The following is a 144,179-nucleotide window of genomic DNA, read 5'->3' on the forward strand; positions in this document are numbered from 1 at the left end:
CGGTATGGAGGACTACGTGGGGCCCATTATTCGGTATGGAGGACTACGTGGGGCCCATTATTCTGTATGGAGGACTACGTGGGGCCCATTATTCTGTATGGAGGACTATGTGGGGCCCATTATTCGGTATGGAGGACTATGTGGGGCCCATTATTCTATATGGAGGACTATGTGGGGCCCATTATTCTATATGGAGGACTATGCGGGGCCAAATATTCTGTATGGAAAGCTATGTGGGGTCTATTATTCTGTATGGAGGTCTACGTTTGACATCCCAGCCTTAGACCCATAAAATCTGTTTCTCGTAGTCTTCATTGGGGAACACAGCTCCCTCGGTTGCTTGTGCAGTTGTTTTTTGCCTTAATTCTGTTCTCCTCCTACTGATTTCTCACAAAACTTTTGCCGAGGAGGAGCCACTTTTATTTAAATACAATAATAGTCTGCTGACATTATCCCAAGGTTCTGTGTCCCCCAATGAAGACTACGAGAAAGATTTTACGGTGAGTACCAAAAATCTACTTTTCATTTAAAATAATCACGGGAGGCAGATGCTCATGCAGATCAGGGTCCGGCCCATAGATCTTAACAGCCTATTTACATATTAAGAAAAACATGGATTTCTCTGGTATAAATTATTGCATTACAGATATGAAGGTATCATTTTATTCACCTTCTTATGACCTACATGACTATATAGACTGCTTAGGAGGGTTGATGCTCCTGACATATACCCTTTAATCCATTACTTAAAACACATTTTTGGCATATTTCAGTGACTACGAAATGACCTACTTTATCAAATAAATGTTAATTCAGGACGGATTTATTTTCCAATCATTTTGTGCAATGGACTAGAAGCATAATACAATTGGACCAATTAGTATTTACATCACATTTTTACAGTGTTAAGATTTAGTCGCCTTCACAACCAAGGTGCTGGTTTATTTAGCAGGAGCCTGTAACAGCAGTGCAAAATTGTGACTGGAGTGTAGAGAGAGTGCAAAGTCAACTACCTACCAACAGTACTAAGGCAGCCCACCCAAAATACCTATTAACACTCGTCGTCTCTGGTCCTTTGGAATAACCAACGTCCTATGCAACAAAAAATCTAGTATTAATACTTGACATTGTAGTCACATACAAAAATAAGAAAAGCAGCGAATGACTTATAATGACTTATATTATAATGACATGATTATCTGCTATACAGTCTCCATTAGGCATTCTGCTTGTGCCTAATTGTCATAGACCGCAGTAACATGCGCACCACTTAGGCCACGTTCACACCTTCAGTATTTAGTCAGTATTTTATATCAGTATGTGTAAGCCAAAACCAGGAGTGGGTGATACATACAGAAGTGGTGACATGTTACGATTATACTTTTCCTCTGACTGTTCCTCTCCTGGTTTTGGCTTACACATACTGATTTAAAATACTGACCAAATACTGAACGTGTGAACGTGGCCATAGCGTTTATAACCCCTATTCACATGCATTAGGCAAACATCAGCACAGAACTTCAAATCCACATTGTAGATTGGAATCCACAGCAATCATTGTAGAAATGTGCTGCAAAAAAACAAAACAAAACTAGTCTGATCTTAAAGGGTAATTCCAGAAAAAAAACAAGATATCCCCAAGATGGAGGGCAACCTTCTGATCACTGAGACCCCCGGGCATTCATGCTTAACTTTTGTTGTCTATTGGACTTCTGGAAAAAATAAGAGTGCTGCCCTCCACTTTCTTAAGCAGTCCCAATGATCGGGCTCCGTTTTCTTAAGCAGTCCCAATGATCGGGCTCCGTTTTCTTAAGCAGTCCCAATGATTGGAGTGAAGGCCAAGCATAAAGAACAGGGCTAGAGCCTCATTCCCTACAGATAAGGAAAGCTTACTTTTTTGTGAATTACCCTTTAAAAGTCTTTGGATACAATGCAGATTATTTGTATCATTTTTCAGACATTTCCCTACTTTCCTCTGGGGATTTACTTGGCAAAAAAGCACATATACTGTACATACATGTGGCTGGAACTTGGACCACAAATTTGGCCAGCAACACCACATCAAGTCCCATGGGTAGTAAGTTCATAGATGTTTTTTACGTGGCTTTTGAAGCCGATTTTGCTAAAAAAAAACAAAAAAACAAACACATAAGACCCACTCCAAGCACTCTGAAGAAGCATCCTACGCATTTCAATGGAAAAACGCCTATAGTGCACGTGATACTAGTTTTCACATTAAAAAAAAAAGCAACATTCCAATTCTTGGAAGTATTTCTGGTTTAAAGAAAGCTTCAAATGTGACTATGTAATCTACTGAAGCAGAAATACGCCCCAAACACAAGCAACAAGTCAAAAGAAAAAAAATTCTGGCTGAAAACTCTATGTACATACACTCATAACTTTCGATCCCCTACTTATCCGTATAGGAAAGCTAATATGCATCTGTTACACATATACATACATGTATATATTCTAGTAAGAATTGGGTGAAATTAAAGATTGGTGCCAAAAATTGGCAGAATGTGCGTGAAATCCTCTGCAATTTTTCTCCGCAGTGTGTTGATGTAATTTTAGAAAGTCATATAACGCTGGTACTATAATACACAGAGGAAAATACACCGTGTACCCAAACAATGTGAACATAACCTTAGTCTAACCTCAGACAGTATGCACACACAATTTTATTTTTTCTTAAATCGAGCCCCTATTGTATGTACAGAGGATACATCCATTTTTGCAGGTGCTGGAGTGATTCCTCTGAATATTAACTGTTTGATGGATAGAGACTGCCAGTACTATAGCCTCCATATGAGAGAGGACATGTCTACGGTTCACAAAGCATTCATCTGGCACTCGGCCTGTATTTGTCTTGTGCATGATTGTAGACTATAGAGATGAACACAGCTCTTCAGTGTAAAATGTACAAGTGAAGTATTCATCGTTCTGCACGGACGCCTTCATGCCATCAGTTAGTCCGGCTCACGTGCAGGGAGGTGAAGGTGCATAAGAGAGCGTTCGAGAGCTGCCATCACATAGAACAAATTCGGCACACTGCCTCTCATACATTCGACTGGTAGGTCATATACATACAGGCTATCCTCAGTGAGGCTCCAGCTAAATAATCACCTTTAAATATTCATGAAGAAAGTGCATATACTTAAATAACATGAAATATACTGGAAGAGACACGACGCTGAAGACTTAACACATCAATACTGGAGCCGGGGATACAATCAGTTAGTACATTAGTGCAATACAGTGGGACACTCACGTGACCCAAGGACCTATGGGTAATGTCAGTTCAATCACTGCCTGGGGAAAAAAAAGGGTTAATATTACTTCTCGTTATTCCTCCTCAGCTATGTATATATAATGGTGCCACAAGACTTGCAACCAGGCTTGGGTAATGTCTTAGGTAAATTGGAAAAGCAGAAAGGGAACGGACGGTCAAAGGCAACAAGGATTACAGAATACCTAAACTTTCTTCATTTGTGGCCACTGCCCAGACAAATGGCAAAAACCCGAATGCCAAGATACCAGTTGCGGCCGAGGTGGCATTCTTTCTAGTTATGCCCTGGAAAAATACAGAGCTTCTAGAGATAAAGCACTTCTTATATGAGGCTAACATATAAAGAAAGGACATGAACACTTGTGTATAGTCCTGAACCTGCCTACTAGAATGCTATGGATGGCTTGGTCACATTAGTGTCCAGGAAGCTACATGAAAGTTTACACCTCAAGTTGTAGAACTCTTTGTACCCTTGAGAAAACGTTTCCGTACTTCATGGACACAAGTTTTTCTAACCACATAAACTGTCCAATAAGCGATAGCGTTCCATGAAGCCATCAGTTTGCACACTGGTGGTCTCACAGCCAGAGATGAACTATCCAACAGTAATTTCTTATTTTTTTTTTTACGATGGATGATGAGAAGCCTGTAGCTGCGAATGCAGACTCTCTTGGGGTTATCTTTTCACAATGTCCGATCCGCAATGGAATGTCGCTGATGAGATTCTTAATAGGCATGGGGATTTAGGATGCAGCTGGTTTTCTACCCTTGATTCTGCCTCTGCTTGTGACCGTCCCATCAGTCAGCTTCCTTCTCCTGAGACGTTTCATCTTCTTCCTGTTCAGAGTTGTACGACTCGAGACTTTGTCTAGCCATCTGATCCCTCCTCACCCGCAACCGTTCACACTTTGGGCAGTGGTCAGAACGGAAACAGGACTTATGATAACAGGCCTTACAGTCTGTAAAGTGAAAGGAAAGATTTATAATGAGATTATTCATCAGCAAACCTTTAATTTCATCTATACTGTAGAGTAAGATCTAGAACTCCAGGTCAAGAAATGATGTACAGCATATAAGCTCTCACATATATACTGGCGTCCATCTGGTAGCCACATACCTTCACATCTTCGGCATTTTGCCAATTCAAAAGGGAAGATGATGTCTTCACCTTGACAGAATTCACATATGAACCCTTTTGCTTGGCACAACTGGTGAGCAAGATAAGCAGACAATGGGTTGACACATTACAAAAGCCCATTACAAAAATACTTTAACAGATCACGAAACACTTAGGGGCTGATACATTAAGACCGGCGTTGTACATGCCAGTCCTAATAATGGACGTGCAGGAGTAAGATGCTCCTAATTCATTAAGAAGCACATGCCACTAAGTAAGCACATCTTACAAGTGCCATGAATCTCCGCAGAAACTGGAGTAGATTTCTAGAGTAAGTTAAGCAACTAGAGTGGTGTACCTTCTCCTGAATTGTATGGGCAGGATTATTCCCACACAGTCCCTCTGATATGCCGCCCATTTTGCAGAATTCCGGCATAAACACCTTAACTAAACAGGCCCTAAATGTACATTTCTGTGCACGTCAACCATGTATATCTTAATACAGTACATAACAAGCGGGCCAAGTGAGGTCTATTATGAGGTTTCCCTAAACTGCTCCATTAGGATTCTGTACCCTCCATAGTGTTTTGTGGAGATCTCAGGAGCCTCCAGTCACAGCCCTGCGAGCATCCCCACAGGAGAAGGATAAGATCCTGAATACCTGGATTACCCTGCCACTTCTTTTCCCTCCACATTGCTAGAACACCTTCTTAGTGCACATTGATTATAAGTGATCTATGCCACAGTGTTCCCAGTTGGGGGGTTTGTGTGTTGAATTCTTGGATTTCCTCATAATTGCCAAGTGGAACTGACAAATCAGGCCTGTGCAGAACATGGAGGTGAGACAGATCACGGTGTGTAGCTGAATGCTAGGCAAACTGTAGTACAGCAGCCTTCGGAGAGAAGTCTTCAGGTGCCTTTACACTGCACGACGATCAGAAATGAGTGTTCATAGGAACGCGCTTTTCCTGATAATCGTGCAGTCTAAAGCAGATGCCGATCACCCAAACAATGAGCAAAGCGCTCTTCCATCAAGTGAAATGATCTTTAGGATTGCACAAAAGATCATCTTTCTCAGCAGCGCATCATCCAGTATAACCAAGATACGTGCGGCCGAAAACAATGGCAGCCTATGCGCACTGAAAGATCTATTGTTGATCATTCTATGTGAGTATTAAAGGGGCTGTTCAGTCTTCTGATAGAAGTCTGCAGTTGCTATATGTGACTGCAGACTGCTGAATCCTAACAGTGTGCGGTGCACACACTGTCAGTATTCACCGGTATTGCTGGTGAGAAGTGGCGGTCCTGTGATTTGCATACTTCCAGTCACGTGCCAACTAGACTTGTTTGTCTTCACTCAATGCACTTGTAGTGAGAGAAGCCATGCACATCTGGTCTGAATGTGACCAAAAGTATGCAAGTATGCAGCACGCTGTCAGGATTCATAAGTATTCAGTCATATAGAGTGAACTGCAGACCGGACAAACCCTACCTGTCTAAAACACATAATTAATAGAAAGCAGGTTGGCAAATATGTACTGATCGGCAGTCATTTAACGCCGTAGATGGCATAATGTAAATGCATCCTTAGCCCTTAATTTCCACACAACAAAGCAAAGGAGGTTGACAGCCCCTCTATAAGGTGTGACTCGTCTTAGAAGTCATAAGTGTTTACCATGCATTTATCCACATGCAACGTTCCAAGTCGCACTAACTCCTTCAGCCGTGGCACCAGTTCTCCTTTCTTTATGGCCATAAGGTCGTTCAAGGAGAAGAGCTGTAAGTCTTCAGTCAGATGTCCTGGGACACTGTCATATGACTCCAGTATACTGTGAGGGGAGGAAGATTCAGATAAAGTATTAATCTGGTTTCCTTACTTCACCACTTTAAGCACTGAAGAACAGGATTGTGGACTCACCCTTTGGCCAGTCTACAGGTTTTAAACATGTTTTTCAGGTGAACCAGTTGTATTCGTAATAGCTGTAAACAACCAATGAAGAACCTTATTAACGGGGACGGGAAAATTATTCCTGGGCTAAAGGTTCTGCATACAAGTTAGGAATGGCCACCTACCCGGACCTGCTCCAGAGCCTTCACCTTCTTGTACATTGCATTGTTGATATCCTGCAGATTAAAGAGTGGGTCGCTCCAGATCTTCGTAAGAAGGTCTTTGGAGAAGTTACTGACATAATATCTGCTGAAGTCCCATTTTCGTAAAATTCTGCCTGGGATAACAGACTGGGCATTCTCATGGCAACACTGGCAGAAATACTTACCCAGGTACTCACAGTACCGGAGCCTTTTAATGTAATCTGTTAGGATCAATAGAGAGCATTACACACTTCTACTATATCACCTATATGGCACCAATAGGAGCAATTGATAAAATGTTTCTAAAAGCCCCCAACACACAATAGATGGCTCATGGTTGAACGATGCTCCGGTCGATTTTCCTGCCAACAGCCACTCTTCCATATATAGTGGTCCTCGTTCAACCTTGAGCGCTCCAGTGTTCTCCGTGAGAACAATGCCATCAACAGTCTAAAATTGGGCATACATGATGACATCTTCCCTGACCATCAGTTGGCCAGTGCACCCGTACACCCTGTGCCCCGATGGCTCTCAGCTGAATGATACCGATTGTTCTGCCGACAGCCATCTCAGCTGTTCTTCCATACATAGTGGTCCTCTCAGCCTCGAGCACTCCCGTGTTCTCTATGTGTTCTCCAGAACAGTGCCATCAACAGTCCGAAATTGGGCATACATGATTGACATCTCTCCCGACCACCAGTTGGCTGGTGCCCCCATACACATTAGATTGTCAGTCAACCCATCTACATTGTTGGGTTCGGCTCACATAAGTTTAAAGTGTATGGGGGCCTTAAGACTTTCCTAGAAATGTCTTGTTGATCAAGAGATCCTAACAAAAAAGTAGTGATATTACATGCCACTTACCAGGCTCAATTCTAATGCCGCAACCAGCACATCTGTAATTCTGCTTTGTGACTGCCACTTTTTTCCTGGTAAAATAGAACACCAGATGTGAGTAATGGCACAGGGTACGGACCCCTCTTACTTTCCAGTCAATCTAAAAATTGTAAATTACGCAGGAGCTGTGTGGATATTGAAGATGATCTGTGGCCGTGGAGGTGCCCATTCCAAATTGCCACGAACACGAATTCGCAACTTATAGATGTCAGCATGTTCTCCATCATCCGGTGAAATTGGCATGGAATCCGGGATTGGCAGGAGCTAAAGCAAGGAATAGCTCTTCTTAATACAGAATGTGACTACTCATACACAGCACAATGACGAAGCAGCAAGTTATAAAGCAAGGGTTAGGCTCCGGCCACATTGCGCCTAAGCCTCCAGCAGAAGGATCTGATGTGTGCCACTCTGTAGCCATACAGCGGCAATGGGCAAAGACCTCAATGTAAGAAACTGTATACCTTGTGGTAGGTGTTTATTTTTTGCGATGGCCCACTTTACAGGAAAGTGCCGTAGACTGACCACCGCGTTACACCGCTGAGGCCTGTGGCCTGCACTGGGCACCTGTATGGTCGGGCGGCACGTCGTCACTGCACAGAAGTAAGAATAGATCCGCGGGCTGCAAGGGTGCTGGAAGGGCAGGAGGACTCATCAGGTAAATAATTAGTCTTTTGCCATTAAATGGTATTCACCCCCCTTTTGCCCATTTTCTCTGATGCTGGAACACCAGTATATCCTTTAGTCTGTACTGTAGTTATACCTGAATGGAAAATCCCTTACATTCGCTGGTAATGTAATCTATTTAATAGGCAAAGCTTCAGGTTAATGGCCCTATGGGGAGTTAGTGGCACGTCATAAACCTCCGTATCTGCTAGATCCTGGCACATACCATCCTTAGTTTTCTATCAAGACGGTTTTTTGTTTTTATGTATATTTGAAAGTTTTCAGGTAGCTAAGAAAAATGAAGGACTAAACACCATCAGATGGAGGCAAGTACAACCTACACCAATGATAGGTCCTAATTCCACCTCGCCTTATAGACGACCTGTGTACCCCATAAGCATAGTACTTGATAAGTTCACAAGAAATTCAAGTCACATTTCAGTCATGTAGAAAATTTGATACATAGCAGATCAGCCAATTATAGTGAACGCCTGTTTCTTTCCCCTATATGTCTCAGTGGGTCTATATAGTGACTTTATTTATAAGACTGACCCTGCATCTCTGGTGGCTACGATGTATTTGGTGGTTTACCTTGTGTGAGGGATCTCCAGGACTTTCAATCCTTACCTTCTGAGGAGCATCATGTTCTGGAACCAGCCAGTCCAGCTCAGAGGCCGCGGGCAGCTGCATGCCCTCAAACTGTTTCAGCAGGCCCATGGCCACAGCTTCAGCAGAATTGGAGTGAAGGAAGGAGTAAGATCTGAGAATAAATGAAAGAGGACGTCAATATAGGCCTTGTGCATGAAAAGGGTTTATGGTCTGGAAGATTTCTTTTAGAAGTATTTTACACACTTGCTCCAAATCTTGTGGCGTTCGTCATTTAACAAGCATCACTTATACTCACATGGACTCTGAGCTCTGCACGGGCTGACAGATTGAGGACTTATTAATATCAGCATCTAGAGGAGAAAACCACAATGATAAAAGTGGAATATTATCCAGCTGACGGTACAGACCTATGGAAACAAGTGCACTTTAAGAATATCTGTAATTTCAACAGTGAGGATAAATTTTCACGCCATAGCCGTCATACGCAGCCCAAACCACAGTCACATGTAGTGGCCGAAGGCTGCAGGTTCGAAGGAGATCCCTCAATTTACCCGCAGAACCGTGCAGACCTTGTCCCCCACACTGGGCAACTGCAGCATGAAAAACTAGCCTTAGTGCTTGGCAAATAACACACATAGTCATGGTAGGAAGTAGAGAAACTTTTTCTCATCAACGATATCCACTCATATGCAAAATTTTACTTGCCACACAAATTCAAAGACTAAAACCAGCCCAGTCTTACAACAGAAAGGGAGTTGTATCTCGAAATACAAAGAGCCGTTTAATCATTGCCATCTCCGGATGGGTTCACATATAGGATGCTTAGCACCATTATAAAGGCTCTCTCACCCCTCCCCCTCCACACAGGAGATTTCATGCTATCAGCTTGTGGAGATGCCACTGTCAGGGAATACTGAAGCTCATGTATTAGCAGCGCTCCTAAATAATTCACCTTTATCACGTACATACATCATTCAATCAACATCATATTCATCCTGAACATCTGAACAAACACTCAGTGATCCGCAGCAGAGAAATAATCCAGATATTGATGTGAATAAAGCCGGCCCTACACTTCAGCTGAGGAGTGAGGCTACAATTACACATCATGTAACATGTCCTAGCGCTGGCCGTTTTTTTCTTGGACAGCATACGGACCCATAGAGTTTCACTGATCCATACATCAGCTTTAGAAATGGATCCATGTCCATTCTGAGACGCAGAGCAGGTCCTGTTCTCATCGATTTTGTGGATCAGACTCGGCCATTAAAGATATATAAAACAGATGAAAAACCAAAGACAGACCTTGCACTGCAGTGTTCCATCCATCTTCATTGATCGACTGTCTGTATAAATAAAAGCTCAGCCAGTTTTTCGCCTTCAGGTTTTTAAAAAATGGATGAGAAAAAAAACGGATGCAAAATGGATGTCATGTGGAAGAAAAAGGGTCCATTTCTCACGGATGTAAAGATGAACATGGATGTGTGAATGTAGCCTCAGAATTAGAATCATCTCTGGGCACACAGTGCATTATTTAGCTTTTGTCCAGAGATCGAGTTTAACTTCTTTTGGGAGAGCCCAAACCAGATTGCCCCATAATCGCATTTATCAGGGCATCCAGTTTAGTTACAATCCGGGGTTTTGCTTCCTGCACAAATTACAACACGTTTGATTAGATTGTAAAAAGAAAACAAGTGTTCCTAAAGTGCTCAGTATGATGGGAGCAGAAATTACTGGACAATGAATACAGAATTACACCTGGCAGCACTGGGTCAGTAGCCAACTACATAGAAAACGCTACAGGACAGTGCCTGCGCTGGAGGGATTCGTAAGTCTGCAGTCACACAGAGTGACTGCAGACTTATCATTTTAGACCAGACAACCCCTCTAAGAACAGGACGTCATTGCTTCCGGTCCCTTTGCAGACAATTGAGCGGCCTGCTAGATGCACAGGGGTAAGAAAGGGCGAGTACGCTCACCTTATTTTACAAGCATCCTCGCAGTTGAGCGTTTTGTTTTTGCTTTACATGTCGGACAACCCCATAAATCCTGCTGTAGTACTGGGGAGCAGGTTTATACTGCTGTATATGCCAGATATTTTACCTCTGACTTCAGTTTGATCCCTCTCATCTACAGAGCCAGCATCAGACAGAAGAGTGGAGTCATGTGAACTCATCTGGGAACTGCTGTCCGTCACATTAAAGCCTGGAACACACAATCATTGGGAAAGTCTGACTATATATTTTATATTTCCATATTCATTTACCAGGCACAAGATCTTATCTTGACTGATAAAGCCAGCAGGATAACACGCAAGTACAGCCCCCACCTAGATAAGGGTGGGCTTACACTACAAATCTGTCACCGTTAACGACCACCTACATGTTTGCTGATCAGCGGTTGTCCAATATTAGACAGGCTGACAGTGCTTATGATGTGCACAGAACGAGCAGTAATAGATCGTTCTGTGCACATAGGCCGTTATTGTTCTCGGCAGCACATCCTCTGTTTACACAGCAAGAAGTGCTGCTGAGAACAATGATTTTTTGAAGCAAACTGAACAGTCATTTCACCTAACGAATAGGCGTTTTGCTAGTTTTTGGGGAGATGGGCGGCCTGTATATACTGCATAACAGGGAACGGCTCATTCCTGATACTCATCCAGTGAAAATGCACCCAAACTATTGTCAGATCTGACCGTTATCTTACGTTTTTTACACGTGTGTACATGAAAAGATTTTAATACAACTAGAAAGATTTTCCTAAAACCACATTCAAGCTAACAATTGTTCATGCAGGCCAACTGCATGTAGTAAATCAGCATTAGGCATGTTTCTATGATGAGAAAAGTTTGGCAGAGGCTCAGGGAGGCCAGGTACTGCGCCCTCATTGTGGCCACCTGAGACCGGGTGTTACTTACTGCTCGGCTGCTCCTCGTTACTGGCTATCCTCCCAGTTCGGATCTGTTGTCGCCGCAGACGGATCTTTTTTTTTAGTTCCCGGATCTCCCGGTCACTGTCTTCTTCCTCCTCCTGCAGCTGACAGTTCTTCATGTTACACTTCATCAGCTCAATAGCTGCGATCAGAGACTCGGAAATGCTGAAGTGAGCATTCTCCTGTACCAAGAGACCAGCTTGTGTAAGATAATGGTCTGGCTATTTACTATGAAATAAAAGGTGTTGTCTCACCACAGACATCCACTGTAATACGTCTCCATACATAAATACATGTGTGTGACAAGTTATCTGCCAGTGCTGGCTGGGTGTCCTTGGCCATGTCCACCAGCGGCACAGCAATAGAGTGCACACCCTGTACTTCACGGGTGCAGCGCCCCTCTCTTTCTGAGACAGGGCCGTCTGCAGTTGTCAAATGGTGACAGGCTAAATGTCCATCCTCCACTCGGTGAGTAAATCAGGTGGATGGAGGAGCAAATCGGTCAGAACGAGTAATTCTTTAAAAAAATCATGCAAGTGCTGTAAATTTGTAACGTTTCTCCTTGTGAAGAGTGACATGCGGGCTCTGGCATACCAAGGTAAGGAGGCTTATTCACCATGCAATGCTCCTCTGGGAAATTTAATATGCAAATTGCCTCTTCAGAGATGGAGAGAACTTGAACTCTATAGCACCCCCTATTGGAAGCAGCCATCCTACAAGTCACAATCGACCCTTTAATGAGTCGTGCAATATGACTTAGGAGAATAGCCAAATCAGAATCTCAATTTGCAGACAGTGTTTTGGGCTATTGGCCCTCGTCAATGCAAAGTCTGATTTGACTATTATCAGAAGTCATATTGCAAGACTTGTTAAAGGGTAGATTGTGACTTGTAGGATGGCTGCTTCCAATTGGTGTAGCTATAAATTCAAGTCCTCTCCATCTCTGAAGAGGTAATTTGCATATTAAATTTCCCAGAGGAGCAATGCACGGTGAATAAGCCTCCTTACCTTGGCATGCCAGAGCCCGCATGTCACTCTCCACAAGGAGACACGTTACCCCTTGGACCTCACTCCTGAGCCTCTCACCTAGCCAAATCAGAGCTGATACTTTGCACTAACGAGGACAAATAGCCTGAAACACAGTGTCTGCAAATTGAGATTCTGATTTGGCTATTATCCTAAGTCATATTGCAAGACTCGTGAAAGAGTCGATTGTGAATTGTAGGATTGCTGCTTCCAATAGGTGGCGCTATAGAGTTCAAGTCCTCTCCATCTCTGAAGAGGGAATTTGCATAGTAAATTTGTACAGTGTTGATTTGGCAACTATTACAATAAAAAGTTTCACAACTACTCAGGTCTGTTCATCAGGCATAGTCTAGTCTGAAGAAACATCTATACACAGCAGGACATAGAGTAGTGCCATAATAAGGCAAGTGATGAGAGCAGCACCATCAATGTGGCAACAGGAGAGACAGTTGTGGTCGTAAATATTGATGCAATTTATATGAAAGTTTTATTGTCCTCTGAGGTCTGGTCCATGGTTGTGATGGTGATGCCCGCAGACCTTGTGGTGGCAGATATTGCATTAACCACTTCGCGCCAGAGCCTGTTTTTGCCTTCGTGACCGGGCCAATTTTTTCAATTCTGACCACTGTCACTTTATGAGGTAATTACTCTGGAACGCTTCAACGGATCCCCCTGGTTCTGAGATTGTTTTTTCGTGACATATTGTACTTCAGGATAGTGGTAAAATTTCTTCGATATCACTTGCGTTTATTTGTGAAAAAAATCAGAAATTTGGCGAAAATTTAGAAAATTTTGCAATTTTCAAACTTTGAATTTTCATGCCCTTAAATCCGAGAGATATGTCACACAAAATAGTTTTTTTTGTTAGGGAGCTATAAGGGTTAAAAGTTGACCAGCGATTTCTCATTTTTCCAACAAAATTTACAAAAACATTTTTTTAGGGACCACATCATATTTGAAGTGACTTTGAGGGGTCTTTATGACAGAAAATACCTAAAAGTAACACCATTCTAAAAACTGCACCCCTCAAGGTGCTCAAAGAACTTAATGAACCCTTCAGGTGCTTCACAGGAATTTTTGGAATGTGGAAGAAAAAAAAATTAACATTTAACTTTTTTCACAAAAATGTTACTTTAGACCCAATTTTTTTTTATTTTCACAGGGGTAACAGGAAAAAATGGACCCCAAAATTTTTTGTGCAATTTTTCTTGAGCGCGCTGATACCCCATATGTGAGGGAAAACCACTGTTTGGGAGCACGGCAGGGCTCGGAAGGGAAGGAGCGCCATTTGACTTTTTGAATGTAAAATTTGTTTGAATAATTAGCGGACGCCATGTTGCATTTGGGGAGCCCCTAATGTGCCTAAACAGAGGAAACCCCCCACAAGTGACACCATTTTGGAAACTAGACCCCTTAGGGAACTTATCTAGATGTGTGGTGAGCACCTTGCACCCCCAGGTGCTTCACAGAAGTTTATAATATTGAGCCATAAAAATACAATTTTCACATTTTTCCCACAAAAACTGGTTTTTCATTCCCTAATTTTGCATTATCATAAGGGTAATAGGATAAATTGCACCATGAAATTTGTTGTGCAATTTCTCCTGAGTACGTCGATACCCCATATGTGGGGGAAAACCACTGCTTTGGTGTACGGCAGGGTTCGGAAGAGAAAGGAGCGGTATGTTGGCTGGGATAGGTTGCAGACACCATGTCACATTTGAAGAGTTGCTGACATGCCGAAACAGCAGAAACCCCCCCCAAGTGACCCCATTTTGTAAACTACACCTCTCAAGGAATTCATCTAGGGAAGTAGTGAGTATTTTTTAATTTTTAAATTTATACCATTGGGCAGTGAAAAAAGCATAATTATATTTTTACCACAAAAAAATGTTTTACCGTCAGATTTTACATTTTCACACAGGGCAATGGGTAAAAATGGTGCCGAAATGTGTCACACAATTTCTTCTAAAAGTGTCAATACCCCATATGTGGCTGTATCGTACCGCTTAGCCATATGGCGAGATCTTGGGGGGACGGAGTGCTATTTGACAATTGGAGAACAAATTATTGTAGAATAGGCATTTGGATTTGGGAGCACAAAATTTTCTGAATTTCTTTTGGGGGGCAAGGGCCATTTTGCTTTTCCAGAGCCTTTCTGCTACCAGTAACTTGGAAGTCCCTTATATTTTTAACAGATGACGGACCTGAGTGGGGACTAGCTTTTTTTGAGGACTGAGTTGAAGCTTTTATTGGGAACATTTTACGTAACATTTATCTGGTGCTCTAGGCTGAGCACTTACATCGGGGTTTCCATCTAAATTTCCAAGTGATGTAATTCAGATGAAACCCCTGCGGGATCCATTCACTGTAATGAGGCAGCAGAGTTACTCTGGACTCCGTCTGGCCTCTGTTTAGTGGTGTCCTTTTTTTCAGAAGTGCACAAAACTGTGGCCAACCGCACTTTTATGCACGCCTAAAACAAATGACACCGTGGGATCACAGGCCAGACGGCGTCCACAGTGGCCTATATCTGCCTCATTACAGGGAATCTTCCATCATGGGTTCCGTCTGAATCACGTATTTCAGAGATTTACATGGAAACTCTGGTGTAAGTGCTCAGCGCAGAGCGCAGGATAAGTGTGAGCAGAGCCTTACTGCGATCTTTGGGAGACATAATAAACAAATCAGTAGCAGGTGAAGAATTGGTATTATTTATTTTTTTACGCCGTTCCTCGTGCAGTATAAGTGATGAGATTACTTTATTCTTCGGGTCGGTGCGATTACAGAGATACCAGATTTATATCGGGTTTTTATGATTGACAGCTGTCACACACTAAGAGACGCTTTTTTTTTGCAAAATCTAGTTTTTGCATCGCCATATTTTGAGAGCTATAATTTTTCCATATTTCGGCCGACAGAGTCATGTGACGGCTTGTTTTTTGCGGGACGAGTTGACCTTTTTATTGGTACCATTTTTGGGTACGTGACATTTTTTGATCGCTTTCGATTCCGTTTTTTGGGAGGTAAAATTAACAAACAAACAATTGAGGAATTGTTTTTTGAGGTTTTTTTTTATGCCGTTCTGCGTGTGGTAAAAGTGATCAGGCAGCGTTATTCTTCGGGTCAGTACGTTTACAGCGATACTACACTTACTGTATTTTTTTTATGTTTTGGCGCTTTTACACAATAAAACAATTTTATATAAAAAAATATTTTTTTTGCATTGCTTTATTCTGAGCGCTATAACTTTTTTATTTTTCTACTGATGGAGCTGTATGGCGGCTTGTTTTTTGCGGAACAAGATGACGTTTACAGCGGTACCATTTTTATTTCCATTTTTCTTTTTGATCGCATTTTTTTCCACTTTTTGTTTGGCGATATGAGGAAAAAGCATAGTTTTTTGCTCCGTTTTTTATTTATTTTTATTGCGGTGTGCACAGAAGGAGTTAATTAGTGTGACAGTTTTATAGCTCAGGTTGTTTCGGACGCGGCGATACCAAATGTTTACTTTTTTTGTTTTTGCATAAATATACGGATTTATCGGTTTAATATTTTATTTATTTATTTTAATTTATTTTGTATTTTTTATTTTTTTTTCAAAACATTTTTTTTTACATTTTTACTTAGTCCCTGTGTGGGACAATAATTTTTATTTTTCTGATCGCTGATCTCATGTAATGTAATAGACATATATTATATGAGATCTTCACACAGTCAGTGTGTCCTGCCAGGCTTCAGCTGCAGGCTGACGCTGGCAGGACACCATATATGGCAGAGCTGGAGGCGGTCATGTGACCTCCAGCTGCCATAGCAACCCAAGGTCCTTGAAGGTATCAGGGGTCTTCGGAGAGGTAAGTATACCACCCCCTCTCCTCCTGTCTTCTATATGCCGCGATCACTATAGATAACGGCATATAGAAGACAGCAAAGGGTTAACATCACTGGGACCTGATCCAATCAGGTCCCGATGATGTTCCCTGTCAGAGCTATCGCTCTGCACCGCTCTCGCAGCGCTTGCAGGACCCTGGGGGTCCTGAGCGCTGCGAGACCACCCATCGTTTTTAAACGTCCGCGCTGCACAGAGCCCAGGCAGCGCGGACGTTTATGTACAGTGGGCGGTCGGGAAGCGGTTAAACTATGCCTGATGAAGAGACAGACGTAGTCACGAATGCTTGCTATATATCTTTTCAGTAAGCCATTAAAAGGTATCAGCCACTGAGGACTCAATTTTTTAGTACTTTTTCCATTGACATAGTAAAAAACTAATAAAAAACCTTAAAGGACAACCACTTTAAATATACAAAGATCCTACAACAACAATATAGACTTATAGAGAAGTCACCCAGATTCCTGTCGTACCTTCTCTAGGTCAGCACAGCTCCCAAAATCCTGCTCAGATAGATAACTGATCAACGACTGTCCCTCTGAAGGCCTCCGAAATATCCCGTCTGTGGCATTCAAGTACTGGGAGCTGTCTGTAAGAAAGAAGGATTTTATACACATATACTCTGGTGTAAAGAGCAAAGGGAAGAGATATGCATGCAAGGGGGAGAAGAAGGAGCATTTCCCCATAGAGGGTCGCTGCAGCTGCCATAGACTGATTACAGGGATGGGATTTTGTATAAAAATGTCAGAGAAAAGTAGAGCAAGGTCAGGAATGCAGGTAACAAAACCCCGGACTACTTACTGTAATCGACATAAAGGGAGTTAGGAGGGTTTGATCGTCCATTAAATGTATTATTGCTTCGTCTGTAAATATCTCCATGGGATTCTATATGGAGAGCGGATAGGTTATTACCAGATATTCACCGCATTTCCCACTAACAGATACTGACGCCATATTGTACATGCACATCACTTATAAAACAAGTGAGGAAGAATACAAGAAGATGACTGATGAGAAATCCACTGCTATGGAGGATTCGGATGATAAATCATGTTGGCGCTTCAGAAGTATAATCCAATTAAATAAAACAACGACGCACAATATCTAATAAACGTATGGCTAAAGACTTACATAGACAGTAATGGATGTAATAGGGTAACACATGCAACACATACATGGGTAACGAGGGAACAAAAGCACTGGTCCGGAGTACCATACAGTGATCACAGACTGACCCATAGTTGCTCCTGCGCCTCTGGTCTGTATATTTGTTTCATGCCTCCCCATAGCCAGTTCACTTTTATAAACTTATTGGGGAACTGCTTATACAGTAACTTCCTAAAACATGTATTAAATATGTAATGTATGTACGTATGAATCTCCCTGCAGCAAGTACGGGCTGTCATTGTACCAGAGACACTACATTCTGCTCCACATCTATGTGCTGCATCTGCAATCCTCTAATACAGGATATACAATGACATTAGTCATGCTCCAGCTTATGTCATTGGCTTCAATTGGCACCTGTTTGTAATGGATTTGTCCAATAAAGTTGGAAAAAAAATGTCAGCACATACCAGCCGCTATTTTCATATATGTCCAGTTCATAGAAATCTATGGCATGTACACCAAACATCCACTACGAGCACAGTGTGAGTTTAGGGTTAATAGAGAGCCCGGCACCCAAGAGCCAAGGAGCCCGGCACATATGTCAGAGTAAGCGAGGTAATGATATAGCTAAAGAGAGAGCGAGAGCGAGAGCGAGAGAATAAAACAGAAGAAGAGATAAAGGGATTTGGTAATCACATTATCTGCATCGTACAGTAATCTGAATGTGACGTAATGAGGTATGACTGGTGTAACTGTGGCAGTCTAATACACACGAGCACAAAGACCTCAGCACATGAGCAGTACTCTTATCTAGGAAACTCCAGGATAAAAAATAAACTTAATAACCAGCATCCACTTGCATCCAGTGCTGGCCATTTCATGCTCTGCACCAGCAAAGGAGGTGGAGAAGAAAAAAGTCACCAGACCACTCTGGCGTTTGATTGTCTGCAGCAATCAGGTGACTTTGAGCAGTGCTCATCAGAAAGACACCTGATGATGCGCTACTTAAGTCAACTGACGGCTGAAGACAATGAAATGCTAATACTTATTAGGCCAATTCCATAGTTTCCAGTACTAACATAAAAGCCTATTGTCCGGTATCTCACCCATCATGCATATGCCTAACTACTGGGACTTTTCTGTCTAACCACTGTATTAGTAGCACCGGTGCTTTTGCTTTTCCAATGAAAATAGATGCTAGACCTGCTATAGGGTCCTCCATTATACTAGTGATACATCGCTCAGCTCCTGGTGTCAGCAGTCAGAGGTAAAGTAAGAAAATGCATTACAGACAGCAGAAAAATACCATATAACAGAACATTTACAGACATGGTAAACATGGTCCTACAACCCCAGATCCAGGAGCATCGGAGTATATACATATACTGTACTATGCACACTGGAATTTACCAGTGTGATTAATGCAGCGTCCATTACCTGCGCCAGTGAAGAATACAATGAGATGAAGAGAGCATTAAACTTACCTTGATTTTTACCAATGGCTACATGAGTATCAGAATGTGAACGCATGTGGCTCTTTTTGATGTGACTTGATCCATTACTTATTTGGCCCTCTGAGAAGCTGGAGCGGCGAGGGACAGACAGCAGGGTGAGGCTTGGTACCACTGGTGTTGTTGGCACTGGAGAGTCGGTCTTTTGGGAGCTGGAGAACAGATTAGAGCTGCTGCTGCTCTGAGTAGACGCCCTGCGGCTCAAGTTTCCTATGGCCAGGTACTCCGGGCCATCATCTGCCTCGCTGGTCGGGTCTTCTGGACTGGTGATCTCTTCACTGTGGCTGGTCATGGTGCTGATGCTCATTTCACTTACAGGAGAAAAGGGCTCATGGGGAGACAAGTCTCTGCTGGGGGGAATGGACTCATTCACAGGCAATGATACACATACATTGTTTTTCTGGTTTACTGCGCTGGAATTAAACCCTGGAAGAGAGAACAGAGCAGGGATTATAAAGGAGAGATGGACATAATCTGGCATTGACTGTGTGGACAAAGCCCCAAAAGGCAGCAGGTTCCTCAGGGTGGACCTGCCCGATCACAGAGGGGTTATCAGATAGGGTCTCCATTCTCACCCTTCACCAGAAGTAGTAGACAGTGGCACACTTGGCACAGATGGGGAGAGGCACTAACAGTAACCCCTGTTGGCAGGAGCTTAGTAAATTCCCACTAGGAGAGGAGAGAGTTAGCTGATAATTATGGTGGCACTGTGGCCATCACGGTTATAGAGGACCATGTGGCTGGTACTGTTTATATTCTGCCAGATAATGGTGCACACATATAGGACTTGCTGATGCTGCTTTATTTTAAGAAGGCGCTCCCATTCTCAATAATTTGCCAAAAAACAAAATTTATTAGTAGCAAAAACGTTTTTATACAAAAGTGTTAGTGTGTGCCTGTCCTGTACCCCCAGGCTGAATATGGTATACGGTCCCCTGTGTCCACAGCGGCATCTGTCATGTGGCCTGTAACGTGGCCAATTCATCATTGCTGAAAAACAGACTTCATAGGTGACTATACAGGAAATTATCTAAAAGAAACAACAAGTTTCTACATTTCCAAGCCCAATTATGAAATGACCCATGTTAGATCCGCATTACAAAGTCTATATAGACGTTACATCACAAGAGCTTCTTAATCATTTACTTTTACCAACGCTGCTTAGGGTCACACAAGCAGATTTTCGGTCTTCGTGCTGTCCATGAAAAAAATGGACCGCACATGGACCAATGCTATTCAATGGGGCAGTGGAGATGAACGAGTATAAAAAAACAAAAACCACAGCATTCACCAGTTTCTTCCGTATCTCGAATGTGACTCATCCATAAAAGTCTAAGGGTGCAGACGGAAAAAAAAGAATCGGAGTCGATACAGAGCCACCATGTAGCATCTGATTTTTAGATTCAGTTTCCTGTGCAACAGAAGTGCAATGTATTTAGTCTTGTAAATTATTTTATAGCTGTTCATGTATAAAAACGGTCTAGATTCTAAAATCAGGACTGGCGCATAGCAATTGTGGTTCCAATACTCAAAAAGGGGTCAAAATCTGAGCCTGGAGCTGATAGGCCTGTAAATGTAACCTCATATCACTAGTGCGACCCACACTTAGAATACTGTGAGAAAACCAAGGCTTAGCGACAATATTACAATGTACAAGTATATGAAGGGACAGTACATAGATCTTTCTAATCATCTTTTTACACTTAGGCCTGCGAGAGGGACAAGTGGGCATCCTCTATGTCTAGAGACGTTTAATCATAGTCAGAGGCGTAGACTCTTTACTGTAAGAGCAGTGAGACTATGGAACTCTCTGACACATGATGTAGTAATAGTCAATTCACTACAAAAAGTAGAAGGGCCTGGATGTTTTTCTTGAAAAATATAAAATATTACAGGTTACAGACATTAGATTCTGTGATGAGGCGCTCATCCAGGGAACTAGTCTGACTGCCGTATATGTAGAGTCAGGAAAGAATTTTTCCCTTAGTATGGGGCAATTAGCCCCTGCCTCATGGGGTATAAGCCTTTCACTGGATGTTAGGCTACAGCTTAAACTCTATGGACTGGTGTCTTTCAACCTTACAACTGTGAAACTGCATATTCACATCACAGCATTCATTAGCACTGAGTCATATCATTTAGTCAGTGTAGGCCGCACCTTTACAAGTCTTACCAATGCTGGGTATACTGCCTGGAACTTGCAAACTGCTATAGGACCTGCAGAGGGACTGCTGAGGATTCTCAGTGTATGGGATGATTGGGGTAATCGGTAGAGAAGTAAGACTTAAACTTCTTCCTGAAATGGTGAACTCCCTTTTTCCTGCAAGCTGGGAGAGAAAATATATAGCTTTTAAAAACATACAGGTGCATCTCACAAAATTAGAATATCATCAAAAAGTTACTTTATTTCAGTTCAATACAAAAAGTGAAACTCATTATATAGAGTCATTACAAACAGAGGGATCTATTTCAAGTGTTTATTTCTGTTAATGATTATGGCTTACAGCCAATGAAAAAACAAAAGTCATTAACTCAGTAAATTAGAATACTTTATAACAGCTTGAAAAATGTTTTTAAAATGTTGGGCTACTAAAATGTATGTTCAGTAAATGCACTCAATACTTGGTCGGGGATCCTTTTGCATCAATTACTGCATCAATGCGGCGTGGCATGGAGGCGATCAGCCTGTGGCACTGCTGAGGTGTTATGGAAGCCCAGGTTGCTTTGATAGCAGCCTTCAGCTCGTCTGCATTGTTGGTCTGGTGTCTCTCATCTTCCTCTTGACAATACCCCATAGATTCTTTATGGGGTTAAGGTCAGGCGAGTTTGCTGGCCAATCAAGCACAGTGATACTGTTGTTTTTAGACCAGGTATTGGTACTTTTGGCAGTGTGGACAGGTGCCAAGTCCTGCTGGAGAATGACATTTCCATCTCCAAAAAGCTTGTCGGCAGAGGGAAGCATGAAGTGCTCTAAAATGTCCTGGTAGACGGCTGCGCTGACTTTGGTCTTGATAAAACACAGTGGACCTACACCAGCAGATGACATGGCTCCCCAAACCATCACTCATTGTGGAAACTTCACTCTAGACCTCAAGCAGCTTGGATTGTGTGCCTCTCCACTCTTCCTCCAGACTCTGGAACCTTGATTTCCAAATGAAAACTGGAACTCTGGGACCTTGTGGAGTGTGTCAATGACTGCCTTCTGGACATCTCTCAAGTCAGCAGTCTTCTCCATGATTGTGGAGCCTATTGAAACAGACTAAGGGACCTTTTTATCGCTAAGGAAGCCTTTGCAGGTGTTTTTTTGTTAATTATTGTAATTTACTGAGATAATGACTTTTGTGTTTTCATTGGCTATAAGCCATAATCATCAACATTAACAGAAATAAACACTTGAAATAGATCATTCTGTTTGTAATGACTCTATATGAGTTTCCCTTTTTGTATTGAAGAACTGAAATAAATTAACTTTTTGATGATATTCTAATTTTGTGAGATGCACCTGTATATTGCAAGATAGATCAGACAGACAGGTCCAATCAAAATTAATCAACCCCCATTTCAAATTAGGATTATTAACTAAATGTACAAACTTTCTGCTGTTTGGAATAAACCAGACGGGAACAATTTAAATACCTCTTCATAACTGATAAGTGGTTTCTCCAAATTCTAAACTCTGGCCCTGATTCATCAAAGTGTTTACTTCTGGATTATGCACAACGTGAAGCAGCGCAAAAATTTAGTGCCTTTTGGCATTTTCACAGACGCTCCTGAAATGTCACTTTTATGACTGCTGCAGTCTCAGAATTTTTCAGCCCACAGAACAGAATCTCCCAGAAGAAATATATACATATTCGGTGTTGTCTAAGCACAACTAATAATCAAAAAGCAAACCAAACGTCACATAAAACACATCAAACTACTGGACTGACTAGGGATTCCTTGATCATGACAATTAACTGAATGTTAGAAATATGACTAAGAAGTCAAGAGAGTAGTCCGAAAACATAAGAGATCATTGCCTTGCACAAACAAGGGAAAGTTTACATAAAGATAGCAAAGGCATTGCCTGTTCCTAGACACAGTAATGTCTGTCACCAGAGTCCCAAAGAGATAGATAGTCAGAAACCCTCGAGTGACTGTAGCAGGCTCTGAAGTTTCGGTTTGTACAGTAAGGCATATGCTGAAGGTCTCCATTCCTGAACTTCAAAAAGTATGCCCCTGCTGACCACAACGCTGCAATATGTTCAAAACCATATAAATGAGCCACAGAAGTTTTGTAGAGTAATGAAACAATACTGGAAATTTTCGGGCCTATGGGTCAGCGGTATGTCTGGAGGAGGAGGAAGAATGAAGCATATGTGGAAAAGAACACCCTGCCTACAGTGAAACATGGTGGTAGCTCAGTGATGATCTGTTTTGCTTCCTCTAGAACTGGAAACCTGCAATGTGAGTATGGCAAGGACGAATCAATCATGCATCAGGAAATCCGAAGAGAAAACGTCATGTCTTCTGTGAGGAAGCTGATGATTGGGCTTTAATGAACCTTCCAACAGGGCAATGATCTCAAACCAAAAAATTAATAGTCAACTGGTGGCTATAGCCCATGAGTTATGGGCTACGATTTCTCACTGCCAGAAGCTGGTGTCTAGCTATGCATCATGTTTGTATCAGGTTATAAACAGCCAAAGTGCTCTAGTAAAGACTCCTCATAAAGGAGCTGAATAATTCTGAGACTTCAGTGTTCACTAAAAGTAACATATTGCATTAATTTTGGACAAACAACTTGTTATATTAGTTGTGTTGAGCTATTTAAAATTATTTTGGTCTCATTGGATAAATGCAACAAGCAGGTTTCTAAATTTGGCTAGTAAATTTAATTTGTAATTGAGGTTGAATAATTTTGATTGCAGCTGTAGACAGATACAGACATATAGGTATGCTCACCACTGATGGGTCAATTTGCGCTAGTAGTCTGGGATTATTCTGTTCAACAGCTTCCAGACACTGAAACATGGCCATGACGTGAGTGTCACTCAGCAGAAAGGCAGAGTCTTCAGGGACAAGAAAATATACTGTAAGATAACATTACTTGGGGAAATTAAACATTTTTCAACAGGTAGAAAACGGAGTTCTACTTTAAAGACATTAATTCTTTTAAAGGGTTTGACAACTTTATGTTTATCTTGACTGCTTGAAACACCAACTTACTTGTATACAGTAAGGCCGAATTTACATGTCTGTGAAATATGGGCTATGCTGGGATCACAATACCCGGCCCGACCATCGGATCTCTGGCCTGAGCCACATTACTCATATATGCCTATGGAAGTTAGCTCAGGTCAGGGGATCTAGTGGTTAAACCAGATTGTGAAACTCTTGCAGTGCCTGGTTTGCACTGACATGTGAATTTGGCCTTACCAGAAAATCAGTGTTGATTTCTCTCTACGAAGAGCCACCCTCTCGTCAGTACAGTGATGACTTCCCAGAGAGAGAAAGGCACGGATCATCTATATATTAGCACATAACGGTGTTATAGCTATCAAAATACTATGGAAAATGTCACCAATCCTACACAAAACTGTTTTCCACAAAATAAGGCTGAATTTACACTGGCCAACCGGGGACGTTAAACGACCTTCAAGCCAATTGGCAGTGGTTAAATGGCCTGTTTAAAAAGGCCGGCCACAATTCCATGGGGACAGAATGATTGTTAATATGCATAGACTGTCATGATTCTCGGCAGCACAGGCTAATGTGCTGCCGAGAAAGATGATTTTTGAGCAAGTATTTTTCTCGTTTCTTGGGTGACTGGCAATTTGTTCTGATAATAGGGGATCAGTGTTCCTATGGTAGATGCACCATAAGTGTGAAACTGTGCTGTACATAGACGTCTGGAAGTTACTGCAGCTTTACTCCATGGGAACTGTGCAGGAATAATATATTGTATACTCTAATAGATACAAATACATTCTATGAAGACAACTACGTTTTATTGCCATCCATGCATTCAGTGCCTGAGTGATTCCACCTAATATCAAAAGCAATCACCCCAGCAAGAGTGGTCTGTCATCATGTATAATAGTCCGGTGTGCTCCTCCATCAGTCCCTGCTGGCAGAACCCAATGCAGAAAGCTAGAAGCAGTCCATGCCAATAGGCAGCTCATATTAGCCGACATCCCGGGAGCTGAAGGAGATGCATACATGGGGGGCTAGCTGAGACTATTGGGAAGGGCGAGGAGGAGCTAGAAATCTGGCGTAGCCGCTTGCTGACCAAGTTGGTGGAAGATGGCCGACTGTGATCACTAGGGGAGACCCAGGGAAGTAGTACAATACCAGGTTTATTACCGGAGTAGAACTTCTTGGTGTACTGTCTGCTACCAAGAAGGACCTTGAGTTGGGCGGAGAGACTGTGAAATTGTAGGCTATGCTGTAACCATAACTTGCCGCTGTCCTCACTGTTACCATCGCCATTCCTCTGGCTGTTTTCACAGAATAGGAGGAACTAGATAAAGAAGCAAAGAGACCTTTTCAGACACAGAAAAATCACTTCTCTGCCATAAACTATGTGAGCTGTGATGACTTTCATTCTATGAGAATGAACAAATTATTTTAACCAGCCATAGAGTAGAGGATGGAATAAAGAAACACGCTTTACTTATCACCAGAAACCACTGCAGCTCCAATACAGCTAGAACTGCAAGTGATGACACCTTTACATGACCGCTGCAGTCAATCACTGGCCTCATCAGTCAGGAGTTGTACATGCAAGTGTCACCACGTAGACCACTGATTGGCTACCTTAGGCGAATGATGGACGGGACACTATCACCTTCAGAGATTAATAGACTTGTCCATCTAAAAGCAGTACTAATAATTTCTGTGTATCATCATTTTCTGAGACCCATAACTTTTTTTATGTTTCCATCGATGGAGCAGTGTCAGTGCTGCTTCTTTTGCATGGTGACTTTTTTTTATTGTTACCATTCGAAGATACATATGACATCGCTTTTTGCATCGTTATTTTTAAAAGGAGTGTGGCAACCCAAAAAACCTTCAATTCTGAAGTAGGATTAGTTTTTCCCCGTTTTCAGTCTTTTACCGGATAAGTTAATTAATTTTAGATTTTCATTTAATGGACATTTATATACGTGGTGATAAACATGCAGATTTTTTTTTGTTATTTCTTTTATTTTCAAGCAAAGAAAAAAGTAGGATATACAAATTTTTATATTATTAAAAATTTTTCAATTTTTTTTTTTTAATTCCTTTAAGGGACCTGAACCTGTGATCATTTGATTGTTCTATATACTGCAGAACTACTGTATTGTAGTATAGACAAAATGGAACTCATATGAAGCTCAGCCACAAGCTAGACTTCACAGGACAAAGATGGCAGTTATGGGGGCTTTCGGCAAGCCCATGGTGTCCATAACAACCCGTTGGCATCATGTAATCACAAGTGATCGCAGGGGGCTGAGGGAAGCCGGTGTGCACACCTATTAGCAATCGTATCATTTAGATGGTTGAACAATGGTTAGACGGTTAAACAGCAGCCATCGGAGAAAGCTTCTGGTTGCAGCTGTTACAACCAGCATCTGTAGTGTATGGTGCAGGCTCAGCTCCTGGGACCGCACCCATATTTGAAGACCTGCCCTAGGACATACTATTACATCCTATGTCTGGGAAGGGTTAAGAAACAGGTTAAAATAAGGAGTATAATATGGATCATTCTAAAAATATACTTTGGAGTACATGTGGATTACTTCTTTCTAATATAATTGTTCAAAAAACATACAAAATTGCATCTGGTACTGTGACCACAAACATTTGTGACCATCTCAGGTCACATAATGCCTTATTCCTGCTATAGTTCACATCTTACTTGCTCCACCTGAGGAGACGATCCAGGGAAGAGTCGTGGGCTGCTCTTCACGAAATTCCAGTAGTTCTGCTGCTTGCTGTAGACCTGAAACAAAACAATGGGATAACATTAATCACATGGCAACTATTAGAGGCCATCCTCGGCTAAGCAGCATTCTGAGGCACCTCCAACTGCAGCTGCTAAACCCCTCAGATGCTGCAGTGTACAGCGATCACACCAATTAAAGGGAATCTGTCACCAGGTTTTTGCTACCCCATCTGAGAGCAGCAAGATGAAGGGGCAAAGACCCCAATTCCACTGATGAGTTATTATTGGGCTACTTGCTGCAGTTTTGATAAAATCACAATTCTCTGAATGCCAAACTCGGTATAACCCAGTTCACACCAAAGATTGGCAGCAGTCTGTGTACACTGTGCATAGGCAGAAAGCTGACAATCAGTGGTGGTGCGGGGATATACAGAGTTCTTAAACGTGGAGCACTACATGGCAGTAGGTTTACTAGTCCTCTAGTGGTAATCTGCTGCTGATAAACAGTTTTTTTTTCTTCAAAACTACAGCAAGCAGCCCAGTAAGTGCCGCATCGCTGGAATCAGTCTGTCTCTGTCTCTACATTATTCTGCTCTCAGATTAAGTGGCTAAAACCTGGTTACAAATTCCCTTTAAGTGGTTAGAAAGCTCCCTGTATCACCCCATCTCCCCTTCCATGATGGGAGTATGGCAGCCAGGGACAAAATGTTTCTCTTGGCGTAACCCCATTAAGATTTTGCTGGAGTATAATTTTAAAGCTAGGTTCACACTTGCTCCATTATGGCACAGACACTGAACTCTGGTGTGACTCTAGCCCAACAATGGCAGAGTACTGATCAGTTGTGCACTAGCACACTACAGTAGTTATGGTTATACCTGGCATACCAGATCAGTGCAAGATCTTATTCAGTTAGATAAGATAGCATTATTCCATTATTATGTATAAGGGACGCTATATTACCTGATCACACACAAGACCGTGTTGAAGAATGCTGCTCATGTCTCGGCATAGTCTCTGAAGACCACCATACTTCGACCACACATTTCGGCTGTTGCCCGACACCAGTCCTTCCACTGTGGTTTTCAGATTGTCCAGGAGCCACCAGTGCTCATCCCTGCTGAAGATTGGCACAAACGTGTTTTATCATCATGAGCAAGAACAAAGGAAACAAGCCGAGCTGCACAGGAACCTAGAGAAACCCTGGCTGACCACAGCAAGCAATTTCTGAGCAACTAACTTTTAGCTAAAAATGATCACCCCTCTGGAGGTCTTCTAAAGAACCCACGAGTGTGAAGTTAGGATGAAAATACAAGTGTCAGCTGCTTACTGCATATCTGACATGTAGAAGTCACTGGGTCAAGCGTCTGAGACAAAGGTCTGCAGATATCGGTCAATGGAAATCCAAAACAAGATAGGAATACTCTCACATCCCTGGAGATGGCTTTGGGTTTTTAGGTCTGAAGATAAGGTGAAAACCAAAGTATTGTGTCAAAATACGCAAACAGAAAACGTATGGTCTATTTGTAATGTATTATATATAAGGGAAATAGTAGTGACTTTATTTTGCCTGCCGGTGGGTTTCCAGAAATATCGGCTCTGTTTAGGTCCTTTTTGACCTGCGCTAAGACTCACTGAATAGTGAGGTGGGAAGTCAGTTCCTCTATATTTTTAATTCTAAGGGCAGATGCAGGCGACTGTATTTTTTCTCATCCAAGAGAATCAGGTCAATTATGCAAATCACACTCTGATCAGAGAGTGACCATAGCAGCAAGGTGGCTCAGTGGTTAGCACTGCAGCTTTGCAGCACTGGGTTCAAATCCCACCAAGAACAACATCTGCAAGGAGTTTGTATGTTCTCCCCGTGTCTGTGTGGGTTTCCTCCCACACTCCAAAGACATACTGATAGGGAATGTAGATTGTGAGCCCAATGGGGACAGTGATGATAATGTCTGTAAAGTGCTGCGGAATTAATGGCGATATCATCCGAGTGCAGTCTGATGGTTTCCACGCACTTGTTGACTTGTATGGCTGAGTGGGATATGAATATCGTATCAAACTCAACCATTCTGCGATGCTTTATCCAGACAGGCTCTGTCCAAGGAAAAAAAAAAAAAAGGGACCTGTGCACGGCCCTATAGACTATTACTGGTCCGAGTGCGATCCGATGTTTTGTCGGATCTCACTTGGACCGATAATACTGTCATGTGCACAAGCCCTTAAAGTGACTCTCATAAGAAAACAGAGAAAGTGACTACCAGTCCACACAAAGTACACCATAGCCACTAATGTCGGACGAACCTGCTGGTTTTCGTTGGCTGAGCCAATAGTCTAAGGGTACGTTCCCATGATCTGGAGCCGCTTGTGGCCCAGACACTGCTGGGCAGCCGCAATTTTTTTCTGGTTCACATGCGGACTTCCCTCATTAACGTTAGTCTATGGGAAAAGTACACTAGCGGACTCGGAAGAAAAATTGACATGCTGCGGTCTGGAAAGCGCGCTGCGGTCTGGAAACACACGTTGCATGTCAGTTTCCACAGGTGATCCGCAGACACATAGTGGACATGAGATTTCTAGAAATCCATCCACTATGCTGTAACATCTGGCCGCTGCGGGTTTGACTCTGCATAAAAACACATCTTCAAACCCACAGCGGCTCCTGACCGTGGGCATCCCAATTCTCTCTTGACAGATGATGTAAAGAGAAATGAGGATCTTGTATGTCCGGTTTCGGACTGTTGATCATTCCGTTCTTTAAGGCGCATTCACATGCGTGTCAATGTCTGTGCTGCCTGATTTTCTTCGTACACCACACAAACCCTCTCAGCATTTCCTATTCTGATCCTCAACATCTGATCAGTATAGGACAAGCTTGGAGTTTCTCGGGTCAAGGATTATCACAGATGTGTGAATGGATAAGTGACTCTATGGGTCCCAGTGCAATCAGATAAACAGACTGGACAGTGCTAGGACATTACACACGGATGTATGAATATGCACCTCACAGAACTGAAACCGACGACTTACACATAAATCCACCAGCGTGAATGTTTCTGCCACGACTCTTTACCCTATGTACTGTACAAAGATGCCATACAGTTTTTTCTGGGGGGTGCATTACATAAAAAACTATATGTGGCATCCAGCGACTGCCTGTCATCAGCAGACAATAAAGCCTTATATACGAACATCAGATATTTGTGTAACTCCCCTAGGGTAAGATGGATAGAGCAATGCACACACAATACATATGCACAGCCCTCCCAGCGGCTGACCAGCATAGGTGGGCCCGTACTCATCAGCCATATCGTACCCTTTTTGTAATGTACACTACAGCCCCTTGCTCATAATACATGTGCCTGTCTCATATGTAGCCCCAGGTCCCATGGTTATCTCATGCATGTTTCCTGGATGTTTGCTTCAGTTACTGTATCAATAAGAGAAATGCACACAGCACAAAGTGGTAAGAAAGCAGCGCACCGATGTGCCAAAAAGTGTCCGGCGGTTTTCCCCCAATGCAGCAGTTATGGATCCGCCCTGCCTTCTGTGCTATTCTCCAGCCAGATTAATGAGGCATTAGCACTTCTAGCCTTACACTGTAGGTTTCACCTTGGAAAGTCAGTCAGCCGTGGTGGATGAAAATAGCTTCAGAAGCTAAAAACTAAGCGAACCCAGCGTGCTATGTCGTGCGTGAACTGTAAGCACATTCACAGCCGACTTGTGAGTAATGTTGTATGGCATCACATAGAGAAGATCTTCAGGGTCACACAGAACATTTGGGGCAGCTTGGTCTCTTGGTTTGGCGGCCATCATAATAATATTAGCAAATTCCTCCAATTAGAAATGTAGTATAGTTCTCCTGATTCGCTATGTCTCTTTCCTCACGTGCAGGCATTGCAGGACCTTAGATATCCATGGTTACAACCACTAGCAACTAGCTGTCACTATATCAGTGGACATAACCATGGATACCTAAGGTTCTGCAATGCCTGCACATGAGGAAAGAGACAGTGAATCAGTAAAACTCTTAATACATTTCTAATTGGAGATATTTGCTAATATTATTACACCTACTACATATTGGGATAGGATCTTGGAGATGGGAATACCCCTTTAAAAGTCTGTTAAACAGATTAAATAAAGAGGTACTAACATGATGGCCGCCAAACCAAGAGACCAAGCGGCCCCAAATGTTCTGTGTGACCCTGAAGATCTCCTCTGTGTGATGCCATACAATATTACTCAAGTCGGCTGTGAATGTGCTTACAGTTCATGCACGACATAGCACGCTGGGTTCTCTTAGTTTTTAGCTTCTGAAGCTATTTTCATCCACCACAGCTGACTAAACTTTCCAAGGATCCCCATAGACTTTAATGGCCGATTCTGAGAATAGGACCTGCTACATGTCTCACGGACAGGACACAGAGATCATGTAATAAAACTGATCTGTGAATGGAACAATGAAACAATAGGTATGTGAGCTGTGCGGGAAAAAAAAAGGAGAGTACCAGTGAGTGTCGCACGGATGCGTGAATGCGGTTTTAAAAAGTTTGTTCCCTATCAGACAATGCTCTGCCCTGGCTGCAGTCTGTTAGAAAGTAACATAACTGTACTCGACTTCCCCGAGTCTCCACCGCTGCTCCGGGGTCCGGCAATAGCTGCGGTTTTGACGTCACGTCGATAGCAAGGCAGCCAATCACTGGGTCTGCAGATCTGCCCGTGTAGACAGAACGCTCCCTTCAAAGTCGCTGAGGTCATCGATTGACTGTCGATGTCACGTCAGCGTGGAGGCGGTACCGCACACCGGGAGCAGCGGTGGAGACTTGCTGGCGTGCCCGGAGAAGGCGGATTAAGCGCAGTTTGTTATGCTGCAGCCGGGGCATAAATATTGGCCTTAAAGGGGTTGTTCCCTTTCAGACAGACAGAACAGCACTATGCAGCCACTGTGGTTAAATTAGGTTTTTGTGTGCAATGTGTTTTTTTTTTTACGTATCACTATCTGTATTGAAACTAAAAAATCTTGCAATTTTCAATCTGGCCACTTGGGCTTTTTTACGACTCTTATTTTTTTTAAACAATAAAAAGTAACACATGTACATAGTCTGGATATCACAATTGTGGCTATCTAATGGCATCTAATGAGCCTATGCAAAGATCATTGTGAAGAGGAGGAGCAGGGAGAGCTGTGACATCTATTATGAATGGTGGATCCCGTGTTACCAGCTGCCTACAGGGGAGTGATCAGTCATTAATCCTGCCCCTACTGACAACGAGTCTTGCTGAAAACTTCCTGAAAGGACAAGAAGTATGGCCATGATTCATCAAAGCGTTTATGCTACAATTCTGGCATAAATCGCTTTGAAAAATTGCAAATTTTTCTCGCAACATGGAGTTGTAAAAAAAAAATAAATAAATGTGATTTGGCATTTTCATGTTAGTTGTACCCAACTCTACCTAAGTGTGCGGTGCTGTGATGGGGCAGGGGCGTGACGCCACGGCCCGTATAACTGACTGTAATCCTCGACCAGACTAAGATTTGTAGCGAGGTGGACGAGGAGGTGCACACCACTTCACACATGTCTGATTAATTAGGACGGGTCAGGAGATTCTGACTCCAACACACCTCCTCCTCAAGACTGGAGTGATCACAGCCAGTCATGAGACATCAGGGCCTATGAGTCTAAAAAAGCCCCGATGACTAGGGATGAGCGGACCCGTGGAAGTTCAGGTTTTGTTCTGGTCAGGTACCTTTAGTACAAAGTTTGGTTTGGGTACCAGAACCCTGCTGAAAACAAGACCCGTACTTTGGATCTGAAAAAAAAAAATCTTTCTCTTGCAAGGGACGTCCAGGAGAAGTCCATGCTTGGCGTTTAGCATCGGACACTAACTGTCCAATACAAACCCCAAACTTTTAAGTTCAGGTTCGCTCATGTCTACTGGCGACTGGTGTAAAAATTGCGATCACTAAATCTGTTGGGTTTTTTTAAGTAAAAAGTGATATGAAAAAGAAAAAACACATTGGTAAAAAATAAAAAGTCATATAACACAAAAATCTGATTACACTACAAGTCATTTCTAGACTTAGCCTTATACATTTACCAAAGACGAACTCAATCCTCTCAAAGCAATTCAGCCATACATCCTTAGGCTATGTTCACACACCATGTTTTTTTCAGTGTTTTTTGCTGCAGATCTTTATGCAAAATTTCAGCTGCGTTTTGCAGTACCAGCAAAGTCTATGAGAAACCAGAATTCTCTGTTCACACATCACGGGGTTTTTTCGTTCCGTATTTTGTGCCTTGCATGGTTTTTTGGAAAATAGAGCAAGTCACTTCTTTCAGCGTTTTTTCAGCCTAAATGCCCCTGAAGATAAAGCTATGTTACATAGGGCTGTGGAGTCAGAGTCCATTTTGGTGCAGTCGGAATCGGAGTTGGAATCAAATGGACCGACTCCTAAAATATATAATAAATTGGGTACAGTAGTTCAATGCAGTTTGTGGGGAATATTTTTTTTCATAAGAATTTGGGAAAGTTATGAAATGTCCTATAAATGTCTGTCCTATTCCTGATCTAAGGGTCTAGACTTTTAGCGGAGATGAATCTGTGCTACAGTAAATTTATCACTTACACATGAGCCATATATGAGGGAGGTGGAGTCGGAGGTTTGGCTTACTGACTCCACAGCCCTGATTCACACACGTTGTGTTTTTTTCTGCTGCAAATCTGCTGCTAACTTTTCTCTGACAGGAAAAAAGCTGCGTTAAAAACACAGGTTTTGGTGCGTTTTTGCGGCGTATTTTTGACCACCCATTACTTCCTATGGGTGAAAAAACACTGCAAATAAGCAGCAAAAACAAAGGTATGTTTTCTGCTGAAAGAAGTGACATGCTCTATTTTCCAAATACGCAAGCAAGGCAGAAAATACGCAGCAAACAAAAAACAACGTGTGTGAACAGAGAATTCTGGTTTCTCATAGACTTTGCTGCAAGACGCAGCTGAAAACTTACATAAAAATCTGCTGCAAAATACGCAGCAAAACACAACATGTGTGAACATAGCCTAAGAGTGATTGCACAAGCTGCTTCTTCCTAGAAATGTCCAAAACTACTAACTATGCCCAAAGGCATATTTAGAGCTTTTTCAGACATGTTACGAAGTGCACCCTCCTGAAAAAGATGTCACGTTCAAGTCCCAAGATGAGCATTCGGAGACTTTTTGATGTTGCAGATTTTTTTCAGCATTTCTGTAACTATCACGTAAATTAGATTACTTGCGTTTTTTTCACGTTTTTTTGTCTCTTGTTGGTTTGTCATGTTTTAAATAAAGCTGCTTTGTTTTTGATACTTCCTGGTATTTGGCTTATTGATGCAGTCATGTGCGGATTACATGTGTTTTGAGTGGACATCTGCAGCAGAATCGCATTAAGAAGGCATGTGCGTGCTTTTTTACCTGAGGATTTTCCGCATCTAATGTAAGTCTATGGTAAAAATTCACACATAAAATTTTATATACCCGCAAGAGAAAGTGACGTGTTGTGGATTTTATACAAGCACCTCAGGTGAGTTTATGCTGCGTAAAAAAAAAAAAAGCACAGCGGGTATGAGACTTCTAATACTTTCGCATCAAATACTGAACATGGGAACCTAACCTAAGAGTTTTCGAGGAGGATTTCAGAAATTTCCATAAAAAGCTACTCAAAAAAAATCCTGATCCATCCTGAAGCAGTAAAAAGAAGTAACAAAAAGCTACACATGTGCACAGCAATGTCATTTTTACATTGTGGTGCATTATGATCAGTTTGTGTCAGAGCTGGGAAAAGTGTGGCCTGTGGGTCACCTCCGGCCCTCTGGCTGTTCCAGTGTGGCCCGCAGACCAAGACAGCTGAAGGATTGAAAACAGTGGCCCATGGGTCACACCATGCCCTCGCCCATTCGCCGGCTCTGCCTACTTCCCAATATCACCACTAACCGCTTCCTCCTTCTTCCACCAATCAGCGTGCGAGACAGCGGACACCATGACGTTATTACATTGCATCTACTGCGTGGAAAGTCAGTGCGCCAGAGAGAGGAGCAGAGCACTGGGAGAATAGGAGCGAGGTGAGTATGTGTTGTTTTGGGTGTTTTTTTCATACGTGTATGGGATGTTTGCATGTACACAGGGAGGCCACGTGGGGGAGCTCACACGCTACACAGGGAGGCCACGTGGGGGAGCTCACACGCTACACAGGGAGGCCACGTGGGGGAGCTCACACGCTACACAGGGAGGCCACGTGGGGGAGCTCACACGCTACACAGGGAGGCCACGTGGGGGAGCTCACACGCTACACAGGGAGGCCACGTGGGGGAGCTCACACGCTACACAGGGAGGCCACGTGGGGGAGCTCACACGCTACACAGGGAGGCCACGTGGGGGAGCTCACACGCTACACAGGGAGGCCACGTGGGGGAGCTCACACGCTACACAGGGAGGCCACGTGGGGGAGCTCACACGCTACACAGGGAGGCCACGTGGGGGAGCTCACACGCTACACAGGGAGGCCACGTGGGGGAGCTCACACGCTACACAGGGAGGCCACGTGGGGGAGCTCACACGCTACACAGGGAGGCCACGTGGGGGAGCTCATACATAGTAACATAGTCTTCCTTCAACCTTAAAAACTAAGTCCATCTAGTTCAACCCATAGCCTAACATGTTGATCCAGAGGAAGGCAATGCCTGGATCAACGCCCTATCAAGGAATCTAGTATTTATAACCTGTAATATTATACTTTTCAAGAAAGGCATCCACTCATTACAACATCATGCGGCAGAGAGTTCCATAGTCTCACTGCTCTTACAGTAAAGAATCCGCGTCTGTGATTATGATTAAACCTTCTTTCCTCCAGACGTAGAAGATGCCCCCTTGTCCCCGTCTCAGGCCTCAGAGTAAAAAGATCAGTAGAAAGGTCTTTGTACATAGTAATAAGATCACCCCTTAGGGCCCCGTCACACTAAGCGATGCAGCAGCGATCCCGACAACGATACGACCTGTCAGGGATCGTTGCTGCATCGCTAATACATCGCTGGTGAGCTGTCAAACAGGCAGGCTCACCAGCGATCAGGGGAGCAGCGACATCGTGGAAAGAATCGTTCCACGATGTCCTGCTCCCGTCACCAGCCTGCTGCAAGCAGGAGCAGGCTGGTAACTATGGTAAACATCGGGTTACTAAGTGCGCGTGTGCCCCTAGTAACCCGCTGTTTACCATGGATACCACTCTGCTACGGTGCGAGGGAGCCTCCGCGCACCGTAGCAGAGTGGTATCCATGGTAAACAGCGGGTTACTAAGTGCGTGCGTGCCCCTAGTAACCCGCTGTTTACCATAGTTACCAGCCAGATCGTTGGTCCCGCTGGTCACACACAGCGATGTGTGCTGGCCAGCGGGAGGCCAACGACCAAAAAATGGTCCAGGACACTTTGCAACGATCAGCGACCTCACAGCAGGGGCCTGATTGTTGCAAAGTGTCACACACAGCGACATCGCTGGTGAGGTCGCTGGTGAGTCACCAAAACCGTGACTCAGCAGCGATATCGCTATGTGAGACGGGGGCTTAAGCCTTCGTTTTTCCAAAGTAAATAACCCAAGTGTAATAACCTGTCTTGGTATTGCAGACCCCCCAGTCCTCTAATAACCTTGGTCGCTCTTCTCTGCACCCGCTCTAGTTCAGCTATGTCTTTCTTATACACCGGAGACCAGAACTGTACACAGTATTCTAAGTGTGGTCGCACTAATGACTTGTATAGAGGTAAAATTATGTTCTCCTCATGAGCTTCTTTTAATGCATCCCATTATTTTATTTGCCTTTGCAGCAGCAGCCTGACACTGGCCACTAAACTTGAGCTTGTCGTCCACCAATACACCCAGGTCTTTTTCAGTTACAGTTTTGCCCAGTGTTTTACAATTAAGCATATAATTATACATTTTATTTCCTCTGCCCAAGTGCATTACCTTACATTTATCCCCATTAAAGCTCATTTGCCATTTATCAGCCCAAGCTTCTAGTTTACATACGGTACACAGGGAGGCCATGTGGGGGAGCTCATAGTGTATGTGGAGGTCTCATGTATATAGGGGGGTATTTGCAGTCTCAATCGGTATATAGGGGATATCAGCATACTTAATTCTGCTCAATATTAAGTGATAATAATAGTAAATAATCATAGTTAATATTAATATTGAGCACAGATACTTTCAGCCTATTGGTTTGGCCCTCCACAATGTTCACGGTCTCTCATGTGGCCCCTCGGGGAAATGAATTGCCCACGCTTGCTTTATGTGGTGGTTGCTCTTTTTCTGGAGGAATCCGCTGAAAAGATAGTGTACACACACCCTAAATATAGGCTAATACTGGCAAATCGCAATCAGGTGACGTGTGCGCACCGCTAGTCAGGACAGTCTGCATATAACGTGGCAGCAGGATAACAGCCTGCTCCAGCATTATGACATATCTGCCCATTCCCAGATCTATTACAGAAATGTCGCCTGCTTATAGGAAGCACTATCTGTATATTATGCCACAGGAATCTGTAATGTCACCCTCAGAAGAGCACAGCAGTACATGGCAGAGAGCGATGGCCGTGACACAGGGAGCAAAGGTTGTTGTGTCTGGATTTCTTATCTGTGACATAGCTTTTACAGCCTGGCTTATCAGGCCAAGGAGACCTCATTACACATCATTCTCAGGACTGGAGACACTGGCTTCTATTTATATAGTATGTTCACAGGACATCCCATCATGGATGACCTACACAGTGGTAATAAGGCCGCTCCCATATCTGCGCATCATACACTGCTATGGAGGTTCTGGCAGATGACTAATAGTGTGTAATGTCTTACTATGTAGTAAATAGGAGCTGTGTGCACACTTCTGTATAACTCATCACACAGAATTAATGGATGTGTCACACTGAGCTTAATATAGGCCACAAGTCCTCAGAGAGGAGATGCTGCTCACAGTGGGACTGTCCCTAGGACTTAGAGGGGTTGTCCAGTGAACTCAAGTTATCAGCTAGCCACAGGATAGATGATAAATGTTTGATTGAGGGGGGGGGGGTCCGACTGGGCACTGCAGCAGTCAGAAGAGCAGGTAGTTTTATCCCTGTAAGGCCACGTTCACACACGTTCAGTCTTTTACCCCAGTATTTGTAAGCCAAAACCAGGAGCGGAACAATCAGAGGAAAAGAACAATAGAAACACGTCACCACTTCTGTATTTATCACCACCCTTACAATTACTGAGGTAAAAAACTTACCAAATTCTCAACATGTGCATGTGGCCTTACTGTTACATTCCTGGTTTTAGTTTGCAAATACTGAGGTAAAAAAACTCACCAAATACTCAACTTGTGCACATGGCCTTAAAAAAATTGGTCATCTGCACTGCCCCATTGAATAACATTGGTCTGAGTGCTGTTCATTTTGTTCACAGATAGCACTCGGACCGAAAATACGATCATGTACACGAACCTTGACAGTACGTGCATTGCACACTGTTAGGCTGTGTGCATACATTGAATATTTGGTGAGTTTTTCACCTCAGTATTTGTAAGCGAAAACCAGGAGTGGGACAGTCAGAGGAAAAGTATAATAGAATCACGTCACCACTTCTGTATTTATCACCCACTCCTGGTTTTGGCTTACAAATACTGAGGTAAAAAACCCGCCAAATACTGAACATGGCCTAAGGCTACGCTGCCACAGCGAGCTTTTGACGTTGCAGAATTTTTGCACATAATGTTAAAGTTTTGCTACTTGTGTGTTTTTCATTGCTTTTGTGTCTGTGTATTTTTAACATGCTTTTTTATCGCATTTTTCACTCTCCGGTTATTGTTTCTTGTTGGTCTGTCATGCGTTAAATAAAGTTGTTTTATTTTTTATACTTCCTGGAATTTGACAAAACTTTATAGATACAGTCATATGCAGGTTACATGTGTTTTTGGTGCATTTCTGCTGCGGAAATGGACTAAAAGCGCATGTGTGGTTTTTTCCTGCATCTTCTGCAAGTCTATGGGGAAAACCTGCACAGAACACAGTGGACCCACAAGAGAAGTTGACATGCTGCGGATTTGAAACCCGCACTGCAGGTCAGTTTACGCTGAGTAACAAAAGCAGTGGGCCTGAGGTTTCTGTACATCCCATCCACTCTGCTGAAACGGTTTATACTGTTGTATTTTTGCTGCGTTTTTGATGCAGGAAAAATATATCATGTCAGAAACGCACCCAAAGCTTATCATATGAACGTAGCCCAACAAAATGAAGCAGAGCTGGTCAGACGCCCACGTCACTCCTATCATCAGTTCTGTGCGGATTATATGTGTTTTATTGAGTCTCTGCTGTGGAAATGCAATGAAAACTCATGCTTTTTATTTGCAGATTTTTCTCATCTTATTAGAGACTACGGGGAAAATACATAAATAAAACGTATATTTACCTGCAAGAGAAATGGACATGCAGCGTAGATCAGTTTCTGCAGCGTAAAAACAAAGCTCAGTGATCAGATTTCTATTCATCTCTACATTTTACTGCATCTTAATAATCTACTTTTTTTTTTCTTCTTGAACACACTGGGAAAAACTCACCAAATACTCATGTTACCTTTTAAATACCTATGCAGAGGATTTGGGGCTTTGCATCAGTTCATTGGAACAGTGAGACAAAAAAAGCACCCAATCAGTACATCATTTAACCCTGAAAACTTCCTCTGGCAGAGTTTGCCAGTCTCATTGCTCTAACAGTAAAGTATCCTGCCTACATTGGCGCAGAAACCTCCTAGTTAGCAGATTTCCAATACGATTGCACTGCTTTTAGGATGAATTCACAGGATTCAGATTTCGGTACAGAAATCTTTGCATTTGTCCTGTTTATCTGAAAGATATAAAAAAAAAATACCAGTCTGAGAGCGCAGCAAACCTGCCCTGGAGTGGAGTAACGAATAACCATATTGCATTTTTGACTGCACTAGACACATAAGCAAAAGCTACCGCTATATGTTAGCCAGCATGACAGTGGCAATCATCACACAGGCTGCAACAGTACATGGTTTTTTTTACTACACACCGTAGGACGGGTTACAGCAGTCTGCACTGCTATCCCAGGTCTATAGACTGACACATCCACTCCAGGACAGAGGCTCAAACACTCAGCTTCTGAAGAGTTATACAAATGAATAACAAATAAATCTAGCAAGAAGTCATTATATAACTCCGAGATTATGACCAACCAACTACTGAGTGATGTACAATAAAAGATGCCAAACCCACAAAGTGCGGGTGTGACCTACTTAGAAAAGGCAGCATGACGTGAGGAATGTCACCCATCCAGCCATCACTCTGGTACCGCAATAACCATATGGGGATGGGGGAAATCCGCAAGTCCCCCTAGGTAATAGCTGAGGTTGATCAGTATAGGGGAACATTGGATGAAACCTACTACAGATTCTTCACGGTGGAGATTCTGCAGAAGAAAAATTGTGCAGCTTTTGATGCAGAAATGTGAATTTGAAGCTACAGTCACCATACACCATGCAGGAGGCAAGATCCACACTGCAGGTCCATAATCCACAGTGCTGGCGCAGTGATACACAGCGGACGTTCCTTACAGAATACCCAGATGTAAAATCTGCAACACATCCAACCGTGCGGCCATAGGTGTAGATCCACAGAGTGCCTTACTGTCGGTATTAAAGGGGTTGTCTCATCTTGGGAAAAGTGCTAGCAAAACTACCAACAATTTAGCCCTTATTACAAATCCTCTCAGGTCTCTAGAATAGAGCAATTTTTAACTCCATAGTTCACTGCTCGTTGCCCTAGTTACCAGCCACCATGCAGCTTATCAAAAGTGGCCATAGGAGCACAACAGAAACAACCTCTGCTTTAGAGCTTGTAAGCGCTGCTCCGACACATCAGTGACCCTGTGCTCTCGTGACGGTGCAGAGGCAAAGCTACCTCTGCTGGCAGCTCAGTGGGGCGCACAGTTCAGTCCAGTGGAATGACCATGCCACCGGTCCGAGCCGAAGAAAGAAGATTAGACCACCACTTTAAAGGAGTTGCCCAGCCACATGATATTGATCACCAATCTTTAGGGTAACTCATCAACATCAAATCGGTGAGGGTCTGACATCTGAACCCCCCCCAATACCAGCTGATTGTGGGAGTGCAGGGGGTCAGCCCCAACCATCTGATATTGACGGGGGACAGTTCTGTGCATTTTAATCGTCTATGACAGATCTTCTAATACCGGGTTGGCACAGAGCGGCCGCTGACACCATCCAGCCATGGTCATGTGATCCACAGAACTAATAATGAAACCTACTGACTTCCACCAATGCGTCCATTGTTCTGATGGGAAAAATGTAAAAACTACTGGAAAAATGACAAACACAATGTGTCCAGTCTTCTATCATTATTATGGCACGGTGCCCCATATCTACCTGCACTCCCAGATCTGCCGAGCGCCAGTAACCCCCAATTTATCAGTGACTCCATACATGTCAATGATCCCCTCATATCAGTGCCCCCACCCCATCTGTCACTGACCCCCACCTCTGATAGATCCCCTCATATCACTGACCCCCACCTCTCTGTAACCCCTCATTTATCAGCGACTCTGTACATGTCAGTGATCCCGACCCCCATCTGTCACTGACCCCCCTCTGATTGACCCCCTCATCTATCAGCACCCCGCAGCTCGGCTATGCCCCCCACAGTCAGGTGCAGTGCCTCACCCCGCGGGTACTTCTCGGTGCAGGCCGCCACTCTCCATGTCCGTGCCCGGTGCAGACACTTTCCATCTCACACCTCAAAACACAAACCAGCCCTACCCAAGCCACGCCCACACCACTCGTGCGTCCTACTTCCGGCAAACATGAAGACTACAAGTACCATGAGCCACCACTGAAGAAGCGTGTGTGGTGCACATGTCGGCCAGCAGGGGGCGCCTGCGTGCTCGCATTCCCTGAGCTGAGACGGCGGGGATGGGACATAATAACGTCTCGTGTCCTCTCCTCTAGGGTCTCCATGGAGATTGGAGCCGATCACCCGGCGCCGTGCGGAGCTGAGACGGAACCTGGTGCTGGACCGGTGCCCAGTTCCTGTTCCCAGTATTCCTATACAGGGGAAGGGGCTCTGGAGTTCAGCTGCTTCCATTGTCACCTCCGACAGTTCTGTGGCCCATGGTGGTGCTCAGAAGAGATTACTCACATAGGAGAGTCACATTGTAATAAATCTAGCCATAAGACCTCTACTGGTCACCTCCACACATGGCTCCCAGTCACTGCAGCGCGCCCCAACATGTCTGCCACCTACCATTGTGACTCGGTGCCCCCATTATGTCAGCTTTGGCAGTGTTCACTGTTGAGACGCATTCAGTATTGAGACCACGGCCCCACTATCAGTATTTGGTCAGTATTCGGTCAGTATTTTTTCTCAGGAGTGGGAACCAAAACCAGGAGTGGGTGATAAATGCAGAGTTGGTGACTTGTTTCTATTATACCTTTTCTCTGATTGTTCCTCACCTGGTTTCGGCTTCCACTCCTGAGAAAAAATACTGACCGAATACTGATAGTGGGGCCGTGGCCTGAGGCTGAAAAAATTGTCTTCCCAAACCGCGGGCAGCAGGAATCAGACCCTGCAGGAGTACAGCCAGGCATGCGCCTCTGAACACCAGAGCATAATATGGGGAAGCGGCCCAGAGCTGGAGACCAGACTAGTCCAGCGTGGCCCCCGGTGACTGACATGTCTCCCCTGATGTACACACATGGTAGAGACCTGTCAGCAAGAGCGGGGCCACGCTGGACTAGTCTCATCACTAGTTATAGGTCAGATCTGCAAAATATTTTTTCTCTGAAACACCGGAGTATTCCAGAGAGACAAATACCTGGCTGCAACTGTGCAGGATCTGGTTCATGCTGCTTGTGATACATACTGATTAATACCATCAGGCTTTTATTATTAGCTGTAGTGCTGCACCTTGTTATTGGCTTTTTTGCTTTTTTCTTTAAAGACTTTATTTTCTGAGATACTTATATTGGTGCTCACAGATTCCTAATTAGAACAGAATGACTGGAGGTGTGAAGGATTGTACTTACATGTTTGGCCAGACCACAGTGCACCGAGCAGCCGGACTTATTTTGAACAGTAAGGCCATGTTCCCACATTCAGTATTTGATAGCTTTTTACCTCAGTATTATAAGCCAAAACCAGGAGTGGAACAGTCAGAGGAAAAGTATAATAGAAACACGTCACCACTTCTGTATTTATCACCCACTCCTGGTTTTGGCTCACAGATACTGAGGTAAAAAACTCAATGTGTGCACGTGGCCTTATTCTGTGCTGACAGACATTTGGTGCATCATGGCGGGGCCAAACATTTTTTAACTACACTTTCCCACCTACTTGTTTTCCCTCTATCTCCACCCTTGTCTGGCTCTATCAAGACAGAGCTGTCAATTAAAGAAGAGGAGGGTGGAGATAGTGGGAAAACAAGCAGATATAAAATAACAAAACTGGTCCTCACCTTCCCTGGGTGCAGCACTCGTTCTTCGCCCCTGCTCCAGTCCCGGTGTTTTGACTACAGCAGTGTCCTCCGGTCCACACAGCACATCACTGCTCTAGTCAGTCTCTGAGCTCTGTGTTCATGCACTGAGGCCGACAGTAATGATGCTGGATAAAGTGGTGCCGCACACTGTTGACAGCACATCGACACTATCGTTAAAGAACCGGGATCGGAGCAGCAGCGGTGAGGGCCCGACGCCCTGATGTGCAGCTCTCGGCAGTGACGGGTACACGTTACATGCAGCTATGCAGTTCACAGTTATATCCGTCTGCTATTGTTGGAGCTACTGGGGGTTGAACCAATCTGGTATTGCTAAATTATCCAAGAGGTAGGTCAACAATATTGTATGACCAGAAGACCTCTTTAACAGAATTTCCTACGATAATGCTTAAAGTTATGGTAAATCAGAGTTTTTTACCTCACAGATCACACCACAAAATAAAATGCCAAAAAATGTTACTTTTCTTCCAGCACTTTACCTTTATAATGTGAATCATACACATGTAATCTGTATAAGCAGAAGGGAGTAAGCGGCTACCAGACACCTGTGGCAACAGCTTATCTCCGCTAGGACGAAAAGGGTCAGGTATTGAAGTAGATGCCCACAACATAGATATGGATGACTGATCCTTAAAGAGTTATTCCCATCTTCATAGATGGGTATTGTTGGATAGTGGTTGTAAAAACAAGTACTTTTGCAATTTTGTTAAAATTTGCAGCCGTTCTTGCGATATTTATGCACCACTCCAGCGTTTTTTTTATTGCAGCGTTGGAGTGGTGCCACTAACGTAAGATCCCTGCACCTAGTATTATACTCACCACCCGCCGTCTTCAGCTTTTCCTAGCGCTGCTCCAGTCCTGCACCTCCATCTTGTGACCCCAAATTCTGACTTTCTTCTGGTCAGTCAGACGTAATGGTCAGAACTTAGCTCTCAATGCAAATCTATGAAAGCCAGAATGAGGGTCTCATAGACTTGCATTGAAAAGTGACCTCCGGCTCACCCAGCAAACACTGGAGCTGCCGACCAGTATTGGTAATCCAAAACCAGGCGTGGGTGATAAATACAGAAGTGGGAACGTATTTCTATTACACTTTTCCTCGGATTGTTCCACTCCTGGTTTTCGCTTACACATACTGATGTAAAAAACTCACCAAATACTGAATGTGGCCTAAATCTAGGTGCAGGGGCCTTACATTACTAGCACCACTCCAGCACTGCAATAAAAAACCCGCTGGAGTGGTGCTTTAACGATTATGTGCAGCTCATTGCCCTGGAGACCGACCAATGCTATTCTCTAGCTCGTAAACACTGCTCTGAAACTGACCAGGATAACGGCATGCTCCAGTCATCCTAACCATATTCAAAACAGTACTTACAAACTCCATAAAGAAAGTTTGTAAGCACTGTGCATGTTTGGCCAACAAATATGGTCGTTGGTGTTGCAACGAGCTATATAGAAAAGTGTTAATATCTCAAAAAATGTTATTACAGGGAACACCTATCACCAGCAAAAATGCTATTAACCTGCTTAATTTGCAGGTTAATAGCGTCACTAACCTGCCCAGTGCCTGCACGTAGTCTAATGCTGCAGGGAGAAAATTAACTTTATTGCTGGTGGCAGAATTCAGTTTAAGGCTATGTGCCCACGATGCAGAAATGAAGCGGAAAATTTCTGCATGTCCTTGCCTGGAAAAACGCATGCGGAATTTCACACGCGTTTTTCGCACGTTTTTGAGGCGTTTTGGACATGCGGATTTGCCATGCGTTTTTCTAATGCATTGAAGAAGGCAATTCCGCATGCGTAAACGCACAAATAATGGACATGCTGCAGATTTTTTCGACACTACAAAAACGCTGCGGAAAATTCCGCAGCATGGGCATTGAACTTGCGGAATGTCATTGGGGATCATGGGGCACGGATTACCAAGCGTTTAAGGCTATGTGCCCACGTTGCATTTATGAAGCAGAAAATTTCTGCTTCATTTCTGCAAGTCCTCTCCCGGAAAAACGCATGCGGAATTCCGCACGCGTTTATCGCGCATTTTTCGCGCGTTTATCACGCGTTTTCCTCATGCGGAATTGCCTTGCGTTTTTTATGCATTGGACAAAGGCAATTCTGCATGCGGAAACGCAAAATTAAATGACATGCTGCGGATTTTTGAACGCAGCATAAACGCTGCGGAAAAATCCGCAGCATGGGCATTGACATTGCGGAATGCCATTGGGGACCATGGGGTGCGGATATACATGCGTTTTTCAAGCGTTTACGCTGCGGAAATTCCGCAGCATATACGCTTGAAAAATGCTACGTGGGCACACAGCCTTACAAGCATTTACGCTGCGCAAATTCCGCAGCAAAAACGCTTGAAAAACGCATCGTGGGCACAGGAGCAGTGCAGGTTCATTCACTGCTTTGAGTATACAGAGTGGTGGCTGTAAGCGCACCCCCGGCCCTGACTGACGCTCCCTCTGCATTGGGGCCGGCCATCAGTCAGGGCCAGGGGCGCAGTTACAGCAGCCACTCTGTATACTCAGAGCAGTGACTGAACCAGCGCCGTCCTTGTGACTGAAACCGAATGCTGCCAGGGAAAATAAAGTCAATTTTCTCCCCGCAGCGTTAGGCTACGTGCACGTTAGTAACCTACAGATTAACTCCATATCTGCAGGTAAACCCCTTTACCACCTTGGACGTATGAGTACATCCCAGGTCTCCTCCCCCTGTTTGGTGCGGGCTCCGGCACTGAGCCCACATCTTTTCCAGCACATGACAGCTGATCTGTTCAGCTGTCATGTGCCCCTAAACAGCCGCGGGTGGAATCACGATCCACCTGCAGCTGTTAACATGTTAAATTCTACTGTCAAACTCCGACAGCGGCATTTAACATGGCCACGCCGGAAGCGTGTCATAAGACCCACCCATCGGCGCCCGTCACTTGGTCACAGGTGGGTTAGCTTGACAACCCGGTGTCTGTAGGGGACTCCTGTGGCACCACCCAGCGGTTGGTGTTCATACCAGATGAGCACTTTTGTTACACATAGAGCTGGAGCTATGCTATGTGTAACACAAGCGATCAAATGATTGCAGCTTCTAGTCTCCCATGGAGACTATTGAAGAATGTGAAAAGTAAAAAAAAATGTTATTAAAATAATTAAAAAAAACTAAAAGTTTAAATCAACCCCCTTTTGCCCCATTCTAAATAAAACAATTAAAAAAAAATAAAAAATACACATATTTGGTATCACCAGGTTCAGAATCGCCCGATCTATCAATATAAAAAAAAAAGAGTTATCCTATCGGTAAGTGGCGTAACAAGAAAAAAAATTAAAGTGCCAGAATTATGTTTTTTTGGTCACCGCAACATAGCAATAAAATGCAATAACGGGCGATCAAAACATCGGATCTACCCCAAAATGGTATAAATAAAAACGTCAGCTCGGCGCGCAAAAAATAAGCCCTCACCCAGCCCCAGATCCTGGAAAATGGTGTCATTTTTTTTTTTAAGAAAACTTTGGATTTTTTTTTCATCACTTAAATAAAAAGAACCTATACATGTTTGGTGTCTACGAACTCGTAATGACCTGGACAATCATAATGGCAGATCAGTTTTAGCATTCAGTGAACGTGGTAAAAAAAAAACTATTGTGGACTAGCAATTTCACCGCATGTGGAATCTATAGGCCATTTATGGTTCATCCAGTCATTATGCCATATGTACAGTACAGACCAAAAGTTTGGACACACCTTCTCATTTAAAGATTTTTCTGTTCTTTCATGACTATGAAAATTGTACAGTCACACTGAAGGCATCAAAACTATGAGTTAACACATGTGGAATTATATACTTAACAAAGTGTGAAACAACTGAAAATATGTCTTATATTCTAGGTTCTTCAAAGTAGCCACCTTTTGCTTTGATGACTGCTTTGCACACTCTTGGCATTCTCTTGATGAGCTTCAAGAGGTAGTCGCCGGAAATGGTCTTCCAACAATCTTGAAGGAGTTCCCAGAGATGCTTAGCACTTGTTGGCCCTTTTGCCTTCACTCTGCGGTCCAGCTCACCCCAAACCATCTCGATTGGGTTCAGGTCTGGTGACTGTGGAGGCCAGGTCATCTGGCGTAGCACCCCATCACTCTCCTTCTTGGTCAAATAGCCCTTACACAGCCTGGAGGTGTGTTTGGGGTCATTGTCCTGTTGAAAAATAAATGATAGTCCAACTAAATGCAAACCGGATGGAATAGCATGCCGCTGCAAGATGCTGTGGTAGCAATGCTGGTTCAATATGCCTTCAATTTTGAATACATCCCCAACAGTGTCACCAGCAAAGCACCCCCACACCATCACACCTCCTCCTCCATGCTTCACGGTGGGAACCAGGCATGTAGAGGCCATCCGTTTACCTTTTCTGCGTCGCACAAAGACTCAGTGGTTGAAACCAAAGAACTCAAATTTGGACTCATCAGACCAAAGCACAGATTTCCACTGGTCTAATGTCCATTCCTTGTGTTCTTTAGCCCAAACAAGTCTTTTCTGCTTGTTGCCTGTCCTTAGCAGTGGTTTCCTAGCAGCTATTTTACCATGAAGGCCTGCTGCACAAAGTCTCCTCTTAACAGTTGTTGAAGAGATGTGTCTGCTGCTAGTACTCTGTGTGGCATTGACCTGGTCTCTAATCTGAGCTGCTGTTAACCTGCGATTTCTGAGGATGGTGACTCGGATAAACTTATCCTCAGAAGCAGAGGTGACTCTTGGTCTTCCTTTCCTGGGGCGGTCCTCATGTGAGCCAGTTTCTTTGTAGCGCTTGATGGTTTTTGCAACTGCACTTGGGGACACTTTCAAAGTTTTCCGAATTTTTCGGACTGACTGACCTTCATTTCTTAAAGAAATGATGGCCACTCATTTTTCTTTACTTAGCTGCTTTTTTCTTGCCATAATACAAATTATAACAGTCTATTCAGTAGGACTATCAGCTGTGTATCGACCATACTTCTTCACAGCACAACTGATGGTCCCAACCCCATTTATAAGGCAAGAAATCCCACTTATTAAACCTGACAGGGCACACCTGTGAAGTGAAAACCATTTCTGGTGACTACCTCTTGAAGCTCATCAAGAGAATGCCAAGAGTGTGCAAAGCAGTCATCAAAGCAAAAGGTGGCTACTTTGAAGAACCTAGAATATAAGACATATTTTCAATTGTTTCACACTTTTTTGTTAAGTATATAATTCCACATGTGGTAATTCATAGTTTTGATGCCTTCAGTGTGAATGTACAATTTTCATAGTCATGAAAATACAGAAAAATCTTTAAGTGAGAAGGTGTGTCCAAACTTTTGGTCTGTACTGTATATATATATATACGGCCCTTTTCAGTGTCTGTCACGGATTGGTTCTAAGAGCAAACATGTCTGACATGGTCTCATTCGTCTCACTCAATATAAGCAAACAAATCACTGAGCTTTCTTGGCTGTTTATTTGTGTACATATAAAGCATCTAGTTTATAGGGAAGAGGCCTAAGAATAAACACATTCGCCACACTCAAAATGGCCGCCAGCTTCCGCCGTTGCCCAGGACCTTTATGCGTCCGGCTGGAAACATCACTGTGACTACAGAGTTCCGCGTGCGGCAGGAAGCGGCGGCGGGAGTGCGGAGGAATGTTATGCGGGAAGCGGAAGTGGCGGGGAGAGGAGCACAGGGACGATGAACAACAAATTTGATGCGTGAGTGCGGGGCTTGGAGCAATGACAGAGCGCAGTGGTCACTGGCCGAGCCCTCGTGGGGTGGGCGGTTAGGTGGCAGACAGCAGCCATGGCAGCGTGCGCTGATGTGGAGCATTGCATGGCAGGATGGTGCGGGTGTGTACTTACAGTGACCGCGGTTATACCGAGGTGGTCAGATCTGCTGGCCGATATCTGACTGATTCTGATAACATCACACATTGAGGGATAATTTATTATTATTGGAATTTGTTGTGATTAGAGCAGAAATGACACATGGACGGCAGTGGTGACACCAGAGAACAACAGCAGATCAGGGCTATAGGCTGACACCCCTCCTGGTGAGCTCTGCAGTCCTGTGCCCTTCCTGATGCTTGCGCCCCCGCTCACAGACCAGTCGCGTCTTCTGGCGCCCCGCTCGCTGACCAGTCGCGTCTTCTGGCGCCCCGCTCGCTGACCAGCCGCGTCTTCTGGCGCCCCCGCTCGCTGACCAGCCGCGTCTTCTGGCGCCCCCGCTCGCTGACCAGCCGCGTCTTCTGGCGCCCCCGCTCGCTGACCAGCCGCGTCTTCTGGCGCCCCCGCTCGCTGACCAGCCGCGTCTTCTGGCGCCCCCGCTCGCTGACCAGCCGCGTCTTCTGGCGCCCCCGCTCGCTGACCAGCCGCGTCTTCTGGCGCCCCCGCTCGCTGACCAGCCGCGTCTTCTGGCGCCCCCGCTCGCTGACCAGCCGCGTCTTCTGGCGCCCCCGCTCGCTGACCAGCCGCGTCTTCTGGCGCCCCCGCTCGCTGACCAGCCGCGTCTTCTGGGGCCCCCGCTCGCTGACCAGCCGCGTCTTCTGGCGCCCCCGCTCGCTGACCAGCCGCGTCTTCTGGGGCCCCCGCTCGCTGACCAGCCGCGTCTTCTGGCGCCCCCGCTCGCTGACCAGCCGCGTCTTCTGGCGCCCCCGCTCACAGAGCAGCCGCGTCTTCTGGCGCCCCCGCTCACAGAGCAGCCGCGTCTTCTGGCGCCCCCGCTCACAGAGCAGCCGCGTCTTCTGGCGCCCCCGCTCACAGAGCAGCCGCGTCTTCTGGCGCCCCCGCTCACAGAGCAGCCGCGTCTTCTGGCGCCCCCGCTCACAGAGCAGCCGCGTCTTCTGGCGCCCCCGCTCACAGACCCGGCACGTCTTCTGTCACCTGATGCCCCCTTCACTGACAGTTGGAAAAGTTTTCCATGAAGTTGTACAGTGGGCGAGAAAGCAAACCCTCCACGAGACAGATGGGCCGAATCTGCCGTCATCCACAAGCTTATTTTCTATACACTGGGCAGTTCTCCCCAAAATTGTTCACGTTAACCCTTTCAGGATCTGGCTATATTATCATTTTTCCACTTCTTCCGATGTACAATACAAAGTTATATTGTGGTACCGTGTTAGCCAGATAAATCGATGTAAAGCCATACCTTTATTTTTCCATAGTTGTCTTGATTTTTGGGGGACGTATTGTAGATTTGAGTCACTATATTCTTTTTGCCATTTAGGCCATGTTGCAGATTTGCTGCTTTTTTGCCATGCAAATTTGCTAGCAAAACCTGAAGCAATCCTGATGCCAGCAAAGTGAACGAGAAACCTGAAGTGTCATGAATGCATTGCTTATTTGTGACGTGCGGAAAACAACCTGCAGCGTGTCAATTCTCTGTGCGGCTTTCACCATTGACTTCACTCAAATCAGTCAAAAACACACCAAAACCGCGCGTTTTTAGGCTGTCTGCCCACGATGCATTTTTTAAGCGTTTCCGCAGCCGCAAAAACACTGCAGAAATGCTTAAAAAACGCATGGTAGAAGGCCTGCCATGTTCCCCAATGATAATCCGCATGTGCTGTGCACATGCTGCGGAAATTTCCACTGTGGGTTATCATTGCGGAAAAAAATGCAGCACTACCAATTATTTTGCAGAAGTGCGCTCCTCCTCGCATGCCGACAGTTTGCTATGTACTGAAGGACCTGTGCTGACGTCATAGTCATGTGACGGGTCACGCGACGCTGACGTCTGCAGGTCCTTCAATGTAACGCAGCCGGGACGGTGAAGCAAGACAGCGCGGGCCGTCTAGGGTAAGTATAGATTTATTTTGTACCATTCTTTCGGTCACACTATATAAATCCATGCTGTTTGCATGGATTTATATAGTGTGACCAAGTTGACAAGCACTTTCCAAGTGATGCTAAAATCGCTTGGAAAGCGCTTGTCAACCCGCATGCAAAAAGACATGTGAAGAACGCTTCACTTCCGCATGTACAATCCGCATGCGTTTTTTCTGCCAGGGAGATGCAGAAACGCTCAGGAAAAAATCCGGAGCATTTCTGCATCGTGGGCACATAGCCTTACAGCTGCATTTTTCCTGCCAAGAGATGCAGAAATGGTGCAGAAATTTTACTCAACATGTGCACATAGCCTTAGGCTACATTCACAAGCTCAGTATATGGTCAGTATTTTAAATCAGTATTTGTAAGCCCAAACCAGGAGTGGGTGATAAATACAGAAGTGGTGACTAGTGTTGAGCGATACCTTCCGATATCAGGAAATATCGTATCGGATTGGATCGGGCCGATACCCAAAAAGTATCGGATATCGCCGATTCCGATACCGGAAACCAATGCAAGTCAATGGGACACAAATATCGGAATGAAAATAAACCCTTTCTTTCCTTGTAGGTTAATTCTACATGAAGTAAAACAACTAAGAATAATGTAGAATGACATGAAAAGCCGGCAATTCATCAGCGGCATACACCGGTACCCGACAATTTACAACAGAAAGAATAGAGCTTCACACATAGATTAGATAGATAGAAACATGTCAATCACATATATAAGAAGTACAGTGACAGTGTTGCTTACAGAACTTGTCATTTAGTGTAAAGGATTTATTAAAAAAAATATTAGTGTTTTCGTGCACCGTCTCTTTAAAAAAGCCGGCCGGCAATTCAGCATCTGTACCCGACAGTTTATAACAGACAGAATAGAGCTTCACACATAGATTAGATAGATAGAAACATGTCAGTCACATATATATGAAGTACAGTGACAGTGTTGCTTACTGTACTTGTCATTTAGTGTAAAGGATTTATAAAAAAAAATATTAGTGTTTTCGTGCACCGTCTCTTTAAAAAAGCCGGCCGGCAATTCAGCATCTGTACCCGACAGTTTATAACAGACAGAATAGAGCTTCACACATAGATTAGATAGATAGAAACATGTCAGTCACATATATATGAAGTACAGTGACAGTGTTGCTTACTGTACTTGTCATTTAGTGTAAAGGATTTATTAAAAAAAATATTAGTGTTTTCATGCACCGTCTCTTTAAAAAAGCCGGCCGGCAATTCAGCAGCGGTACCCGACAATTTATAACAGAAAGAATAGAGCTTCACACATAGATTAGATAGATAGAAACATGTCAGTCACATATATATGAAGTACAGTGACAGTGTTGCTTACTGTACTTGTCATTTAGTGTAAAGGATTTATTTAAAAAAATAATAGTGTTTTCATGCACCGTCTCTTTAAGAAAGCCGGCCGGCAATTCAGCATCTGTACCCGACAATTTAGAATAGAAAGAATAGAGAATCACACATAGATTAGATAGATAGAAACATGTCAGTCACATATATATGAAGTACAGTGACAGTGTTGATTACTGTACTTGTCATTTAGTGTTAAAATAAAGGATTTATTTTTAAAAAAATTGGCGTGGGGTTCCCCTTAATTTTAGGCTCTAGCGGAGGTTAAGCAGACAGCTGTGGCAAATGTTTGAAGCCTGGGAAGGGGGTAATACCCACGGAGCTTCCCAGGCTACTAATATCAGCCCCCAGCTGAATACCTAGCCTTTACTAGCTATTAAAATGGGGGAACCCCCCCAAAAAAATAACGTGGGGTCCCCCCTAATTTAATAGCTAGCACAGGCTAGGCAGACAGCTGGGGGCTGATATTAATAGCCCAGGAAGGGTGCCATGAATATTGGCCCCCTCCCAGGCTAGAAACACCAGCCGTCAGCCGCCCCAGAAATGGCGCATCCATAGGATGCGCCAATTCTGGCACTTAGCCTCGCTCTTCCACGCTGCCCTGGTGCGGTGGCAGGGGGTAATAGGGTTGGGGTTGATGTCAGCTTATAATGCCAGCTGACATCAAGCCCAGGTTAGTAATGGAGAGGCGTCTATAAGACACCCCCATTACTAACCCCATAGTCAAAGTTAAAAGAAAACACAAACACCCAGAGTAAAGTCCTTTAATTGAAATAAAGACACAATTCTTTATTGTTCTAAATTAAACCATACTTACCATCACGCCCATTCCAGCTGAAGCCAACGATCTCCTGCAATAAAAGAAAAATAATAAAGCAACCTCATCCTTACCTTTCCATGGTTCCCAGGACAGCTTCAGCTCTGCTACATCGAGATGACAGGCTGGACCACAGCAGAAAACTGCCATTCAGCCTGTCATCCCGCAGACACTGAGAAGCGCAGGCATGCTTGCGCTCCTCAGTGTCTCTCTGTGACGTCATCCAGATGAGCCGAGTTCATGTCCAATGAACTCAGCTCACCTCATGCACGTCACTGACAGCGTGGGAAAATTCTCACGCTGAAGTGCTGAGTGCAGGAGAATTTTCCCACGCTGTCAGTGACGTACATGAGGTGAGCTGAGTTCATTGGACATGACCTCGGGTCATCTGGATGCCGTCACAGCCAGACACTGAGGAGTGGAAGTATGCCTGCGCTTCTCAGTGTCTGCGGGATGACAGGATGGATGGCATCGTTCTGCTGCGGTCCAGCCTGTCATCTCGATGTAGCAGAGCTGATGTGTCGTGGGAGCCATGGAAAGGTAAGGATGATGTTGCTTTATTATTTTACTTTTATTGCAGGAGATCGTTGGCTTCAGCTGGAATGGGCGTGACGGTAAGTATGGTTTAATTTAGAACAATAAAGAATTGTGTGTTTATTTCAATTAAAGGACTTTTTTCTGGGTGTTGTGTTTTTTTAAATACTTTACTAGAAATTCATGGTGGTCATGTCTAATATTGGCGTGACCCCATGAATTTTGGGCTTAGGGCCAGCTGATAATGCCAAGCTGGCCCTAACCCCTTCATTACCCAGTGAGCCACCGCACCAGGGCCCTGGATGAGTTGGGTACAGCGCCAGAAGATGGCGCTTCTATGAACGCGCCATTTTCTGGGGCGGCTGCGGACTGCAATTTGCAGCGGGGGGGGGCCCAGAAAGCTTGGGTCTCCCTGCGCTGCGGATTCCAGCCCCCAGCTGCCTAGTTGTATCTGGCTGGGCACAAAAATAGGGCGAAGCCCCACGCATTTTTTTTTTTTAAATTATTTCATGAAATTCATGGAATAATTAAGAAAAAAAGGGCTTCCCTATATTGTTGTGTCGGGCCAGGTACAAATAGGCAGCTGGTGGTTGGGGGCAGCCTGTTCCTGCCTGCTGTACCTGGCTGGACACAAATATAGGGCGAAGCCCCACGTCAATTTTTTTTAAAATCCTTTATTTTAACACTAAATGACATTTGAGGAGTTAATAAAGATGCAGTCCCTAAATTATTATTTATTTTTTAATTAATTTTTCCCAAAACTTTTGACGTGGGCTTCGCCATATTTTTGTATGCCAGCCAGGTACAGCATCCAGCTTCTATGAACGCGCCATTTTCCGGGGTGGCTGCGGACTGCAATTTTCAGCGGGGGGGGGGCAGAAAGCTTGGGCCTCCCTGCGCTGCAGATTCCATCCCCCAGCTGCCTAGTTGTACCTGGCTGGACACAAAAATAGGGAGAAGCTTCACGTATTTTTTTTTTTTAATTATTTCATGAAATTCATGAAATAATTAAGAAAAAAAGGGCTTCCCTATATTGTTGTGTCCAACCAGGTACAAATAGGCAGCTGGTGGTTGGGGGCAGCCCGTTCCTGCCTGCTGTACCTGGCTGGACACAAATATAGTGCGAAGCCCCACGTCAATTTTTTTTAAATCATTTCAGGAAATTCATGAAATAATTAAAAAAAATTGACGTGGGGCTTCGCCCTATATTTGTGTCCAGTCAGGTACAGCAGGCAGGAACGGGCTGCCCCCAACCACCAGCTGCCTATTTGTACCTAGCCGGACACAACAATATAGGGAAGCCCTTTTTTTCTTAATTATTCCATGAATTTCATGAATTTAAAAAAAAAAAAACGTGGAGCTTCGCCCTATTTTTGTGTCCAGCCAGGTACAACTAGGCAGCTGGGGGCTGGAATCTGCAGCGCAGGGAGGCCCAAGCTTTCTGGGCCCCACCCGCTGTAAATTGCAGTCCGCAGCCGCCCCGGAAAATGGCGCGTTCATAGAAGCGCCATCTTCTGGCGCTGTACCCAACTCATCCAGGGCCCTGGTGCGGTGGCTCACTGGGTAATAAAGGGGTTAAGGCCAGCTTGGCATTATCAGCTGGCCCTAAGCCCGAAATTCATGGGGTCACGCCAATATTAGACATGACCACCATGAATTTCTAGTAAAGTATTTAAAAAAAACACAAACACCCAGAAAAAAGTCCTTTAATTGAAATAAACACACAATTCTTTATTGTTCTAAATTAAACCATACTTACCATCACGCCCATTCCAGCTGAAGCCAACGATCTCCTGCAATAAAAGAAAAATAATAAAGCAACCTCATCCTTACCTTTCCATGGCTCCCACGACGGCTCCAGCTCTGCTACATCGAGATGACAGGCTGGACCGCAGCAGAACGCTGCCATCCAGCCTGTCATCCCGCAGACACTGAGAAGCGCAGGCATACTTCCACTCCTCAGTGTCTGGCTGTGACGGCATCCAGATGAGCCGACAATGAACTCGGCTCACCTCATGTACGTCACTGACAGCGTGGGAGAATTCTCCTGCACTCAGCGCTTCAGCGTGAGAATTTTCCCACGCTGTCAGTGACGTGCATGAGGTGAGGTCATGTCCAATGAACTCGGCGCACCTCATGCACGTCACTGACAGCGTGGGAAAATTCTCACGCTGAAGCGCTGAGTGCAGGAGAATTTTCCCACGCTGTCAGTGACGTGCATGAGGTGAGCTGAGTTCATTGGACATGACCTCGGCTCATCTTTATGCCGTCACAGCGAGACACTGAGGAGCGCAAGCATGCCTGCGCTTCTCAGTGTCTGCGGGATGACAGGCTGGATGGCAGCGTTCTGCTGCGGTCCAGCCTGTCATCTCGATGTAGCAGAGCTGAAGCTGTCCTGGGAACCATGGAAAGGTAAGGATGAGGTTGCTTTATTATTTTACTTTTATTGCAGGAGATCGTTGGCTTCAGCTGGAATGGGCGTGACGGTAAGTATGGTTTAATTTAGAACAATAAAGAATTGTGTCTTTATTTCAATTAAAGGACTTTTTTCTGGGTGTTTGTGTTTTTTTTAAATACTTTACTAGAAATTCATGGTGGTCATGTCTAATATTGGCGTGACCCCATGAATTTCGGGCTTAGGGCCAGCTGATAATGCCAAGCTGGCCTTAACCCCTTTATTACCCAGTGAGCCACCGCACCTGGGCCCTGGATGAGTTGGGTACAGCGCCAGAAGATGGCGCTTCTATGAACGCGCCATTTTCCGGGGCGGCTGCGGACTGCAATTTGCAGCGGGTGGGGCCCAGAAAGCTTGGGCCTCCCTGCGCTGCGGATTCCAGCCCCCAGCTGCCTAGTTGTACCTGGCTGGACACAAAAATAGGGCGAAGCCCCACATAATTTTTTTTTAATTATTTCATGAATTTCCTGAAATAATTAAAAAAAAATTGACGTGGGGCTTTGCACTATATTTGGGTCCAGCCAGGTACAGCAGGCAGGAACGGGCTGCCCCCAACCACCAGCTGCCTATTTGTACCTGGTTGGACACAACAATATAGGGAAGCCCTTTTTTCTTAATTATTCCATGAATTTCATGAAATAATTAAAAAAAAAAAAAACGTGGAGCTTCTCCCTATTTTTGTGTCCAGCCAGGTACAACTAGGCAGCTGGGGGATGGAATCTGCAGCGCAGGGAGGCCCAACCTTTCTGCCCCCCCCCCCGCTGAAAATTGCAGTCCGCAGCCGCCCCGGAAAATGGCGCGTTCATAGAAGCTGGATTCTGTACCTGGCTGGCATACAAAAATATGGCGAAGCCCACGTCAAAAGTTTTGGGAAAAATTAATTAAAAAATAAATAATAATTTAGGGACTGCATCTTTATTAACTCCTCAAATGTCATTTAGTGTTAAAATAAAGGATTTATTTAAAAAAAAAATGGCGTGGGATCCCCCATAATTTTAGTCTCTAGCGGAGGTTAAGCAGACGGCTGGGGCAGATGTTTGAAGCCTGGGAAGGGGGTAAAACCCACGGAGCTTCCCAGGCTTCTAATATCAGCCCCCAGCTGAATACCTAGCCTTTACTAGCTATTAAAATGGGGGACCCCCCCCAAAAAAATGACGTGGGGTCCCCCCTATTTTAATAGCTAGCAAAGGCTAGGCAGACAGCTGGGGGCTGATATTAATAGCCCAGGAAGGGTGCCATGAATATTGGCCCCCTCCCAGGCTAGAAACACCAGTCGTCAGCCGCCCCAGAAATGGCGCATCCATAGGATGCGCCAACTCTGGCACTTAGCCTCGCTCTTCCACGCTGCCCTGGTGCGGTGGCAGGGGGTAATAGTGGTGGGGTTCATGTCAGCGCCAGCTGCCATGAAGCCCAGGTTAGTAATGATGGGCGTCTATAAGACACCCCCATTACTAACCTACAAAGTGTTAAAAAGAAAAAACACACTACACCCAGAAAAAAATAATTTATTTGAAATAAAACACACAATTTTATTTAATTCTTAGTTTACTAAAAATAATAGTTACCTGTCCACGTTCCTGCGCTGATCTCCCATGCACAGCTGTCACATCTGGAGATGGTGACAGCTGTGCATGGCTGCTGTAAGCTCACGCTGCCGGGAACACGTCCGCTCCCGGCAGCGGGAGCCACTGACTGAGGTCACCGGAGTGCATTCAGGCAGCGCAGCTCCGGAGACCTCCTTTACGGCACTGCTGTACCGTGGGAATTTCTCACGATACAGCAGGGCCGTAAAGGAGCTAACCGGAGCAGCGCTGCCTGAACTCCGGTGAACCCTTACGGCCCCGTCATTCTAGCGGCGGCAGCGGTTCAGAGCGGTCACATTCTATGTGGCTGCTCTGAACTGGAGATCTTCGTGGGACACTCGTGGACTGCTACGGAGGGGTAAGGATAAGGTTGTGGTTTATTATTTTATATTTTATTACAGGAGATCGATGGCTTCGGGGAATTAGGTGTCTAGGTGAGTATAGGTGTAGTTTTTTATTTTTTACTTTATTTTAGGTGGCGATCGGCGGGGACAGATAATGTATGAACTTATTTATTGTAGGCAACCACTGGCCACCAATGACGTGTATTTAACATTTATTGGGGACACAGTAGGGCAATTTAAATAGCAGGATCAGGCTGATGGGAACTACTGCTCCCATCGAGCTGATCCTGCTGGCAGGAGTGGACGGGGGACAGACATAGGCCGATGGGAGTAGTAGTGTCACATCGGCCTATGTCTGCCTGCACGCACACACCCGCACACACACCCCGCACACACACCCCGCACACACACTAATCATGACGGGTCTGGGAGGTGAGGCTGACCTGTGCGGCCGTGGGAAAGTTCATGTGAGTTCATGCAGTCAAGCATGAACTCACATGAACCCTCTGAGGGCAACGCTGCGACTTCAAATGAACAGCTGATCGGCATCACCTGATACCTCAGCTGTTCATTTGAAATAACCGGCGGGAAAGCCGGCGGTGAAGTCTTTTCACTGCCGGCTTCCCCGCCCGGGTCCTTCACTCCCCGCTCCTTGGTGCTGCGCTCCCCGCCCGGTCCTAACTTACGATCGGGATGGGAGGTGGCGAGGGGAGCGGAGGATCGGGGTCGGAGGCTGCGGGGAAGCAGTATGGGGCTGTGTGATTGTTTAAAAGCCGGCGGCTTTTTACCGCGCGCCAGCTTTTAAACAATCAGGAGAATTCTCCCCCGCTGGGATGGCATTCTGATGACAGGCTGGATCGCGCTGCCATCCAACTTGTCATCCTTCACAGACACTGCAGAGCGCAGGCATTATGGGAACTTCCGATTCCGGTATCCGATATTGTAAAAGTATCGGAATTAAGTATCGGAATTCCGATACCGCGAATATCGGCCGATACCCGATATTACAGTATCGGAATGCTCAACACTAGTGGTGACGTGTTTCCATTATACTTCTCCTCTGATTGTTCCACTCCTGGTTTTGGCTTACAAATACTGATGGAGAATACTAAAAAATACTGAACGTGTGAACGTGGCCTTAATGTTTGGAAAAGCAGGAATTAAAATTCCAATTGTGGTGGAAAAAATGCAATTCCACCATTGTTTTTTGGGGGGTTTGTTTTTATGGCATACATTGTGGGGTAGAAGTGACCTAGTAACGTGATTGTTCAGCTATATTTACCAGATGCAGCAAATATGCTTGTTATTTTCTTTATTTTTGGAAGGAAAACATGAATCAAATTTTATTTTCTTAAATATTTTAAAATTTTTAGGACTTTACACCATATTTCAGTCTCCATAGGGAATGTGCACCGCCAATTGTATGATTGCTGGTACAATATACAACGATATTGCAGTGATTGGTACTAATCATGGCCTCCTACAGGAGCACCAAAAGGATGACCCAGGGACCTTCAGCAGGCCTGGGCAACCCATCATCTCTACACTATGTTGTCATGGGGGAAAAAGCAGACAGTGGGCACCCAAATGGATGCCTCATCAGAGATGGACAGTGAAATTTTAAAGGTTTTGTCTCATGTTTGTAAATAATTAAAATTGCAGAGTGCTTGTAAAAACAAGCAACTTTGCAATTTACATTATATTAATATTCCTCCCTGTTCTCAAGAACGGAGAGATTTTTAATATTATAGTTTACAGCTTATTGCCAAGGGCCCCTCTGCAATGGCCAGTTTCCTAGGCAAGGACTGCGCGCTAGAAAGCCGTTTGCTATACATGCTGCGGCAGAGTCGAAGCTGCGGCAGAGTCGAAGCTGCGGCAGAGGACAGTGCATGGTTTGGGCCTGTGGATCAGCCATGATGCTGGTCCCAACGATAAGTAACTTTAAGAGGTTACACAGCATCAACTAGAGCTAGCTCCGATCGCTGCTGGTAGAGACAGGTGCTGGCTGTATAACATAACCAGCACCTGCCCTGATAAGAGGTATTTTTTTTTACTGAGGGACAAGCCCCTGCACAGCCATACTACTTCTGTATGTAAAAACGTGCTGACCGACTCCCCTCAATGTAATTGTGCTGGCAGCTTTCAGTAGATAGAGAACAGATGAGTGTTCATCCCCATTCTGAGGATTGGTAAAGACCCCAAAAAGGATTTTGTATGTGGAAGCCTTGTGTGATGTATGTTCTGTTTTTCCTGTGACTGATTGTGGTGCTTTGTGTGCAGTCTGAAGGATGACGACAGCGGGGATCATGATCAGAATGAAGAGAACGGCACACAGAAAGACAGTGAGAAGGAAAAAAATGATAAGGACAAGAATCAGGGCTCCTGCAGGAAGAAGGTAGGACGTCTGCTGTTCTTGTCTGCTCACAACATATTGGGCGACAGCTGTCTGATAGAGGTGAATTTCCCTGGTGCCCAGTGTCGCTCCTGCGCAGAGTGCACCGCGGCCCCTTCAGCCTAAGGATCAGTAGAGGGCATGGTGGGCAGACCTCTATTTATCCAAAAGAGATGGTATATTCTAGAAATACCCCTCTACTTTCTTTGAAAAGAAAACCCCTTTAAAGGCAACCTGTCACCAGGTTTTCCCCATATAAAGTATGGCCAGCACCTATAAGCTCTCTGTTACAACATACTAGTATGCTGTATATATGTCCCAATTCTCTATGCAACGCACAAAAAATACTTTTATTATACTCAAAGACAGTGCAGTCCGGTCCGATGGGCGTCTCTGATCTTGGTCCAGCACCTCCTCTCTTCTTACAATCGCCGTCCTCAACCGTCCTACTTCGTCATCACGGTGTCCTCCATCGCGCTCCTGTGCAGGCGCACTTCTCTCTGCCCTGCAGAGGACAAAGCACAGTACTGTAGTGCGCACGCGCTGGGAAAAGGCCAAAGAGCGACGATGACCCGTGGGTAAAGCCGGCTCATATACACTACAGTACTGTGCTCTGCCCTCAGCAGGGCAGAGAGAAGTGTGCCTGTCATCTATAGATGACGTAGACCGTGCAGTCTACTAAAAGGTCTTTTTTGTGCCTTGCATAGGGGACTGAGGACATACAGACCGCATACTAGAATAAGGCTTAAAGATGCTGGTCGTACTTTGTATGGGGAAACCTGGTGACACGTTGCTCAGAAGGTAATAATGCAGAGCAGCCTAAAGAAATGCCCTCTTGGTAAAGATGACAAAAAATAGCACTAAATAAAAAGGCCCATACCTCTGGGACCGTATGATGGATTAAAAAAAGTCACAAACAAAATACTCAAACACCGGGAATTGATGAAAGCAGAAACTGTCACACACGACCTAGCGTGCACACATAGACTTTCATTGATCCTTACACATATCCGTTTTAAAAATGAGTCCATGTCGCTGATCCATAAGACTCACACCAAGGTCCTATTCTCATCAGTAATGTGCATCAGACTTGGCCAATAAAGTATATTGGGATCCATGAGACACGGATGAAATTATGAAGACCGTCTTTGTATTTCAGACTTCTATCTTAGTTTAATCCATTTTAACTGATACGTTGTTAAAGGAACCTGCGGCACTATAAAAGCCGCCGAGAACCGAGCCTCAGGGGTTCCTGGTCTGACAGGCAGGACCCTGCCCGCTGCCAGTCACTGACAGGTCTCTCCTTGTACACACACTCAGGGAGAGACCCATCGCTCCAGGGTAGAAGCTGTCCGGGACCTGCCTGTCCAACTAGTCACCCATGCGGCTCCGTCCTCGGCCACTTAAAGTATGTGTTTCTCTGAAGTGCCGCAGCGTTTCAATGTCAGGCATACATAGATGAAATCATGGTGACGGTTACATGCTGCACATTGTTCGGGCACCCTGTGTCTGCTGTCAGGTTCAGTTTTAAGAATCAAAGGACAATAAAAGTTCAGACAGTACCAACTTCAGTGGAAAATAACGGGATGAGAAAAAAACTGATGCCACTAGGATGACACCTGAGAAAAAAATCCTTCCATTTCTTTCGGATGGTAACACAGAGGTGTGAATGTAGCCTAATTTTTAATTTGTCCCTTCAGTTTCATGTTGTATTCCTGTAAAACAATATCATTTTTGGGGGGAGATTAAGTTTGCCAATAACTGTTTGTGCTTGCCAGGCAATTCTACCCTGGTTGCCACTGATCCAGTTATGTACGATGCTATAATGCAGGGAATTACCTATGTGCATGTTCTGTATTCACAGGCTGTTGTGCCCGGCCCGGCGGAGCACCCGTTACAGTACAACTATACCTTTTGGTATTCCCGCAGAACTCCAGGAAGGCCGACCAGCTCTCAGAGTTATGAACAGAACATCAAGCAGATTGGCACCTTTGCCTCTGTGAGTGGCAGCTACGGTATTCCTCAGCATAGTGAGCACGGTGAACTCACAGGGTGACACTGCGGGGGGCTCTGCCTCTGACAACCATCCTTATGTCATGATTGACCAAGAAACTTATCAATTTACTATTACAGTGATGGGATACAGGTGTACACATCAGCTGCCAGCAGTTATTGTGAGGATGGCACAGGAGGCTTCCTCATCATAATTATTATTCTATAGTGCCATCATATTCCGTAGCGCTGTACAGACATCATCACAGTCCCCATTGGGGCTCACAATTTACAATACAGACCAAAAGTTTGGACACACCTTCTCATTTAAAGATTTTTCTGTATTTTCATGACTTTGAAAATTGTACATTCACACTGAAGGCATCAAAAGTATGAATTAACACATGTGGAATTATATACTTAACAAAAAAGTGTGAAACAACTGAAAATATGTCTTATATTCTAGGTTCTTCAAAGTAGCCACCTTTTGCTTTGATGACTGCTTTGCACACTCTTGGCATTCTCTTGATGAGCTTCAAGAGGTAGTCACCGGAAATGGTTTTCACTTCACAGGTGTGCCCTGTCAGGTTTAATAAGTGGGATTTCTTGCCTTCTAAATGGAGTTGGGACCATCAGTTGTGTTGTGCAGAAGTCAGGTGGATACACAGCTGATAGTCCTACTGAATAGACTGTTAGCTGCTTTTTTCTTGCCATAATACAAATTCTAAGTAAAGAAAAATGAGTGGCCATCATTACTTTAAGAATTGAAGGTCAGTCAGTCCGAAAAATTGGGCAAACTTTGAATGTGTCCCCAAGTGCAGTTGCAAAAACCATCAAGCGCTACAAAGAAACTGGCTCACATGAGGACCGCCCCAGGAAAGGAAGACCAAGAGTCACCTCTGCTTCTGAGGATAAGTTTATCCGAGTCACCAGCCTCAGAAATTGCAGGTTAACAGCAGCTCAGATTAGAGACCAGGTCAATGCCACACAGAGTTCTAGCAGCAGACACATCTCTACAACAACTGTTAAGAGGAGACTTTGTGCAGCAGGCCTTCATGGTAAAATAGCTGCTAGGAAACCACTGCTAAGGACAGGCAACAAGAAGAAGAGACTTGTTTGGGCTAAAGAATACAAGGAATGGACATTAGACCAGTGTAAATCTGTGCTTTGGTCTGATGAGTCCAAATTTGAGATCTTTGGTTCCAACTACCGTGTCTTTGTGCGATGCAGAAAAGGTGAACGGATGGACTCTACATGCTTGGTTCCCACCGTGAAGCATGGAGGAGGACGAGGTGTGATGGTGTGGGGGTGCCTTGCTGTTGACACTGTTGGGGATTTATTCAAAATTGAAGGCATACTGAACCAGCATGGCTACCACAGCATCTTGCAGCGGCATGCTATTCCATCCGGTTTGTGTTTAGTTGGACCATCATTTATTTTTAAACAGGACAATGACCCCAAACACACCTCCAGGCTGTGTAAGAGCTATTTGACCAAGAAGGAGAGTGATGGGGTGCTACGCCAGATGACCTGGCCTCCACAGTCACCAGACCTGAACCCAATCGAGATGGTTTGGGGTGAGCTGGACCGCAGAGTGAAGGCAAAAGGGCCAACAAGTGCTAGGCATCTCTGGGAACTCCTTCAAGATTGTTGGAAGACCACTTCCGGTGACTACCTCTTGAAGCTCATCAAGAGAATGCCAAGAGTGTGCAAAGCAGTCATCAAAGCAAAAGGTGGCTACTTTGAAGAACCTAGAATATAAGACATATTTTCAGTTGTTTCACACTTTTTTGTTAAGTATATAATTCCACATGTGTTAATTCATACTTTTGATGCCTTCAGTGTGAATGTACAATTTTCATAGTCATGAAAATACAGAAAAATCTTTAAATGAGAAGGTGTGTCCAAACTTTTGGTCTGTACTGAAGATTCCCTATCAGTATGGCTTTAGAGTGTAAGCAGACCTAATTCCATATTTTACCTTTTATGGCATATCAGACCATTCCTAAACTACATGACATGTCTAGATTATGACTTTATTTGATGTCTTTACCAAGGTGGAACAGTTCTGGAGATTCTACAGCCACATGGTACGTCCCGGGGACCTGACCGGACATAGTGATTTTCATCTTTTTAAGGAAGGGATCAAGCCAATGTGGGAGGTGAGGAACAAGGGAAATCTGGTAATATTACATCTGAGCATTGATTGTGGAAGTCACTGTTGATTCTAGCGTCCTAATTCCTTGCTCTTTTCAAGCACATGTTTCCTCCTGTCTAGGATGATGCAAACAAGAATGGAGGAAAGTGGATAATCCGCCTTCGCAAAGGACTAGCTTCTCGCTGCTGGGAGAATCTCATTCTTGCCATGTTAGGGGAGCAGTTCATGGTTGGAGAAGAGATCTGTGGGGCAGTGGTCTCTGTTCGTTTCCAGGTGAGAACTAGTAGAGTAGAAAAACCTATTCATAATACTTAAGTAAAATTGTCTTTTCTGAAAGATTTTTTTTTTTTAATTACGTGCTGTAGTGGTGCTACTTATCTAAGTCCCCTGACCCTAGTAATATACTTACCACCCGCAGTTTTCAGCTATTCCCAGTACCATTCCAGTCCCGTGATTCCATCTTGAAACCACAATTTCTGCCTGACCAGAAGTCAGAGGGTAACGGTCATAAGCTCTCAATGTAGGTCTGTAAGATCCTTGTTCTGGCTCTCATAGAAATACATTGACTTGTGACTTCAGGATCGCCCAGCAAATCTTGGAGCGATCCGGCAGGTCACAAACTGCTAGAGACCGACCGGAGCGGCGTCGATAACATGAAAACGGTGGCTGGTAAGTATGAGAATAGGGAAAAGGAACTTACATTAGTAGCATCACTCCAGCGCTGCAATAAAAAAAAAAAAACCGCTGGAGAGATGCTACTCATCTAAGGTCCCTGACCCTAGTAATATACTCACCACCCGCATTCTTCATCTGTTCCCAGCACCACTCCATTTCTGCAACGCCATCTTGTAACTTCAATTTCTGCCTGACCATAAGTTAGAGGTATCGGTTACAAGCTCTCAATGTAAGTCTATAAGATCCTTGTTCTGGCTCTCATATATTTACATTGAGTTGTGAGTTCCGGATCGCTCCAGCAGGTCACAAACTGCTAGAGACTGACTAGAATGGCGCCGATAACATATGAAGATTGCGGCTGGTAAGTATGAGACTAGGGGAAGGCAACTTATATTAGTATCACTACTCCAGCGCTGCAATAAAAAAAAAAACTGCTGGAGTGGTGCTTTAATATATATGTTTGATGGAGCTATAGCTTTAGGAATGTCAACATTCTTTTTGTAAGATTAGACCCTTTCATCCATGTATAGAAGATAGGAGAACAGTTGAGTAGAATGGCATAGAAAAACTTTATTAAATAAATAATGTATTAAAAATCAGTACATCACATCATAAATTTACCATAAAGTTAGGACATGCGGACAAATGGTCCCACATATTGCATATAATTGGGTCTCTGCGGAGGGTTCATCCCCGGGGGTCAGAGAGAAGCCCTCATATTTGAGCAGGGAAAGGGATACATGATCAAGACAATTAGAATCACAGTTGGTGTGGATTATATGGTTCAATTAATCCCAAAGGCAATGTAGTGCCTCACTTACCCTATTGTCAAGGGACCCCAAACCGCAAGAGACAACACAGGGACCGGACAGTGGATAAATTGAGCCTGTATGCGCATTTCGCCAGCAGTAATCTTGGCTTTCTTAAGAGGCATATGTGATGGTGCTTCCAGGACCTTTAAATACGCCCCAATGGATCACATGACGGGTCATAACATATGAAGATTGCTGCTGGTAAGTATGAGACTAGGGGAAGGGAACTTATATTAGTATCACCACTCCAGCGCTGCAATAAAAAAATACCCGCTGGAGTGGTGCTTTAATATAAATGTTTGATGGAGCTATAGCTTTAGGAATGTCAACATTCTTTTTGAAAGATTAGACCCCTTCATCCATGTGCAGTTTTATTTTATATGGATATAACAGATTATCCTTCACAGCCGCCATTCTGATACAATCAATGGTTCTTCCTCTGGAGGGCCCATTGATTGCATTGTTCACCGGGTAATTCTTCATTTCCAGGCAAGGACTGATATGTTGGTGTTCATTGTGTATTAATTTTTCTGAGTCTCACTATTACTTTGACTTTTACTTGACCTAATTAGTAGACACCTCCCGCCCCCCCAACCTTACAAAAAATAAATGAAGGGTTGTCTGGTCTAAAATGAAAAGTCTGCAGTCACTCTGTTTGACTGTAGACTTGTGAATCCTCCCAGGGCACATACTGTGCGCTGCGTGGATTCGTCTGTGTCTGCCCCGAGAACAGCGGTAATGTATGTGATATGCATACTCCCTGGCTGAACTTGCGCCATTGCTCAATTCACTTGTATGGAGTGAGGCCATCTAGTGGACACGGCCTCGCTCAATATAAGTGTTCTGCTGAGATGAATGAGAGCTTGTGAAGGCAGCATTGTATTGAATATACACACACCTCATATTCCGCATGTATTACTGAGAGGGAAACTCCCAGAAGAGAAAAATCTGAAGCATGAATCAGACCACAAACTGCATACTAGTTAAATGATATAAAGGAATGGATGTTGTAGACAGCAATATTTTTAAGCTAAAGGTAACCACTAACATATGCAAAAAATATATATATTTTTTTTTTATCTGTCAAAGTTGTTTATTGCCTTTGTTTGTAGCTTGGAAGATCTAAAGCTATAGTAGACTGTGGTACGGATAGTAATCTGTTAGCTCCTTCATGGCCTAGCAACTTTTTATTTTGTAATTTATTTATCCTTACCTTTTTTTTGAGCCATAACTTTTTTGTTTTCCCATTGAAATAGCCTTTTTTTTCGCTGGTAGAGTTGTGCTTTTGAATGAGACCATTCAATTTACAATATAAAAAATGGCCAAGTGGGGTTAAATGGTAAAAAGAAAATTCCACCATTTTTTTTCTCTTTGCAACACTTTTTGGTGTAAAAATTGACCTGTCAGCATGATTATAGTTAAATGGTTTTAGGTGGAAGGTAGATATAAGTCCATTGAGTTCAATCTATAGCCTAACATATTCATCCAATGGAAGGTAAAACCCCATGAGGCAGATGCTAATTGCCCCACATCAGGGGGAAAATTCCTTCCTGACGCCATACGGCAATCAGACTAGCTCCACTGATCAATGTCCCATCACAGAATCTAGTGCCTGTAACCTGTAATATTATATTTTTCAGGAAAGGAATCCAGACCCTCCTTGTACTTTAGTACGGAATCAACCATTACAACATCATGTGGCAGAGATTTCCATAATTTCACTGCTCTTACAGTAAAGAATCACCGATTCATGATGATTAACCCTTCTTTCCTCTGGACATAGAGGATGCCCCAATTGTGCCTGTTGCAGGCCAAGGTGTCAAAAGATCATTAGAAAGATCTGTCGGGTATGGTGCAGTCTCAGTTCCTGAGCCAGCAACATACACCCACTGCTCCCATATGACAGAAATGTGCATAATATAGCTGGGAAGGGGTTAATTTCTATTCATCTATTGTAAAGCTGATTTGATCCCTTCATTTTAGGAGGACATCATTTCTATCTGGAATAAAACTGCAAGTGACCAAGCAACCACGGCTCGAATCCGGGATACTTTACGACGGGTCTTGAATCTGCCTCCGAACACAGTCATGGAATATAAAACCCATACAGACAGCATCAAGTACGTATGAAGTAACATGTCATCTTAGAGTCTTATATCTAAGAGTAATAGGGCAACTGCAGGAATGGTGAGAAGGAAATAAGGGATGTCTCTGCATATCAGCAGCATCCTATATGTCACAGTTCAGGGTTTATGGACTCCAGTTTTTATTGGATCCTATACAACAGAAAGTCTTTTTTATAGTGCTGGTCAATTACATGACGATATCAAGGTACAGATTGGAGAACGTGCCTTCATCATACCTATGAGCTGCCTACGGGCCGCATCTGTAGCTCTAGAATCTATCGGGTACACTACTACTTGCAGTTTGAGTAAAACTATTCACCAACATTTTTATGTTGAACTGGACACATGAAATACAGGCAATACAGAGCAGAATAAATGTTTTGGGTTTTTTTCTATTAAATTTTGCCTTGCCGTTACAGAGATATTAGCGATCAAAGTATTTGGCACCTAAACAGGCTAATTTTTGGCGAGTCTATAGTAGGCATGATCAGAGATTTCATTGGGGGCGTGTACTTCTGTCTCTTTCTGACACTGACCAATCATAAGCACTGTCAGAAATAAGAGCACGCCCCCACAATACTACTGACATATAGCATCTTCTCACTGTAGAGGGAGGATCTATATTGTCTTGACGCCGAGAGTGGGTGGTCATGTGATCACAAGTATGTGATTTTGCAGACTTCCAGCCACAATCCAACTAGACTGTATCTGGTCTCACTCAAGACACTTGTATTGAGCGAGGCCTCACCCATTTAGTCAGCATGTAACCGCATGCATGCAAATCACATACTTGCAGTCACGCTCCCGGTTCTGGCACTGGAGAATTCACAAGTCTGCAGTCACATGGAGTTATTACACACTTGTAGCTTAAAACCGACAACCCCTTTTAACCCCTCCATGACATGTGCCGTATATATAAGTCACGTGCCATGTCTCTCTGCTGAGCCCCCATCTTTCCCGGCACATGACATCTGATCAGCTGACATGCGCCTCTAACATATTAAATGCTGCTGTCAATCTCCAACAATGACATTTAATATGGCTACGCCGGAAGCTCGTCATAAGACCAGTCCATCAGCGCACCTGTCACAAGATCGCGGGCCGCCGAGGGATTGGCATGACAACCCGGGGTCCAGCAGTCAGCGTTCATAGCAGATGAGCATTTTTGTTACACTTAGCAGGGCTGGAAATCTGCTATGTGTAGCAGAGGCGATCAGATGATCGCAGCTTCTAGTCTCCCATGGAGACTATTGAAGCAAGCAAAAGTGTAAAAACAAAAAATGTTTTTAAAAATATTAAAACATAAAAGTTCAAATCACCCCCCTATCGCCATCAAAAATACACATATTTGATATTGCCCGATCTATCAATATATAAAAAGAATCCGATCAGTAAACGGTGTAACGAGAAAAAATCAAAACGTCAGAATTATGTTTTTTTGGTAATTTTTTTGCAATAACGGGCGATCAAAACATTTTATGTACAATAAAAACGTGAGCTCGGCTTGCAAAAAATAAGCCCTCCCCCGGCCACAGATCCCGAAAAATGGAGACATTAAGTTTACAAACTTTGGATTTATTTTTCACCACTTAAAAAAGAACCTATACATGTTTGGTATCTACAAACCTGTAGTGACCTGGAGAATCATAATGGCAGGTCAGTTTTAGCATATAGCGAGCATAGTAAAAAAAAAAAAACTGTGGAATTGCACTTGGAGTTTTTTTTCCTGTTTTCCAGTAAAATCAATAGTGTTGTTCAAAAGTACAACTTGTTCTGCAAAAAACATAAGCCTTCATACAGACATATTGCCAGAAAAGTAAAAAAGTAATGGCTCTGGGAAGAAGGGGAGCAAAAAACGGAAAATGCCCGGGGGGTGAAGGGGTTAAGTTGGCCACGTGCATAGTGAAAAAGTGTCGTGACGATGTTTGAGAGAAAGGAGGGGGGTAGATAGGAGCCCCAAAGATGTAGGCGAGAAAAGGGATTGACTGGTAACTGCCAGGGGGGATTATTCCCTTCACTGCATTGAATTACGCAGGCTCAGACAGCAGGTAATACCTGTGTATGGCCAGGTGACCATAAACGTGATGCTAATTTATGGCTTATTAGTAGAATTATCTGGCTTTACACGGGTCTACTTGTGTTAACTGTTTGTGTGCTATTAAAAACTGTTTGCTACAGATATGAAGACTCCACATGACTTGTGTGCAGAAATGTTACTTTCTTCAATAGATTTCAATTACTTGATATTGTAATGTGTTTTTTACAAATCTATGGAGAGCGGTAGGTCCTAGAGAGCTGAACCTTGGACTAAAACCTCCGGAAGGGCCTGATTTATCTATGTGGCAAATTTGAGGTAGTTTGGCCCAGTAATATCCAATATCCACGGCTCGTGGGCCAGTTGGCAAACATATATCGAGTACTGTCAGCCTACACCAAATCCCATAATGTGTGACGATGCCACATTTTACTACATACTGTAGGCTTATGTAGAAAATACTGATTTTCCATGTTATTTGTTATGGCTCCTACCTCCTTTTCTAATTCATTCTGCCCTGAATATGAAGCAGTATATAGAGTTTTTCCTGAAGTGTAGCGTGAATATATTTCTCTTTGGTTCATGTATGTGGGAAAACCTGTTCTGTTTAGTATCAGTACTATTTATTTCCTTGTGTTATGCAGCCAGAATGTGAAAATGTCCTCTAGGGTGTGTGAATACTTCCCTCGTTTGAACCCTTTGAGGTTTTTTCTTACATACTTATAAATTACAGTAAATGTGTTTTCTGAGGCTTTAATTGTATTCGCTTGTTTGTCTGGATTTATTTTCCAGGAACCTTTCACATTGAACATGAAGTTTGATCTGGTCGCTTGATCTAGAGCAGGGTTCCCCAACTCCAGTCCTCAAGGCCCACCAACAGGTCCTCAGCTTCTGATCCTCTAGACAAGGGTTCCCCAACTCCAGTCCACAAGGCTCACCAATAGGTCATGTTTTCAGGATTTCCGATCACCTGTGCAATACTATGGAAATCCTGAAAACATGACCTGTTGGTGAGCCTTGAGGACTGGAGTTGGGGAACCCTGGTCTAGAGGATCAGAAGCTGAGGACCTGTTGGTGGGCCTTGAGGACTGGAGTTGGGGAACCCTGGTCTAGAGGATCAGAAGCTGAGGACCTGTTGGTGGGCCTTGAGGACTGGAGTTGGGGAACCCTGGTCTAGAGGATCAGAAGCTGAGGACCTGTTGGTGGGCCTTGAGGACTGGAGTTGGGGAACCCTGGTCTAGAGGATCAGAAGCTGAGGACCTGTTGGTGGGCCTTGAGGACTGGAGTTGGGGAACCCTGGTCTAGAGGATCAGAAGCTGAGGACCTGTTGGTGGGCCTTGAGGACTGGAGTTGGGGAACCCTGGTCTAGAGGATCAGAAGCTGAGGACCTGTTGGTGGGCCTTGAGGACTGGAGTTGGGGAACCCTGGTCTAGAGGATCAGAAGCTGAGGACCTGTTGGTGGGCCTTGAGGACTGGAGTTGGGGAACCCTGGTCTAGAGGATCAGAAGCTGAGGACCTGTTGGTGGGCCTTGAGGACTGGAGTTGGGGAACCCTGGTCTAGAGGATCAGAAGCTGAGGACCAGTTGGTGGGCCTTGAGGACTGGAGTTGGGGAACCCTGGTCTAGAGGATCAGAAGCTGAGGACCAGTTAGTTGGTGGGCCTTGAGGACTGGAGTTGGGGAACCCTGGTCTAGAGGATCAGAAGCTGAGGACCAGTTGGTGGGCCTTGAGGACTGGAGTTGGGGAACCCTGGTCTAGAGGATCAGAAACTGAGCAGATTAATTTATAGGGAAAGAATCTGTGTAAGGGCCTATTCAAACGTCAGTATTAGATCAGTGTTTGTATGCCAAAACCAGGAGTAGACCTTGCAGAGAAAAACTATAATTGAACGCTTTACACCTGTTCTGTGTTTTGGAGACACTCCTTGTTTTGGCATGGAAATACTGATGAAAAATACTGATGTGTGAATGAGGCCTAACTTGTATGTCTAGGAGCCCAATGGGCACAAGGCCATTACAAAAAATCTTATTTCCACCTTTTAAATCGACGGGGGCATTCTCTATAGTAGTGGACAACCTCTTTAATCGCCTTATATGTGTCACTGTCCGTTACTGATTGGGACCGCTCACTGGACTCCAAAGCATAGAAATGAGGAAGAATCGCAAACTTTCTAAGGTTGTGGTAAAAGATCTAATATACCATTCTGGAATCTGTTCAGCTTTTCCTGCTTCCCCATTTCTCTACTCTCTCAAGCAAATCTGTGACTAGGTTAGTCGGAGATGCACAAAATAGCCTTATGGTGTATATGAGATACACCATGTAGTATGACTGCAATAATTGCCCTGTGCTGCTAAATATATTCTGTACTCTATAAATGACATCACTTCCTGCGTCAGTGACCCCAGACGTCACTGGGGTCTGGCAGAGAACAAGGTAGGGGGACGTTACCCATGAAGCCAGAAGCAGGTATGGAAGATGCTTCTTAGTCTTGGGCAGAGTCTGGAGGATGTGTGCTTCACCTTGAGGATGGATTACAGAGAAATAGAAAAAAAAAAGTGATTTCCCGGCTTTGCTTTTATTTCTTGTCTGAAATTTTAACCTTTTCTAATTGACTTTTTTCTATTACAGGGACAAGACAAGTTTCAGAAACACAAAAATTGCATTATGAAAGAAAGTTGTCAACCTCCGTGCTGACTTTTTGCTAACTTCATCACTCCCATTTCCGGACAGTATTTTGCTTGTGTTTTTGTGACATCACTAACCCATTCATTGGTGGAGCGCCTAGCAATCCGTGCCAAGAATGGGCAATGTTGTTGTGTGGCCTCTGCCATAGATGTGGGTGAGAATGGCCTTCCTGTCACTCCGCTGCACCAGCCTTCACTCCGTATGTGATGTACAACCGCTGCTTCATTGAGGAGGAAGAAAAGCGCGAAAAAAATGTTACGTTTTCTTTTCTACTTTATTTTTTTTTTTAGGGGTAGCAGGTGATTGGCATGAAATATTCGTGTTTCTTTTTTTTACTATCGTTATAGATTATGCCCACTCCGTGTGGATGGAGTGAAATGCTGTCATTTCCTGCTCCCAAAATTTGCCTTGTAATGTTTCTTCAGCACTTTGTTTGTTTCCTTTCATGTTTTACGCAAAGGATTTTGTCTGTGTATAATAATAATAATAATAATCACTGTATCAGACCCACTACTGAGACATATCAGTGTTATACGCATTGGTGTGCCAGGTACACCCTTCAGTTCTGCTGCCTACATTTCACAATGTCAGCTACTCCACTGCAGCTCCACCATTAAAATTTTGGGTCTTTCGTTCTGCCTTTGTTTTTTTCCTCTTTCGGAGGACTCACTAGCTCTTCTGACATCTCTTTAGTAAAGGAATAAAATGTGGGGTTTTTTTGTAGTAAATTAAGGTGGATTCTGAGGCTCGGAAGCATTTAGATATTTCCTAATTGAATGGATCAGGTTACTATATCTGATTTTCCACAATGAAAATTTACTCAAAGCTTTATTCATTGTTGTGCACATACAGGTGCATCTCACTAAATTAGAATATCATCAAAAAGTTAATTTATTTCAGTTCTTAAATACAAAAATTGAAACTCATATTATAGTCATTACAAACAGAGTGATCTATTTCAAGTGTTTATTTCTGTTAATGTTGATGATTATGGCTTACAGTCAATGAAAACACAAAAGTCATTATCTCAGTAAATCAAAATAAATTAACAAAAAACACCTGCAAAGGCTTCCTAAGCATTTAAAAAGGTCCCTTAGTCTGTTTCAGTAGGCTCCACAATCATATGGAAGACTGCTGACTTGACAGGTGTCCAGAAGGCCGTCCACACAGTCCACTCCACACAGTCCCAGAGTTCCAATTTTCATTTGGAAATCAAGGTCCCAGAGTCTGGAGGAAGAGTGGAGAAGCCACAATCCAAGCTGCTTGAGGTCTAGTGTGAAGTTTCCACAATCAGTGATGGTTTGGGGATCCATGTCATCTGCTGGTGTAGATCCACTGTGTTTTATCAAGACCAAAGTCAGCGCAGCCGTCTACCTTCCCTCTGCCAACAAGCTTTTTGGAGATGGAGATTTCATTCTCCAGCAGGATTTGGCACCTGTCCACACTACCAAAAGTACCAATACCTGGTTTAAAAGCAACAGTATCACTGTGCTTGATTGGCCAGCAAACTCGCCTGACCTTAATCCCATAGAGAATCTATGAGGTATTGTCAAGAGGAAGATGAGACACCAGACCCAACAATGCAGACGAGTTGAAGTCTGCTATCAAAGCAACCTGGGCTTCCATAACACCTCAGTGGTGCCACAGCCTGATCGCCTCCATGCCATGTTGCATTGATTCAGTAATTGATGCAAAAGGAGCCCCGACCAAGTATTGAGTGCATTTACTGAACATACATGTCAGTAGGCCAACATTTCCGATTTTAACCCCTTTGCAACCCTGGGATTTTCCATTTTTTGCATTTTCGTTTTTTTGTTCCCAGAGCCATAGCGTTTTTATTTTTTGGTCAATATGGCCATGTGAGGGCTTATTTTTTGCGGACGAGTTGTACTTTTCAACGCCATTACTAGTTTTACCATATCGTGTACGGGAAAATGGGTAAAAAATTCCAAGTGCGGTGAAATTGCAAAAAAAGTGCAATACCACAGATGGTTTTTTTTTTGTTTTTTTTTAACCACGTTCACTGAATGCTAAAACTGACCTTCCATTATTATTCTCCAGGTCATTACGAGTTCGTAGACACCAAACACATATAGGTTCTTTTTATTTAAGTGGTGAAAAAAAATTCCAAAGTTTGGTAAAAAAAATAAAATAAAATGGCGCCATTTTCCAAGACCCATAGCATCTCCATTTTTCGGGATCTGGGGCCGGGTGAGGGCTTAATTTTTGCACACCGAGCTGAAGTTTTTATTGATACCATTTTGGTGTAGATCCAATGTTTTGATCGCCCTTTATTGCATTTTATTTCAATATTGTGGTGACCAAAAAACGTAATTCTAGCGTTTAGAATTTTTTTCTCATTACGCCGTTTATCGATCGGATTAATTCTTTTTTTATATTGATAGATTGGGCGATTCTGAACATGGCAATACCAAATATGTGTATGTGGGGTTTTTTTTGTTTTTTTTTTTATTTTGAATGGGGCGAAATTGGGGTGATTTAAACTTATATTTTTTTAATATTTTTAAACAGTTTTTTTTTCACTTTTTGCTTGCTTCTATAGTCTCCATAGGAAACTAGAAGCAGCACTTGTCTGATCACCTCTGTTACATACAGGTGATCAGCAGATCACCTGTATGTAGCAGAAATGGTCCTGTGCTATGAGCGCCGACCACTAGGTGGCGCTCATAGCGATCAGCTCATGACAACCACTGGAGTCTGCTGCAGACCCAGGGTTGTCATGCCCACCCATCGGTGACCCGCGATCACGTGACGGGGTCACCGATGGGCAGGGTAAGTGACACGCTTCCGGCGCGGCGCTGTTAAATGCCGCTGTCAAGAGATTGACAGCGGCATTTAACATGTTAACAGCCGCGGGTGGATCGCAATTCCAACCGCGGCTGTTGCGGGCACATGTCAGCTGATAGTAATAATGAGGTTACAGCCTGTGCGTAGTAATACTGCACAGGCTGTAAAGGGGTTAAAAACATTTTTCAAGCTGTTGTAATAAAGTAATCTAATTTACTGAGATAATGACTTTTGTGTTTTCATTGGCTGTAAGCCATAATCATCAACATTAACAGAAATATACACTTAAAATAGATCACTCTGTCTGTAATGACTCTATATAATGAGTTTCACTTTTTGTATTGAAGAACTGAAATAAATTAACTTTTTGATGATATTCTGTCTGTAATGCAACACCTGGACCCGCCAGGATTGTACCAGAGGGTACATGTGACGCGCCCCTGGGCCTGTGTCGCGCTGCGTTGCGCATGCGGGAGCTTACCCGGAGCCGGATCTCTTGAGGGTTGTAGTCTCGTGGCGGTGATCCGGTCCGTGCCCAGGGAGTCAGACTAAGTGGCGCTGTATTAGCGGTAGATGTTGGACGACTACGCCACCCGTTGAGTACAGCTAAGGAGCTGCTGCTGCAGGGCAGACCGCTGAGGCCGGTGGTAGGATTGTGCAGCGTGATAGTATAACCCCCAACGGGAGGGGTATGGCCTCAGGGCAGCCGACGTGGATGATGGGGGTAGCAGGAACCACTCAGAGACGGTACGGTGTAGTTCAGGGTCTTTACTGGTGACAACGATAGACCCTCCCGGAGTACTGGCTAGCGATTGGGGCCTGGTCAGTCCTTGAGCAGATGGGATCTCCCCTGGCCAGGCGGAGTTGTAGGCCTCCCAAACTAACGATACTCTTCTGGCTACCTTGCTAGAAGCGGGTATAAGTAGCCCACGTCCCTGAGTGTACCGTGTGGTGCTCACCCGTATGGCCGGTGACTCGGGGCCTTCTAGTAGCTTCCGCTCCACGACGGCGGTGCTGGTCCCACGCGTGTGACCGTGCCTTCGGGTTTCTGGGCCAGAGGACCTGCAATCCCCTGCCGGTCGGTTTCTGCTGCTGGATAGGAGTTAGTCCCCACAGCCTCGGACTCCGGGTCCGGTGATAACTTCTCAGTCAGGGCGAGCTCTGCAGCTGCCAGCCCCTGACTCCTTGTAGCACTGCTCCCACAGAGCTCCTGATGTTCTTTCCTATATCTGCTTCTCTTCTCTGTCTCTACTTCTTCTCTACTCACTAACCCTGCCTCAGCCCTAGGTTTATATAGGGGAAGTTCTTCCCCTCCCAGGACTGGGCAGGAGGTGTGGCATGCACAGGATCCCTGACCAAGAGACCTCCCACCTGCTCTCAGACATAACATTGCCGTTACTGTGGAAACCAGACCCCTGGGGTGCCACATTCCCCCCTAGTGAAATTTAGTACTCCGGGACTAAACATATTTTTAGAAAAACATAACAAGGTATAAACAATAATAATACAATAAGAAAAACATATAAAGATGGTTACGGCGTGTCCGCAACCGGGTGCAGTCTTTGAAGAAAAGCAAGGTGTCCATTTCACTAAAACAGGGAGACGTAACCAGGTAGGGGTCTGTCCTGCCCCGAGTCCTTAACAGTCTTTAGTCCGTCCTGGGTTACGCTCCAACTATACACAAAGGATTCCCGGTAAATCCACCAAGGACTCCTATAAATAACTAGAAACACATAATTATACACAAGCAACAAGAAAAACAGGTAACCACAAATAAAACAATTTATACACTTCAAATCCTCCAACGTGCGGGTAACTGGCCTCTAGTGGACCTACGGAGCTGACTGTCTAGCCCTGAACTACAGGGTGTAGGAGCTGTCAAGGGTAAACTGGGCAGCTGTCTACCGGCTCTTTGACTCACTAGGGGTACGGCAGGCTCACTATAAGCAGAGGGTTGATCCTCCTGTTCTGCTTGTGTGGAGTCTTCTGCCTCCTGGACCGGCTGCTCTTCCAGCTCTACCTGTTGCTCCGTAGGCACTTGGGATGCTGGTTGGAGGAACGTGAGGACGGGTACCACAACTGCACCATTGACTTGAGTCCAGGACCGAGGGAAGTCTCCGAGCACAGTACTAACCATATCTTCCCTTTCCTCTACGGGTCGATGGTCTTCTTGTTCCTCTTCAGGGTTCCGTAGCTGTTCAGGACACTTCTTCAGGTGATCCCGGGATACAATGGCTATGGTCTCCCCTCCGTCTTTACTGATGGTACAGACTTTCGGGTTCTCGTGGCTTGAGGGCAGTACGGTGTACGGGTCCTTCTCCCACTGGTCGTCCAACTTGTGGAGCCGTCTTTTCCTCTTCAAGACCTGCTCTCCGGGTACCAGGGGAACAGCGGGAGCATACTGGTTGTAAGTTTTCTCTTGTCTTTCCCTAGCCTGACAGAGACTTCGCTCCACGCTCTCCTGTACTTTCCGGTACTGCTGCTGCCTCTCTGTGTCCCAGTCTGCTTCTGGTGAAGTGTCCTCGGGTGTCAGGACTCCCATTTCCAGGTCAACAGGTAACTTACCAGGTCTCGCCCTCATTAGGTAAGCCGGGGTACAGTTGGTGGAACCTACCGGGATGTGGTTGTATAGGTCCACTAGATCGGGCAGCTTCTCAGGCCACAGACTGCGTTCTTCCAGGGGCAACGTTTTCAGGAGATCCATTACCACCTGGTTCATTTTCTCACAAAGTCCATTAGTTTGCGGATGATAGGGTGTCGTCCTTATCTTCCGGCAACCATACAGATTGCAGAATTCCCGGAAGACCTCCGCTTCAAAGGCAGGTCCCTGGTCCGTCAGCACTTGGTCCGGGTACCCGTGTGGACGGCAGAAGTGCTGCTGGAAGGCTCTAGCTGCTGTTTGAGCCGTTAAGTCCTTAATGGGGACGACAACCAAGAACCGGGAGTAATGATCCACAATGGTTAACGCGTAGACGTAGCCACTTCTGCTTGGGGTCAGTTTTACATGATCCAAGGCTACCAGTTCCAACGGCTGCCGGGTGACGATGGACTGCAGGGGAGTCTTCTGGCTGGCACGGTCCTTCCTTCTTAGGTTGCACGGGCCACAGTCTCTGCACCACCTCTCCATGGTTCCCCTCATGCCTACCCAGTGGAACCGCCCACGCAGCAGGAACTCCAGCTTCTTCCATCCGAAGTGTCCAGCCCCGTCGTATGCTTCCATCACCATGGCTGCGTCTCTCCGTGGCACCACTACTTGCCAGATTAGTTCATGCGTCCGGGAGTTAACCATTCTGCGGCACAACTTCCCCTTGTAAAGGAACAGTCGACTCTTCTCAGCCCACAGTTGCTTGGCTTCCTCCGGAGCGTCTGGGTCAAGGCGAGCCTCTGGCCGAGTCAGCATCTCCTTCACCAGCCGGACGGCAGGGTCACTGTCTTGCGTTTCCTCCCAGTTGTAGTGAGGCAAGGGGTTAAACGTAGCAGCTTGCTTACTCCTTACCCGATGGGAATACTGGATAGTCCCATGACGGTGGAACGCGGGGAGTTCGACTTCTTCCAGTCCCTCTGGATCTTCCCCTACGTCCGGTAGGTTTGGCATCCTGGACCGGGCGTCCGCGTTGGTATTGGAGCGTCCTGCCCGGTATTTGATTGTGAACTCGTAGTTGGACAGACGGGCCATCCATCTCTGCTCTAGGGCACCGAGTCTTGCAGTGTCCAGGTGTGTCAACGGGTTGTTATCCGTGTACACGGTGAACCGGGAAGAAGCGAGGTAGTGCTTAAAGCGTTCGGTGACTGCCCACACCACTGCCAGGAACTCTAGCTTAAATGAGCTATAATTCTCAGGGTTTCTTTCGGTGGGTCGCAGTTTTCGGCTGGCGTAAGCGATTACTCGTTCTTTCCCCTGCTGGATCTGGGACAGCACGGCTCCTAGCCCGATGTTACTTGCGTCGGTGTAGAGGATAAAGGGCTGGCTGTAATCAGGGTACGCCAGGATTTCATCCTCCGTGAGGGCCATCTTCAGCTGGCGGAAGGACTCTTCTTCTAACTTCTCCCATCTGAAGGGTGGCTTCTGGTTCTTGGCCTTCCGGGACTGGCCTATCAGGAGGTCCTGCATAGGAGCTGCCTTTTTGGTGAAACCGGGGATGAATCTGCGGTAATAGCCTACCAACCCGAGGAACTGCCGCACTTCCTTTACACTGGAGGGACTTGGCCATTCCTTAATTGCGGTGATCTTATCAGGGTCGGGAGCCACTCCATCAGCGCTCACCACGTGTCCCAGGTACTGCACCTTTGGTTTCAGGAGGTGACACTTGGAGGGTTTCACCTTTAGGCCGTAGCTTGCCAGAGCTTCGAACACTTCCGCCAGGTGTTTCAGGTGGTCCTCATACGTCTTGGAATATACGATGACATCGTCCAGGTACAACAGGACCGTCTCAAAGTTTCTGTGGCCCAGACAACACTCCATTAATCGTTGGAAGGTTCCTGGTGCATTGCAGAGTCCGAACGGCATGCAGGTAAACTCGCTAAGTCCCATCGGGGTGGTGAATGCGGTCTTCTCCCGGTCCGCCTCTGCTACAGGAACCTGCCAGTACCCACTAGTGAGATCCAAGGTAGAGAAGAAGTTAGCAGATCTTGAAGCAGCCAAAGACTCCTCTATCCTTGGTAAGGGGTACGCATCCTTGTGTGTGATACGGTTGATTTTCCGGTAATCTACACACATCCTCATGGTGTTGTCTTTCTTTTTGACTAAGACTAGTGGAGCTGCCCAGGGGCTACAGCTATCCCTGATCACCCCAGCCTCCTTCATGTCTCTAAGCATCCCCTTGGCGTGTTGGTAGTGTGCAGGGGGTACGGGTCGATACCTCTCTTTTATGGGAGGATGGTCTCCCGTGGGGATGTGGTGTTCTACCCCCTTGACTCGCCCGAAGTCTAACGGGTGTTTACTAAACACTCTCTCGTACTCTTGCACCACCCGATAGACTCCCTGTTTCTGGTGTGAGGGAGTGGAGTCAGTACCCAAATGTAGTTGCTGACACCAGTCCTCCATTGTTTTCTGAGAGCCGTTACCTTCCTCCGGGGAAGATGGAGGCAAGGGTTCTACGGACTGTATGGAATCTTGATTGATGGTATACAATTTGGCTAGCGTGGCATACCGGGGCAGGTACACTTCCCTCTTCCCGATATTTATTATGCGAACGGGCACCCTCCCATGGCGTACATTGACCACCCCCCGTGCTGTCAAAATGGTGGGCCTACTGTCTGAGTAAACTGGTTCTACCATTGCCTGGTAATCTCTACCTCTCAGACCAATAGCTGCCCGGCATCAAATCATCATTTCACTTTTCGGGGGCATGGCAATAGGGAAAGGGTCACACATTCGCACGCTACCAATCTCACCACCGGAGAGTTCTAGCTGTTGCCATCGCATCAGTGCCCGGATCTCTTTCTGGAGCACTCGCTGCTGGCCGGAGCTGGCGTTCTTGGCAACCTGCTGTAAAAGGAAAATCACCTCTGCAAGACAATTTTCAATTACATTAGTTCCTAGAGTTATCTTTGGGTGACTCTCGTGTTTGTCAATGTCTACAATGATCAGTCCCTGTGCTGCCAGTTCGACTCTACCGATTTTAATGGTCACCTCTTTAAATCCAATCTGTGGCACAGGCTGACCATTGCTGGCGATGATACTCAAGTCGTCGTCAGGGTAGCGGGTGATATCCGAGTCATTCCAGTACTGCTTGAAGAGCACGTACGGGATGGTGGTGACCTGTGACCCGGTGTCCAGTAGGGCACTCATAGGAATGCCATCCAGTACCACGGGTAAGACTGGACGTCCTCCCACATATTTGTCGCGCCAGTTCGATGGGCCTGGTGATCTTTTTCCTGGGGGTTGGCCCTCTACCCCAGGTTGTGCCAGTTTAAAGGACAGTACCTTGCCATATGTCCGGGTTGATTGCAGCGGCGGCAGATGGGTCGTCCGTCCTCGTTGTATCGGTCGCTGGGTCTTCCTCTGGCCGGTGGGGTCCTCCTTGGTCGACGCCACGGGATGTCCTCCGGTCCGGATGCCAGCTGGATCTTCCCTGGAGTGGAAACCTGTAAAGACTGCACAGTTCGGGTTAGCGCAGCAACGCTTTTAGCTAGCTCTTGGACCTGATGGTGCAGGTCTGGAGCCGGGTCATTGTTCAAAGCCTGCGCATCAGCTCCCACAGGCCCTGCCGACAAGGGCGCCGCCTCCTGGTGGTAAGTGGTAGTGGGGCGTCTGGGGGTCACAACGCCACCTGGTGCCGGTTCTCGAAGCACCCGGATGGCTCTGTCCTTGAACTGTGCAAATCCCAGATGAGGGTCCTGTAAGGCCATTGCCCGCAACTGGGTTCGGTGGGCATTGCAATATAAACCCTCTATAAATTGTTCAGTCAACAGCCTGTCCTCGTCTCCCACGCCGTCAGGGTCGGTCTGCTTAATGGCTCTCAGGGCCTCTTGTAGGTTCAGGGCATAGTCCCTTATACTCTCATGTGCCCGCTGTTTGCACCCGTAGAATCTAAGCTTGATCTCGGCTGAGGTGCGGGTATCAAAGGTGTCCCTCAGCCGGGTTAGTATCCCTGCGACAGTCCTCCCCCCAGGTGGCCAGGACTTTACCTCCCTTTGGGCTGCTCCGGTTAATTGGGCCACCAGGATGCTCACTTTTTGCTGCTCTGTGAGGGGGTACACCTGGAAGAGGCTATCCAGCTTTTTCTCTAAAGTCATGCAGGGTATGTGACTCCCCTGAGTACTGGGGTAGCCAGGCTGCCCCCGGGATATAGGGCATGGTGAAAGGCATGACCGCAACAGCGGTGGCGCTGGCGGGGATTGAAGCGGTGAAGCTCTCCTCCGTATCCGACATCCTTCTCCCCCCTAGTGGACCGTGGCCTACCTTGCGATGATCCTCTTCCGTAGGCCGCGGCTCCGCAGTGGATCGTCAGGGTTGAGGACCTTCCGTCGCGCTCCTGTGACGTCGGCGTCTGCTGGGCTCCTTCCAGGACCTTACGCAACGTCCGGACGTGAGGCGGGGCTTCAGTTCTCGCGCGCTTTCGGAGTCCACGCCCCTCTTCTTCCCGCGCGGCGTCCTCAAGATGGCGTCCAATGGCGGGAAAACTCCACGTATGGCGGGAAGAAGGCCGAAGATGGCGCCGGATGGCGGGAAAACTCCACCGATGGCGGGAAGGAAGCGGAAGATGGCGCCGGATGGCGGGAATCTTCACCACAGGTAAGTTTGAACAGTCTTTTTCAGGCACGCAGTACCCGGTGGTTGCGGGCACGAAATCCTGCCGACTACGCCAAAAGTTGACGCGCCCCTGGGCCTGTGTCGCGCTGCGTTGCGCATGCGGGAGCTTACCCGGAGCCGGATCTCTTGAGGGTTGTAGTCTCGTGGCGGTGATCCGGTCCGTGCCCAGGGAGTCAGACTAAGTGGCGCTGTATTAGCGGTAGATGTTGGACGACTACGCCACCCGTTGAGTACAGCTAAGGAGCTGCTGCTGCAGGGCAGACCGCTGAGGCCGGTGGTAGGATTGTGCAGCGTGATAGTATAACCCCCAACGGGAGGGGTATGGCCTCAGGGCAGCCGACGTGGATGATGGGGGTAGCAGGAACCACTCAGAGACGGTACGGTGTAGTTCAGGGTCTTTACTGGTGACAACGATAGACCCTTCCGGAGTACTGGCTAGCGATTGGGGCCTGGTCAGTCCTTGAGCAGATGGAATCTCCCCTGGCCAGGCGGAGTTGTAGGCCTCCCAAACTAACGATACTCTTCTGGCTACCTTGCTAGAAGCGGGTATAAGTAGCCCACGTCCCTGAGTGTACCGTGTGGTGCTCACCCGTATGGCCGGTGACTCGGGGCCTTCTAGTAGCTTCCGCTCCACGACGGCGGTGCTGGTCCCACGTGTGTGACCGTGCCTTCGGGTTTCTGGGCCAGAGGACCTGCAATCCCCTGCCGGTCGGTTTCTGCTGCTGGATAGGAGTTAGTCCCCACAGCCTCGGACTCCGGGTCCGGTGATAACTTCTCAGTCAGGGCGAGCTCTGCAGCTGCCAGCCCCTGACTCCTTGTAGCACTGCTCCCACAGAGCTCCTGATGTTCTTTCCTATATCTGCTTCTCTTCTCTGTCTCTACTTCTTCTCTACTCACTAACCCTGCCTCAGCCCTAGGTTTATATAGGGGAAGTTCTTCCCCTCCCAGGACTGGGCAGGAGGTGTGGCATGCACAGGATCCCTGACCAAGAGACCTCCCACCTGCTCTCAGACATAACATTGCCGTTACTGTGGAAACCAGACCCCTGGGGTGCCACACATGTTCAGTAGTTTTTTTTCTCAGACTACAGTTAAAAGGGTTTTCCAGCCATTTAAAAATGGCTGAATCACCTTTACAATGTTATAAAATAAAATTCATACCCGCCTTACCGATCCCCCATAGCTTCAATTCCAGTTCATTTTCTGTACTTGCCTGTGCATTTTAGCAGTGTGACTCCTGCAGTGCAGAGATCTCATGTGCTTCGTAGCCTCTCATCTAGCCAAATCAGATCTCATACTTTGCACTGACGAGGGGCAATACCCCAATACATAGTGTCTGCGAATTGGGATTCTGGTTTGGCGTTTATTCTAAGTCATATTTCAAGGGTCGATATTGACTTGTAGGATTGCTGCTTCCAACAGGTGACACAAGAGATCAAGTCCTCTTCCTCTCTGAAGACACAATTTGCATATCTCTATCAACATGACGTCTGCAGCCAATCAGTGATTAGCTGCATTGGTCATGTGAGTAGAAGGAAGTACAAGGAATCAGCTGTGAGGAGGTATAAAAGCCATCCGGGGCTTGGGAAAGATCTGTGAGTTGGGTTTAACTCCTTTTTTATCTTCTAAGCTTGTTTCAGGGTGTTTTGTATGGCTGGATGACAACTTCTTCAAATATGACCACACTGCATCCATCTGTAATCCTAGTTTATTACAGTATAGTTTAGTCCTAGTCTGGGCTTGTTACAGTTTTGTGTATTATCTGTTGACCCTCTTTCCATTCTTCTGTGTTCTTTTCAGCTCATCTCAAAAAACATGAAGTTCTAAAATGAAATATAGAAAATAGACATGTTTGTCATTTCAGCAAAACTTAGAGAACAGTCCTCACATTCAATTTTTTTCAACATTTTAAATGCTTTTTAAAAAACCCTATACCCCAAGCATTTATTTATGCCATTGTGACTTTTTTTTTATTTTGGCACATGCTTTTTTTTTTTTTTTTGGTGTTTAAGTTGTACAAAGAAGCCCCTGACTTAAACTGCCATTAGTTAAAAAAATAATAATTAATAAATCTAAAAAAAAATGTAAGAAAAGGCACTTTTTAGCAAAACACTATGCATCAATCCAGCAATAAAATATTTAAGAACAATTTATGTGCCTTACCAGCAGAAATGTTGCTGACAACAGGAGAGCCTTGTCTGTGGCACTAATGGAAGCTGAAACTGTAGAGAAAAGGTAAATTAGGACTTGTTTTTAGAGCAGAAGATATAGTAATTAGTATTTTCTTGTTTTATGTAAAGATATAATAACTGCAATATGGATGTATTCCACTTTTTATACTTTAAGGGGCTGTCCACTACTGGACAACCTCTTTTCAATGTCCTTAATGTGTTCACTAAAATAAAAAAAAATTGCAGACTTACCTCCCGGATTGTTGTCTGAGCGCTGCATCTTGTGTCATTGATTGTCAGTGTCTGCTAATGGGCTGAATCCGTCACAATTCTGTTTGAGCCTTGTGAAGGCTGCAGCCCATCAGCGCCCTCTGAAAGGTTGCAGTGTTCACGTGTCATGAGATCGACACAGGGCTAGGAGCAGAGATGTGCAGGAGGTAAATATGCTTTTTCCTTTTACTTAGCACAATAGGGACATTGAAAAGGAGTTTGGATAGTAGTGGACTACTACTTCAATTACTTTCAAGGGATACCCCGGAGAGATGAAAATGTATTTCCTTCTACATTCTGTCTAAAGCGATGAAGACTCGTATGTGCATACGCCTCTTGCTGTTCTTATAAGTAACTGTGAATTGAGTTCTTCTCACGGCATAGTACTGCTGATGCTCCCTTTGTCTTCTGGGAACGCTATGTCAAAGATCAGGGTGCTGTGACTCGTGTCCTATTGCCTGTTGCACGCTATCCATCTGACCAAGGCTTATCACAGTCTGGACAGGTTTGAGGTCCTGCCTCACTCTTGTTCTGCTCTGCCTACCTGCACTTTTACAACTTGTATATGACATGTCAATTGCCTGTCCCAGCTTTCCAACTCACTCCTACACTTCTAGACAAGTCATGTACAAGCTGTGAAGGTGCAGCAGAGCAGAATGAGAGGGAGCCTTGGTCAGGATGATGGATTGCATAAGCAACAGGTCACAAGCCATACACCCCTAATCTCTGAGGTGGCATCCCAGAAGAGAGGGGTCACAGTGAGAAATAATAAAATCGCATGAACTTCGATATAAGATCAGGAAAGCGGAGGAGTTTTCAGAGTTTTAGAATGTAGATTGAAATCCATTTTAATTCCCGAGTGTTCCTCTTTAAGCTTAAGTTTATCATTGTTTTCAAGAAATCTGCTCTCTAAATGGTCTCATTCACATGGGACAGATTTACTAATCCTGTCTAATATTAAGATGGCATAGTTATATACTAGCCAGTCTGAAATTGTGTCATTGATCACACTGACCCATGCTTGATAATATAATGAGGGAATCTTTAGACACTTTTGTATAACTTTATACCACATATTGGTTGGCTTTTTTCATTGCGATATTTTGCACCATCATTTTGGCACATGTCATATTTTAATCCATTCCTCTGTTGATAAGCTATGCTCACAAAAAAAGGAGCAGCAATTGTCTGCAGGGCATGTTTTTGCAGTTTTTTGGGGGTTTTTTGGGTGCAAATTGAGCCACAATCCTGGGTCATTTACCTTGAGCTTGTCATCAGATCTATGACACTTCAAGATCCATGAATCGAGATCTCACTGGCCCACGTGTAGTTCAGTAATTTACATCACTATTTGTAAGTCAAAATCAGAACTTGATCCACAAGGCAGAACAGGTACTTTACATGATATATTTTTTTCTGTTACCGGCTCACAAGTAGTACTGGTATATGAAGTGGCCTTACACAATTTAGATTTCATGCATCTATCTGTATGTAAACCATTTGCTGACCGCACGCATAGATCCTGAGGTTGCCAAAATTTAAACCCAACGTATACAGTATATTATGATTGTTAGACAATGATATTTGCCTTACTATAGACTCGTGACTGAACAATAAGCATTGTTTGACTTATCAAGTCAGTAAATGTACTTACTGTCAAGGCCAAAGAAGTCATGATCCATGTTATAGTCTTCATTAAAACCCGGCCACCTCTTCCATATGATGGCAATCTTCTGACCTTCCACTGATGTCACCTGCATTCAGAAGGGGATATTGGGCTTCTGTTGGATTCAGAACCAATAGAGCAAAGCCCCACTAATTAACTCCTCTCTAACAGGTCACTAAAATGTAAATTACTTTTAAATAAGATATAATGAGGTGAAATTAAAATTGGTTCATATTTGCCCTTATTTGTAATTATGTTACATTGAGTAGCAGCCGCTTATGTCTCTGTAGTGATGGTACCCCAGGGTGCTATCTAAATATAATAGGCAAATATTGAGTGAATATAATTCAAACATGCCGCCCATGTCCCCCCCAACGTGCTTCACCGATCCAACGGCATCATCAGGGGATGGGACATAAGTGTTAAGTTTAAGCTATATTGATGGGAAAATATAACAGTTATTACTCTTGGAAGAAGGTTAGGAAAAAATGGGAAATCGCCCAGTCGATAAGTGGTTAAAAATAGATGGAAAACCGATGTCAATTTTTTTTTTTAGCCATTTTTCATGAGAAACCCACAGATTTGAATGGTTACAAAAACTAAGAATAATAGGACCTGCACTGAGTTTAAGGAACAGAAATGGCAATCCGTTGACACAAAAAAAGTATATAGTTCTATGGGCCCGATTCATCAAAGCTTTTTCGCTTGAATTCTGGCGTAAAAAGCTTTGAAGAGTCACAAAATTTTGGCGCAATTCAAGGCTGCAAATTTTGAGAATATCATTTTTTCCCCAGCTATGTAAAAGTGGGCAGATGTGGGACAGGATGTATAGCATCGAGCCACTCTCTGATCAGAGAGATTAGCATAATCGGACCGATTCTCTCGCATGAGAGAAAAACTGTCGTGTGACAGTAGCTTTAAAGTGATAATTCCAAAATAAATCTATCCCATCTTTTTTTCCAAAGCTAAATGAAACAGTATAAATGAACACAAACTGGTATTTAAAAGGGACAATTTAGCCCAAAAATCGATCTTAAAAGAATGAGAACCAAAACTGTAGCTTTCAGCAGATGCAATTTCTTGATGGTGCAGTTTTCCGTACAGTGGATAATCTACACGAGTCCATAAATACAAAGTGTTACCTGGAATTCCTGGTCAGAGTGACAGCGGGCCACACTCCAGGGACCCCGGATGTCCATTCTTCTCCTTCCCTCCGAGTCATGCACCGAGAGACTTGGGCTAAACAAGCTCCATCTGAATCAGAAAAGGATAGAGGCAACATTGAAAGGTTCACGACTAGTGATGAGCGAGCATGTTCTGGTAACCCTTTCAGCGAGCATGCGCTGGTGTTTTCAGAGTATCTTCGGCCTGCTCGAATGTTATGTTTGAGTCACTCCGTGTGCAAGCTGTTTGACAGCTTTAATACATGTAAGGAATGCCTAACAAACAGGCATTCCTCACATGTATTAAAGCTGTCAAAAAGTCGCAAATCATGTACACGGAGTGACTCAAACATAACATTTGAGCACCAAAGCTACTCGGAAAACACCCGATCATGCTCGCTCATCACTATTGACGAGCAAACTAAGGCAGCTAACATAGGTGACAAGTCTTTAACAACTGATATATTTAGAAAAATCAATATAATCTTTGATAATTTAAGTGATCCTATCTATTCTATGGGTAACATTTACGTTTCTAAGAGGAGAATACACTTTTACTTTGATCTATTTTAGGTTCAGTCATTAACCAGCTCAAATTTTTATTTTTAGGATTTACTCTGGCAAAAAAGTGCCACCCTTGTGATAAGCACATGCCAGATCTATGTTTTCTGACACTTTGTGAATTGGGAGCTATTATTGGATCACTTGTAGAACTGTATACTGACCTCTGCTGGACAAAGCCTAGGAGAGCATTAGATGAGGAGAATACTCTGATGACCATGAGGCAGCAGAACAAGCAGCACACATCCACCCGGTAGGGTCTACAGAACCTTAATACTTCCTCTCTGCTCTGGTCACATAGTCGGAGGCAGGAAGATCGAGCAGGGCCACACAGCTGGTAACACAAGCAACTGGAATCTATAATAAAAAAATAAAGTACACCCTTAACTGACTGATTTGATTCTCAGGGATCGGAAAAAAAAAAAATACCTAGCGCTATTTCACACACTGGTGAAGAATCAGAGAGTGGGCCAATGACGTCAGGTGCAGCTGCTCAGGCTTTCACAAAATGCCTCGCAGATATCACATCACATGGTCCAGCACAATCAAGCAGGAGGGACTATCATAGGCTGTATAAAAGCTGAGGCAGGGAATGTGGAAAACATCTTAAGGTGATATTAGAATGGTGAATGTAGGAGCTCACAGCTCAGTAATATAGACAAGAGGAGAAAGCTGTACAACACTGGATTAATACTCCAGACAGTGATATGTTGAACATCTGCAGCCGTGAAGAAAATAAGAGTAGCAGTCTGCGAATAATACAGAGATTCAATTAAAATGAGGGGTTTGAGTTATAGGAAACCAAAAGTTTACATACACTATATGCTTTTCTCAATATCTGACATGAAATCAGAATAAACCTTTTCCATTTTAGGTCCATTAGGATTACCATAATTTTTAATATTTGCCAAATGCCAGAATAATGAGAGAGAGAGAGAGAATGTTTTAAGGCATTTTTATTACCTACTGCAAAGTCAAAAGTTTACATACATTTCATTAGTATTTGGTACCATTGCCCTTAAACTGAATGACTTGGGTCAAACGTTTGGGATATCATTCCATAGGCTTCTCACAATAGTTGGTGGGAATTTGGGCCCATTCCTCCTGACAAAACTGGTGTAACTGATCCAGGTTTGTAGATCGCCTTGCTCGCACCTGCCTTTTCAGTTTTGCCCATAAATTTTCAATAGGATTGAGATCTAGGTTTTGTGATGGCCACTCCAAAACATTGACTTTGTTATCCTTAAGCCACTTTGTTACCATTTTGGCAGTATGCTTCGGGTCATTGTGTATTTGGAAGACCCATTTCCGCCCAAGCTTTAACTTCCGGACTGATGTCTTGAGATGTTACTTCAGTATTGCCACATAATCTTTTTTCTTATGATGCCATCTATTTTGTGAAGTGCCCCAGTCCCTCCTGCAGCAAAACAACCCCACAACATGATGCTGCCACCTCTGTGTTTCACAGTTGGGATGGTATTTTTAGGCTACCAAGCTTCTTCCTTTTCCCTCCAAATGGAAAGATGGTCATTATGCCCAAAAAGTTCAATTTTAGTTTCATCAGACCACAGGACATGTCTCCAAAAGTTAAGGTCTTTGTTCCTGTGTGCATTTGCATACATTAATCTGGCTTTTTTATGTTTCTTTTGGAGTAATGGCTTCTTCCGGCCTTTCAGCCCATGTTGATGCAACACTCGTTTCACTGTGGTTATTGACACAATCTTACCAGCTTCCGCCATCATCTTCACAAGGTCTTTTGTCCTTGAGTTGATATGCACATGTCGGACCAAAGCACGTTCATCTCTGGGACATAGAACCAATCTCCTTCCTGAGCGGTATGATGGCTGGACATTCCCATCTTGTTTGTACTTGCTTATAATTGTTTGTATAGATGAACGAGGCACCTTCAGGTATCTTGAAATTGTACTCAAGGATGAGCCAGACTTGTGCAAGTCCACAATTCTCTTCCTGATATCTTGACTGATTTCTTTAGATTTTTCCATGATGCTACACAAAGAAACAGTGTGTTTCAGGTGTGCATTAAAATACCTCCACAAGTGTGTCTCTAATTAACTCAGATAGTTTTTTTTGGCAATATCAGAAGCTTCCAAACACATGATATCATCATATGGGTAGTCCAGAATTGTTTAAAGGCATAGTAATCTTAGTGTATGTAAACTTTTGACTTTGCAGTAAGTAATAAAATGCCTTAAAACATTCTCTCTCATTCTGGCATTTGGCAAATTTTAAAAATGATGGTAATCCTAATTGGCCTAAAATGGGAAAGGTTTATTCTGATTTCATGTCAGATATTGAGATGTAAACTTCTGGTTTCATATATACAGTGCGGGAAATAAGTATTTGATCCCTTGCTGTTTTTGTAAGTTTGCCCACTGACAAACACATGAACAGTCTGTAATTTTAAGGGTAGGTTAATTTTAACATTGAGAGATAGAATATCCAAAAAAAAAAAAATTCAAGACAATCACATTGTATAAATTAGATAAATTTATTTGCATTTTACAGTGAGAAATACGTATTTGATCCCCTACAAACCATTATGAGTTCTGGCTCCTACAGACCAGTTAGATGCTCCTAATCAACTTGTTACCTACTTTAAAGACTCCCACAGGAGTCTTTTATACAGACAGTCACCTGTATAAAAGACTCCTGTCCACAGATTCAATTAATCAGTCAGACTCTAACCTCAACAACATGGGCAAGACCAAAGAGAATTCTAAGGATGTCATGGACAAGATAATATACTTTAGAAAAAACTACTGCACTCCTGGTAGAGTGGTGCACAAGTAAGGGCCCAACCCGGATCAATAGTAATATATAAACTTGGCACTCGTATGACAAAAAAAAATTGGGAGATTTTTTTAATGAAAAATGCGGTACAAAACAACAGACGTTTCAGTCATAAGAGACCTTCATCGGTGTACATGAAGCTGTGACCAAAGGTAAGTGGGAATACAATCCCCAGATCCCCAGATAGTGCGGTAGCTGGATAGCACAAGTTGAATGAGTAAGTATAGAGCGTGCTAGAACGTCCACATTGAACTAGCGGCGGATACCACGTTCTAGCACGCTCTATACTTACTCATTCAACTTCTGCTATCCAGCTACCGCACTGGGGATTGTATTCCCACTTACCTTTGGTCACAGCTTCATGTACACTGATGAAGGTCTCTTATGACCGAAACGTCTGTTGTTTTGTACCACATTTTTCATTAAAAAAAATTTTTTTGAGTCACACGAGTGCCAAGTTTATATATTACTAGGGACAAGATCATAGACCTGCACAAAGCTGGAATGGGCTTCAAAACCATAAGTAAGACGCTGGGTGAGTGAGAAGGAGACAACTGTGGGTGCAATAGTAAGAAAAACATTATGTTTTGGGGGTGTTTCTATGCTAAGGGCACAAGACTACTTCACTGCATCAATGGGAGAATAAATGGAGCCATGTACCGTAATATCCTGAGTGACAACCTCCTTCCCTCCGCCAGGACATTAAAAATGGGTCGTGACTGGGTCTCCCAGCAAGACAATGACCCAAAACATACAGCCAAGGCAACAAAGGAGTGGATCAAAAAGAAGCACATTAAGGTCATGGAGTGGCCTAGCCAGTCTCCAGACCTTAATCCCATAGGAAACTTATGATGGGAGTTGAAGCTCCGAGTTCTCAAGTGACAGCCTCAAAATCTGAATGATTTAGAGATGATCTGCAAAGAGGAGTGGACCAAAATTCCTCCTGACATGTGCGCAACCCTCATCATCAACTACAAAAAAGTCTGACTGCTGTGCTTGCCAACAAGGGTTTTACCACCAAGTATTAAGTGTTGTTTGCCAGAGGGATCAAATACTTATTTCTCACTGCAAAATGTAAATAAATTTATCTAATTATACAATGTGATTTTCTTGTTTTTTTGGGGGATATTCTATCTCTCAATGTTAAAATTAATCTACCCTTAAAACGTACAAAAACATCAAGGGATCAAATCATTATTTTCCCCACTGTAATATTATATATTACATTATATATACATATACACAGTGGGGAAAATAATGATTTGTTCCCTTGATGTTTTTGTAAGTTTTAAGGGTAGGTTAATTTTAACATTGAGAGACAGAATACATTCTGGGCACCCAAACTGGTCCATCTACAGGTAGATTTCTACAGATTGCTGTGTTTCCATAATAACATGGTTACCTTCAGTAGCCACAAGTAATTGCTTGGCTGTGCGACTGGAAATAATGTATAATCTCTGTGACTGGCAGCTCCATCCTGAAACAGAAAGCAATGATTACATCCCTTCCAGTAATAAAATCCATATAACCAAATAGACGGTAATCATTATGGATATGAAATTGTGCTCTTGTGTAATGAATGTGGAATGCATTAAGTCATTCAGTGTATGAATATTCAGAACAAACATTGAGCACCCAATGTGAATTGCAATATGTACTCATTAACATCAGCGCCGCGTATAATTTAGGTTTATGTTCATTTTAGGGGACAAATCATTATCTATTTGTGCATATAACATTATGCAGAACAGTCTCACTTTTTCTTGCTTTATTGTCAAAATTGTTGTTTTTGGTCAACTGCATTTATAGCAGTAGGATATGCACCGATGTCCATTTCAGAAAGGCCACGTAGACTGGTGCCCATGGAAGCTGAAGGAAAAGGAGCCATCTACAGCTGCAATGTATTGGATCACTGACTGGTGAGGTTATTGTACTTATTCGTGGCATTAAAGATGATCCGTCACCAGGTCAAAATAGGACATTTTTTGTTCTTATTCTTGCTGCTCCCCTGAATATTCTGGGGGTTTTTTTGTTTGTTTTTTTAAATGTGATATGCGACTTTTTATGAAGTTCTAATTTTTATGCTTTTTAAAAAGGGGACATGACTCACACTATTCTCTGGGGGGCATGTCTTTAAGCTGCTCTGCATTATTACCCTGTGAGCCATGCCATCTTGGTCAATTTTCATCTTTTTATTGCACTACTTTTTCTTTTTTTTGCAGGATGCAGCCAGGCCCTTTAGTGTTGGTCGGGTGAATTGGGGCATATGTCCTGTGGGGTGCACTTATATAGTGCTGGGCAGCCCGCCTGATCTAATAGTATGGGCGTCATTAATAGGCTGTAATGCAAACACTGTGCATCACATGTATCTGTGTGACTGGTGCCCCATGCAAGCCTCATCTGTGTGCATGTATAATACTACACAGTCACCCCTCCATGAATTGGTAGGTCTGTGAGTGGCTGTTTCATCAGTATTTTGCACCTGTGCTGCCCATCACCATACTTAGATTTTGGGTATGTGCACACGATGCAGAAATGAAGCAGAAAATTTCTGCATCATTTCTGCATCTCCCTGGCAGAAAAAACGCATGCAGATTGTGCATGCGTTTTTCCTGCGGAATACATGCGGATTCACATGCGTTTCCGCATGTGGATTGACAAGCGCTTTCCAGGCGATTTTAGCATCACCTGGAAAGTGCTTGACAACTAGGTCACACTATATAAATCCATGCAACCGGCATGGATTTATATAGTGTGACCCGAGAGAGTGGTAAAAATAAAAAATATATGTATACTTTACCCTCTGATGGCCCGCGCTGTCCTGCTCAATCCGTTCTCCCTCACCGGCAACTTTGAATTGAAAGACCTGCCGACGTCAGCGTCACTTGACCCGTCACATGACTCTGACGTCAGCGCAGGTCCTTCAACTCACTGCAAAGTGCCGGGAACCAAGCAGGAGCGGTGCGCGGGCCGACAGAGGGTAAGTATACATTTATTTTTTATTTTATTCTTTTTTTACAGCTTTTTTAATGGTACCTGGGTGTGGATGAGAGTCTCCTCTCCTCCACAGCCGGGTACCATCCGCACATTAGAACGCGCCAATAGCGCAAGTACAAATGCAGTCTTGCGGAATTGGCGCGTTCTAATGCAAGTCAATGGCGGCGAAAACGCCGCGTTTACGCAAAATTAATTGACATGCTGCGGATTTTTGAGCGCAGCGTTTACGCTGCGGAAAAATCCGCATCATGGGCACAGCACATGCGGATTTCAATTGGGGAACATTGCTGCCCTTCTACCATGCGTTTTTAATGCATTTACGCAACTGCAAAAACGCAGCGGAAACGCATTAAAAACGCATCGTGTGAACTCAGCCTTTCTGTAATACTATCCTGTAAAGTTCTCCTGACTCATCTATGTTTGTAACTATTTGTATTTTTCATAAAATAGTGTTTTTGAAGCATATTTTCTTTGTATTCTGTTCCTCTGTTATTCCTCCTGGATGTTACCATTCCCCTTTTCTTAGGGCTGTTTCCCTACACAGTCAGCAGTGATTGGGCAGAGTCATACTATGCAGAGACGACTGGTAACACCCAGTTATTAATTTATTCATAAAGAGGAATAACATAGGAATGTAAAAGCACAGCGTTACATGAGGCGACGCTCCACAATTCTTATTTCATGGGGATGTGATTATTTACTACAACAGGCATGTCGGGACAGCTGACCGGCGTCTTTAAAAATAGGCATACAAAATGGTGACACACGTTATTTGGATGACAGGTGTTTTTCTGACTTCACCATAGACATGCATGCTCAGCTGACTATACGCATCTCCTTATTGGAGAGGATGTTGGCTAAAAGTTATTATCTCCATGAGTCTCCATCCAAAAGGTAATGACTTAGATGACAGTTCCTGTGCAAAAGATATGATGTCTATTGTAATGCTGTTGTGTTATCAGACTACTCCCCACCAGTACTGGATCCTGCGAAATCATGTAAGCATCCAAGCAGACATATAGTCATGGCAGAAAGTGTTGTCACCCTTGAAATTGTTCCAGAAAATGAAGTATTTCTCCCAGAAAATTATGGCAATTACACATGTTTTGTTATACACATGTTTATTTGAACAACACAATAAAACTGAGAACAAAAGGCAAATTGGACATCATTTCACACAAAACCCCAAAAATGGCCCGAACAAAATTGTTGCCACCTTTCCAAAATTGTGGGTAAACAACTTTGCTTCAAGCATGTGATGCTCATTCAAACTCACCTGTGGCAAGAAGCAGGTGTGGGCAATAAAGAAAAAAAATCACACCTGAAACCAGACAAAAAAGGGAGAAATTGACTTAATCTTTGCATTGTTTGTCTGTGTGCCAGACTAAGCATGGAGAACAGAAAGAGGAGAAGAGAACTGTCTGAGGACTTGAGAGCCAAAATCCTTGAACAATATAAACAATCTCAAGGTTACAAGTCCATCTCCATAGATCTTAATGTTCCTTTGTCCATGGTGCGTAACGTAATCAACAGGTTTACAACCCATGGCACTGTAGACGGCAGAGAAAAATTGATGAAAGGTTGTAACGCAGGTCAGTCCGGATGGTGCATAAGCAGCCCCAATCAAGTTCCAAAGAAATTAAGGTTGTCCTGCAGCCTCAGGGTGCATCAGTGTCAGCACAAACTATCCATCAGCATTTGAATGAAATGAAACACTATGGCAGAAGACCCAGGAGGACCCCACTGCTGACACAGACATAAAAAGCTAGACTGCAGTTTGCCAAAATGTATGGGAAAGAGTCTTGTGGAGAGATGAGACCAAGATAGAGCTTTTTGGTAAAGCACATCATTCTACTATTTACCAGAATGAGGTCTACAAAGAAAAGAACACAGTACCTACAGTCAAATATGGTGGAGGTTAAAAGATGTTTTGAGGTTGTTTTGCTGCCTCTGGCACTGGGTGCCTTGACTGTGTGTAATGCATCATGAAATCTGAAGATTACCAAAGGATTTTGGGTCACAATGTAGTGCCCAGTGTCAGAAAGCTGGGTTTGCATCCTAGGTCATGAGTCTTCCTGCAGGACAATGACCCCAAACATACTTCAAGAAGCACCCAGAAATGGATGGAAACAAAGCACTGGAGAGTTTTGAAGTGGCCAGCAATAAGTCCTGATCTAAATCCCATTGAACACCTGTGGAGAGATCTTAAAATTGCTGTTGGGAGAAGACGCCCTTCAAATATGAGAGACCTGCAGCAGTTTGACAAAGAAGAGTGATCCAAAATTCCAGTTGAGAAGTGTAAGAAGCTTGTTGATGATAATAGGAAGCGATTGATTGCAGTTATTTATTCCAACCAAATATTGTGTGCAACCAAATATTAAGTTGAGGTTGGCAATAATTTTGTTCTGCTCATTTTTGGGGGTTAGTGTGAAATTATGTCCAATTTGCCTTTTTTTCTCTGATTTTTGTGCTGTTCCAATACACACAAAGGAAATAAACATGTGTATAACAAAACATGTGTAATTGCAATAATTTTCTGGGAAAAATAGTTAATTTTCTGGAACAATTTCATGGGTGCAACTTTCAGCCATTACTGTATTTTCATCTAAGAAACACTATTAACCCATACATCTCTATCACAGTATGGAAAGAATGAGTAAATAAGTGTCAATCAAAAGGCATATGCACTTCTGGGAAATAGGTATTTAAAATTAATCTGTCACCAGGTTTTGCCACCTAATTTGAGAGTTGCAGAAATGTAGTGACAGAGACCCTCATTCCAGCGATGTGTCACTTACTGGGCTGCTTAATGTAGTTTAGATAAAATCACTGATTTATCAGCAGGAGATTATCACTAGACAACTAGTAAATCTGCTGTCATGTAGTCCTCCATATTTATGAGCTCTGTATAAACACGCACCCATCACTGATTGGCAGCTTTCTGTGTATACTGTGCATAGGCAGAAAGCTGGCAATCAGTGGTGTGGGCAGGTTTACAGAGAGCTCAACAATCAGAGCACTGGCAGATCTGCAGCAGATAGAACAGTGATTTTATCAAAATGACAGCAAGCAGCTCAGTGAGTGACACATCGCTGGAAATGGAATCTCTGTCTCTACACCATGTTGCTTTCAGATGGGGTAGCAAAAATCTGGTGACAGATTCACCTTAATTGTTTTTAAGTTAGCATACACTACATTATTCCGAAACTGGGATAAATAGGAATCTTATTTTATTTCAAGGATTTTACTTCAAGGTAAATTAATTGTACAATTACTTTTTATGGTCACTAGGTGGCGCCATATTGCCATTTCCACATTATTTGATTGACGATTATGGATGATAGTTTTCTGGAAAACTAACAGAAATGTCCACAATCTCTCTAGGCTAAATACTATTATTAAAGGGATAGTCCAGGCTAAATAAAATGCTGTCTAGGGACTTGGATTCTCTTACATATTTACTTGCTGTCACAGCTTGGATCCAGCACAGGCTGCTCTGCAGTCTGCACGGTCACTCAAAGTGCTTGCATCATTGTTCACCTCTGTGGCCTGTGATTTGTTGGAGCAGTCAGGTCATTTGAACAGCGCATCATCAGTGAAATGTCCAGCAGCACAGTGGCTCATTGGTTATGTCTTGGTTATGACCTGTAGCGCTGAGGCCATGACTTTTAGTCTGACCAAGTAAACATCTGCATGGAGTTTGTATGTTCTACCTGTGTCAAAGACATACCAGTAGCTTAAAGAGGCATTCCCATCTCCAAGATCCTATCCCAATATGTAGTAGGTGTAATAACATTCGCAAAAATTTCCAATTAGAAATGTAGTATAGTTCTTCTGATTCGCTATGTCGCTTACCCCATGTGCAGTGCATTGCAGTAGCTTAGGTATCCATGGTTACAACCACTCACATAGTGACAGTTAGTTGCTAGTAGTCGTAACCATGAATACATAAGCTACTGCAATGCCCTGCACATGGGGTAAGTGACATGGCAAATCAGAAGAACTATACTAAATGTCTAATTGGAGGTGTTTGCTAATATTATTACTACTACTACTACTACTACTACTACTACTACTACTACTACTTATTGGGATAGTATCTTATAGATTGGAATACCCCCTTAACCCCTTAAAGGAGTTGTCCACTACTTTCACATTGATGCCCTATGATCGGCCGGGATCCCACACGCGGCACCCCCGCTGATCAGCTGTTATCGGTGCCGGCGGCCAGAAGTCCTTGCCTGCGGTGCTTGGGCGTCAAGTTGTAGTGGCTGGTGGTTGTTACTGCACATCCGCCTCCTATTCAATTGAATGGGAGGTGGATGTGCAGTACCCCGCAGCGGCCACTACAGATGGACGGCCAAGCACCACAGGAAAGGACTTCCGGCTGGTGGCCGCCGCCACCGATAACAGCTGATTGGCGGGGGTGCCGCGTGCGGGACCCCGGCTAATCATACATTGATGCCCTATCCTATGGATAGGGCATCAATGTGAAAGTAGCGGACAACTCCTTTAAAGGGGTTGTCCACTACTGTTACACTGATGCCCTATCCATAGGATAGGGCATCAATGTATGATCAGCCAGTGTCCCGTACGCGGCACTCCCGCCGATCAGCTATTATCGGCGGTGGCCACCGGCCAGAAGTGCTCACCTGCGGGGCTCCGCCTTCAAGTGGTAGTAGCCACCACAGTGTACTGCAGATCTGCCTACCATTTAATTGCAGTACACCGCGGCAGCCACTACCACTTGATGGCGGAGCCCCGCAGGTGAGCACTTCTGGCCGGTGGCCACCGCCGATAATAGCTGATCGGCGGGGGTGCCGTGTACGGGACCAATAACAGCGGGAATGAGAGAAAATGGACCACAAAATTTGTTGTGCAATTCCTCCTGAGTAAGCCGATACCCCATATGTGGGGGAAAACCACTGTCTGGGCGCACAGCAGGGTTCGGAAGGGAAGAAGCACCATTTGACTTTTTGAATGTAAAGTTTCCTTGAATAATTAGCGGATGCCAGGTCGTGTTTGGGGAGCCCCTGATGTGCCTCAACACTGGAAACCCCCCACAAGTGACCCCATTTTGAAAACTAGACCCCTCCGGAAACTTATCTAGATGTGTGGTGAGCACCTTAAACTGTCAGGTACTTTACAGAAGTTTATAACGTAGAGCCGTGAAATTAAGAAATCACATTATTTTCTCCACAAAAATGTACTTTTAGCCCCAATTTTTTTATTTTCGCAAGGGTAACAGGAGAAAATCAACCCCAAAATTTGTTGTGAAATTGCTCCTGAGTATGGAGATACCCCATATGTAGGGGAAAACTGTCGCAGAGTGCATCTCCTTACAGTCACCACTGTACGTACGAGATCTTCAATCAGCAAGATATCTTGAGTAAACAGTATTTACTTCATACTGGATAAACATGAGATACAATTCAGTGTCACACAGTCCGTGTGCTGCTGACATAACACATACAGAGAAAAAAAACCACAGGAAGTAAAAACAACCAACAATTGAGAGCTTCCCTTCCCACATTACAGCAAGCATATAACTTTACACACTATTGCCATCTGCTGTCTGGTTAGTATAAAGTCCTCCTTTCACTTATAATAAATCCTAATCTGTTGCATATGCCAACACCCTTTCTCAACAGTAAGGACTTATTCAATCAAACCCAACTTTTTTATTAGTCTCTGGTGTTTATCAGCATTCAACGCCTTCATGAAGATGTCTGCTGTCATTTCTTCAGTAGGACAATACTCTAACTTCAAGACTCCTTGTTCCTGATGATCTCTCAAGAAATTATATTTCACATCAATATGCTTGTTTCTTGGATTGACTCTTTCCATCTGAGCAAGAACAAGACATTCTTGATTGTCCTCTTTCAGTTTTGTTGGTTCCAACTGTGGTTGTCCTAATTCTGTCAACAATTGTCTTAACCACAGTACTTCTTGACTCGCATGTGCTGCGGCAACATATTCTGCTTCTGTTGAAGACAGTGTCACAATTGACTGTTTCTTACTTGTCCAACTTATTGGTCCACCTGAGAGAAAAAAAATATGTCCACTGGTAGATCTTCTGTCAGTTGGATCTCCAGCCCAATCTGCATCAACATATTCTTTTAAAATGCAATTATCACTTGTGGGTAATTTCAGCTTAACATTGCTAGTTCCTTTCAAATAACGCATTACTCTCTTCACGGCATTCCAATCAGCTTTATTTGGTTTTGATACCTTTCTACTCAGGATTCCTACTGCTGCTGCGATGTCTGGTCTTGTAACGGTCGCTAGATACAGTAGTTTTCCTATTGCTGTTCTGTATTCTTCATTATTTGGTAGCATATTTTTTTCACTGTTCATCTCTTTGAGATAATTAGTTTCCATTGGAGACTTTGCTGTTTTTGCATCCTTTAATCCAAATTTTTCTGTTATGTCTTGAATCATGTGATTTTGATTCAGTAGGAAACTTCTGTCTTCTTCTCTTTCTACCTGTATTCCTAGGTACTGTTTCACATTTCCCAAGTCTTTGATTTCGAAATGTTGCTTCAGGATTTTTAGAATGTTTTCTTTATCCCTTTCTTGTTTAAAACAAATCAAAATGTCGTCTACATATATGAGTACATAAATTCATCTATTAATCAGCCTTTTTGTGTACAAGCATGGATCAGCTTTGCTTCTTTGAAAATTTTCATTTGTAAGTACTTCCGTGATTTTGTCATTCCACGCTTTAGCTGCTTGCTTTAAACCATATATGCTTTTCTGTAGTTTGCAAACTTTGTTTGGATTTCTTTCATCTTTGAATCCTGGAGGTTGTTCCATGTAAATGTCTTCTGTTAAATCTCCATTCAAAAAAGCTGTCTTTACATCCAGATGTCTCAGTTCCATCTGTTTCATTGCTGCAACCGTAAGTAAAGTTCTTATTGCAGTGTGTTTGACAACTGGAGCAAATGTCTCATCATAGTCTTCTCCATATTTTTGAGAATACCCTTTAGCTACGAGTCTTGCTCGGTATCTTTCAGCTGTGCCATCTGTTTGGTATTTTACTTTAAAAATCCATTTACATCCTATGGCTTTTCTTCCTTCTGGTAAATCTGTTAGTGTCCATGTATTTGAATCATGCGTGGATTTAATTTCTGTTTCTGTTGCTTTTATCCATTTATTAGCTTCTTCTTCAGGAAGTTTAGATATGTCTTCCCAAGAGGTAGGCTCATAGATTTTTCTTATGCTTGTCTTGTATGAGAGACGTTTTGGTGGTTTTCCTTTGTTCTCTCTCATTGAACGTCTTGGTTCTGTGTCTGTTTGTAGCTGTGATTCTTCACTTTCAGTATTTTGTTCTTCATTAATTTCTACTTCTTTCTCATCAGATATTTCTTCAGTTATGTCACTATTGTTTTTCTCATTTTTTGTTTCAACTGAAATCATTATGTCTTCATTTAAATCTTCAATGAATGTCACATTGTTACTCACCGTAACTCTGTCTGTTTTGGGATCTAGGATTCTATATCCTTTGCAATTTTCACTATATCCAACGAATATTCCTTCCATGGATCTGTTTTGAAGTTTGGAACGTTTTTCTGTTGGAATGAATATAAAAACTTTACATCCAAAAACTTTTAAATGATTGACACTTGGTTTCATATCTTGCCACAGTTCATATGGAGTTTTCGTCAGTTTTCTGGAAAAAAGTCGGTTCTGTAGATATGTAGCTGTCATTGCTGCCTCCCCAATATTTCTCTGGTAGTTTGGAATCCGTCAGCATACATCTTATCATTTCTGTTAGAGTTCTGTTTTTCCTTTCTGCTACTCCATTTTGTTCAGGTGTGTATGGAACAGTTTTCTGGTGTTCTATTCCATTTTGTCTTAAGTAATCTTCTATTCTGTGACCTGTAAATTCACCTCCATTATCACTTCTGATGACAATTGGCTTCCTTTGAAATTTGTTACTTGATCTTGTTACATAGTCTACAAGTTTATCAAAAACTTCACTTTTGTTCTTAATTATGTGACTGTGTATCTTGAGTAGTCGTCTATAAAAGTCAACATGTATTTATTGCCTCCTGATGTAGTCACTTTCATGGGTCCACATACGTCAGTGTGCACCAAATCAAATGGTCTTTCGCTTTTCATCTCACTTTCTTTTGGAATAGATATCCTTGTGGCTTTGGATTTTATACAACATTCTCATCTTACGGTAATTGAGCAATCTGATATCTTTAAATCTTTTGTCAATTCTTTTCTCTGTAGTTCCCTTATACTGTCAGGGTGTCTAGGTCCTAGACGTCTATGCCACATGTGAATACAGTTTTTGTCATGTGTACATACCTTCATCTGTTCCTTTGGTGTGTCAAAATGATATAATTGTTCATCTGCCTTGACTTTGGTTATCACCTTATTTCCTGCAATAATTGCACACTCATTGTCTTTGAATTTTACTGTAAGTCCTTTTGCTGTTAAACGTTTCACAGATAATAATCCGCCTTCCAATTTTGGAAGATACAACACATCCTATACAATTATCTTTGAATCTTGTCTGAACTTGTTTGAACAATTTAGCATACCTTGTCCAATACCTTCTGCGGTTATTTTGCTTCCATCTGCAAGATAAATGGCTTCTTTCTTATCTAAATCAAGATCAGTAAAGAAATTCTTGTCACTTGTCATATGACTCATTGCTCCTGAATCAATAAACCAACCAAGTGATGATTTCTTGTCTGTTACTTTAAATGTGCCATTCCAATTATTCTCACATGAATCGGAAATTGTGTTTTTTACTTTCTGTGTATGCTTTTTATGTTGTAATTTTTGTTGTTCTGCTTTCCATATGGTACAGTCTTTCTTTAAATGACCTTTTTTCTTACATCTGAAGCATTCTCTTGTCTCTTTATTATAGCGTTTTTTAAATTCTGTAGCTTTAAGAGCGTTTTCACTGTCCTTTTCAGTAGAAGAATCATTTCTTTGTTCTTTTCTTCTCTGTTATTCATCTATTAGTCTTGTTTTCACAAAATCTAATGTAATGTCAGTTTCTGGTCTCGTCTCAAGGGCATTTATCAAGGCTGTATACGAATCTGGTAAACTGCACAATAATATAGCTGCTACATGACTTTCTTTAATGTCTTCACCAATAGATCTTAGCTGTGATATCACTTCCATCATTGAGAATATGTGCTTCTGCATGTCGTCATTTGCACTCAATCTCATACTGTAAAGCTTTCGTAATAAAAATAACTTGTGATTCAAGCTAGGTCTTTCATACAGTTTTCTTAATGCTTCCCACATTCCTTTCGCTGTTTCTTCATTTCTTATATGTATTAATTGAGCATCATCCACTAATAAGCTAATGGTGGCTCTCGCTTGTCTATTCTTCTTATCCCATGTCTGATTATCTTGATCTGGTCTTTCTGTAACAATTACTTCCCATAAATCATCCTTAGATAACAACATCTCTACTTTGAATTTCCATAACTGATAATTTTCACTATTCAGTTTAGCTACTGTGAATTTCAGTTCTGTGTTACTCATCATTTTTATATAGTCTTACTTGTTTAGAGAGTTGTACTGAAGATATTCTCCTGTTTTTTCTTTTCTTGCTGATAGTTCCTGTATGTCCTACCTGTGTTGAATTCTCTGTAATTATATCCAGCTCCTGGGATCATCAATTCCTTTGTCACTCTGTATCTGGATTTATTTCCTTCTGTTTACAGAGCTTATCTGTGTGCTCCATTATCTGGGCTTATGAACCGGGATCCTGCTGCCTGGGCTTGTAGTGCGGGCCTGTAGTGTCTGGGCCCATAACCTGTCGCAGAGTGCATCTTCTTACAGTCACCACTGTACTTACGAGAGCTTCAATCAGCAAGATATCTTGAGTAAACAGTATTTACTTCATACTGGATAAACATGAGATACAATTCAGTGTCACACAGTCCGTGTGCTGCTGACATAACACATACAGAGAAAAAAACACACACAGGAAGTAAAAACAACCAACAATTGAGAGCTTCCCTCCCCATATTACAGCAAGTATATAAGTTTACACACTATTGCCATCTGCTGTCTGGTTAGTATAAAGTCCTCCTTTCACTTATAATAAGTCCTAATCTGTTGCGTATGCCAACAAAAACTACACGGAAGGGCTTGGAAAGAAAGGAGTGACATTTGGAATGCAGACTTTGATGGAATGGTCTGCGGGTGTCCTGTCGCATTTGGAGAGCCCCTGATGTGCCTAAACAGTGGAAAACCCTGACCAGTTACCCCATTTTGGAAGCTACACCCCTCAAGGATTTTATCCAGGGGTATAGTGAGCATTTTGAACCCACAGGTTCTACACAGAATTTGATAACATTAGGTCGTCATACTGAAAATTTTCATTCTTTTCACAAAAATGTAGTTTTAGCCCCAAATTTTTAATTTTTTACAATGTAATAAAAGAAAATGGACCCCATAATTTATGCTATTTCTCCCGAATGCGATGATGCCCCATATGTCATCAGAAATCACTGTTGGGCCACACATCAGGGATGAGAAGGAAGGAGCCCTTTTTGACTTTTGGAGCATAGATTTTGGTAGAATAGTTTGTGGGCGATATTTGCCGAGCCCGTAAGGTGTAAGAACAGCAGAAAACCCCCAAAAGTGACCCCATTGTAGAAATTACACATCTCAATGAATTAATCTACTGCTGCAGTTACTATTATATGATATCCATGCCAGGCTTTATTCTTATGCCAGTTTAGTGCCGAGACATTGTGCCCCTATAAAGTGTAGTGCCCCCATACGTTTCTCCTGGTGACATACACCCCGTAAATTAAGTGTTTTCCCCGCTACATTAATGCCAAACATGTGGCCTCTTACTACGGTTTAGGCACAGTGGGGCTCAGAAGGAGGGGGGTATTTGGATTTAGGAGCACAGAATTCGCTGGATTTTATTTGAGGGGGCAGGAGCTGTTACTTTTCCAGAGTATTTGCTCTACCTCTCCATCTTTTTAAGTGTGCACAGATCTGTGGTCATCCACACTTGAGCGCTAAAAAAAAAGCCTAAAATGATGGTACGCCGCTGGAACAGAGACCAGTCCAAAGGGACTCCATCGGCCACATAAGTGAGTGGCTCCATCTGGGTTTTTTGTCTGAATTTTGGTTTTGGTGAATTTACACAGAAATTCCAACGTAAGCGCTCAGCGGGGAGCGCAGGATAAATGTGAGCCGAGCCTTATTACGATTTTTTTGGAGGCAGAATGAAGAAATACACAGCAGTACCAGAATAGTTCTTATTTTTATTTTTTTGAGGTTCACCTTGCGGTATAAGGTGATAAGGTGGATTTATTCTTCAGGTTAGTGCATAGTAATTTTTGATCGCTGTTTATTCAGATTTTTCAAACACAGAATGAACAAAAACAAACAATGACTGAATTGCTGTTATTTTTTGCGCCGTTTGCCGTGCGGTAAGAGTGACAAGACCAATTTGTTCATTGGATCAGTACGATTACAGCGATACCACATTTATATATATATTTTTTTATGCTTTGCTATTTTTACAGACTAAAAACAGTATTTTACAAAAAAAGAACTTGATTTTGCATCGTCACATTCTGAAAGCTGTAACTTTTTTATTTTTTTGCTGAATGAGCTATATTATGGCTTGTTTTGTGCGGAACGGTTTGGTGTTTTCATTTATATAATTTTTTTATGTACGACTTTTTGATCCCTTTTTATTCCCTTTTTTGTGAGTCAGTATGATGAAAAAGCTTCATTTTTAGAGTGTTTTTATTTATATTTTTATGACATTCGCCAAACGGACTAAATAACATGACAGTTTTATAGAGTGGGTCGTTCTGGACGCAGCCGTACCAATTATGTGCACGTATTTTTGTTTAATCACAAACGCTGTGTTTTGAGCGGCGAAACGGATTTTAGTGATGTGTGCACTTTGTGTTGTTGTTTTTTTTACATATTTTATTTAATTTTTTTACTTTTTCACTAAGTCCCACTGTGGAATTTTTATTCTGATCATTGATCTCATACACTGCAGTACTCCTGTACTGCAGTTTATGAGACCTGTCAGTGAGTCACTGACTCAGCCTGACTCTGCCTGTGAGATCCAGCAATAAGCTGGATCTCACAGGCCACCGTACCCTGGGATCATCACATGATCTCAGGGTGCCATGGTAACCATCGGGACCCGCGATTCTCATTGCGGGGGTCCGATGGTTACTAAGGGGGTCTTGTGACCCCCTTGTAACAACTTAAATACCACCGTCACGATTGACAGCGGTATTTAAGGGGTTAGTCGGCCCCAATCGACATCGAGACCTTCCTGGGCCGATACTGCAGAGTGTCAGCTGTCACACACAGCTGACACCCGCAGGAATCGCCGCCGCTGGATGGCGCTATTTACTTATTCCACAGCGACTCATTTTAACGACGCTGTGGAATAAGTACCCTAAATGACCGTTGCAAAAATGTGTTACGGCGCTCTTTAAGGGGTTAACTGACTGATAAGCTAATTCATTCTTGTCAACTCTCCTGGAACATTTAGGAATTAGGAGAGACCCTCCAGACTTCCAGGTGGGATGACAAATATCCCAACAAAGGATGTATGGTATATAAACAGGTACGCGGATTCAACGGCGCAGAAGATGAAGACTCAGTGGTAACTTGAACCAATTGATTATTATTTACTACAAACAATTTAGGTGAACAGAAATGAAATGTCTAAAGGTTTAGTGATTTACGAGAAACGTTGAACAGGTTCACAATACTGGGGGTTATTATTCTAGGTATATAAACAGTATCTTTGTTTCACAACACAGTTTTGAATCACAAAGTTAACTAACTAATATAGCAAATGATATGGTACCTTAGTCCATGGTATGTCAAAGCCTATGTGGTAGTTGTCAGCGTCATCACCTAAACACCAAATCTGTCGTGGTAATCACTGTAACAGGCCTCAAAGGGAGTCAGCTCTATTTCTCCGTTAGGCCGGAAGTCTATTGCCATAGTATACTGACTTGTCACTGCACCAACTTGCATCCGTCTCCTAGAGCGTAGCTTGGGCCTCTCTGTATCATCACCTAAGTCTCTGGGCTTCAGCTCACCAGGTCGTCCGAATCATCAGCCGCTCACTGGATTGTCCATATCCCTTTAACTGCACACTGGTTTGTCTGTTTCCCTTTAACCACTCACTGGATTGTCCATTTCCCATTAACCGCTCACTGGACTGTTCATTACCCTTTAAGAAGCCTTCCTGCATTTCCCACTCACATGACCATCCCTTTAAGAAGGCTTTCTGCACTTCCTGCTCACACGTCAGTCCGTACCTTTAAGAAGACCTCCTGCTTTTAAGCGGGCATCTTCTTGGTCAAGCCAGAGATCTCATCCTGCAGTTATCAACTCTCTTAGATGTGGCTGTAACCCAGTCCAGCTAGCAATGCACACCTGACCTGACATCGGTCTTGATGATGATTCATTCTCTGCCCTGGCCTCAGGGGCTTTTTATATTTTCTAACTGCAACACAGCTTGTCACATGATCTTGTGCCTCTTGTTTCTGCTTCCTACCTGGCAACACACACACATTGTCTAGTTCCTGTTTGCTCTCTTTTTGTTCCTGTTCTTATACTATCCAACCACTAGATGGCAGTGTTCGTTTACTTAGGCTCCACTGTGCATTCAGCTACATAAGTCTTTCACTTCCTTACAGATGGAGCTGAGATCAGCTCCCTGCTCCACCATTCACTGCTGCATACCACAAGCTGCTGCTTTAGAACTAAGGCCTGATGGAGGTTCGGCATTATCGCTCGTCATGGAAGCTGTGTAATGTGAGTTGAAGTTTTTTTTCTTAACACAAATTGGGCATAGATAATACTGTGGGTGCACTATTAGCATTGCATTGCTGGCACTATTGTAAGGGGGCACAGTACTATTTAGAGGACAAGATTGCTATTGAGGGCACTATTTACATAGAGGAAGCAATATTACTATTGATGTGTCACTATTACTGCTGTAGGAGGGCACTACTGAGGATAATCACTGTGAGGGGGCACTATTTTCAAAAGGTCCCATATTACTGTGTGGGGCACAAAATGTGCATTATTTCTGTGGAGGGGGCACAAGGGTGGGCATTATTACTGCCTGGGCACATCAGATGGGTATAGCACTATGTGGCTTGTGCCACCATATAGGGTCGCACTATGGTGGTAATATTAGAGTTACACAGGCCTGCAATATCATCTACTGTATGTTATTTGTACTTAGACAGTTATCAGTGTGTTTACCTGTGGTGTTACAAAGGACTGCAGGTCACATCTACTACACTATCTCTAGTTCATGCTGTCGCTGCAGTGTTATGGCACAATTTTCAGAAGTCAGGGCAAAACTACGCTGACCGTTTTCTGACCATTTGGGCAGGGTTTTACCAAGCTCAGGATTCAGAGAACTGCTAGATCTTGTTATTTTATCAAAACTCCAGCAAGCAGCCCCGTAAATGATACATCACTGGAATCGGGGTCTCTGTCCATACAACATGTTACTCTCTACCTTTAATTACGGTTAATTTATACTTAGTGTTTTGATGCATTTTTTTGTGTATGATAAATACCGACTATTATAACCATTTTTGGCGCTTTTTTTGTGCTTTCGATGTTAAGCCATTTTGATTTTAATAGGGAAAAACTGCAGTAAAAACGCTGAAAGAATTGACCTACCACAACTTACCACAGGTCAAAAAATGCAAGAAGAATAATGCACTGTGTAAGTGAGATTTTAGAAACCTCATTCATTTTGCTGTTACTGCAAAACATTTTGTTTTTTCCTTTCGATAAAACACACACATATAAAAGGAATAAAAAATGCCATTTGTGAACAAGAACTTAGGCTGAATTCAGATGTCCATGAAACACGGTCCAAGTATGGAACATCGTGTCCGGACTGGCCACGGCCACGGGTCTCCTGCCTCGAACTCAACAGTCATAATAATAATTTATAATAATAATAATTTTTATTTATATAGCGCCAACATATTCCGCAGCACTTTACAATTAAGCGGGGACATGTACAAACAATAAATTCAATACAAGGTGAGACAGTTTAACAGTTACATCAGGAGTGAGGTCCCTGCTCGCAAGCTTACAATCTACATGGAAATGGGGGGACACAATAGGTGGAAAGTGCTTGTTATTTCAGGTCTGGCAATTATAATAAGTCGGGATTATCATATAAAGCTGTATGATCCGGTCATCAGCCAGTATGTTAAAGTGCAATACTCAATTACCGAGTGCAGTTATCGAGTGCATGGAGGGTGTAGAAACAGATGAACAGTAGGGTGCAGATTCTGAATAGTATTTAGGAGGGAACAGGGGAAAGTTAGTTTACTGAGTAGTTGAGGTGGTAGGCTTGTTTAAAGAGATGGGTTTTTAAAGCGCGCTTGAAGACATCGGGGCTAGGCATCAATCGGATCGTCTGGGGTAGAGCATTCCAGAGAACTGGTGCAGCACGAGAGAAGTCTTGGAGACGGAGGTGTGAGGTTCGGATTATGGGGGATGTTAGCCTTAGGTCATTTGTGGAACGGAGGGCACATGTAGGACGATAGACTGAGATGAGAGAGGAGATATAAGGTGGTGCAGAACTTTGTGGGTGAGAGCAATGAGTTTATATTGGACCCTGTAGTGAATGGGTAACCAGTGTAATGACTGGCACAAGGTGGAGGCATCGGTGAAGCGGCTGGACATAAATACGACCCTGGCTGCCGCATTCAGGACAGATTGGAGAGGGGAAATTTTGGTAAGAGGGAGACCGATCAGAAGAGAGTTGCAGTAGTCCAGACGAGAGTGAATAAGAGCGACAGTAAGAGTTTTAGCAGTTTCCAAAGTGAGAAAAGGTCGGATTCTGGAGATGTTTTTAAGATGCAGGTGACAAGAGCGAGTGAGTGATCGGATATAGGGAGTAAAGGAAAGGTTAGTGTCGAATATGACCCCAAGGCAGCGGGCGTGCTGCTTGGGAGTTATGGTTGACCCCTCCAAGGTAATTTCGATATTAGGTAGAGTTAGGTTACTAGAGGGGGGAAACACAAGAAGTTCAGTTTTGGAGAGATTCAATTTGAGATAGAGGGAGGACATGATGCTAGACACAGCAGATAAACAATCCTTGGTGTTTTGTATTAGGGTAGGGGTGATGTCAGGGGAAGAAGTGTATAGTTGGGTGTCGTCAGCATAGAGATGATACTGGAACCCAAATCTGCTGATTGTTTGTCCAATAGGGGCAGTGTATAGAGAGAAGAGGAGGGGGCCTAGGACTGAGCCCTGAGGAACCCCGATAGTAAGGGGATGAGGAGGGGAAGAGGAGCCGGCAAAAGATACAGTGAAGGAGCGGTCAGAGAGGTAGGAGGAGAACCAGGAGAGAACGGTTTCCTTGAGGCCTATAGAGCGGAGCATAGTGAGGAGGAGCTGGTGATCCACAGTGTCAAATGCTGCAGAGAGATCCAGGAGAATCAGCAGGGAGCAGTGACCTTTGGATTTGGCTGTTAGTAGATCGTTAGAGACTTTAGTGAGGGCAGTTTCAGTGGAGTGTAAGGAGCGGAAACCAGATTGTAGAGGGTCGAGGAGAGAGTTATCTGAGAGATAGCGGATTAGACGGGAGTGGACCAAGCGTTCCAGGAGTTTAGAGATGAAGGGAAGATTAGAGACAGGTCTATAGTTAGCAGTGCAGTTCTGGTCCAGGGATGGCTTTTTAAGTAAAGGGGTTATGATGGCATGTTTAAATGATGAGGGAAAGATACCTGACGAAAGAGAGAGGTTAAATATTTTAGTCGAGTGGTGACCACCGGTGAGAGGGACTGCAGGAGATGTGAAGGAATGGGGTCACTGTTGCAGGTTGTAGGCCGAGAAGAAGCGATGAGCTGGGTAACCTCTTCTTCTGTGACAGGCTCAAAGATGGCTAGTGAGCTTGAAGTGCAGTAGGGAAGGGGATCCAGGCACTGAGGAGATTGGGCTGAGATGTCCTGATGGATGTGGTTGATTTTTTCCAAGAAATAAGTGGCCAGATCCTCACTGCTGAGGTTGGTGATGGGGGCCTGTGCTTTAGGTTTCAGGAGGGAGTTTAAGGTTTCGAAAAGTCGTTTTGGGTTGTTGGACATTGAAGTGATGAGGGTGGTGAAGTAGGATTGTTTGGCCAGATGAAGGGCAGAGTTATAGGTTTTGAGCATGAATTTATAGTGGATGAAGTCCTCTGCTAAAAGAGATTTTCTCCACTGACGCTCAGCACACCTCGAGCAACGTTGAAGAAAGCGTGTTTGCATTGTGTGCCAGGGCTGCCGTTGTCTGTGTCGGATCTTTCTGCGAGTAGAAGGAGCTGCTTCATCTAGGGCGCTCTTCAGTGTATTGTTGTAGTGTGACAATGCCAAGTCTGGACAGGAGAAGGAGGAGATGGGGGCTAAAGATGTGTGGAGATTGTCCATAAGCTGCTGGGTATTAATGGTACGTGTATTCCTATAAGTGTGGTAAGTGGGGGTGTCCCGGGTGAGGAGACAATTCTTAACAGAGAAGGAGAGAAGGTTGTGGTCCGAGAGTGGGAGAGGGAAGTTGGTAAAGTCATCCAGCAAGCAGAGACTGGAAAAAACCAGGTCCAGAGTGTTCCCGTCTTCATGGGTAGGAGACTTCGTAAACTGTGAGAGACGGAATGAAGAAGTTAGAGAAAGTAGATGAGAGGCAGATTGGGAGAGGGGGTCATCGATGGGGATGTTAAAGTCGCCCATGATGAGGGTGGGGATGTCACAGGATAGAAAGTGAGGAAGCCAGGTGGCAAAGTGATCCAAGAACTGGCGGGCGGAGCCTGGAGGGCGATACACGACTGCCACTCGCAGGGAGAAGGGTTTAAAGAGTCTGATGGTGTGGACTTCAAAGGAAGGAAACATAAGTGAGGGAACCGGGGGGATGACCTGGAAAGCACATTGTGAGGAAAGGAGCAGACCAACACCTCCACCCTGTCTGTTGCCATGTCTGGCGGTATGTGAAAATTTCAGCCCACCAAACGAGAGAGCAGCAGCAGCGGTGGTGTCTAGCTGCTGAATCCAGGTTTCTGTGATAGCCAGAAGGTTAAGAGAATTAGAGAGGAAAAATTCATGGATGTAAGTTAGTTTGTTACACACAGACCGTGCGTTCCAGAGAGCGCAATGGAAATCAATAGGAGAGGGCATGCACTGAACGTTAATAAGATTAGCAGGGTTTCTATATGCAGCTGGAGGAGAGTGGTGTACGCTAGTGGAGGGGGGCCCAGGGTTGGGGGAGATGTCGCCTGCGACTAGTAAAAGGAGAAAGAAGAGAAAGATCAGGTGGTCTAATGATTTGTATGAACGTTTTGAATGCTGTATGGAGGTAGAGGATGGTTTGCAGTGGGTGAGGAATGTCAGTAGAGCCTCAGAGTTATACATGGGAGAGGGGAGAAGGGAGGGGCTGATATAGAGAGAGTGCACAGAATGTGTTGAAGGGCGGGTGAGTTGTGAGAAAGCAGAAGTGAAAACAAATAAAAAGCAGATTGATAAGACAAATGCATAATGCACTATGACTGACCAAGAAGCATGTTTGTATGAAAATTTTATGCACCTTACCTGTCTCCTGCCCTGTCCAACTGCCATGGTCTAACTGCACTTGTAATTATTGCACTTAAAATCTATTGCACGCGTGCTATTCCCAGCCAGAGCTGAATATATATGAAATGAAATGTCTGCTAGAGGCCAGCACCAGTTGGACAAACTGAGTAATTAGCCAATTAGCACTGGGCTAGATCAGGCAATGCTATGTAAGATAAACACAGAGGCCATAAACCAGTGAAAGAGAAGGCTTTGAACATTTTAAAATAGAAACAAAACAAAAAGACAAAAAGATGCAGGACCAAACAATTAAATACCATGGAAAAATGTTGCTAGAGAATATGACTCTGTTCACACTTATCAGACAGCACACAAACGGATGATGATCCCTTCTGGAACTGTATTTCATGGACGTCTAAATTCGGCCTAGGCTACAAAATATAGAAGATGATGGTGGAGACCTGATTATTTGACAATATGGGGTGTCGATATTTCTGATGGCAGCTCTATACAGAAATATGAATTCTCTTTCTTGTGACACAGTGCATTGCTTCCACCAAATTCAAATTACAACCTTTCCATCAAAATAATGCAAAAGATACTGAGATACATTAGGGGCATGTGCACACAATGTCTTTTAGATGCCGACACACCCACTGAAGTTTGCACGCAGAAGACCCTTCAGGAAACCTGTTGGTGGAGTTATTCCTGAAAAGCCTTTCTTGGCATCTTTTAAGTTGCTTTTTGCAGGGCTTTGTTGCTGTTTTTTTTACTTGTTGGTGGAAAATCTTTTGATTCCTACCAAGCAATACAACTGGGGGGGAGCTACGGCCATTTCATGTCTACAGACCCTTCTAGGGGCCCGGCCTGTTGTTTGACTGTAGTCTCCCACCTGATTTTTATTGTTTGCTATGAAACAATAAAGAAGGTGACGTGGTGAGTCCGTCATCTTTATTTCTACTATATGGGGCTTTTAGTGACTTTATACTACCAGAGAGGACCACTGATTTTTATGGCAGTTAGCAATGAATATTATTCCCCATAGAGCATTTATGGGAGGAAGTCAGTAGTGCCAAGCGGTTTTCTTTTTTTGCCTTTTTCACATGAGCTCTGTTGTATTGACCTGTAAGGTTATGGAGAAATATTGAAGCTAAGCTGCTATACTGCTACACCCCGACATCTGATACTTCTCTTGTGGCTAGAAAGCATCAGGAACATTCTTGGGAGACAAACTTGCTCCCAGCACCTGTGATTTATTATTAATGGATGTCTCATAGCTGGGGAGTGTGTGTTTTATTGAAGACGCCTTTCCTATCCTTTAAGTGGTGTGAAATCTGAGCTTTACTGTCAGCAGAAGACAGGTGCGGGGAACTGTGAATATGATCAGACAAAAATTGTGCATAATGACAGTCCATTACTCAGTTGTGCTGTCGTAGAGGGGAAAACGCTATAAATGTCCGTCAAGTTGAAACTTTCATCAAGTCCTAAAAATGTCATCAAAACCTACAAATCGTTACACAACCCAAAATATTAATGAAATATACCTTTTTATTGAATACAAACTAAGTAATACATAAGAATAAAATGACAATAAAAAGATCCCGCAGGTGAAAAAATAAAATAAAGCGGGAGGTACAGAAACAAACAGCGGCATCAACCCCTCTCTGGAACATAATTAAAATAACATGATTATCAATAAAAATTATATTATATAGGTAATAAATTAATAGTCAAAAAAGTTGACAGTGCAAATCAATATAGAGTACATATTGATACAGAACACGTCCATATAGAGTAGCATAGTATAATGGTAAAATAACAATTGACCCCTCATAGGTTGGAAAAGTGACAGTGCAAAAAAGTGCAAAAATACCAAAAGGGCCCTTGATATCATTAATAGCAGCACCGTGGCAGATATCTAGTAGGGTCAAGGGGTAAGAGCTAACACAGAAAAATACTTAATGTCTATGGCCATCCAAAAAAGCCTGGATAATAATAGATGGCATAGAATACATTTGCAATAAAAGAGGATAGCCTAAAGGTCAGGAGAACAGCCCAAAGGTGAGGGACTTCCGCCGAGAGAGCTACATAATATGTATGGCCGACTCTAAATAGAGCCTGGAGGGAAGTACATACCGCTGAGAGTAAAGGTGACCCCCGCTGGGAATGTCCGACGCACGTTTCGCCACACAGGAGGGCTTTGATGAGGACTGCCAGTGCACTTTTTTGCACTGTCACTTTTCTTACCTATGAGGGGGCAATTGTTAGTATTATTTTACCATTATACTGCTACTCTATATGGCCATGTTCTGTATCTGTATGTAATCTATATTGATTTGCACTGTCACTTTATCAACTTTTTTGACTGCTAATTTATTACCTATATAATATAATTTTTATTGATAGCCTGTTTTTTATTGATAATCATGTTATTCTAATTATCTTCCAGAGAGGGGTTGATGCTGCTGTTTGTTTCTGTACCTCCCGCTTTATTTTCTTTTTTCACCTGCGTGATCTTTTTCTTGTCATTTTATTCTTATGTATTAATTAGTTTGTATTCAATAAAAGGTATATTTCATTAATATTTTGGGTTGTGTAATGATTTGTAGGTTTTGATGACTCTAAGGGTTACACAACCATTTTTGTACGTTTGCATTTTGTAGTTAAGTCCTAAAAATGTGCTCTAAATCCTACCACCAAAATGCTAAATACTGATATCAGAGTACTGAAGCTTCTGACCGCTGATACACCGTACCCGATCTGTCACTAATGATATCTATGACTAAAGAAAAACACTAGTCAAAAATGAAAAATTATTACGGTATGGTTTCTATATTGTAGCAGGTGACGGCTGATATCTCCATGACACATAGTCTCTCCTTATGGTCAGACATCATCTTATTTTCTTACTTACATACATAGACATCCATTAGAACAAAGTTGTGGCCAGGATGGGAAAAGTTTAGGAACTGCCAAATGGTGATGATGTTTAAAGTAACAAAAAATGAAGGTTTATACTGTACAGTTTACAAGCCCACAGGGGAAGACAGGCCATCTGGCAATTCTTGCAAAGGCCGGATGACCGGTCCAACAGTGGGCTACAAGCCCACAACACTTTTAAAATTACTCAAAAACAGATTCTTGCTTTGCCACATAGTTAGGTCGCTGGCTGTTTCGGCCTGCGACCTGCAAGAGGGGGCACACCGGGCAGCACAGTGACATTACTCCACCTTTGCCAGTCCAGTTACTGCAGTGAGGAAGAGGACATTACTGCTCGGCATGGGAGTGGGGTGAGGTAAGCACTGGTTTATTTTTATACTTTGTTTTTATTCTTTTCCAGGCATTATTATTAGGAGGCACAATGTACAGCATTATTATAAGGCACAATAGGTGTGTTGTGTGTGTGGGGGGGGCATTATTTCAAAGAAGAAAGATTGTTGGCACCTTTCCAAAAATATGGGTAAACAACTTTGTTTCAAGCATATGATGCTCGTTCAAACTCACCTGTGGCAAGTAACAGGTGTGGGCAATATGAAAATCACACCTGCCAAAACTTTCGGCTACGACTGTATGTGGCAGATTGAGGAGCATTATTATAAGGTGGTACAATGTGGGGTATTATTACAATAAAAAGGCACAAGTGGATATTACTATTAGAAGGAAGCACAGGCGGCATCGTTATTATTTATTACTATTATTAGGACGCACACAGGGCATTATTATTATAAGGAAGCATAGGGGACATTATTATCATGAGGCACAGGGGCTAAGAAGAGGCTGTTCAGATACCCTGCTTAGTGGTGTGACATAACAGAACTGGTGAGCTATTTTGTTCAGTAAATATTCAGAATGGTCCTTTACATTTTTATGAAATTCATACTTAATGCTTTCTATGCTCTAAATGTTTTTTAAAAAATTAAGATTTATATTGGCGATCTAGAAATGGTATTTGCATCACACAACATATTGTATTCTTATAGACAGCAGTAGGGGCACTATATTTTATTGACTTCCAACCAGAATTAATTTTCATCCATAGTAAAGGGTTCTTAAAGTAGATCTGTCAGCAGATTTCATAATGCAAACTGCAAACATTATTAAATAGATTTCTTGGACCCTCATAAGTCTGGTGTACTTATTTTACAAATCCATGTCAGAATGGCTGTATAATCCTTTTTTGAGAATTAAAACTCAGTCTCCTCCCGATGTCCACTGACAGCTACAGCTTGTACTGAGCAGTGTGAGATTTCAGCAGCAGCAGGGAGGAGGGATTCAAAGGAGTTGTCAATCAATATAGGTAGGTGGCTATTACCCTGTGAACCCACCCCAACTCACCTTTAAGTGAATGCCTGCTCTGTACACTCATAAATGTTGGTATTACAACAACAATCAAGAGAAGACTATTCTTTCCATAACTTGCTAAAAGACATTTATCAGATATCCTGTGTATATACCAAATATGTCTGAAGTGGGATTACCCAATTAGGGTTAAGAGACAAAACTATAACCTTCTTTGTTGTGAGCGTTAAGTATACAGTGTTTTATAAGGACGTTTCTTGTATCATGTTAATATTCAATAAAATAAAATCCACATTTTCCAATCAAATTTTGATAAGCGGCATTCAGCATCAAACCCAAAGAAATTAAACAGGCGATTTTACTGTATGACTTGCACTAGAAATCATTATGCTTACTCTATAAACTATTGCCTGGCAACAACATGTTAATCAGAAAATTCATAGATAATTATATTATTTTAATTGTTGGAAATAAAGGAAATTTTACCTTTTATGGCCAGGAGCGTTCACATGTAATCCAAGTTTGACTCCGTGCAAGCAATCTATAATAAAGAAGTATTCTGGAAAATACCTTACCTTGCGGATTGGCTTTGGATGTTATACAGAATTGCTGAGCGCTCGCTAAGATCTGTAGTCCTGAACAAACTGATTCATCTAATTCTTCCACTATGGTAAGAGATCTTTGAACCCTCAGCTCCCTGTCTGTGGATCTGCTGTGAGAAGATGAAGAAGACACAGATGTAACGGGAGCGACTCCTTTCCTTGAAGATCTTACACTCTTGGGATCAGAACACTTTTCTGTTTCTTTTATATCATTTTCTAGACTAGTTTCCTTTGTTCTGTATGAATATTTGCGGTTATCATCTTTCTGATTAGAAGCTTGTCTGTGGGAAACTTCCATACATCTGCACAGCTTCTTCTCTTTAGGGCCCTTAGTATGATGCTCAATATGTTTCTCTCTCTGGAGATATCCAAAGGGTGATGGCTGAGACTGTACAATCGACATGTCAAAACTCTCTCTATACTTAGTAAGGTTGCAGGTAATAAGTCACTGTTATTTTTCCTGCTAGTTCAAGTTGTCCGACATCAATCCTCCCTAGTTTCCCGAGTTATCTCTTTTATTCATCTCAATCCCCTCTGCCTATTCATGTTTCCAGCCCAACCAACCGGATGCTGCATAATTCTCTGCAGGAGGCTGTCCGGTCTGTCATCCAAAGAGATGGGTTACCATGAAAAGGGTACGAAAGTCAACTAAATTCTTGCTGGGATTATGAGCAAGAAAAGAGACTGTAGACATTCTTTACTCGGGACAACTGTCAATCAGTTTCCTAGGCCAAGAACCGCATATATTCCAAGTCCACATTTTCATAGCGTCATGATCCCCTTGCAGACATCTACTGTCCTCCTTGAGAAATAAATCCAGAGACATAAAAAAACACACAGGTTTTAAGGGATCATTACTAATAGGGTTTAATAAAAAATTAGACAAATGTTTGTCTTCTCTATGTTTTTATCTAAGCAAGTAATAAAGGTATCATTGAAATGCAGTTGTTGGTGTAATTAATATAAAGAATCTGCAGATTCTGGATCAGAGGGACAGATTGTAGTAAATTCTCTGATTAACCACATTACGTCATTTGGCTTGTTAGAGTTGAGCCTATGCTGTGAATGAAGCACAATGCTCTTATTGAGTACATTACAAGAGCAGTTCTGGGAAATGAGGCAGTTGTTGGCTGCCGTCTACTTCTAACTTCACAGACAGACAAGAGAAAGAGAATTCATTGCTGTGTTTACTCTGGATCCCATACCAAGAAAGGTTCTTGTTACCATCTGACAGCATGACACATCCACATGGGCCACATGTTTGTTCAAGGACTAGTGTCTTTCACAATAGTATTGCAGAATTGAATTTCATCAGTGATGCCAGACAGGGTCAGATAAGGGTGTCCGTGATACAGAGCAAATCTTTTTTGGGGCCTACAAAGAGCCCAGATATGGATGTACATTGACATTTCACAGCAATTTTTTTCACACACTTGAATTAACTAGCCACACTCAAAAAACACCAACACACACAATTCTATATATACTTTTATACAATGGCTGACACTGACAATTTGGGTCCCCTGTGCAAGAAATATGTCTGGGCCCTTTCCTTTTGTGGCAACCAAGCTACAGATGTACAGGGCCGCCATCAGGGCATTACTGACCTTACTGGCGTATGGGGCCCGGTGAGCAGAGGGGCCCCCCGTCTGCTCACCGGGCCCCAGCAAACTGAACTTGCGTCCTCGGACGCAGCTTCACTTTAAATCTATTGCCGTGTGGGAGATGGCGTATGACGTCAGTGCCGGCCTGTGACTGGCTGGTGTCCGCACTTCAAATCAAAAAACTGGAAGGGCAAGGAAAGGGGGAACTTTTTTTTTATGAGACATGGGCGCAGAATGGCACATAGGAAACATTTGGTCAGAATGGCACATATGAGACATGGGCGCAGAATGGCACATAGGAAACATTTGGTCAGAATTGCACATATGAGACATGGAGGCAGAATGGCACATAGGAAACATGGGGTCAGAATGGCACATATGAGACATGGGGGTAGAATGGCACATATGAGACATGGCGGCGGAATGGCACATATGAGACATGGAGGCAGAATGGCACATATGAGACATGTGGGCGGAGTGGGACATATGACACATGGGGGCAGAGTGGGATATATGACACATGGGGACAGAGTGGGATATATGACACATGGGGGCAGAATGGAGAGACATGCGGGCAGGATGAAGACATGGGGTCTAGAATGGAGTACATATCGGACCAGGATGTGGGACATTATTACTGTAGGGGCTAATTATGGATATTGTTGCTGCTGTAATGTATTATATTTTTCAGTGGGGGGGGGGGGGGTTCCTGTTACTGTGCAGGGCGACACTATGTTGCTTTCTTTCTTCATCTGGTGTAGTGTAGGAGTTGGGGAAAATTGGGAATGAGCTCTGGAAACTGCTCTAGATAACTGTGTTATTTTCTGCAGAGATGAGACCAGGCTGGAAGAAGTGATGACGGTCTGTGCTTGATGAGCTAGAAAAGCGAAGATGAAGGACTTCAACTAGAGACGTCACTGGTGAGACATGTTGTTTTATCTGTACACTGACACTATACACTGTATACTATACACAAGGCTCCTGTGTATAATGTCACTGGTGATTCCTGTATTACCTGTACACTGACACTATATACTGAGCTCCTGTGTATAATGTCACTGGTGACCGCTGTATTACCTGTACACTAACATACAGAGCTCCTGTGTATAATGCCACTTGTGATCCCTGTATTTCCTGTACACTATATACAGAGCTCCTGTGTGGTGAGCCCTGTATTACCTGTACATTGACACTATACAGAGATCCTGTGTATAATGTCACTCACACTATATTACCTGTACACTTACACTATACACTGTATGATATTAGTATTGTGTTGTTGTTTTTTTTTTATTAATGATCAGTATTCTAGTTGTCAGTCACTATGTCATGGTAATATGTTGTACAGCCATGATGTGGCGGTATTTGTTCCTTGTATGTGGTATTATTTGGTCACTATGCGGTGGTAATATGTGGTCCAGTCATGGTGTGGTGGTAGAATCATAGAATCATAGAATCATAGAATGGTAGAGTTGGAGGGGACCTCCTGGGTCATCTGGTCCAACCCCCTGCTCAAAGCAGGATTCACTAATTTCAGTAATAGCCGCCGCTGACTGTGGAGGCCAGGTCATCTGGCGTAGCTCCCCATCACTTTCCCCCTTGGTCAAATAGCCCTTACACAGCCTGGAGGTGTGTTTGGGGTCATTGTCCTGTTGAAAAATGAATGATGGTCCAACTAAACGCAAACCAGATGGAATAGCGTGCCGCGGCAAGAAGCTGTGGTAGCCATGCTAGTTCAGTATGCCTTCAATTTTGAATAAATCCCCAACAGTGTCACCAGCAAAGCACCCCCACACCATCACACCTCCTCCTCCATGCTTCACGGTGGGAACCAGGCATGTAGAGGCCATCCGTTCACCTTTTCTGCGTCGCACAAAGACACGGTGGTTGGAACCAAAGATCTCAAATTTGGACTCCTCAGACCAAAGCACAGATTTCCACTGGTCTAATGTCCATTCCTTGTGTTCTTTAGTCCAAACAAGTCTCTTCTGCTTGTTGCCTGTCCTTAGCAGTGGTTTCCTAGCAGCTATTATACCATTAAGGCCTGCTGCACAAAGTCTCCTCTTAACAGTTGTTGAAGAGATGTGTCTTCTGCTAGAACTCTGTGTGGCATTGACCTGGTCTCTAATCTGAGCTGCTGTTAACCTGCGATTTCTGAGGCTGGTGACTCGAATAAGCTTATCCTCAGAAGCAGAGGTGACTCTTGGTCTTCCTTTCCTGGGGCGGTCCTCATGTGAGCCAGTTTCTTTGTAGCGCTTGATGGTTTTTGCAACTGCACTTGGGGACACTTTCAAAGTTTTCCCAATTTTTCGCACTGACTGACCTTCATTTCTTAAAGTAATGATGGCCACTCGTTTTTCTTTACTTAGCTGCTTTTTTCTTGCCATAATACAAATTCTAACAGTCTATTCAGTAGGACTATCAGCTGTGTATGCACCTGACTTCTGTACAACACAACTGATGGTCCCAACCCATTTATAAGGCAAGAAATCCCACTTATTAAACCTGACAGGGCACACCTGTGAAGTGAAAACTATTTCCGGTTACTACCTCTTGAAGCTCATCAAGAGAATGCCAAGACTGTGCAAAGCAGTCATCAAAGCAAAAGGTGGCTACTTTGAAGAACCTAGAATATAAGACATATTTTCAGTTGTTTCACACTTTTTTGTTAAGTATATAATTCCACGTGTGTTAATTCATAGTTTTGATGCCTTCAGTGTGAATGTACAATTTTTATAGTCATGAAAATACAGAAAAATCTTTAAATGAGTAGGTATGTCCAAACTTTTGGTCTGTACTGTATGTGACACATTTCTTTAAAGAAAAATATACTTAAAAAGAGTATTGGGTATTATAAGAAGTGTTTAATGGCTTAGAGTAGAGTAGGGCCCGGCCAGAAGAGTCTCCTTATCCTGGTGGCGGCTTAAAAAATCTTTTGGCCAAAACAAATGCTGCTGGCTATGTATGTGATATGGTGTTCTATGAGAACAGTTAATGTGTGATTAGTGAGGACATGGTGCAGAAGTGGAGTTTTTCCAAGACTGGGCAGCGGGACTGTTGAAAGTTCGAGGGGTGGAGGTGGAGCTTGGGGAGGAGTCTCAAGGGGGCCCCAAAATTTTGCCAGTATGGGGCCCTGAAATTCCTGGTGGCAGCCCTGCAGATATATACAGGGTGGTCCAAAAGTAGGTGGCCAGAAAATAATAACATTTATTTTGATTTATATATAAAATTATATTTACTAACACAAGCATAACATTGACAAAATGTAAATTTTATTCTGAACAATAATACAAAAACCCTTAAATTTTATCAACCCAGGTGCTCAAACTGTTTTCCATTACAATTTGCACAGCTTTGAAGTCTGCCTCTTACGCTTCAACAAACTTTTTTGCACAAGTCTCTTTGGGTATTAATTTCTTGAAATGCATCTCTTATGTAATTGTTCAAATCACTGACACTTTTTGGTTTTCGACTATAAACTTTGTCATTGAGTACTCCCCAAAACAAAAAATCCATTGGGGTCAAGTCTGGTGAACATGCCGGCCAATCAAGTGGGCCTCTTCAGCCAATCCATTTATTAGGAAATGTTTCATCAAGATACTCGCGGACTACTCTTGAATAATGTGGAGGGGCCCCATCTTGTTGGAAATAAAGGTAATTTGAATTAGGCTGTTGCTGTAACTGGGGAACAACTTGATTCAGTAGAATTTCGAGATACTTATCTCCTGTGACTGTTCCATCAAAAAATATTGGTCCTTAAACACCAAAACTTGAAATACCACCCGAAACATTGACACCAGGCTCATTTAGTTGTTGCTCTAATGTTAAATGCATGTTCTCATTATACCAGTAAATACAATTATATCTGTTAATATGGCCGGATAATTTGAAAGAAGCTTCATCACTCCACATAATGTTATCTAAAATTACTGGATTTTCTTCAATTTCTCACTAAATTGCAGCCGCCTGTCTGGATCATCCTCCAATAAACCATGAATTAGATGTGGACGATAAGCTTTCCACCCAATAGATTTCAGGATTCGCATGATAGAAGCTCGTGAAATTCCCAATTCCAAAGAGGCTCTTCTGGTGGATTCTCTTGTTATGTACATCACCGTTCCTTATGAATTGCATTCTCTTGGTATTTATAGCGCCCTGTTCTTTATTACATACCGTCCTCTCATATAAACTGAAATGACTGCTGATGGAGCACAGGAAAGCTTATTTTCTGATGGAGAAGGCCAATGGACTGGTCTTCTGGTCAGGTGCTGCTCCATCAGTAGTCATTTTATATCTAACAAGAGAGGACTATTGGACTATTTAATAAATATTCGACGCTGTGAATAGCAAAAATAATGAGAATACACTATGTAAGAGACAGTGCTATACATGACAAGAGATCATTCTAATTAATAATGGGACAGTATTATACATAACAAGAAAGAGAGGACTCTATGTAATAAGGGACCACCCCATACATAACTAGAAAGGATGGTACTTAATAAGGGACACTCCTTCCAGTAATAATGTCCCATTCCTAATAATGGGCCCATTCCTGGCATAATGTCTCTCAACATGGCCTCCTTCTTGGTATAATGTCCCCCATCCTGGTCCCCTTGTTTTTACAATGTCCCCTTCCTGTTATAATGTACCTCATCCTGGTTTCCTTCCTGGTATAATGTTCCCCATCTTGGTCCCCTTCCTGATATTATGTTCCCCATACTGATCCCCTTCCAGGGATAATGTCTCCCATTCTGGGATAATGTACCCCATTCTGGTCCTCTTCCTGGGATAATGAGACCCATCCTGGTCCCCTTCCTGGAATAATAAACCCCATCCTGGCCCCATTTCTGGTATAATGTGCCCTATCCTGGTTGCCTTCCTGGGATAATGTGCCCCATTCTGGTCCCCTTCCTGAGATAATGTGCCCCATCCTGGTCCCATTCCTGGGATTATGTACTCCATCTTGGTCCCCTTCTTGATAAAATGTAAATATACTCCATCCTGGTCCATTTCCAGGTGTAATGTGCCCCATCTTGGTCCCCTTCCTGATATAATGTGCCCCATTCTGGTCTATTTCCATGTATAATGTGCCCCTTCCTTATTCATTTCCAGGTATAATGTGTCCCATCCTGGACCATTTCCAGATATAATGTGCCCCATCCTGGGATACTGTGCCCTGTTCTGTAAAACATTAAAAAAAACAATACTACTCACTCACATTGTACTGCATCCTCTTCTACAGCCAGAGCCAGCAGCTAACATTGACATGTGCGCCATGACGCATGATGTCACTGACATGGACCCCTAATCACGGGCACACTGGTGTCAGCTGCCAGCCTCTGATTGGCCGGCGGCGTGTATTGCAGCACAGTAATAAAGGACACACATCCAAGGACACACATCCAGCTGAAATAGTTGCTGGTGTTGGCAGGCCGACTTAACCTCTGGACCCCGATGCAGCTGGATCCGCGATATGTCCACCCCTGCTTTTATAGCATCATACAATGATCATACAGTGTTAACATAATAATGCTACTGACAAACACCTAAACATCTGGTATCGTTATCCACTTTGAAGCCTTAAAGGGAATTATGATGTCTCCTCAAACAGTATTATGTCCCAACAAAGTCCTCCACTCAGTATGATGTTCCTACACAGTTCCCCTACACAGTATGATGTCCCCACACAGCCCCCCAATGCAGTACAATGTCTCCACACGGCCCCCTTGCACATTGTTATGTCCCTACACAAACCCTTTGCACAGAATTATGTCCCCACACTGCCCCTTGCACAGTATTATGGGTCCACAAACTCCTCTTGCTAGTATTATGCCCCCATAAATCCCACTTACACAGTATTATGTGCCCACACACCCCCCCCCTCGCTGGTATTATCTCCCTATACAGCCCCGATGCACAGTATTATGTTCCTTGACCACCCCTTGCACAGTAATATCTGCCTACACAACTCCTTGCTAGTATGTTTCCATATAGCCCCGTTGCACAATATTATGACCCACACAGCCCCCTTGCACAGTATTATGTCTCCACACAGCACCCTTACATAGTATTATGTCCCCACAGTTTACATAATATACTGTCAATTTATAAATAAATAAACCTCACCTAACCCAGTTCCCCTCACTGCTCTGGTCTGCGCTGTGTATTGAAGAACAGCTGGCGCGATGCACCTGCTGCGCTCTCACACGCACAGGCTCAATGATGCAAGAGGGAGATGACGGCTTCCTGTTCCATCATTTTTTTCAATTGTATCTGCATCCTGATTATGCAGATGGCAGTAAAAGTGAGGACCTGGGTGAAGGATACCAGAACAGCCATGTGACACATGGGATGCACTTTTCCCAGGTCTTCTGTAAAGGACACTGTGGCGTGGCACACACTCAGCTAGGGAGTGGGGGGGTTAAGGGAGAACGATGCCGTGCCACCCACTCACCAGTGTAGCAGAAAGCGGCTCTTGGTACACTCACAGTCAGCTCCAGTATTGAAGCACTTCACAGGAATGAGCAATGTGATGTGGGTGGTACCACTGGGGGAGGGGAAGAAAGCCATCTTATCCAATCTCACTCCACTGGGCCCTGCACTCAGCAGTGTAGAGGAGAGCAGCTCCCACTATACTATCCAGTTTATTTGGCTCAGTTGCTCCTACTTCACTAAATCTATTGCAGTCACTGTCCAGGAACGGGCTATCTACTAGTGCAGATCTGGCCAAACTATTGCCCAGGGGCCAAATCCGGCCCTCTGGCCGTTCCAGTCTGGCCCGTGGACCGAGACAACTGAAGGGCTGAAACAGTGGCCCTTGGGCCGCACCATGCCCCCATCGGTCCACGTCCGCCCACTCCCCGATGTCACCGGTATCTGTATCCTTGGGATGTAAACAGCGGTGAATACATTGGTGGAGGACGGAGCCGCCAGCTCTTTCTTCCACCAATCAGCGCATGCGACTGAGACAACAGACGTGATGATGTCATTTCATTACGTTTGCTGAACGGAGAGTCTCTTGGGCATAGGAGACAGAAGCCGAGCACTGGGGAACGGGAGCTAGGTGAATATGTGTTTTTTTTCATATGTGTATGGGATGTTTGCATGTATATAGGGGGCTGTGTGAGTGGGGGTTCATTCTGTATATATGTGTCTATGTGGGGGCTCATACTGTATTTAAAAGGCTATGTGAGGGCTCACACTGTATCTAGGAGGGCTATATGGAGGGATCATACTGTAAGTAGGAGGCTATGTGAGGGCTCATATTGTATATAAGAGGCTATCTGGGGGCTCATACTGTATTTAAGAGGCTATGTGGGGGCTCATACAGTATACGGGGGCTATCTATATGGGTGTTAATACAGTATATAGAGAGGCTATGTGGTGGCTCATACTGTTTACAGGTACTATGTGAAGGCTCACACTGTACATAGGGGGTTATGTGGGGGTCTCATAGTGTATATTTAGAGGCTATGTGAGTGCACACTATATACAGGGTGCTATGTGGGGGCTCATACTATATATAGAGTGGCTATGTGGGTGCTCACACTGCATACAGGGGGCTATGTGGGGGCTTATACTGTTTATAGAGGAGCTACATGAGGGCTCATACTGTATGTAGAGGGCTGTGTGTCGGTTCATACAGTGAATAGGGGCAGTGTGCTGGCTCATACGGCATATATGGGGGCTGTGTGCGGGCTCATATGGCATATAGGGGGCTGTGTGAGCTCATTCTGTATATAAGGGGATGTCAGCATACTTAATTATTCTCAATATTAAGTGATACAATGAATATTAATATAAAATAATTATAATTAATATATTAATATTAAGCAGAATTAATTTCAGCCTATTGGTTCAGCCCTCCACAACAGTCAGAGTCTCTCATGTGGCTCCTCAGGAAAATTAATTTCCCACGTACTAGTGACACCATGTGCACTGTTGTCATACAGGAGACTCACCCTGAAAATGCCCATGACTAAGTCACATAGTCTGCGATGTGGTCCCCATAAAAATGATGCACTGTACTACTGCCATATGGCAATATAAATTGGCCATACCTCACTTTTATCATAGAAACCATGCTTACGGTAATTCAGACATGACAGTACCATGTAGACAAAAAATAGTAGACAGCGTCCAATAGCAGGTGATGAAAAAATCAGAACATCTTTATTCTGCCATAAAAATTGCAATATTTCGATCTGTCATAGGTCTTTTTCAATAAGTACCATGCGGTCTTCAGGTTTTGCCATACCATACAATAATGCCACACAGTGCTATGAATTTCTATGTATAATGTCCTGTCCTTTTCCTTAAAGTACAGTATTCGCGATCCTGCAGACCAGTAACTATCAGCCCTTGCAGGTCTAAAATTTGCCTTGGAGCTCATAGCACCTTGGTTAGGTCCCTAAGTGTAGCTTGTCTCTTGTGGCCAGTTGGACAACAAATGACATTTGTCTTCACTGTAGTACACCGCCTACAGAGCACAATCTTCCTTGTACTGTGGCACTCTTTGATAAATAGTTGCATCAGAGTGAATACAAATTTTAGTCTGCACAAAAAGGGACGCTGTGGACCCGAGCAGGTCATGCGATACCAATGATAGTTCAGTATTGATATAAAATAATAGATACTTATAGATATGGTACATCAGCCATAATATTTATTGAAATGTACAATGTTACAGACAAGAGGTTTTACAATGTGTGAATAAAGCTAAGAAACTCAAGAAAAGCTCCAGAAGCTGTGAATTGTTAATGGTTCAGATTATGAGAACGTCAAACAGCTAGAATATGGCATCATTTTGTGATCAGTGGGTGTCTCAAACCCCCACGGTTCCTGAACATTGAGGGGCTACATCAATGTGGCACCTAAACAATACATACTGTAATTTTTCTGATCTTCTTTATACAGATTGTAAGTTGTAGTTGAAAGAGCTTGTTAGAGTTATAAGAGCTTGATAAAGCTCTTCTTACTGTGCAAACAATCGTTTTGCAGTATTACTCACACACACACCAAAAAACGAGAAATTAAAAAATATATATTTTTCTTCTCAATTTCATAAAGCTAACTTCTAACTATCATTATCATGCCATAAATGTCATTCTCAGAGTTCAAGATATGAACATGATTCAATATCTTCATGTGTTTTTAGTTGAAAATGCATGATAAAAAACATAAAATACATACAAACATATTACATTGCATTAAATAGGACATTCTCCTACTAGTCACAAACTCAATGTAAAATGTGTCATAGGGATTTCGCCATGCATTTCTAACCAGCATTCTACCATTCAAAATTAACCATAGTAATGAACCATAAATCCACAGAACATACATGAATATAAAAGCTTCTTTTAGATGTTCTACATTCTCCAAGTATGAGGACCACGAGGTCCAGATAAAACTTTCAACCCCTAATGATTTAGGTCATTATCTTTTTTTCAAGTACAAACAGATGCAGCCAAGGCATCTCCTAACCACTCGGAAGGGATAACCCTACCTATCAATAGGTTGAAAGGTTCACAGACTATAGCAAGTACAGAACTGCAAGTCCAGGAGGTCGACTCATAGCAAGGCTCATGAGCAGATGTCTTCCAATTCTGTAGTAATGTTTTCAAGTAGATCCTTCCAATAGTGGCAGATAGAGCTTGGGATCTCCAGGGAAAGGTTGTTCTGGTGCTTGATTGTAGTGACCAGCTATGAAGGTACCAATGGACCCCAGGATAAACAGTGAGAACATGATCAAGAAACAGACTCTGTCTATTACTCGACCAATTAAAATCCACTCCTCGTTCTCCTACAAACATTAAACAAAAACAGTTATCAATGACCAAACTGTTATATTATTAAAAGTAATCTTGCTACAGGCTTTCTTTTTTAAAGGAGACCTTGTAGCTGTCATGACCTGTCTGTCCTAGAAAATGCTTATATTTAGAGATGAGCTGATCACTTTGCACAACCCCAGTCCATGGTCTGGGTCAGGGCTATCTGGCTGTGGACAGGAGCAGCTCAAATTTCCTGACCTTCTGGATTCCCCAACGTGGTGTTTGATTTGTCGATCTTGCATGACATCATTTGTGCAGCATGCAGGAAACAGGTAACGTCTCGCCAGCCTGGCTAATCATATGATGAGCCTGAGATCCAGGAAAGTATGGAAATTTTCCCAGTTCCTGTCCACTGTCACAGAGCACTGACCTGGATCGAGGTTGCACAAAGCGATCCTCTCATCTAATTATATTCCTAATATAATAACAAATCCAGAGCATCTTTTCTTAGGATTCTATGTTGTCCCATTTCTCCTAAAAAAGTATGACTTTATAGATAACTGATTGATATCAGTAGAATTGGTGTCCCTAAACATTGGCATTGACCAATCAGTGATGACATTATTAGGACTGTGTAAGACCACACCCTTTGACAAGGTCAGGGATGTCAAACTCAAAATACACACAGGGCCAAATGAAAAACTTGGACAAAGTCGCGGGCCAACCAGTATACAGCATAATGAGCCCGACATAGTGCTTCTTACAGAATAATGGGCCCCACGTAGTCCTCCATACAGAATAAAGGGCCCCACAAAGTCCTCCATATAGAATAATGGGCCCCACATAGTCCTCCATACAGAACAATGGTCCTATATAGGGGTGGTGATTCTGGTGTTAGGGGCCAAATAAAATCACCCTGTGTGCAAGATTTGGCCCACGGGCTGGAGTTTGACACATGTGGACTAGGTGAATGATAATACCCAGTTGTCAATTACCTCGAGGAGGAATAGCAGATGAATGTCAGAGCATAGAGTTCGAAGGCTGCGTGCCCACAATTAGTAATAGCAGCATTTTGGACGCAGCTCACCTGCGCTGTGTCCAAAACACTGTGTTCCACATTAAAAGCACAGTGGATGAGATTTCTAGATATCCCATGCCCACTGTGCTTTTATTGCTGCGTACACTCACCCGCTGGTCGGGTTTATGAGCCGCAGCATGTCAATTTCTGTTGCGGAGATGCTGGTCTCTGCAACAGAAATGTCCCCACTAGAATGTATAGGATGCGGTAATTCCGCATTGTTCACTGAACACATGTGGATTTACCTGGGTGATTAGAACGCAGCGTTTTGGAAGCAGCAAAAATACGCTGCTTCCGAAACGCTGCTATATCCTGATCGTGGGCACATACCAGAGCGCTCAGGAGTTCCCTTTACATATGACTGTAGTGGACATGTAGGCCGTTATGTGTCACTTTTTAATTAGCTTCACAGATGGTAAAAATGTAATTTTATCAGTAGCTCTACAATCAGTTGTTGAGAACATAATTCAAAAGAGATAACCAATATGGCAGCACCTCCGGTTGTCATTGTTGTAAAAATTATTGGTTCCACAAAACAGAAAATAGTTGTGTTGGTCAACTAGCAGCATCAGTGAGTACATTGACATTTCTTGGAGGTGGCCATCCAAAATTGTACATAAATTTTGTCTTCCAGGGAATGGTCTTCTCAAAGAAGATGGCTTGTATAATATACTAGATGGTGGCCCGATTCTAACGCATCGGGTATTCTAGAATATGTATGCGGACGACCGGGCGCGACTAATCAGTGAAGCAGTGTTTTTTAATTGGTTGTGCACTACTTTAAATTAACCCCCCAATGTATCTCCCCGGGGCCCCTAATGAATTTTGTAATTACGTCATGTTGTCAATACTGCTTGTGACAACATCGCTGACCACGCACAGCCAGCACGTAATTCCCCCGGCTGCAGCTGGCTCTTGCTTCCGCTTACATCACGACTATTTGCGGCTGCAGCCGGAGGTCTCCTGTTCCGCGTACCACGGTGAATGAAACGTGACAGAAGTGCGTCACACTGTGACTGACAGAACGTGTTGACTGAACGTGACAGAAGTACATCACACTCTGACTGACCGTGTTTAGTAAACGTGACTGAACTATGTAGCACTGTGACTGACAGAACGTATTCATTAAACGTGACAGAAGTACATCACACACTGTGACTGACAAAACATGTTCAGTACGTCATGGGCAGTTGGTGAGTCACATGACCACATGGGCGGAGTCAGCCCTGCTATCTCCCGACTTGTTCTGAAATCCTGCGTCGCTGATTGGCCGAGGCCGGACCAATCAGCGACGCGGGATTTCCTGGACGGACAGACAGACGGGATAAGCCGATTATATAGTAGATGGTGGAACTTTAACTCTGTCACAGAAAATAAGTGTTCAATAAGGGGTGGTCTTCTCTATGAGGTAGTCTTTTGGGGTATACTATATCTGGTCAATTGAATATTTTGGATTAAAATCCTCTTTAATAACCATAACATGCAGCCATTTACGAAAAAGAAAAATATGTAGTGATTGATGGCAATGTGTTGTGATTTCTCAAGTACCTGGTAGTAGAGGATTAGGGGGATAACCTTTTATATTATGCTGGAAGTCCGGTGTAGTACAGTGCTACCACACAGAATTATTCATGTTCCATGGAACAAACCAGGTCATTATTGGATGACTCACTGTTAAAATGAGTGTTTCCAAAATGGATCAGGGGTGGATATATCATTGGTGCAGTTGCACTGTGGCCTAAGAGGTAAGGAGGTCCATTGCTACCTTCAAAGCAGAAATCAGCTTCTATCATAAACAGAACTATTGGACAGCAAAGGGGCCATATTCTGTTTTGTACTGGGACCCTTTTCTGTTTGTGTCCCCCACTGTAATGGATATGTTATATATGGATCCAAACAGTGGCGGACATATCATTAGTGAAACCTGTGCAAACGTACAGGAGCCCAAGAGGTAAGGGGGCCATTTCTATCTCCAAAGCAGTTTTGCTCTATGATGAGCTATTAAACTGCAAAGAGCCCATATACTGTTCTTGCACAGGGGCCATTTTCGATTTGTGTCTGTGATTGGATTCAAAGGTGGCTCTTCATGTTCAATAGATGCGTGTGAATCAAAAACACAAGATTTTAAATGATCCCTCCACAAGAATATGTACTTTTTCAGGGCATTTTGAAGACTTACACTTTTAAACTCATTCTTTTCCTTGGTGGTCCTTGCGATGTGGTTACAAGCTTCCACCATGTCTCGTATCTCTGGAGCAGCCTGACTCAAGCTGTAAATCAGGTCTTGTACAGTGCCGTTCCCTAGTCCTCTGCCTTAATTTAAAAGACAAAAAAAATCTGTATACACAGTTTGATCTAATTCTTTGTTTCAGAATTATAACTTTGTAGCTGAATTCAGGGAAACGTACCAATTTTTTCTAACACGATCTTCATGAGTCCGTCTCTCTGCCTCTGCTTCTCAAACATAAGTTCACTCATCGGCTTCCTCATCATATATTCGTCAGCCTTTATTATAAGCCCAAGTGAACTGCTGCGACGCATGAGCGGGGCAGGCTCTGGGGCTAAGTCACTTTGGCGGAGGTGCATTTTAAGGAGTCGAGGAAGTTTTCTCAGGAAGAGCTGAGTACAAAAGCATGAGAACAAATAGAATGCATTCAGTTATAGAACTAGGACTCAGTAAAGGCATATACTGCATATTCTATATACATTTTTCTTGTGGCACAAAACTTTATTTTTAATACAATGTTGGTATATATTATAAAAAAAAATACAATCCATTGTGCGCCAAACTATTTGATATTGATCACAACTAACTCCACCATTTGGTTAAAAGAAAGGAATCCTAATCCAAAAGAGAACTCTCATGCAATAGAACGCATTAGTCAATTCTTGCCTTTAGTGAATTCTACAGAATTTAGTCGAGCATTACCTAATGAGTTCTACTATGTTACCCATTATCAGAAAATATGTTGTGTTTTTCATGGAATAGTAAAATAAAAAGTTAAGCTTCTAAAAAATAATAGTTTCCCTGATGATGAGCCTATTCACAAGGAGTCTCACTGCCAGGATTATGTACTAAATGATAGGCGGTGCAAGTCATGCACAAATAAGCTAGGTGCTCAGTAAGGATAGCCTCTAATGAGGGGTGTTCTAAAGAAGACTCTTTTAGTCAAGAATCTAAACTTTAGTACAAAAAAGGTGAAAAAAGGGTAGTGTATTATACCTTTATTTAATTGCATTTTTCAGGATGTAACCTGTGGACCCCTAACAGTTTTGCCCATCCATGAGCCCCTATGCATATTACGTGGACAGCCAGTACCGCCAAAATCAGTGGGTTTGGACAGCTTTCATTTAATGTGTATGGGGCCTTTAGAGATCTAGGTCTTTAAAAAATTGAAACTTTGAAGGGTTTGATTGTTAAATGTGGAATGAGAACAGTTAAATTTGGGTAAAATATGTTCATCTAAATAAGACCAAGGGATGTTTAACCACAACAGAACACTGGTTCTTGACAAGTTAGAAGGTCCATTAATAACATTATATTAGACAGTTTCATAATATCATTTTTAATTTAAAAAAAAAACAAAAACAAAAAAAAAAACACCTTCCTCAAAGATGCGTATTGTACTTAAAGAAACACTCCCATAATTTTTTTTTATGGGCTAAACCTATATGAATGTATATGTAGTGTAGGTATATTAATATTCTCACCGAACGCTGTCTTGTCCGGCGTTCAGCACCGCTGGGGTCCTCTTTTGAATCTCCAAATCATAGTAGAGTCTATGTGTGAGCCAGAAGTGACTTTTACAATGTAGAGTCTACAGGGTGTAAGAATGCGGCTCCAAAGTATTACATTGTAAAAGAGACTTCCAGCTCACATATAGAGCACAATGTGATGTGGCAAGTCAGAATAGTCATCACATGCCCCCGAAGAGGATCCCAGCAGCTGAGAAAGATGGCAGTCAGTGAGTAAATTAATGCACCCACACTACACTACATATACATGCACTTAGGTTTAGCCCATAAAAATTTTAAAGGGACTGCTGTCTTAAAATACATCCAGTGGTGAAAAGCGCGCAACTACTCAGTACTGTATCATCCATTTTTTATCATGAAGCTACTTCTAGAATAGAATATCATGCGCAAAAGTAATAGTAGAAATGCCGCCTCATACCTCTCTTACACCACTTGACATCTTATGAGTGTTTGGGGTGCGGAGAGAAATATTTAAAACAACAACAGCATTAAGTACGATGGTGATAGTGACCACTATAAGAAATGTTAAATACCTAGAAAAGAGAGAAATTGCACTTACTAAGCAGTAGTTATCATTGCCCGTAAATGTTTAAAAATCTAACGATTTGGATCACAATATTCCCTATAATCTTTCACCATGAATCTTTTAATTTAATTTTAGTTTCATTAATCAGCTGATAAGTCTATAGAAGAGAAATAATGTGTTTAGTATTCATTTAAACATTGTAGCTATTGCTTTTTATTTTCATATACTTACTGGGGGGAGGTCATATTAAGGATACACACTTTTTTTCTGTATTGATTGAATAGACAGCAGAATGTGTGCTTTATGGTAGTTGAATATAACTGGGATCAATGGCAGAGAAATGTAATAGATTATTAAAATATTCAAAAAGTTATAGAATACACCCTTCCCATAGAGACCAGGGAGTGTCAGGGAAGATGCATATATAGTGTTTTGCGGTCCTGCTTATGTAGGCCTCCACCAGTACAATGACAGGACTATGTTCATCAGATCCCAGTCTAAATAGCAAAGCTGGTTAGTTTGAGAACTTTTAGAATATAGTAACATAGTAACATAGTTTTTAAGGTTGAAGGAAGACTAAGTCCATCTAGTTCAACCCATAGCCTAACATGTTGATCCAGACGAAGGCAAAAAAAAACCCATGTGGCAACACTAAGCTCCACATTGGGGAAAAAAATTCCTTCCTGACTCCATACAGCAATCAGACTAGTTTCCTGGATCAATGCCCTATCAAGGAATCTAGTTTATATAACCTGTAATATTATACTTTTCAAGAAAGGCATCCATGCCCTTCTTAAATTTTAGTAGTGAATCACTCATTACAACATCATGCGGCAAAGAGTTCCATAGTCTCACTGCTCTTACAGTTAAACCTTCTTTCAGATTAGTTTGACAGGAACGGTCCCTCGTAAACCCATGTTGATATTGGGTCATGAGGTTATTCTTCTTCAGATACTCTAGTATAGCATCTCTTAGGAAACCCTCCAGGATTTTACCCACAGTAGAGGTTAAGCTTACTGGCCTATAATTTCCAACTTCGGTTTGTCCCCTTTTTGAATATTGGCACCACATTTGCTATGTACAGACCCATACTAATAAATTCACTTTAAGTCCCTACAGGTTAACACAGTGAATTTTTGGAAGAAATCCTGACCGAAGTATCCATACCTACCATAGAACAAACCATTTGGTAGAACTGAACTACAATAGAGTTCACCTAATCAATCGCCAGTTCCTTACTGGTAATGTATTTCACCCTATCGCAATTTGTGTATTGTAATCTTTTGTTAGGTACATGTCTATTTGTCCAGATCAGACCTAATATTAACCTTTAGTCCCCACAGTAAACTACCTCTCTAGTCATACAAACACACGTGGCTCCCCGGAACACCAGGATCAATAATCTAAATCCATTCCTCAGCCAACTAAAACAGGTAATTATCTAGATCTACTATACTAAGATAAAAGAGGGGTCAAACAGTGTCCCTTAATCCAGTTGTTTTTTCCCTTTTAGCTGGTCACCCTGAACGCAGTTGACCAGAGACGCCTACCTACTCTCAAATAGAACATACACACCACCTATTTGTGCTCCAGGTATATACGGTCCACTCCCTAAATAGGTAACCTGATAACTCGCCTGAAGCAGCAAATTATAGCAATTGTATATACCCTTCACAGGTACCCACACGCCTTGGATCCCTCGGAAAGACCTACTAAAGTGAACCTCAGCCTTCAATTACAGTGCTACCTCATATTCTCAACAGCCAAAGATTCCCAAGCCAAGATTCCCCTCCCTTCCTTATCTCTGTTCCATGCACTTTTATCATCCCTATCTATGAATTTTAATTATCCCTATCTATGAATTTTTACTTTTAAATGAAATAAAACAGCTTTTATCAACTAATCCTCTTGTATTTTCCTGAACCCGGTATACTAGCGCAGTAGTCCTCTAACAAAATTTTAGATTAGAAAAGTAGGTAGTAAGCATCTGTGACAGAGTCACTGGTGTTATATACGAGGGGAGATATGTGTCACTCCGGCTGCTAGCCTGTGTGAACTGAAACCTACAAACTTTCTGCCAGCATGTTATATGCTGGGGGTTAACTCACTTAAAGGGTGTGTTTTTTTGTGAATGGCAAAGAGGGTGGGAAGCCATTCACACTACCTCCCCTCAGGGTGTGACTGAGCAAGTTTAAATGCCCACTCACTGTTTTTTTTCTGGAGAGTGAAGTCTCCAGGCTGTGTTTGGTGAAGCTAGAGAGCAACACCGAAGGACTGGTGTTTGGTGAGACTTCACTGTGCTACCTGCAGGGGGCGAAGCCTCGCTCACTAATGGACTCTGCTATACTTTATCTTTTTCTGTTACCCCGGAGAGGGCCTGTTTATTTTTGTGGAACCATGCTGGAGCTTATACCATCTAAATAAACCAGCAGGAAGTTAACCTGAGACGTGTGTCTTGTGTCTGCCTCTGGGAAAGCTGAACAAGTCGCTTTACCACAGCATCATAAACAAAAAATATTAGTTTTTAAAGGTAATGACTGTCTCTTTTGGAAGTTACAACAATTTTTCCTGTCAAAGTAGCGAGTGAATCACCCTGTACAAATTGTACAATGGTACAACTACAGTAAATTAATACTTCAACTAAATATACATAAATAACACATACTCTACAATAGGTTACACTTACTTTACTATAAGTGGCACAGCTGTGGAGGTTTCTGGAATTTTTTTGGCTATCAGGAAGAGAAATACGGTCTGAGCCAGTAAAATATTAATAGATACTGTACATTTTTGACCTCCCGCTAAAAAAAAAAGAAGTTATGATGTGAGAGATGATACAGTAGTTTGCACGTTCTTGCACTTTTTCTTTGATTCTATTATTTTTCTTCACCTTTATAACTATAGTTGTTTAGCCCATTTATTACTAGTCAGTTGCAATTCTTTCACTTTTGTTTACATTTCAATAGTTAACTTGGTTTTTATATTTTTCTCGCCATACCTGTCAAATAACTCTAGTACAAGTTAAAAAATAACAACTTAAATTAAAATAGTCACAGTGCTCATGATAATAGAATAAATTGACTGATACCTTTGGCCGGGAGGAAGTAGACCAGAACACTAACGAAAGAAATGAGAACACAGGGGACTATAATGTTGATGATATAGAAGAGGGGCTTCCTCTGAATGATGAGATAGAAGACAATTGCCTGGTAATTGATGTCATCTGGGGTATGCCGATGGTCTATGATCTTCTTGGCTGGCATGTGTTTTATCGCCCATTCTCCATTTTCTAAAGATATGAATTTGGAACAAAATGTATACAAGAAGCAAAACTTAAGAAGTCTAAGGGATCGAAGTTTTTCTGACAATCGCAGCAGTTCATTATTACTGAAATTCAATGTAATCACTACAAATTCTTTATAGATTGAACATCATCCCAGACAGGCCACTTTCGTCCATTTCCAATAATTGAAACAAGCATAGACAGGAAACTGACCAGATACACAAAGCTGCTCAACCACTCATCAATTCCTAAAAAAGGGCACCTTTGATGCTATTAATCTCTAGAAGGATGAAACGATTGGTAAGCAGAGTCAATCAATTATTTTTATTACCCAAATTTCTTTGTACCTGTAAATGCTTGTGGGTCTATTTCAATCCATTCTATGGTCTCCCCTTTATTCACTGTTAGGAGCAATTCAATCTCATTTGCGTTGTATGTCTGAGACCTGAGTAAAGAGTAATAATTAACAAATGGAATATATTATGGCATAAAATTACATACATTGGAGAGTAGTGATGTCACCTTCATCTCCATACTCATGTCCTTTAATATAGATTATTAAAACTGTTAGCATCAATGCACTGTGGTAGATTGGCTCACTCAGCTGTATACGGAAGTAGACACAAGAACGTTGTCTCTTTAAATTTCTGTTTAGTTTATTATTATGTGACATAAACTAACATGGAGTCCATCACAGTAAACATGGCCCTTTGGGCAAAACAGGAAAAAACAAAACGAAGTGGCGACACAAAACACAGTCCTTGTTGTAGCGGGGATCCGCCTTCTCAGGGTTTATGAAACAAACGGTTCAGCTTTTCCTTGTCAGGACACAAAGCGCTGGACTTCCTCTCTCCAGCCCTACCAAACACTGAATGCCTGAGCAGGCCATCTATTTAAACCCCAGACCACACACTGGGGTGGAGATATGGAGAACAACCTCCCACCTGCTCTATGTTTGTTCTCAAAAACCCAGCCCATAAAATGGCTGATTAACCCCTAGACACTTAGTGTGCTGGAGCAAAACTTCTGGGTTTCAAATTACTGAAGCTAATAACCTCAGTGAAAAATACCTCCCCTCCAGCACTTTGCCAGTGACTTTGTCACAGCATATGTAGATGTAAGAAACATTACAGGTCTGAGATGTTTTATCATTAATATTCTTTATCAGACTACATATATTGTAAAAATACAAGACTAGTTCCTATAGATGAACTCACTTATACCAAGAGTTTTGTTCACACATATTATGCATCAAGGCTAATTGTCCAGAATTTGCTTGGATAGTCCCAATGTTTTGGAAAGGATCCCAAAAATTTGGCAACATCTCAGGCCCAAAAAATAGCTGGGTTTCTCCAAACTACACCCACAAATTAGGGGTTCTGGGTGAGGTTGGGTTTGAGCCAAGTGCAAGACTACAACATCCGTAGGTCCAATTACATTGGAAGATTATCGTAAACAAACTTTCCAAGGAACACATGCTTCATAATAATTATGTAGTCTAAACCAGCTGCCGATCACCCGCAATGCACTCGATCTTTATATGACATTAATTCTTGTGCTGCACAAAAGATGATCGTTCTCGGCAGCACATTACCCTGTGTAAACAAGAACAATGGCAGCCTATGCAAACAGAATGATCTATGACAGTTTGCATCTAAAGCGCGGTCTGCCTGTATAAGCGAGCTATTAAATGACCACCAATGGTCTAAAAAGTGGTTTAAAGCCAAAAAATTAGGTGGTGCAAATGTACCCCTTAGATTCGAGCATGATTGTCGGTAACTAAGCATTATGAAGTACACAAAACATCTTATTAGTTTATCCAAATGTTCTTTTTGGTCTCATACTATTGGTTTCTTATATAAATGACAACATATACTTTACCCTCACTCTGTGTAATATGTCTACAATTTCATAAATTCAACTGCATTTATAAAAATTAATATTAGATATCCATATATCGTACTTACTGAAACACCATGGAGCAGTTTTGCCAATCAAACGGGAAATATGTGACAACAACAGGACAATTGCTTTGATAGATAGCAGGAGGCAGCCAGTACATGGAACCATCATAAGAAACCAAGGTGTTGGTATATAGAGCAATGTTAAAGATGCCATCCACACTATAAATGTAAAAGAAGTTGCTGTTAATCAAGTTAATTCTGCATATCTCCAACAATACATTTTCTTATATATTAGACTGTTTTCATCTTTTGCCCTTTGGTCAGAGATTCACTGTACACCAGTAGATGCGAGCTAAGACTGTCTTAGAGAAAGATATATACTCAAGACTCCTAAGCAGATCTACATTCCACAGTTCCTGAACAAAACTGTCCCAAAACATTGTGTCAATCATAGATAACTTCTACCTGATGGTATTTCGCAATGCTGACTGGTACAGGAAGAATAAACAGCATCACTGATGCGGGACTTTACTGCAGTCCCATATTGCATCATGGCTTTTTTTGCAAAGGCTTTAGTGGCGTAGCATGGGTTGTCAGCACCTGAGTTCCCCTTTAAAATAAATAATGCCCCTATATAATGTATTAATGCTCCCTTGGTGTTCCCTTAAAACATAATAATGCCCACTGAGTGTCCCCTCAAAAAGTAATAATGTCAACTGTGTGCCATTCCCCAACATACTCCCAAAAATAATGTTTATTCTCACCTATTCTGACTGAATCATCTTCTTCCCTGCACAACATAAAGCAAGCTGGCACAGGCAGCAAAATGCAGTAATGTAATTGCCTCTGGATACTGACATCTTCTAGGCCATATGCATATAGCTTACTAGCCTGAAAGTGGTGAGGCATGGAGCCTATGACTCTCTGCTTTACCACAGGATTCAATTGTATCTTATTTATGCCGATATAGTTTCAAGATTCTTGTCGCCTAGCCAGAAAAGTAGGGTTTGTGCACTGACCTGGATTGTCGGCGCTAGCAATGCCATTTTCTTTTTTTCTTTTAATGTGTGCACACTGTAGCAAAGCCAGGTAGGCGAGGGTTAAATTCTAGCACTACAGGTTCTGCTTATGTGTACCTGACTAGCGCTGCATAACCAGGCTAGGTGTTCACCTTAGTCAGTCTTCTGGGGGAAGCTGAGCAGAGTGGATTGTGTTGGTGCTGAAGAGAGAGACAAGTCAGAGACTCTCTCTGAGAAGAGACTGCAAGTATCAGTGCTTGCTATGGAAAATAGCAGCATTGTTTGACTGGACTGGTACTAGCTCAATTGTGATTTAACTTTTTGAACACACAATAAAAAATAAAAGTATAAAAAGTGATACGAGAAAAGGGAAAATAAGTATTTACAAGCTAACTGAATGCATATAGAGCAATATAGGACAAATGTTTGGTATTATAGGAACAATATGGCTTGCATGATTGAAAGGGGCACTGCTATAGCTTTATGGGCAATTCTGTGTGGCAGCACAAAGATAAAGGAATTTCTATGTAGTCATAATTTCTCTCCTGGAATTGTTGTCTAGCCTTCCCCACTGCAATATAAAATGTTTGCTAAGAGACATTTAAGCTGCTATATAGGTTTATTTTGCAGACAGCTTCCTGCGGGCAGTAGTTGGTGTTTCTAGACTCAAAAACATTTAAAGATAGCCTGTCAGTACGGTCAACCCTCCTAAGCTGTCTATATGGGCATGCAGGTCATAGAAAGTTGCGTAAAATGATACCTAAATATCTGCGATCTGTGACCACATTTTTCTTAATATGTAAATTAGCTGTTAAGATCTATGGGCCTCCAAAACTTATTTAGAATGAAAGGGGGAGTTACCCGTGTGAGACATGTCGATCAAGAGAGCAGACTGTCAGTCATTACATGATTCACTCTGGTAATGCCCCTTTTATTTATAATAATAATCTTTATTTATATATCGCCAACATATTCTTCAGCGCTTTACAATTCAGAAGTTCATATACAACAGTCATAAGTAACATAGCTAAAGATAATACAATAATTAAAGCAAAAATAATGATGACCCTGATCGTAAGAGCTTACGATCTACGATGAGGTGGGGGTGACACAAAGGACAGGGGCTTGTTTACAATGATGGTCCAGCCATCTTGAGGGAATGAGGGATAGATAAAGGCTGCATGAGCTTGTCACCAGACAGTATTTGGAGTGCTTTTGGGTGCGGTGGAGTCTGGTGGGGACTTATGTTTGGAGAAATAATGAATGGGCTATATAATTATAAAAGGACTTTGATTAGGGAACATGATAGGTCACCCTAGACAGGTGTGTTTTTAGGGAGCGCCTAAAACTGTGTAAGTAGTGCTTCATCCTAATTTCTTGGGGCAGAGCATTCCAAAGAATAGGTGCAGCTAGGGAGAAGTTTTGGAGCCAGGAGTGGGAGGTACGGATTAGTGCGGATGTTAGTCGAAAGTATTTAAAATAATCTCTGGAGGCAGATTCTCAGGGAGATCAGTGTAGGGTCCAGCTATTTTACATATTGAGAAAAATGTGGATTTCTCTGGAATAAGACATCAGATTGCAGATATGAAGGTATCATTTTATTCAGCTTCCTATGACTTACATGGTCATATAGATGACTTAGGAGGGTTGGTCCCACTGACAGATTCCCTTTAATCTTAATATTTTAACAAGAGCTGTTTTTGCAGTTGGCCATGGTAATAATGGGTGGTGGGTCAAGATTTTTCGTTATAGGTGGACATCCCCATGTCTGTCAGGCATTTATGGCATGTAATGTGAATAGGCCATACATTTCTAATAAGGGAATACTCCTTTAAAACTTCCCATTGTATCAGGCCATTTCCATCACTCCCTAAAATGAATTAGTCCACTATATCTAGTATAAGAGTTACAAATCTATAAATAATGTAATATATAATAATTATCTTGTGTGGTAGGGTTCATTAACTATACTCTAAATCCTATAGGTGACTGTGCTTTGAGGAAAAACTTCAAGAAGAGTAATACACATCGTTTTTTTTTGCAACTGATTGATCTTGGATGTTACTAACTTGTTTTCGAGACCAATATCTGGAAGCCACACCATGGTGGAGGGAATACGTGTGGTTTCAATGCCACCATGTTCTTCAGGCTTCCAGCTCAGACGATAATCAATCCATTGCTAAAAAGATAAGTAAAAGGGAAAATCATCAGGATCATACGTGAAGGTTAATAGATGGTTATAAAGGTTAATGTGAACACACAGTTAATATTCAACACCCCAGTTCATAAAAATGGATAACAAGCCACTGTAGTTAATGACTGAAAACCCAGAATAGATTAGTCAAGAAGGTACAAAAGATAAACCTTGTTACAATGTATCATTATATGACATACTTACCATTTCTACCCAGACATTGGTGGTCAAAGCCTCCCTTTTTTCATTCTGCAAGGGGAATGAAATAAAAAAATATTTGAAAGTAAATGTGAAAAGACTACGTGGCTGAGTCGTTAAGACTGGCATTGTGCAATCTTGTCTTAATGAAGGGCTCATTGGAGTACAATATGCTTACTTCATTATATGGTGCACACCGCTTAATGAATAAGGTGCATATGTT

At 43.3% G+C, this 144,179-nt stretch overlaps 4 protein-coding genes across 13 annotated transcripts in view; 1 reads left to right on the forward strand and 3 right to left on the reverse strand.

Annotated features, from left to right (window-relative positions):
• Positions 1 to 807: 807 nt before the first annotated feature.
• On the reverse strand, positions 808 to 41,938 carry RUBCN (rubicon autophagy regulator). Of its 9 annotated transcripts, none has more exons than XM_073675240.1 (22): positions 41,805 to 41,930; positions 39,513 to 39,548; positions 28,010 to 28,163; positions 27,022 to 27,105; positions 25,485 to 25,641; positions 24,084 to 24,190; positions 21,295 to 21,463; positions 19,110 to 19,562; positions 18,829 to 18,873; positions 17,317 to 17,400; positions 16,989 to 17,104; positions 11,587 to 11,782; positions 10,770 to 10,871; positions 8,962 to 9,016; positions 8,685 to 8,817; positions 7,513 to 7,658; positions 7,362 to 7,426; positions 6,480 to 6,718; positions 6,325 to 6,386; positions 6,082 to 6,235; positions 4,407 to 4,497; positions 808 to 4,248 (listed from the first exon to the last, which is right to left on the reverse strand). In XM_073675240.1, exons 3-22 carry the CDS (start codon positions 28,046 to 28,048, stop codon positions 4,088 to 4,090), a joined length of 2,658 nt encoding a protein of 885 aa, XP_073531341.1. In that variant the 5' UTR covers positions 28,049 to 28,163; positions 39,513 to 39,548; positions 41,805 to 41,930; the 3' UTR covers positions 808 to 4,087. The 9 variants fall into 9 exon arrangements, with proteins under 9 accessions (XP_073531341.1, XP_073531340.1, XP_073531335.1 ...); XM_073675239.1 differs by having other exon boundaries at positions 28,010 to 28,166; XM_073675234.1 differs by lacking the exon at positions 39,513 to 39,548 and having other exon boundaries at positions 41,805 to 41,938.
• Positions 41,939 to 49,220: 7,282 nt separating this feature from the next.
• Positions 49,221 to 74,082, forward strand: EIF4E2 (eukaryotic translation initiation factor 4E family member 2). 2 transcript variants are annotated; one of them, XM_073675243.1, is made up of 7 exons: positions 49,221 to 49,352; positions 60,857 to 60,971; positions 62,833 to 62,967; positions 65,018 to 65,122; positions 65,239 to 65,391; positions 68,589 to 68,725; positions 73,394 to 74,082. In XM_073675243.1, the coding sequence occupies exons 1-7, from the start codon at positions 49,333 to 49,335 to the stop codon at positions 73,431 to 73,433; spliced, it is 705 nt and encodes a 234-aa protein (XP_073531344.1). In that variant the 5' UTR covers positions 49,221 to 49,332; the 3' UTR covers positions 73,434 to 74,082. The 2 variants fall into 2 exon arrangements, with proteins under 2 accessions (XP_073531344.1, XP_073531343.1); XM_073675242.1 differs by having other exon boundaries at positions 49,351 to 49,487.
• A 9,840-nt stretch (positions 74,083 to 83,922) lies between these two features.
• LOC141258112 (phospholipid scramblase family member 5-like) lies at positions 83,923 to 119,396 on the reverse strand. Its single transcript, XM_073673119.1, has 7 exons — positions 118,592 to 119,396; positions 93,557 to 93,631; positions 89,508 to 89,700; positions 88,762 to 88,873; positions 87,608 to 87,707; positions 85,676 to 85,734; positions 83,923 to 85,335 (listed from the first exon to the last, which is right to left on the reverse strand). The coding sequence occupies exons 1-7, from the start codon at positions 119,019 to 119,021 to the stop codon at positions 85,309 to 85,311; spliced, it is 996 nt and encodes a 331-aa protein (XP_073529220.1). The 5' UTR covers positions 119,022 to 119,396; the 3' UTR covers positions 83,923 to 85,308.
• A 9,701-nt stretch (positions 119,397 to 129,097) lies between these two features.
• Positions 129,098 to 144,179, reverse strand: part of CHRNG (cholinergic receptor nicotinic gamma subunit) — a 23,333-nt gene continuing 8,251 nt past the window's right edge. Inside the window, exons 3-12 of the mRNA XM_073673121.1 lie at positions 143,963 to 144,007; positions 143,634 to 143,743; positions 140,609 to 140,764; positions 138,989 to 139,086; positions 138,447 to 138,647; positions 138,045 to 138,159; positions 135,251 to 135,365; positions 133,485 to 133,695; positions 133,256 to 133,389; positions 129,098 to 130,030 (exon numbers count right to left, since the gene is read on the reverse strand). Of these exons, the coding sequence (XP_073529222.1) occupies positions 129,848 to 130,030; positions 133,256 to 133,389; positions 133,485 to 133,695; positions 135,251 to 135,365; positions 138,045 to 138,159; positions 138,447 to 138,647; positions 138,989 to 139,086; positions 140,609 to 140,764; positions 143,634 to 143,743; positions 143,963 to 144,007 (1,368 nt within the window). The 3' untranslated portion in view covers positions 129,098 to 129,847. The remainder of the gene's footprint in view (positions 130,031 to 133,255; positions 133,390 to 133,484; positions 133,696 to 135,250; positions 135,366 to 138,044; positions 138,160 to 138,446; positions 138,648 to 138,988; positions 139,087 to 140,608; positions 140,765 to 143,633; positions 143,744 to 143,962; positions 144,008 to 144,179) is intronic.

This window comes from Phyllobates terribilis, unplaced genomic scaffold (assembly GCF_046119375.1).
Source record: "Phyllobates terribilis strain yellow unplaced genomic scaffold, ASM4611937v1 Scaffold_3__8_contigs__length_932513732, whole genome shotgun sequence".
Classification (NCBI taxonomy): Eukaryota; Metazoa; Chordata; class Amphibia; order Anura; family Dendrobatidae; genus Phyllobates; species Phyllobates terribilis.

Bases quoted from the DNA above. Each gene is read 5' to 3' on its own strand.
- LOC141258112 (XM_073673119.1), bottom strand. From the start codon at position 119,021: ATGTCGATTGTACAGTCTCAGCCATCACCCTTTGGATATCTCCAGAGA. The intron at 93,632-118,591 runs GTAAGGTATTTT...TTTCTGTTTCAG, and splicing joins ATCCAAAGCCAATCCGCAAG to GATGGAGCTGCCAGTCACAG. The intron at 89,701-93,556 runs GTAACCATGTTA...TTTTTATTATAG, and splicing joins ATTACTTGTGGCTACTGAAG to ATTCCAGTTGCTTGTGTTAC.
- EIF4E2 (XM_073675242.1), top strand. From the start codon at position 49,441: ATGGCAGCGTGCGCTGATGTGGAGCATTGCATGGCAGGATGGTGCGG. The intron at 49,488-60,856 runs GTGTGTACTTAC...CTTTGTGTGCAG, and splicing joins TGCATGGCAGGATGGTGCGG to TCTGAAGGATGACGACAGCG. The intron at 62,968-65,017 runs GTGAGTGGCAGC...GTCTTTACCAAG, and splicing joins AGATTGGCACCTTTGCCTCT to GTGGAACAGTTCTGGAGATT.
- RUBCN (XM_073675233.1), bottom strand. From the start codon at position 41,842: ATGGAGAGTGGCGGCCTGCACCGAGAAGTACCCGCGGG. The intron at 28,167-41,804 runs GTGAGGCACTGC...GCCAATCTTCAG, and splicing joins CACCGAGAAGTACCCGCGGG to CAGGGATGAGCACTGGTGGC. The intron at 17,401-18,828 runs GTCTAGCATCTA...CTCTCCATATAG, and splicing joins AATGGAGGACCCTATAGCAG to AATCCCATGGAGATATTTAC.